The sequence below is a fragment of the Molossus molossus genome, unplaced genomic scaffold, assembly GCF_014108415.1.
Source record: "Molossus molossus isolate mMolMol1 unplaced genomic scaffold, mMolMol1.p scaffold_m16_p_8, whole genome shotgun sequence".
NCBI lineage: Eukaryota > Metazoa > Chordata > Mammalia > Chiroptera > Molossidae > Molossus > Molossus molossus.
Genome location: NW_023425402.1, coordinates 83582611 through 83726789, shown reverse-complemented (window position 1 = coordinate 83726789; position 144179 = coordinate 83582611). Strand labels below are relative to the sequence as shown.

Sequence of the window (144179 nt, the reverse complement as noted above, 5' to 3'; positions counted from 1 at the left end):
AGAACGAAGGTTTGGGTCACCCCACCAGGCAATGAACCATGGCCATCTGAATTGCTTGCTGAGGGCAAAGAAAATTGAAGAGAGAAAGATGATAGTTTTAATCACCCACCATGACCACATGACCAGTTACAGAAACAAAGAATGTAATAGTGTGAGAATTTCTTCCTTATTTTGATGTAGAAGATATGTATTTGTCTTCACCTTGTCCCAATCTTCTACCATCTAACATGTGACAGTAGGAGCTAACTTTATATCTTAGTATTTAGGTCACGGGTTATCAAGGGACAGTGTAGCCGAACTAGAAGAATGAACACCACTTAAAGATGGGTAAAAAAATTGGTATCTTTTGGGGGGGAGAGGTTTACCATGTTTTCAGTTATATGAGGAGATTGTTACATTATGTTAAAGAGAACCACGATCTTGTCTATATTTGTAATTTGATTAAAGAAAATGTAAGTTGACAATGGGTGGAATGTAGAGGATTCATATTGTGCGAATTTAGCTAAGCTGAGACTACATTTCCTAAGATCCCTTTCCTTGCATAGGACCATTCTAGCAAGACACCACACATACACACAATATGTTTACCCTCATATGTAAATAAGTATAAATATGGAACACACATAATTTAAATCACAAGTATCTAGCATAACAAGTAACAATCAAAACACATTTGTGAACTCAGAGAGTAAATTGGTTAGAATTGAAAAGAGTCTGTAGGAACAATCTTAACATTTTTAAAACAATAGAAGTATATTATCTTACTGTTCTGTAGGTTGGAAGTCCCAAGGGCTCGGCTGATTTCTCTGTTCAAGAAGAAGACGGGCCTTCACCGTGAGCCTGATGGTAGACATTAACAAAAGGTTATGCATTCCAGAAGTATCTACAAAGTAAGATTGCTAGGAGTTAGATGCTGAGGACGGAGGAAGGAGAGGGCGTGCTCTCGGGTAATTTCTACGTTTCTGGCTGGAGGAAGGGAACTAAAAGCTTCATGGTACCAAGACATGGAACACAGGGAAGCAAGCAGGTCTTGAAGGGGATAGAAAGGCAATGAGAGCTTCCATTTTGGAAAAAAAGCCTACTGTACTTGAGGTTCATGGGAGAAATAGAAATCAGAGTGGGTGCATGTACCTGCATGTGTGTGTGTGAGTGTGTGTGTGAGTGCGTGTGTGCATGTGTGTGTGTGAGTGTGTGTGTGTGTGGGTGTGGGTGTGGGTGTGGGGTGTACGTGTGTGTGTGTGAGTGCGTGTGTGCATGTGTGTGTGTGGGTGTGTGAGTGTGGGTGTGGGTGTGAGTGTGTGTGGGGTGGGTGTAAGTGTATGTGTGAGTGCGTGTGTGCATGTGTGTGTGTGGGTGTGTGTGAGTGTGTGTGTGTGGGGTGTGTGTGTGTGAGTGTGTATATATGAGTGTGTGTGTGTATGTGTGTATATGAGTGTGTGTGTGTGTGTGTATGTGAAGACCTTTTTTTACATGGCTGTGGGATAGCAGTTTGAAAAGACCAAGGAAACAGATTCATTGTAGCACTTTGCTACTTGGAAATAAACAGAAACAAAAAAATCAACAACCTCTGAAATTAGTGTGTACAAATCTCACACAGGTTATTGACTGACACTTGGTGATTGCTAATGCTCAGTTAGTCACACAGTACATGGACAGTGAATGATTGTGATTTTTATGATCATGATTAGTTCCTTGCGAGTACAACTGACAGGTCCTGGTTGCAGTATTTATAACTCGCCAGGAAACATGTAAGTTAGTGCAGTGTGGGATTCAGAAATTTATAGATACAAGTTTCATCTGACTATAATATCAAACTCTGTTCAGGAGAGTTCAGCTTCCTGATGTTCTTGGAGAACGTTTACCTGCTCATGACTTAACTATGTAGGTAACAAGTTAAAGGGGAGAAAAAGAAGTTGCTCAGTAGATAAAGAAATGGGGCCATTCTTCTCTCTATACACCACCTTCACCTCAGCTTCAGGACCCTCTTTTTTTCTTTTCTGGCATTCAAGGTGTTATATATAAAGAAAAACAGCAACTTGGCAAGGAGATTTAGAGACAACCTAGACAGTATCAACGACCGGTAGGCAAATTAGAAAATTTAAAGGCAGCTATAAAACTCTGCTGCCATCACCCATCAGAGGTTTCCTTTGAAGTAGAAAATTAATGGCAGTGGTCAAATCCAACCTTTTCAAAACCAGAGGCTCACAGCGCCGATAACCGAGTCTATAAAGCATGATGTGTTTAATGCATTTTTAAGAATTAGAATAGAAAGTGAATGTAACTTAATTAAAAACATAATTGCAATATGAACTAATGATGTTGCAGGCGTTGGACTTTCCTGCTGTTATAGGCATGGTCAGGAACTTCAATTTTCTTGCTTTGTGCATTTTGATAATTCAAATCAATTGTGCTATTTCAACAAAAGAACAATCTTATAAGAAATATTGCCTCCGGACAATTTTTCCCCCAGAAGGTTAAATATAGCACAACTCTGTTCTACTTGGCACACACAGTCACACATGTGCACCTGATCAAAGGTGCCCACAGCACCCATTTAACCTTGACTTCACCCAAGACCCATTCTCTGAATCCTCAGGGAAATAAACTGTATTTCTTTTCCAATCTGAATGCTTATTTTTTTATTACTCAGGAAAAATGTCAAGTACTTCTATGAAAAGGAAGTGACAAGAAAGAGTTTTGCCCTGGACCAAAACTGGAAAGTGATCTGCTGAATTGGACATAAAACCATGAGGCGTTTTCACAGCTCTCGAGACCAGTCCAGTCGCTTGCCGGTTCGTTAAAGGGCCGAGGACGTGCGGAGATCGGGCTCTTCAGCCACACGCCCCCCCTCCCCACCCCCCCTTATTTTATTGCCTCTGTAACTGCTGTTTCTTCCACATCAATTGCCCTTCCTTCTTGACATATGACGATTTTTGTTTGTCAAAAAAGTTGCCATCAGCCATACAAAACCTTTCTCCACTGTGACCTCTTTCCTCCCTGGCTCAGGCCCTCGTTAGCTCTCACCTGGACTGTCGTAATAGCTTTCTAACTGGTTTCCTCCAAAACATCCCCTTCTGGACCTGTGCCTTCAAAGTATCCCTGTTAGATATGTTTTCCTTAAGTGCTGTGCTGATCATGTCACATCTGCTCAGAAACTTTAATGCCGCCCCCCCTTCTCAGGTTATCCCGGGCTCCTCAGTCTGCGACCCTAACGCCCGTCCAGCAGTGTCCGGCGCTCCTCTTGCAGCTCCTCTCCCCCTTCTGCTTTACCTCTAGGCATCAACCGGACTCTACCTCCTGCTCATCGCCCCCCCCTCCCCACCCCCCCTTATTTTATTGCCTCTGTAACTGCTGTTTCTTCCACATCAATTGCCCTTCCTTCTTGACATATGACGATTTTTGTTTGTCAAAAAAGTTGCCATCAGCCATACAAAACCTTTCTCCACTGTGACCTCTTTCCCCGAGGTTGTTTTGCTGTCTGTCTCCCTCCCCTCTTGAGCCAGATGAGATCTGCTTATGCCTCTTTTGTGGCATTGATCTGAGTCTGCGTTATCTATGTGTTCCTTCAGAATAATGTCTGCATTTCTTCAATCCATTCTTCCCTTTTAGAAAAAAAGTCCAATAGTCTCATTTTAATGTTTCTGGGATTTCAAAAGAAATAAATGATCACAACTAACAGAAAAAATCAAAGTAACTGTAGTATTGATTGTGCTTTTTAAAACTATAATGGCCCCAACAGAATCTCTCCATCAGCTATTAATAATAACTCAGTGTAGTCCAGCCGGTGTGGCTCAGTGGTTGAGCATTGACCCAGGCACCTAGAGGTTGCTGGTTTGATTCCCAGTCAGGGCACATGCCCAGGCTGTAGGCCCGATCCTCAGTGGGGGGCACGCAGGAGGCGGCCAATCGGTGTTCTCTCTCATTGATGTTTCTATCTCTCCTTCTCACTCTCTCTCTCTAAAAATCAATAAAGAAAAATTTTTTTTTTTTAAATAACTCAGTATAAACACTGGACTATACTAAAAATGTATATAAAAGCTAAGCATCCCAGCCAGTGTGACTCAGTGGATTGAGCGTCATCCCATGGCCTGAGAGGATCCGGTTCAATTCCCGGTCAGGGCACATGCCCGGGTTGTGGGCTCAATCCCCACCCAGTAGGGGGTGTGCAGGAAGCAGCCAATTGATGTTTCTCCCATTGATGTTTCTATCTCTTCCTTCCTCTCTCTCTAAAAAGCGATAAAAACATTTTAAAAAGTTGTCCCATAGGTCAATGATGTTCTTTACAAAAAAAAAAAGAAAGAAAGAAAACTAAATACCTGTCACACAGTACATGGACAGTGAATGTTTGTGATTTTTATGATCATGATTAGTTCCTTGAGAGTACAACTGTCAGGTTCTGGTTGCAATATTTATAACTCGCCAGTCCATTAAGTGATACGATGTTCATTTCCTGGCAAATTGAAGATCATGTCTTCTCCCTAATGATAATCAGTAGTAACAATCCATGCCACATTTTTTTATGGCATGGCTTCCCGACTTGAAGAATAAATGAAACAGTGGTCAAGAGGAAACATGTAAGTTAGTGCAGCGTGGGTAGTCAGGGACTGCCAAGCTGATTCTGGGCATTTCTGGGATCACTGTGGGTCCAGAATTGGATTGTTTTCACACTGAAAGAGATGGATAACATACTCTGATCGACAGTTCAGCCAGTCAGGCAAATAGTCCTTTGAGAACTTTAAGTTGTTCAATCACCAATGTCTTAGCGCTTGGATGGGAAATATGTCATATGACTCAAATAACTTGTTGAACCCACCCAAGAGAAAATATCTCAGTATTTCCAACTCAGTGATCTTAAATGGGGGTTATGTAACAAAAAGGCAAATTAACGATGTCAAACACCTACTTTAACTTAGGGGAAAAAATAATCTATTCTACAGTAAAATATTTATGAGTCCAGTGTTACCCAAAATAGAACTTTTCTGAAGTTTTCAGTTATCATTATTACAAAAGAAGGCTCAGAGATTGAGCCAACATCAAAAGATAAAGTTGGAGACTAGTCTCAACCACCTCTGTTTAAAAACAGCTACGAGCATTTCCTCGTCAGATGGCTCAGTAAAGGACAGTCGCACAAAGTACGTCATTAAACACTGATGGAAATACCATCAGACATTCCAGAAAGCTTCCCATTTGTTCCATAAAATTAATTTTATTCTTTATTATTTAAAAAACCACAACAACAAACCAAATGCCTTCTGCAAGAAACATGCAAACAATTTACGAGTACTCTTTAAATCAGTGTAGATATTAACAGGATTGTGGAGCTAAATAAAGAACTAGGAATTCAAAGCAACACATTAACTGGGTCTTGCATCTTATCAAACAATTGAGTCCTCTACATAATTTCTTTGCTACCTTATCTTTAAATTGCAAAATGGTATAACAGACAATTTCCATTAACTGCATTAAGACAGTTAAGCAAATGCCCAAGCAGACTCCCAGGAATTGTATAATGTGTTGTCTGCATTTATGCTCTGAACACACAGCTCCTAGTGGTGGCTGTTGCCTTTGCGACAACAGGCTGAGCTTGTAGAGTCTTCCTTCTATGCTCTGCTAACAGAGGAGACAGTCATGGTCCCCGGTTACCTTCGCGCAGGAAGAACTGGCCAGGGGTCTGCAGGATCAAGGAAGACTGCCGAGAGGAGACCTGTGAGGGGACATCTCGGTGATGAGCAGGTGCTGGGGGACAGGAGGCAGTGAAGAATGTTCCCTCTGAGGAAGGAGAATGGGGAGCAGGAGGGCCCTCCTGGAGGCTGGTTGGGAGGCTGGGGAGTGACAAAGAATCTCTTCTACCAACTTTAGTCGGGCATCTCTGAGCTCTCTTCTTGACTCGTCCTCGACTCTGCCTTCCTCGCCCTCATCCTGTCTTTGGCCTGCCTGGGCTGTTTGGAGCAAGAATCCTGCTAAGTCCATTGAGAAAGAATCCCGCACCTTTGATATCTGATTACCCTGCCCTGCCTTCAGCAAGAATCCTATTAAGTCAGTTTAGCATGAACCACCCCCTTCCAACTTTGATGCCTCTTCTTAGTAATTTTCCATCACTGACCTCCTCGCTCTGCTCGTTGATGATAAATTCTCACCGCCCTTGTTGTCCTGAGAGTTGAGGTAATCTATCGTGATATTTGTGATAGTCCCCTACTATGATAGTCTTGACACCTAGTAAAGTGAGTAGTATTTTGGGACCCACAAAATGAAGGCTGCCCAGGGCCGGGCCCACATCCTGAAAGTAAACCTAAGTCAGCCCGCACTTACAGGAAACACCTGTTGAGGAAGCCAAACATACACCAATCTCAACCCTCTAACTCCGCTTTACCCAGCTTCCCGAAGAAAATAGGAGTTGGGAGCCTTAAAAGGAAATGCCCCACCTCCCAGCTAATCATGATGCGTTTCCACATTGCCTCTTCTAATAGTCTAGGAAACCTGCTCTTGCCTGGAATCCCTGGGCAGAGTCCCCCTGCTGAGGGTCACTACACCCCAGTGCGTGGACTGCTTTCGCTTGATAGAGCACATCAGACTGTCACCATTGCAGTAGTCCTGACTAAAGTCTTCCTTACCATTGTAACATGTCTCAGATCATATTTGCAGCAGGATTTGGGGACGGGGTGGAGTGAGGACGAAGAAGCAGAGGGAAACGGAGTTGGGGAGGCAGCCAGGGCCCGATCAGACAGGGACTCCTAGGCCAAGTTAAAGAGTTTGGTCTGTGTTGAAAGAGAATGGAAAGGCACTGAAGAGTATTAAGTCACATAGTGGCAAGCTCAGGATTTGCATTTTTGAAAAGCATTTTGGTCTTTAACAAAGAGCAACAATATTAGTTTAAAAATTCTTTACAATACATTCAGGGACATGGAAGAAAAATGAACTCATTTATACACAGGCCAGTCTGCACCACAAGAGGCAGGGATCTGACATCTTTGTCAGACCGCAGCTATCGGTGTTTCTCAAGTTCAGGTGCACCCGCCTCAGTCCACCTGCAGCTAAAAGATGCTACAGAATTTTCCCGCACACTGGGGTATGTGCTGTGGGGTATTCTGCTTACTCCAGCGGCCCCACCTGGGACTGGTGTGGGGGCTCAGAGGGACAGTGAGTGTTCACAGGACAATTTATACCCCCAGGTTCTGCTTTAAGATATGGTGCCATGCCCTGGCCGGTTTGGCTCAGCGGTTAGAGTGTCAACCTGTGGTCCAGAGAGACCCGGGTTCGGTTCCTGCTAAGGGCATGTACCTCGGTTGCAGTTTGTCCCCGGCCCTGGTCGGTTGTGCGGGTGGCGGCCACTCGATGTGTTCCTTTCACATCGATGTTTCTCCCTCTCTCTCTCTGTTCCTCTCTCTCCCTCCCACTCTACCTGAACAAAAAAAAAAATGGAAAAATGTCCTCGGGTGAGGATAAAAAAAAAAATATATATATATATATATATATTATTTTGAGAAAGCACCTTTTAATTGCAAATCAAATGCCTAGTGGTTGAGGCCTGGCCAGTTTGGCTCAGCGGTTAGAGCGTCGGCCTGCAGTCCTGAGAGACCCGGGTTCGGTTCCCGCTAAGGGCACGTACCTCGGTTGCAGTTTGTCCCCGGCCCTGGTTGGTCGTGCGGGTGGCAGCCACTCGATGTGTCCCTTCACGTCGATGTTTCTCTCTCTCTCTCTCTTCCTCTCTCTCCCTCCCACTCTATCTATACAAAAAAATGGAAAAATATCCTCGGGTGAGGAAAAAAAAAAAAATGCCTAGTGGTTGAGGGGTAGGGGAACAGGATGCAATAATAACACAGTCAAATTATTATGGACCATTAACTTTAGGTTCCTTGTGGTTAGCAGAATAAGAACACTTGTTGAGAAAAAAAGAGAAGCATCGAGTCTTGGATGAATAAAAGTAAGTTTTAGGTCTAAAATGTGCCATTTCATGAAACAGGTAAATAGGCAGGAGATGGGGCGAGAGCACGCAGGCATCCGAAGGAAAAGCCTGGCAGTCCTCGCCATGAACCCCACGTGGGAAAGACACCAGAGACCCAAAGACCTGCTGCGAAGTATCACCACCAACTGTCAGCTGCATCCCTGGGATGGCAAACATCCACCGGACTGATTTATGAGTGACTGAGTGTCTTAGAGAAACCTCTGCATTACCTCACTCCATTCTAGGACATTACTTCATCCTTACTCGCAGGGACAAATAAACTCATTTCCATGGCTTCCTTTCTGCTTTTCAAAGAGCACTTTCAAGTAAATTTTCTTCTGATGTTTGGAATGTGTCTCAAAAACAATACCATCTCATTACTAAACTCGGCTCACCGACAACTTTGTTGGCCTTTGATTAAAAAGATTGGTATTCCCATCCTCTGCTGAGTTGCGGGATGTCTCTTTTTCATTCGCGGTCAGCTAATTATCAGAGCAGGTAATAAAATTTCTAGCATAAAAAATAGTTAAGTATCTGGAGGGAAGCATTTTGCTTCATGATTTGGCTGCCAGGTCCGTTGAGGTCTTAGTGTTTTATGATTTGCTTATGGTATAAAATCTTGCTCCTTAAGTGTTTGAAAATAGCATTGAAGTGTGACAGGTGAGAGCATGAATTGCTTCTGACGATGCTTTTGCAGTGAGCAATGGAGGCATTTTAAGAAATTGAGCTAGATGCACTTATGTGCTCTCTGTATGATTAATCCTGATTATGACAACAAACAAAAGGACTTGCTGTCCTGCAGCTACAATCCAATATTATATTATAACAGCTAAAAACGCATATTCACTTCTAATCCATTATAGAAAAATGGGCTGCAATCAAGGCCTCCTGGTGTACTCATCACACAGACACAGGTATTTTAAAAAGCTGGAAAACTAGGCAAGAATACCAAGATCACATGAATTTTTTCCTTCCCACCACTTTTTCTGTGGGTGGCAATCAGCAGTGGCTATTATTGGGCAATTGACCTTTATATAAATGAATGAGTATTAGACTAGAGCATTGATTGGTAAGAATTTTGTTTTTATTAAGCGGTAGGAATTGTGGCTTTTCTATTTGGGTCAGAAAAACTTGATGCAGTTAGAGTTTTAATTAGAAATATGCTGGCCTTAATTACCTGTTTGTCACTCTTGTTTGATGTCAGTGAAAATGGTTCTACTTTTAATTCACAGTTCACAGCTCCACCTCCAACCTACCCGCTATGGCCAGATAAATTGGCTGGACTAAAACCTAGAACATTTAGTTCTGATCAATCATCTTAATGGTGGAAAGAGACAGTCATAGGCTAAGAACACAGGTAATTATACTATGGACTTCAGAAAACCGTTCCTTTTGTGGGAAGTGGCTCCTCAGAAGCAACTCAGGTTCCTTTAGTGGCCTCACAGTAGGTAGGCAACAAAGTTGACTTGCACAAAACAGAACAGTTCCCTTCCTGCCATCTGGTCCCTAAAGGCAGTGGGTTTCTTTCTCACTGCAACCCAAGTTATCCTCCCCCCACACTCCTGCGGGCGCTCGGCCCCAGCCGGTGCAGTAGATGATCCACGGGGGTAGGATGACCCTGGTGGAAGAAGGAGGAAGCTCTGTGGCACAGTGAAGTCCTGCAGGGAAGAAATCCACCTGATTCATCTGGGCCTCCTCCCCGCACACACGTGCCCTGCCCGGGGCCTGCAGCCTCACTGAGCACATTAAAGATGACTAATGTGTAGCTATAGATGGACTAACTATAGGATGGGCCAGGGAGGGTCTTCCTGACCCCCAGTATCACTCAAATTAATCTGTCATATGACAAAACTTCTGTGAAAGAAATTAAATGTTTTACTGTTAAGATAGTATTTTGAAAAAGACCTTTCAAACCCCAAATGACTTAAATGAAATAATACCAAGTCTTCAGCATTCATTATTGATGTTTACTGAGAATTGCTATGTGCCCACACTAAACATTCACAAGTATTTAAATCTCAGCCACATCCTAGAGGGTATTTGCTATTTCATAAATGAGAAAACGTATTACTTTGCCCAGGGGAATGTGTATAAGATCACACGAATAAAAAGTAGCCAAATCTTAGCATCCCAACTCCAAAGCTGACCTCCAAAACCTTACTCTATTCTGATGGGTTCACTTAGGAGCGAGAGTGTACAAGAAGTAGTCCGTGTTCCCAGGGAAAAGGACAGAGAGCACGTGTTAGTGAGGGAGGAAGACGCCTGGGACAGGGAGAGTGAGAGACAAGCAGGGAGGCCTGGGCACTGTGGGAAGAGTTGGGGGCAGCTAAAGGAAGGCCTCTGAAACCTAATTCTTACTTCAAATGGTCTCATTATTCACGGTAGCCGGGAAGTGGAAACACCTAATGTCCATTGATAGATGAATGGATAAAGAAAATGTGTATATAGTTATGTTATATGTCAATAATGTATCAATAAAGGTGGGAAATCTAATTAAACTCCAAAAAAAGTAAAACTGTCTGAGGTTGGCCCTGGCATAGCTTGGTATTGCCAGCTTGGATTGGTCTAGGTAGTTGCTGCTGCGGTGAAAAAGGTCTGTGTATTCGTTTTCTATTGCTTCTATAAGAAATTCCTACATATTTAGTGGCTTAAAACAATATACACTTATCATCTTAGAGTTCTACAGGTCGGAAGCCCCTAAATCAAGATTTTGGCAAGGCTCTGTTTCCCCGGGGGGCTCTGGAACCCATTTGCGAGCCCTTTCCAGCGCCTTGAGGATGCCTGCATTTCCTGGCTCCTGGCCCCTCCTTCATTTTCAGGCCAGCAGCACCGCATCTTCCGATCTCCTTCTCTGCTCTGTTATCCCATGGCCTTCGACTGACTCTGACCGGCTTGTGTCCCTTTTGTAAGGATCCCTGTGATCACAGGGGGTTCATCCAGGTTATCTAGGGAGTAGTCCATCTCGAGATCCTGCAGCCGAGGTCCTTAACTTAATCACACATGCAAAGTTTCAAGGTGACACATGCATAGGTTTTGAGGATGAGGAGGATGTGGACACCTCTGGGGTGCCATTATCTAGTCTACCAAAGTCAGTGAAAAGCTAAAGCGCTATAAATCCAATCTCTTGTCTGATTGGCAAAAATCAGAAAGATTGAAAATCGTCTGTGTTGTTGACAATGTGGAGAAATGAGAATTGTCCCACATAACCAATGAGTAGAGATAGATACAGAGAAATTATTATAATCAAAGTTTTTAAAATGTCTATTTCTTTCCAATGAATAATTTTAAAAGCACACATTAGGCCAACTGTTCTGGTGTTTTAGAGAGAAGGAGGAGGAGGAGCGGAGGGAATTGCTCTCCCACATCTCTCAGGGGGAACCTCATCATTGTCTTCTCCCCACTTCTCCCCACGGCTTTGTGGCTTTGCTCCTGTCCTGTCTACAAAGCAGTGGCGTTCTTTCTGCAGTTCTCTTTGTAACGGTTCTTGCTCTCATGTGTATTTAAAATCTGTGATTTTGAATGATGGCACTGAGGTGCAGTGGCATAAACTTATTTGTCCCCTTTTCCCACTTTAAACCATGTAAGTAAGAGCCCTGTTTGAACTCTGCTCACCGAGTCCGTGTGTGTCCGTCAGACGTTTGGCTCCACGCACTGGGAGACCCAAAGTTGAGACCAATCAGGATTTTGTCTTCCCCAACAAGCAGTCCAGGGCCTGCTAAGCTGAACAACAGCTGAGGCTGCCATGGGGGCCCAGATTCCTACCGGTTCTTCCTCCTTCATGCTCTTCCATGCAGCAAGAGCAGCCTGAGGCCACGTACTGGGGGAAGGCAGGTGAGTCACAGGACAGAAGAGCATGCCCGCGTGCCGTCTCTTCTGGACATGTTCCTAAAGCGATTCTCAGTGACTTCTGCCTGAATTTCACTGGCCAGAGCTGGATCGTATTGTCAGTCCAGATACAAGAGAGCCCGGGGGAGTACGTGTTGCCATTTTCTGATGCCCGTGGCAGGGGACAGGACGGACGGGGGCTGTGAGCGCGGGGCAGCCGAGCCCTCGCATCCGTGGCAGCAGGCTCCCGCCGTGCTGCAGACGCAACTTCGGGGCTCGGGTTGAAAATGCTCTTCAGGGAGATGGAGCTCTCTGACGACGAATTCTGCCTGCATCACAGGTGTCCTGAGAAGTAGAGTATATCTATACCAGTGCAACGTCCCTCATAAAATTCCTTTTACAGCAGTATTGTATATCTTGGAATTACCAAAAAAAAGTGGGCTTTAAAAACAGCTAGATGCATCTAGGGAGTAATCCATCTCGAGATCCTGCAGCCGAGGTCCTTAACTTAATCACACATGCAAGGTTTCAAGGTGACACATGCATAGGTTTTGAGGATGAGGAGGATGTGGACATCTTTGGGGTCCCATTGTCTAGTCTACCAAAGTCAGTGAAAAGCTGGCCCATGTCTGACCCGGGGCCCTGCCAGCAAGCTGCATAGACAGTGGTTTCTTTCATACCTACAGATAATCTCATGCCACTATTGCTGTTCCAATCAACACATGTTTTATTTATATTTTATAAGTGCAAATTTAATTTTAAGGAGGAAAATTTCTAACCTGGAAGTGAGGAAGTTCCAGTGTCTGTCTGTATGTCTGTCTGTCTTAATGACAGCCAAACTATACTCCACAGACCATATAGCTACTTGTTAAAAATATAAATAGGAACATCTTGAGGTGAATATTTATTTTTAAATTAAAAATTGAAGATGCCAATATCTTCAGTGAGTCACAAAATTAATACGGACCATTCTGCTAAGTAATGTTGCCATAGTAACTTTAGATTCGGGTTCTCGTGTGCTCATCATTTTTTCATTCTAATGACCTTTATTGTTGATTTTTTCAAAGAAAGTGAAATTTAGCACCTGCGTGATATGCCATCTCGCTTCCTGTCAGATATTAAACAAATAATCATAACAGTTCTCTAGTTTCTAAAATAATGCTCCAGGCAGTGTTGAAGTACTAATTACTGCGTTGACACATCCCTTCTTTTTTTTTTAAAGCAAACTGATTTGAAAGTCAGTCATTTAAAATACGGCTATAGTCATTGTTTAAAAAAATTGAAACTATACAAGTCTGTAAGATAAGTCCTAGTCCTGTGACCTTGATGTTGATGTGACCTTAATGTCTGGACTTCAGTGTCCTTGTCTGTTAAGGACATCGCTGGACCAGATTACCTCACAGTCACGTGATGCTCACAGTCTGTGCTTCAGGGAGAACATCTGATTTGCATTGTCTTCTGGGCCCTGAATCAATCTAGGAAACCACATCTCTCAGAGTTAATGAGACAACTGATGTATTTAAGAAAGTAGACCTTCCACAATTATGGAGTGGGGGAGGGCACAGGAGAATTGATGGCTCATAGGGTGTTGAAGGATCAGTGGAGTGGCTGACCCCTCCATTTGAGAAGCCAAACCCAGACATATGAGAAGCAAGCAAAGGGGGAGCTGGTGGAGAAGTCTGCAGGAGACTCCTGTGGGTCCAGAGCCAAGTGTCCAGGGTAGACCTAGGGACCCTGTTGGTCAGCAGGCTCTAAAGTCAGGGTAAATGGCTGAAAGAGGAGCAGGGAGAGTAAGTTGAAACTGGAACCTGCTGGCGTCTCTGACCCCAAGGCCTTCAGAGAGAGAGGCTGCTGCTTCATCTTCTTCCCAAATCATGCACCAGTTCTAACCTAGAACCACTCAATGGGGACTGTAGATGCACCTTAATTCAGCTGATAATAGAATAATTTCATGCAAACACAACCCAACAACATGGTGGGATCTTTGCTTTTATTCCCTCTATATTTTGAATCCTTCTATATTCTATGCATCTTTGTAAATACCCTCAAATCCTTGATGCATACTTTCAAACAAGTATGAAAACATCTGAGTATTTAGGACCATGTGGACAATCTTAAAGTGAAGCTTCGGTCTAGAATTAACCTGACTGCCTGCTCACACCAGCCCTCCCTCCTCACAGATCCCCAGGCCGTGGGAGGAAGAGGAGGAGGTTTTGCAGAAATAGGACACAGAGCCAGAAGGGCAGGGGAGGCAGTGAGAGGAAGTGACAGGTGGAGACACAGGATCAAGGGAGACACAGAGAAGGGAGTTGGGAGAAGGACATCAGAGTAACAGAGGAATAGGGGTTTGGAAGCCAGAACTATGAGAGTTGGAGAAACAACTCTAAATGTACATCTGGCTGATCATAAGAATTGCCTTGGGAACTTTTGTTTTTCATCACAATGATATATTTTCTATATCCCAAGGAATATAGGTCACACATATTTAAAGGCTGGTGCATTATAATTATATCAAATATCCCCCGCACTGTTGAAGCTTCCTGATATCAGTCACAGACTGCCTCTCTTGCCCTGAGAAGGTAGCCTCTATCCTGAAATGTGAGGTTCTTTCTAAAAAGAAATGCACAAGCCCTGGCTGGTTTGGCTCAGTGGTTAGAGTCTCAGCCCACTGAGAGTTAGAGTTAAGGGTTCAATTCTAAACAAGGGCACGTACCTCTGTTACAGATTTGATTCCCGGTCCCTTCGGGGTCGTGCGGGAGGCAATCAATCAATCAATCTCTGTCACATGAGGAGTTTGTGTGTACTCTGACCGTAGCCCAGCTTCTCGGTGCATATTGATGAGGTCTGAGTGGGCTGGCAGGGGCTCTTGTTCTTACTTAGACTCCTGTATGTTACACTCCAACGCCCTCTGCATTTTTCCCTGAGGCAAATTCTAGTCCTATGATTATTACACTTAAACTGGAAGACTAACCTTTCCTGCATAGAGGTGCTTTCTACAAATGGGAGGCATTAACTGAGATAGTTCTTGTGTCTAGAAATCCAGTACTTAACAGCCCCACTGAAACTGTTACTTTGTAAATGATAAATTAGCAGAGCCTTCCGATAAAGAGGGATATTATTCTGTTGCCCTTTCTGAGACTTCTAGATTGGTCTCTTTGGGTCCTCTTAGCTTTGTAGGTTCTAAATGGCTGGTAAATAGAAGTGAATTTAAGGAAGGGGTTTTAAAGAAAATGAGAGGAAGTACACAGCAGAGAGGACAGGTGGAGGGAGCTGAGGCTGTGACTCCTCGAGGAAGGAACTGTCTTATCCAACATTGAATCCTTCCCCGTGTCTTACACTTCCTGGCACAGAACCGTTTGTTGAATTGTTGAGTTGAAATGCCACAGTCATAACTGGTCAGCAAAACCTCCACAGCTTTCTAGCTTTTCCATCTTTTCTATCATCCACTTTGATTCCAACTCCACTCTCTCAGAACCGCACATTGAAAGCCACAGAGAAATCTCGCCAGCACCAGTGTGTCTGCCGAGCGCAGTGGGGACTCAGGAGTGGCCACACGGCAGCCAGCCGTCGTCCAGCAAGCCTGTGAGTGTCAGTGCCCCCAAAGAGCCAGGTGAAAGCCAACACTTTCATTCCCACACGGGCTGGGGAAAGTGGTCAGTAGGCACCATGAACAAACAGCCTTGACTCATGGGGAGACCGTAAACTAAAGGCAGATGTTCCGAGTTTTGGACCCAGGTCTGACTGGGTCAGTGTAGCTAGGGCAGGTTTCCTCAACCTTTGCACCATTGTCATTTGAAATCAGATCAGTCCTGTGCGTTGTAGCATGTCTACCTGCATCTCTGACTTCTATCCTCCTGATGCTGGTAACGCTCCCTCCCAAGTTGTGACAGTTAAAAATACCTCCAGACACGGTCAGATGGTCCCTGGAGGCAAATCTATCCCCGTCTGAGAACTGCTGTTATAGAAAATGTGTCTATAGGAGTTTTTCTCGAAACATTACTCTTATATCAGGAACAGCCTGTGTGCTCATAGGAATCAGTCCTGGAGGCCAGTCCAGAATCATGGGGATGGCAGCACGCTAAGGAATCCCAATGTGCATGCAGTTTGCAACCCCTGGCTTTCACCCGGTGCTGTGTGCCTGGACACTTTTGTGAAGGGCTTGTGTTAGCAGAGTCCCGGTGCGTAGTTAGAAGGGATGTAGTACGTGGACATCCCTCTGGGCATCGGAGGGTTGAAGCTGCTCAATAAGGTGCAACGCGGAGGAACCGAAAGCAGAACAAAGACCTTAAAGTTGACAGAAACTGCCTAGAATCTTTCCTTCGGGCTGACTGCCAATAACAACAGGTGGCATTTGTAATGTACTTTCTCTGTTTCTAACGGGCCTTTCCTTGTGTAGTCTTCTCGGCAGTGCTAGGAGGAAGGCGCTCCATTGCAGATGGGAAGACTCAAGTTCAGAGGCAGAACCATGACGTGAATGCAGGTCCCTCGTCTCCAATCCATGCTCTTACCATTGCCGGATGAGCTGCCTAAATTCCAGTTCAACTTGAAAGCACCCTCTAGGGACTAGGGGGACAAAGTTTCCCAGGCCTCTGTAGATCTAGCAATTGGGGCTTCTACTGTATCAGTGTCATATGCTTTCGCCTTCTTTGGTGGGCTGCTGGGTGAAGAAGCAGAACTGTCCTAGGGAACAGCAGGATGGTGGATAGAGTAGCTGGTCAGAGCATCCCCCGGGGCCCAGGAGGAGAACAAGGGCCTAGCACCCCAGGGACTGGGAACCCGAAGTTCTCCCAGCTGGTGCAAATGTTGACCAGAGCCCTTTAAGCAATTCAGTGTCATCCCATTTCTTTTCCTCCACTCTGCTCTTCTGCTGCATACTCCTTTTCACGTTTCTTTTTTTCCCTCTAAGACATTCTCTTTCATCTGAATTCATTCACTTAAAAATAAAAAGGAGGTGAGAAGGATGGGTCATGATTTTTCCAGCTCCACAGCCCTGCAGGGAAGGCCCAGGCTCCAGAGCTTTGCACAGACCCTGGAGGGATCTGCCATTAACATGGGGAACAGGGACGGGCAGGGTTGGAAGGAAGGTGGCTTCAGAGCTGAGTGTCTGAAGGGAAGAGACAGCAAGCTTGCTTTATTGGAACCAAGAGGGAGTGGCATAATATTCTGATGGGATCTACAATCTTAATATCCAGTCAAGTGCATTAACACTGGAGTTGATTTGTGCTATTGGTTTGTGTTGATTGATCAGCTCTGAGCGCCCATGCTTCTGTCATCTTTGACATCGTCCACTTCCTTTTCTCCCCCCTTCCCGCTTGGTCTGGAAAACACAGTGCTTCTGCAGGCAGGGTCAGAGGAAGACGCGACTGTTTACAGTGGCGAGCACATTTCCATGCTTGTGTTCCCCCCAAGTCGTGTTCCCCAAGTCCCAGAGAAAATGCTGATGAAAACATAAAATTGAGCTATAGTCTGTCTTCCAAACATATCGTGCCCCACAGTAGGACATGCCCCGAGAGGGCCAGCTCCTGTCCTGAAGCCTGGCCCCAGGCAGAGCTCCCAGAGAATGCGCCACCCGCTGCTCCTCCTTGTCCTTCTTTCTGCTCAAGGTCACCCTGCAAGCCACCTGCAAGTCTAAACACTGTGACTGAGGGCTTATCTTGGACTTGCTTCAAGTTGGTGCACTTAAATTCATCCTTGGGGGATAACTGGCTGTAAGTGAACCACTTAATACCTGTTTTTTCCTGTGCAGGGGGAAGGCCAGTGGGGAGAGTGAGGCTTTCAACCCCAGGCCATTGTGCCCTGTACTTTGTAAGCACTTCATTCCAGCGACTGTTGTGTCTTTGTGCCCCTATGTTTGGGACAGGAAATACCCATTACTCAAGTAAATAAATGAAATAAAAATGCTCAAAGTTGAAGAAAAATAGAGGAAACAGACTTCCCTTTATTCCCACCCAAAGGGACTTAATTTACCCATGCACACGCACACGCACTCACACACACGTACGCACACACACTCACGTACGCACACACACTCACGTATGCACACACACTCATGTACGCGCACACACAAATTGAATAAGCAATGTCAGGAAACCCAAGTGTCCACTCACCAGCAGGGAGCAGCTACACCAGGAAGCCAGACTCCAGCTTGCTTTCATAAAATCATTTGGTTTTAAAGAATCGCATCAATCATGTCTATTTTAAAGGCTTCCCCAGAGGAGTGTCCACTCTCTGAATAGCCACCTCAAAGATAAAGTACCCTCTTTCAGAGAACCGAGATAATTACGTTCATGTCTAATTCAGGTCATTCCTTCTATCATGGTGACAGTGGACCTTGAGATCAGTCTGAGGGTCTTCGGGGATTTTTTTCAATATGAACCTAAGAACATGACAGAGAAGCAGACCTAATTACTGTGTCCGGATGCTGCTGTGGTTTTTTGTTTTGTTTTTGTCCATATTACTCTCCCCACACCTTTATATTAGAAACAGTAAAAAAAAAAAAAAAAAAAAAAATACATTGAACAGCTTAATTGTTCAAAATTTGGAGAAATTTACAGGGACTCAAATGAAATTCATTCCGTTTGGTCACATTTCCTTCCTTCCTTCCTTCCTTCCTTCCTTCCTTCCTTCCTTCCTTCCTTCCTTCCTTCCTTCCTTCCTTCCTTCCTTCCTTCCTTCCTAAATATGTTTTTATTGATTTCTTAGAGAAAGAGGATGGGAGAGAGAGACGAAACATCGATCAGCCCCTCCTGCACATCCCCTACAGGAAATTGAGCCCGAAACCCAGGCACATCCTTGACCAGGAATCGAACCGGGACTCGCTCAATCCACGAGCCACACCGGCCCGGCTGGTCACATTTTCTTATCTGGAGATAACCATTGTCTCTGAATTTAAGCACTATAGTAAACAAAATTTCAAAAGTTTGGATGTATGCAACCTAAGAGGGAGCTCTTGTTTGAAACTGTGCCCTTCGGCTCGAAATAAGGTTTTTCCTTCCCTGCTCTTGCAGTGCAGCCGGAGCTGGCTCAGCTCCCTACCCGGCTCCTCTGCCATCGCCAAGTGACGGCTACAACCACTGCTGAACTCAGTGCGGCTCTCATTACAGGACTGAGACTCCCCGTCCACACTGTGGGCAGAGCCGCTGACGGGGATGTCGGTCTGTCCTCACACCCCTCCTCTGCCCCAGCACGTCTCTCCCAGGGGGGAGGGGGGCGCTGAGGGCCCTGGGCCGGTCCGCTGTACCATCCCAATCCCTGGCAAGGGGAACAGGCAGGATGGAAGAAGCTCGCTGGCATGATGTTCCAAAAGCCTGTGAGGGTTAACCCTTTAAAATTTATTAGTCTAATGGGTTAATCAGATATTTTGAAAGACATGCGGATGAAAAGAACTTCAAGGAACGTGCCAGGCTTACACATGCTATTCAGTCCAGGCTCCCACGGACCTGTAATTCTGCCGCAGGCCGTCTTGCACGCAGGTTTTCTTCCGCTTTGAATCCGCCGAGCTGTGAGGCAGCCTGCCCCCTTCCACTGCTCTCGGGACTCTTTCTAGGAACAGCTTGATATACGGTACAGTCGTCGTCATTTCTGATGAAGACAGGAAAGACCAGAGACGTCTCCTCATTTACTATTCACTCTAGAATTTTGTTAATTTTCATGAAATTCAGAAACTTGAATTCAATGTCAGTTCAACTTGATTGGTGTCTCTGTTTTGAAGACTGTGTTAGGTTATATTTGATGTTTTTTCCTTTGTCCTTGAGGGAGTTATACCTAGACCTCTTTAGTCTATTTCCAGGTAAATATGATCGCGAGGCATTATGTATGTCGGAAGTTATTATAAATATTTGATGCAACAGGGAGCTAGTTTAGTCGGCAAAATTCCTTTGGATCTTAAAGCCTGGTAACCTGGAACCAAAGGACAGGTTGGCTAAGAACACCTATGTAATTCAGTTGTCGGAATACAGATGAATAGTTGGAGGTGATGAGCTGGTTTTCTAACATCAGCAATGAGAAATTTATGACTGAGACTTAACATTTCATGATTACTCTGCCATCGGAGACCAGCCAGTGCTATAGTGCAAAAATAAATATTACAGTTGCCTCGGAAACCGAGATCACCTTGGAGATGATTGATAGCACGAGGCCTGACAGTGGGGGTTGCAATCACATCATCTGGCCAAATCAATCACGATCAAACAAAGAGCAGCAAACACATTTATAATGACACATGAGCCAAAACCCTTTTTTTTCCAGACCATTTAAGAATTATCATCACGGTTTTTTTCTTGGTAAATAAAATAGTCTCTTAGTAAATAGTTACATTTTCATTTACTAAACAACTTTTTACTAGCTCAGTTGTAGGGGGTGTTGAATGACTCAGGGAGAAGGAAGGAAGGTTTGATGATAAAACACCTCGGAAAGGAAAGCGTAGGAGCCTGTTTTTTAAAGTATTTTTTCCTTTCGCTATGAATCCTTACCCTTTGAGAGTCTGCTAAGTCTATGTTAGCATAATCTCTGGGGTTTTAAGTGTTTCTGGCTTTCACAGAGATGGCCTTGGTTGAGAGAGCTTGCCAAGCCATCAAACACATGATGTTACAGGAAAGACTATAATTGGAAAGGAAGAAATTATTATTGCTTAAAGAAAAGAGTTCTTAATGGGATGTCAAGGCAATAAAAAATCTTCGTTACCTGGCGTGGCTGGTTGGAGATGAGGCTGTCCTGGCTCTAAAAGACAATAAAATCATTATCAACAAGACTGTTCCAGTCCTCCTATTTCTCTCAGAAATTTCTCTCAGAGGAGACATAATAACAGAAATAGTTATGCTTTTCAAGTAAAGAGAATTACATTATGGAAATATTATTAAAATCAATAATATGAAAGATGATTATTCTGATGCCTGTAATTTAATTTATAATACTTCTTCTGGACAAAGTGATGTTACCATAGATGCATTAGTGATGATGAGGAGCATGGCTTCTGTAACAGAAAATCCCAGGTATCTCAGAAGTTTAGTTCTATAAAGATAATTTCTCAGTCCCAATACAACCCGATTCAACGGCCCACAGAACAATCTCAACGTCACAAAAGCAACCACAGATCTCCTGTGCCTCCTGAGACCCAGTGAGCAGTGCACAATACCGTCTACGAAATGCTGTTGCTAAAACACTTCACTGACCAGACAGACCACACGCAGGACACATGAGGCACAGAAACTTGGCTGATAACACCATGGAGATGCAGTCAGCTAAATCAGAATGCGGAAAATGATAAGGACACATGGTCTGGTTTCTTCAACAAAGCAGTTTCAAGAACAAGAACATGGAAGAGGAACCTAAATGTTAAGAGACATAGAAGGCGTGTTAACCATGGGTAACGCGTGGACCTTGTTCATGTTCCAACATGAAGACACCAACAGGAAAAAAATTATGAAACAATTGCGGACATTTTAATACCAAGTATTTAACAGTGTTTAAAAATTTATATTTTTTGGTAGGATAATGATGTTTTGATTAAATTAAAATGAAAAAAGACTCCTTTAGGGATAAATGTTGAGACATTTACAGATGAAATGGTATATCTGGGATCTGCTCCAAAATAATTCAGTGGGTGGTGGTAGTGGGAGTCAGACCATTACCTTTTTGTTTTTTAAATATCTCAGCAACAACAGAGACTTTACTATTTAGTATAATAATATTAGAAATGACTTTACATTGCTAAAAGTTGTGGCTTCCTAAAAGCAAAATGGTGATGAAGGATGGGCTTCCACTGGGGAATCCGTGGAAGTCAAGAAAAGAAGTCTGGCTGAAATGTTTTGGCATTGTCCCTACACTCTCGTGAACAGATTTAAAAGTCCTTGGATACCTTTGATTTCATTCATTATATTTCATGCATAGGGATGGTGCCTAAGGTTTCACTCCAAACTGTCCTACATCCAGATAATGGTTCAGAGGATTCTAGTTGCATCTGCTAATTTCTGAGTAATAATCCTGACTCTAGATCAGTGAATCTGAAAGTGCGTTTCTGGGATATCTGGGGGCTCCCAAAACTTGAAAGAGGTCCGTGAGGTTAAAATTATTTTCCTAATGACAAGGTGATGTTTGCTTTTCTCGCTTGCATTCTCTCAGGAGTGTACAGTGGAGTTGTCCACGGGCCACGTGCTCCGTGAAAAGACTTTTGCTCTGGCAGATAGTGTGTTTAGGGATGTGTGTTTATTTTATACACGTTTATTTTCCAATAAAATAAATACCATAGATATAAACATAACAAAACCTTCTTGGAGTCTTTAATAAAATTTAACAAATTGATTCCTGAGCCCAAAAAGTTGGAGTTACCACTACTTTAGATGGTTCAATCATGTCTACCTTGAACAAAACTGTCGTGCCAGATGTTGATGGGGTTCAGGACATGCTACCCCAAAATATGGCTCCTTGGCATACAGAACATCTTAAGCTGAAAAGTTTTGAGAATACAGCAGAAGCAGGTAGGTCACTTTGATCTCCCCTCACACTTGCCCTTCTCTCTCAAGAGCAGGAGGTAAACTTGCCATGTGAAAGGTACCCTCCCTGTATCAGGAGGAAGGGTGACCCATCCTTATCACCAGAGGGAATTTAGGGCCTTGGTATTGTCAATGTACTACTTCTAGCCCAAACCCCTTTGTCTTATCAATTCTTCACAAATTTCTTGTTTCTTTGTGTAAAAAGTAGGAATCCTTCCTGTTCTGGTCACTTCTTTGGGTCCTTATTCTCTTGTGAAAATTCCCATGTATATATAAAAATTTAATAAAATGTGTATGCTTTTTTTCCTGTTTAATCTGTCTTTGTTCATTTCAGTTTTATACCCAGCCAGGGACTCAAAAGGCTCAAAGAAAACTGTTTCCTCCCCTACAGTGTAATAAAAGCTTATGCATTTGGGGAGAACTATGACTTCATCAAGCTTAGAGAACAAATGTTTTTTCTCCTACTTGCTAATAACTATCTTTATTGTCCCAGAATTTGGTAGGAGCTGCCTTTGTTACCTGCCTGGTAGCAAGGTAAGAGACTAACTTAATAGTCACCAATAATTAAGACACTGATCTGTAATTATTGGTGAGTATTATAATCATTAAAAAAAATAAACAAACAAAACACAAAAACTTGATGGTTATCTGTGCCCACATTGGCTTCCGTCACTTTGAACCTGTAATGAAAACTGTAAAGTATATGTGGTCAGGAGACTTGAAACAGAGGTTTGGGAAGCTGGAACAGCGGTGAGGCTAGGGGATGAGAAGCCAAATTTGGCTAGAACGGAAGCCAAATTCGGGCAAAGAAGAGAGCAGGAGTTGTTGGGGGAAGGGCTGGTATGGAGGGAATATAAAACATCCAGGTGTAGAGGTTCTAGGTCCTAGAAAAAGTAGGAGAGATAGGACTTAGACTCCCCCATCCCCAGCAGTTCCTAAAATAGTTCTCTGGCAACGGAGCCAAACCCGGTTTTCCCGCCGAGAGGGGTTTCAGCAGAGTAGAGGTGCAGGAGCATGACGCCCCCGAGCCGCACCTGTCTGCACGGAGGACAGCCCTCCACTCCAGTTGGAGATGAAAGGCTTAGAATCAAAGTGTAGTCAATTAATCAATTAACAAGCATGAATGATTATTTTGGATCTTTAGCTCAGGGGACGGAGCCATGTGTAGAGATAAGGAAAGTTGAACTATATACAGACATATGTGCACAATTTCCTTAGGGTCGTCTCTGGCTGGATCAATACTCCTCGCTTGGCTGCTTTTGCAAGTGTAGTTAAGAATATGAGCCACTCTGTTTCCCAAGTTTTGGAAGACTTTTTCTTTTTTAAAATAATGATTTTAGTTTTGAGGAGATCTATCACTGAAAAAGCAAGAAACGTGGAATCTACTCAAATCCATTCCATTATAGGTGACATGACAATAATTTTTGAGTTTCTGGATCATCTCAGAAACAGTCTTTTCAGAACTGTACACCTTTGGTCTTCCTGGCGTCATCCAGCCTCTTCATTCTGAATCCATCGTTTCCACCTCCTCGTCCCTCGTGCTGTCAGCAGGGGACTCTGAACAACCATGGAGCTCGAGAGGGCCAGAGAGGCAGGAGGGTGACCAGGCCAGATGAGGTGTGAGATGAAGGTCACAGCACAGCGACTGTGTCCATGCAGGAAAGGGGCTGTTGGTTATTCAAGTTTGGGGAGCTGCTTAAAACACAGGCGATGTTTCATTTGGCTTTGTTTTTGCGGCACCTAACTTAGTGCCTGGTACACAGTGGCTCTCAAGAAGTGTTATAATGGCCGTTGAAAGGTGGGGTGGTGGGGGCATTTTACTTTCTAAGTTATACAGGTCCATTTGGAAGGACACGGCTCTAGTAAGAAGCAGCATCATTGTCCAAACGAGGCAGGACCCACATTCAAGGTTCAAGCTCTGCCCTGGGGAACTGGGTGGGGGTGGGGGCTAGGGGTAGGGAAGAGCATGAGAAAAGAATAAACCAGAAATACGAACTCAGCCTCTGAGACGAAAAGGCATGCCGCTGATCTAGGGCAGGGCAACCATGTGGAGGGATCCTGTTCTAATGTCCCTGTAGAAAGCATTAAGGAAAGAGAAAGTCTGTTTTGCTCGACGAACAGCAAGACATTCGGGTTGCTAGAGCTGAGTGAGGGAAGAGTAATAGATGAGGTTAGGGGGTACATGGGGCAGGCTACAAGGGCTCTTGCTGGGGGAGGGGGTGGGAAGCCATCGCAAGGCTTGAGGAGAAAGTGACATGATTAATCCGGCGGCTGTGTTGAGAAGAGACTGCGTGGAGGCGAGGACAGAAGTAGGAAGGCCAGTGAGTCGGGATTCAGAATTCCAGGTGAGATACGAAGGACTGAATCGGCGGACGTGGTAAGACATGTGAGGCTCATGGACATATTTTGAAGGCAGAGCCAACAGCGTTTGCCGACGGACTGGGTATGGGACGTGAAAAAGAGTCTCGAGTCAGCGGTGACACTAAGGTTCTGGACTGAGCAATCGGAGTGTTGGAATCTATCATCTGAGAAGGGAAGACTACAAATGCATCGGCTGGAGGGGGTTTCAGTTTTTGCTGTTAAATTTCATTTGTCTATTGGATTTCCAAGCGGAAAAGACAAGAGTCTGGAATAAAGGGGAAAGTATAGGGGTCAATGGCTTTAGATAGTTTTAAAAGCCAACCTATGACGGATATAATTCAGCCATAAAAGAGAATGAAATCTTGCCATGTGCGACAACATGAAGGGAACCCGAGGGCATTGTGCTGAGTGAAATACGTCAGACGGAGAAACACACATACTGCATGATACCTCTTGTCATGGAGAAATGCAAAGCTGTTTTCTCTTCCTGCCCCTCTTCTACCTTCTCGTTGCTCTTAGGTCTCATTGACAGTGGACATGTAATAGTTACTGAATATAGATAAATAGATGTTTACATTAGTGTATGAGAGTTTCAATTACTCCACATCCTCAGCAACACTTTTTATTTTCAAAGTCTACCCTAAAATATTTAATTCTGGAGAGGATTATCTTCTTTTTGATGTATTTCTTTAAGGTACAAGGAGTAGTATATGTCTCACAGTTGGTTCCCAATGCCATAAACAGAAGTTGTATGCATGTTTATAAGATACTTAGGAGTCTTTAAAAAAAAAAATCTATTGCTTTACTCATTTAATAAAATTAGTAATGTCAGAATTAATTTTCTTAACTTGGAAGAGTATATATTTGCATTTTAAACATCTATTTTCCTATTCTTGTGGTATCTGCTGTTAGCTCATACATATAAAAGTTCATTAAGAGCAAGTTTCTATTTCAGGTTTACATCTAGGAAATGAAAGTAATTTGCATGCTCAGGTAATACTGGGATTCCAGGGAGACTAGATAATGAGGAAAAGTGCTATCCTAATCACAAGATCTTTGTAAATGGACTATAACCTGAGATTCCCAAAAAGCACTAAGGTAATTACTTTGACTTACGGATCAGTGTATCATTGATGAAATGGAATATCTGCTTCATTTCAAATAGGGCTTGGGTCATTATATTAAAAGGCAAACATATGGGACAAAACGATAATACAAAGTTAATGTTTCCAAAAGGCCACTGGCCACCTGTACAAATACCAAATTCTTTTTTCATTTCAGAAATAGCTTTTCTGTTTTTTACGTTTTTCAAAGATACACATAGCCTTTGAATTTTTTCTTGTTTATTCTAGGATCAAATCCCCAAAAGTACCACTGGATTAATTTCTCCTTTATCTTCCTGCAGCTGGTTTATAAGTCTTATAGTCCAGTAAACTTAAAATTTTATAACCAGCCACATATGTTCTCCTTTTGTTATCATAGAATATTTTGCAAACTGACCCATAAGTGTAGGTCAATAAAATGTAGACTATATTTTTCACCATGAACTAAAAAGTAGATTCATCACATCAATCTGCACTGGGAGCCCAATGTGGACGAGCGCTGCAATACTCTCCAGCATCCTGATGAATAGAAACGTGGAGAAGGACGTCTACAAAGAACATGTTAAAATCAATTCCAGAATTTCCTGATATAAGTAATATATAAGTAATTCCAATATATAAGTAATTCACTGACATACCTGAATTGACAATAATCTTCATTCTGACCAGGAGTCAACTCTTGGTTATCTACAGCAACGAGAATGAGAGAGCAAAGACAGCACATAGAAAGTATGTACTTAGAAATACCCCACATCACACTTTCTCAGATGGTCTCCCTTTCTTCTGCTATGAGCCCGTGGCAGTGTTACCATTATGTTGCAGAATGGCCAATATTGAATGTTACCTCTCCCTTAACCTGTCAACCAGAGAACATAACTATAAAATCTTGTGAACAAATGTTAATAATGAGATATATGAATAAATAAAAGAAGTTGAAAGAGAAGAGCCTGAATGGTCCACAGATTAAATACTAAATATTTAAATATTTGAGAGCAGACTATACTTTTAGGACTAAACTCTTTTGTTGTAATTTTATAAACAGAATAATTTTGTATCAGAATTTCTTAGGGTCTGTCATTGCCAGAAATCTAGAGTAAGAAAAGAGTGGCATAAATTAAATTTACTTTGTAAATTAAACATCTTGCTAGCCAGTATTAAACACAATGTGGTGTTCACATGCCAAAGAGATTATATTTCACTTAGATTATTCATAAGAAAAGATTTTTCCTGTCTGTTAAATGATAATGAGCATGCTACACTGTACGGGATAATTAATTATAGCCCATATTGAATATGATCCAGGTTCTAAATGTTCTTCATATTTTTTGCTCATATATATTTTATTTGATCCTCTTAAAGGCTCTGGAACAGTAATAAAATATAATAACGAACTCATAAAATGCAAGAACCTTTGAAAGATACTTCCTGAACTCTTCAACTAACTGGCTAAAAAGTTAATTTGACTTCTTAGGTTATGAACATTGTAAATGATAATCCAAGGTAACACATTTGCAATTTTGAAATGCTTTAGGGAAAAAATATATATCTAATGAACACAGAAAGTATCTGCATGCAAAAAAGGAGCAACTTCATTTTTTTAAATAATAACCTCTGAACAGCTTTGAGCTACTGATAACTCATTATTTGACAACCTCAAATTAATGATTAATTTACTAACCCTTAGGGTAACTGACTCAAATAATCTGAATAATAAACACTGGTATTGTATTTTAAAATCAACTAAGAATATTTTTTTCACTGCTCCAGGGATTTAAAATCATGAGCTTGGTTTTATTCCAAAATAATGTATACATAGAATGCCTTGGCTATGCATGGTTTTCACTAAGCAGGAAAAACATGTCATTCTCTCCTCTACCCCCCAAACTCACACTTCTTGCTTCTCTCCTCCTCGCTTCCTGCCTTCCTTCTAGTACATGTGGTTTGTTGAATATGGATGTAAATGACTCATTTCAGTTTCATAGATCATGTTCAAAGATAATATAATAGCTCAGAAGGGCACAATGGCATACTTTTCATGGTGGTTACATAGTTAATATTTTAAAACACAGGACACCAATGTATAAAATGAATACTAAAAATTCCTATTTTAAACTTTGTGCCATCTCTAATGTCATTCCTTAGTGTGTCCTCCCTCTCCCAACCACCCACACACACTTTCAAGATGTCATGAGTCCAGCCGGCATAGCTCAGTGGATTGAGCATCATCCCATGCACCAAGAGGTCACTGGTTCAATTCCCAGCCAGGGCACATACCCAGGTTGCGAGCTCAATCCCCACTGGGGGCATATAGGAGGCAGCCAATCAATGATTCTCACTTTAAAATTTCTCTCTCTCTCTCCCTCTCCCTTCCTCTCTAAAAAAAAAAAAAAAAAAAAAAAAATTAATAAAAACATATTTTAAAAAATTTTAGCACTATATTTCCACCTGAAATTTTAGATACTTTTCTCTTTACCAGTCCCAATAAAGTCAAATTTATTCATCTGATTTTGAACATGTTTTTTCAAACCCTTTTTAAAAAAGCCTGGTTTGTTTTTAATTGATGTAGTTACTGAGGATCAATAATCCTGGATTCAGGGGCTGACTCTCCCACTAACTTGTGTATTCCACTGGGTGTCAACCCTAATGTTCTTATTGCTTCTAAATTCCAGATTTTTATGTTTCTATTAGCAAGTATCCAATCTTTTGTACCACAAATACAGTGTGTGGCCTTGTACAGATTATAAACAATTGCACTAAAAACAAAAATCTCTAAATGTAATTTGTAGAGTACACATGTTCCTGGAGACATAATCTCTACTATTTGGTGATAAGAAAGAATTAGAGAATTATTAGAAATTACAGTGTGTTAAATGGTGAATTAATAAGAGAGAAGACAAAAATAAGTCATTTGATCAATCATTTCCATAACAAAACAACTGAACCAACCAGTAGTAAAGAGAAGCAATACAAAGGGAATAATTGGCCTTGGCTGTTTTGCTCAGCAGTTAGAGCATTGGCCCACAGACCAATGAGTTGTGGGTTCAATTCCAGTCAGGAGCACTTACATCGGTTGCAGTTTGTCCCCAGCCTTGGTCAGGTCGTGAGGGAGGCAACCAGTCAGTGTGGTTCTAGCACATCAATGTTTCTCTCTGTCTTTCTCTCTCCCCCTCCTTCCCAGTGTATCTGATAATAAGTAGAAAAATATCCTCAGGTGCGGAATAAAAAAAATGAAAAGGGAATAAGTGAAGTTCAATTTTACACAGTATAGTGACAACTTGATGCTGTGAGAATAACAAAATCCTATGTGTAGAGATTTCCTGTATCCTCTTTATTACTTATTTTCTCTCACATTGTCAGTGAAAGAAGAAATATAAACGTTGTTTACCAAAGATGTGTTTCTGGAACAGGAACTGATCTGCAGAAGAAGTGATTTCATTCACACTTGAATGAGCTCTGCTCTTGGGCAGGCCTGAACTTTAAATTACTACCTCAAGATGGCACCAATGAGCAAAGGGCACCTCAATGAAGTTGGCCTTTTCCCCTTTCTGCTGCCTTGTCCAGAGAAACAGAATGTGGAGAAATCAAAGGAATGACTTCAGTTTGAATTCCAGTCGCAAAGCACTTAAGTCATTGAGTAGGGCTCTGATCCAATATCAAGGTTATAGACCCTATTGTTGACATCGGGTCTGGGATAGGATTTTGTATAGGGTGGGGAAAGGGTAACAGGGCAATTCATTGAAAGCAGGAGTCAGGGTGATCATGTACGTTTACTCTTTTGGATCCTACTTAGAGAACACGTAAGTGATTAAGATCTTGGAACAATTTGAATACCGTAGCAGGTGAAGACTATCACTGGGAAGGCCACAGCGTTACTATTTAGAACACTGTAGTTTAAGTCTTGGTAAACTGACAAATTTTAAAAACTTATATTGCTTCTTTTAGTCATTTATGTTTTCAGGAAGGGTTAAATTTGAACTGCTAGAACAAGTAACCAAATTTTTATCTTTATCAAATTGTTAAATATTAGTGTAATATCCATTTTGATACAAAGTTATTCTAAAAATGTGTTGTTGTTTTTTAAATTATAGTAACACCGGGTCTTCTAAAATTGCATAGACAGAAACATTCATTTGATCCTGAAAGCTTTCATCGCTGATTGCTACTCTTAAACCAACTGTGGGCTTGTATGCTTTTTATCTATCAAAATCGGTATTTGCTGCTTCAAAGTAGCTCTCCCTCTATTGTTTACATTGTTATGCTTGCATTAAGATTATCATCGCTAAAGTTGATATAAAGTGAATCATACATCCTGCTCTGGGCCACCTGCCATCACCTGGTATGGATGCCTTGCACCTTGCTTACAAGTCTGCTGACTACTGGCTCACTGCTCTGAACAAGCTCCTTTGGTTTGGAGGAATGTATTAGTTCCTTATGGCTGCTGTAAAAAATTACACAAATTTAATGGATTAATATAACACATAATTAGCCTGGGCTGGTTTGACTCAGCATTTAGAGCATCAGCTCTCAGACCAAAGAGTCGCAGGTTCGATTCCCGTCAAGGGTATGTACCTTGGTTGCAGTTTAGTCCCTGGCCCCTGGTCGGGGTTCGTGCAGGAGGCAACCAATCTCGCATAGATGTCTCTCTCTCTCTCTCCCCCCCCCCCATTCTGTCTGAAGATAAATGGAAAAAATATCCTTGGGTGAGGATTAAATAATTTTTAAAAATAATAGTAACACATAATTATTCTCTTACAGTTCTGGAAGCCAAAAGTGCAAAATCCGTTTCACTGAGCTAAAGTCAAGGTGTCAGCAGGGCCAGTTCCTGGCAGGGATGGGGAACCTTTCTTCTGCCTGGGGCCATTTGGATATTTATAACATCATTCTCGGGCCATACAAAATTATCAGCTTAAAACTTAGCCTGCTATATTTGGTCAGGCTAATTTGGTGAGGCATGATGTTAGCTGGTATTGATTTCACAGGCTGTATACGGCCCTTGGGCTGGATGTTCCCACCTCTGTAAGAGGCTCTAAGGGCAGAATCCAATCCTTGCAATTAGACCTTTGTTCCTTGCATTTTTTGGCTCATGGCTCCTACCTCCATCTTCAGAGCCAGGATCTCAGCATCATCTATTCTTTCTTTTCTTTGGTCACATCATCTCTGTAGTCAAATCTTCCTCATTTCCTAATAATAGGACCCTTGTGATTTCATTGGACCCACCTGAATAGTCCAGGATAATCTCCCCCATCTCAAGACACTTAACTTAGAGTTGCAAGTCCATTCTGCCATGTAAGTAACATGCACAAGTTCTGAGGATTGTGGATGTGCGCATTTCGGGGACCTTTATTCACTGTACCACAGGGGATACACTTGGGAGTGGGGTGGGGACGAGGTGATGGTTGGAAAGGTCTTAGGTGACCCTTTCAGACAAGGATGGCACATATGTATCTATAGAATGCTTGCTATATGTCAGCCTGGACACCCTCCTGGACCCTAAGAGCATCAACTCATTTCATCTCTGTCAGCTAGGGAGCAGGGCTGGCACTCAGTTGTGACACACCAATGGTCTTGCCTTAGAGGTTCTTAGTATCTCTGATGGGTCAGCGCCCAAGGCCACATGACCAGAAAGTGGAACAGCCCGGTGCAGTCCTGGTCCTCTGGCTCCAACATCCATGCATCCAACCAGTCTGCTCCACTACCGCTCCTGCCCCTCATTTGAGAAGCAAATTGCTGCAGAGACAGTGCCAGGCAAACAGGTCTTCATCCCAGGGAACCGAGGACCCTGGACCTTTAGAGGTAGGACTTTACAGTTTATGTTCTTGCTCATCTCATCTCACAGTTGAGAAATCTAAAGGCACAGAATTAAGACATTATTTGACATGGAATCAATTAAAATTAGAAGATTAAGTGATTTACTCAAGACTACACAGTGGGGGTGGTATTGAGGCCATACTGTGTTCTCACCAGCCATCGGCTCAGACATTCGCTCAGCTCTACCACGTCTCAACGGCACACCTCATGTGTGGGCTGAACTGTATCCCCCCAATGCCTATGTTGAAGTCCTAACACCCTGTCCCTTGGAATGTAACTATATTTGAAGGTAAATGGGGCCTTTAAAAATGGTGATTAAGGTGGAAAGAGGCCTACAGGATGGGGCCCTAATCCAATATGGCTGGTGTCCTTATAAGAAGGAAAGAGACACCAGAGCCACTCATGCACAAAGAGGGGGCCATGTGCGGATGTAGAGACGATGACCATCTGCAAGCCCAGAGAGAGGCCTCAGGAGACACCAAACACCCTGGTCCTGGACTTCGAGCCTCCAGGTCTATGAGAAAATAAATTTCTCTTGTTCAAGCCACCAGTTGTGATATTTTGTTATGGCAGCCCCAGCAAACCAACACACCCGAAGGTAGGCCACAAGCCTTAGAAATCTTTTGGACTGACAGCTAGCCCGTGACCGATCCCTGAGGTTTCAAACCAGAAGAAGTGGAGTTTCTGAATAATTTTCAATATTTATAAAAACCTTAGGGAAATGTACAAAATCTAGTCTAATTGAAATTCCAACACAGTAACATCAATTATCTCATATTCATCTGAAGCTTTAATTACATTGTGTCTTTGATTTTAAAAGAGATAATTATTTATCATGTAATAAAGTTGATTTCTTTGGTAAATAAAAAGTTCATGTTTTCTGATGGAAAGAGGTTGAACAGGAATCACTGCTTTAAGCCCCAATTCTTTTATTTAGACCCTCCATGGCCCATGCTGTTGAATCTTCTTCAAAGTCTTAAAGCTCTTTCGGGGTGAACTGAGCATATTATATAGCTTCAGTCATTTGTCACATCAGGGGTATTGAGAGCCATTGTTTTTAAATCTGCCCTTCCTCTGCCTTTTTGTTTGACTTAGTCCCTCAAGAGATTGTATGATGTTCACACAAATTGGTGAAGACAATCTTTTTTTTTTTTGGTACGTGCCCCTAGCGGGAACCGAACCCAGGACTCTCTGGTCCGCAGGCTGATGCTCCAAACTGGTCAGGGTGACAATCTTCTTTACTTAGTCACTAATTCAAATTCTAATTTCTTCTGGAAATACCCTCAAAGACATACCTAGAAATATGGGCATCCCTTAGCCCAGTCAAAATGACACATAAAATTAACCATCACACCAAGGGACCAACCTAATTAAATAGGTGAATGGTCCTAGCTCTCTAACAGAATCAAAATTTTAAAAGCGACAGCACCCAATTCATGTACTAGAGTATCGACCACCTTCTGTAAAATGTATCTGAAAATTTGAAAAACAATACTTGAAACAGAAATTTACATTTTATTTAAAAATTATAGCAAATGTATGAAGAACACAAATCTCTATTAAGTACAGAAGTTTATTAAATGCTTAATAGTAAAATATTGAGCCCACTCTATTATAATACACAGGCTTGATGTTCTAACAAGTAACACTGTGCCTTAAGTTCATGATACCAACACAAGATGGAATTGTGGGAACCTACGAATAGAAATATATCTTCCTTCTCTTCTTCCACAACAACTGCAATACTGATGTTCAGAAATGTTTAAGCATTGGGAAGAACCTGTAAAGTTTCCTGAGTATTCCATTAAACAATTCTTAAAATGATATGTTACCTTAATGGAAAACATGAAAATTTTCTGATGATAAATATCCATTTTAATATTTATTATCTTCAACAACTGAGAACCACACTCCCCAAAATGTATTATACTATAAGATAGTCTTTGGAGTCAGCATAAGGCTTTCTATAGCACAAGATAAATTTCAAGGCAATTTATCAAGAATTGAATTTTTTAAAACCACCAAGCCAGTGATATGTGAAGATAAAAAGAAATGCCAAGGTTAGCTGATTATTTTCCAAGTAAAAGGATGTAAAAAATATTGGGGGAAAATAAGGATGTGAGAATGAGTGGACACTGGATGACAACAGAGACGACTAGCAAAAGACACTGAGACTAGTTAGCACTAACTAGCATGTAATGCATTTTCATTCATTAGTCAACATTTTCTTCATGTATGTTATTATTTTAAAGTAGTATTTCTACAAATGCAATTGGTCCATTCATTTTCCAAGTCAGTTGCAAAGAAGTTTCAATTCTGGGTATCTAAAGTTACAACTGATAGCATTTTTATTATCTTGCCCCTAAGAATATCTCACATTCTCAGGCATGGCTCTAAAATACATGGTTTATTGATAAAATAGAAGTAAAATACAACTGATGTTGAAAAAAATAATACCTACCTGGCAGCTTAACCAATTCATATCGATTAGCTCACACAGAAATAAACCAGTTCATTTTATTAGCTCACACATAAGCTAGATCTTTTTCCTTTTGAATAATCTAACCAATCCTATATAAAAGCAGTTATTCAGGAAAGCACACCTAAGATTTGTACTCCTACACATTCATACATATATACTGAGGCTTGTGCCTGAATTCGGTACTTCTGGTCCACACTTTGGTTCCCTACCTTTTCCAAACTGGACACTTCATTCTGTGAATATGACCACCAATGAGAGAACATAAAAGTAAAAAAAAAAAAAAAGAGAGAGAGAGAGAGAGCTTTAATTCAGATGGAAGTATTTTGTAGTCATATAAATAAAAGAGATCATGCTTTCAAAGGAATGGAAAAAAATAAAATCATATGTGACAATATAGAGTACTGCAATCTTAGTAACCCAAACATACGACTATTCCCATTACAGAATTAAGCAGCCAGATCTAATACACTACGAACCATTTGATGAAAAATGCTTATAACCAATACTTTGACAAGGAAACACTAGTGAAAATAGGTTTAAAATATATAGCCTTGTAAAATGATATATATTTTCAAACATTAAAACCTTGTTTCAGAAGTTCCCCGCTTCAGGTTGTTACTCAAAAACTCATCATGTTCAAAACTCAAATTATTGTGAGATCTTGAAATCATAAGAAGCTTCTCCTTATTGGTAAAATCTTTTTTGATTGCGGTTTGGGGCACAAGCAACCGCTCCATCGGGTCCTCTTTGTTCTCTAGTTTCATATATCCTTTGCTGTTGCTTCGATCCAGCCGAGGCCAACTCGGATGTTTCCGTTGCTCTGCCTGGACAGTTAGGGTGGAGCGGCCTCGGTCCAAGTCTAAGGATTTCGAATGTGATGAGAGCAAATGCAAGGATGTATTGGACCCAAACTGTCTTCTAGCAGCCCCAGGAGACAAGAGCTGTCCAGCCCCAGGTCCACGGGCCACAGAGGACTTGTACTGACTCGACAATGACTCCCCAATGGAATTATTCCGTGGGATCACCATGCTGACTGGCTGGAAGGACTCACTGGTGTTGGGCAAAGGGACCACAAGGGAATCCATGGACAAATTCCTGGACCGACTTTTGAGGTTCTCCGCATCCTCGGTGATGTTATCTATACTGGGCTCATCAATAACACAGTTATTAAGTTTGATCACAGGCAACGTGAACGCACTGATGGATGACGACACAATGGACTTGGTTTCACATTTCTTAGAGCCGCTGACCTTCTCATCCTCTGTCTTGGAAGGAGGCGGATAGAGGCCAAAGACAGAGACAGAACTGTCAGAGAGCAAAGGCGGCATAAGATGCCCCAGACTCTTATTTTCATTTAGCACAAGCTCATCCTCTTCCACAGAGCTGTCCATCCGAAAACTGCTCCTGAAACCCGAGAGAGAGGAAATGGTATTGGCTGCCAGTCGGGAGGCGCAGGAGCCCCCGTTCTGCTTCACTTCTCCCTCTCCCATCAGACCAGTGTAGATGCCATTCGTATGCTTCTGCTCCTTGACCCTCAGCGTGTGGATGTCGATGACGGTGGAATAGATGTCCCTCATGTGGATGACTTTGGTTTCTCTGTCGCGGTTCTCGTGAAGAATGGCATTAGCACAGATGAAAATGAAAATGCCGATCCCCATTGTGAAAGGGCCGAGCATTTTCATCTTATCAGAATGTAAATGCTGCTCGAAGAAGCGGACCACCACACCGCTTTGGTTCCGAATAACCTGCGTTTCATTCGCTGACAGTGTTGTCTCAGCATCGATCAAATGTTCTTTTTGAGGCCAATATCCAAGGACGGCCATGGCAATTCCTACAATGGAGATCAGCACTCCTAAAATGAGGAAAAAACCAGAGGGGGAATAAAGGCGGATTTTGCCTCGAACAACCACGACATCGGCCCGGGGCCGACGCCTGACGGGTTTCTTCTCTTGGGCGGCAGGCGAGGGGCTGAGGCTGACATGATGCTGGGACCTGGCAGAGTCCTGCCTCTTCAAGGCGGCCAGGCCGGTTATCACTCCGCCAGTCGCTATCATAGCTCAGCCTTTTATTCTGAAAGGAAGGGAAAAAGGTGATAATCCAAATATGCTTGGGGGTATGCTCATCGTTTCAACAATTGTTTATATATTTTTGGTGTTGTTTCATACAATGAAATGGGGCAAAAGAATAGCTTTTTAATGGACATAATGTGGGTAGAAGTTTTATTTAATGACTAATGTAAAATCCTGACGATTTCCTCTTTTGGCTGAATTAATGTTTCTATTATTAGTGAAATGGAAGCTCAAGGTATATTCCACTTAAATAATTTTATTACTTACTATATAAAATAGTCCCCTGGTCATAACCATAAATATCTCTCTCTCTCTCCCTCTCTCTCGTTCTCTCTCTCTCTCTCTCTCTCTCTCTGTCACACACACACACACACACACACACACACACACACTCCTCATTATCTGTAAGGAAATAGAAAAATCCAGAACACTTAATAGGCCCCAAACAAACAAACCCTAGACTTGAAAGAAGAATATGCTCCATTCTTGAGAAAGTCACCAATGAATTCTTAAACTCCCGTATTTAATTTCTCAATATTCATCTTCCATACTTCCCTGTTTCCATGGATTTTACTGACCCTCCTTTCTTGAGACTTTTGTCTAGGCTTTTATGATCCCGAGTCTTCTGGCTCCCCCTTGACCTCATTATTTCAATTTTGGATCCTCTCCCCTCATCTAGAAGTAGGCCACCACCCCGGAGGGTCCTGTCCTTGACCATCTTCTCTTTATACCCTCCCTTGGCATTCATATCCATTCCTCCACCTTCCACCACTTCCTTTGCGCTAACGATTCCCGAGTCTACAGTTCAGATCCTAGCCTGAGTTTCAATTTCACATTTCCAGTTCTCGGTGGGGAACATACATCATTCATGCACCGCGAGCAGAGTGAACGCACCTTCTATCAGCGAAACTCCTCACTGGTGTCAGTGCTCAGGCCTGACTCTTCCGTCATTTTAACTCCTCGCTCTCTTTTCCCTCTCATCTTCCAGTTAGGGTCTAACTCCTGGAGATTTTCACTACATGGCATCTGTCATGTTACCCTCCATTCCAACCTACCTCTCCCAGCCCAGAGCAGCTCTTACTAACTCTCATTAGACCGTTGTAATAACCTGGCCCCTGGTCTTCCAAACTCCGTCTTCTCTTCCTCCACAATCAGGCTGACTCAATGAGGCAGCGGCATTATCCTAAAATACGGCTCTAAAGTTGTTTAAAGAGTAGAATAATGGGTAAATATTCTCCGCCACCCACTAAAGTTTAATCTGGGATTTCAAACCCATGGAATTTAGCTTTATCCCTAACTGCTCCCTTCCATTGACGTAAGACTAAAATCCAGCTATACTCCATATTACACTGTTTCCGAGACTTTGTTAACATGTTTCATCCATCTGGAACCCCTTACCACCCCTCCCCCCTGGTGTCACACAGGCATCTGGCCGGTCATCAAGCTGTCGCTTGCACTCCTCCATCAAGCCTTCCCTGACTCAGCAAATTCACGTGCACGCTCACTCCTCGGAGCATTTCAGCAAGTTTTCCACGGCACTTTCTGCATCATAATGTCTTAGTGCTTTCGTGTCTTGGGGTCAAACATCAAATTTAATTCATATTTTTATCACCAGAAACACTCACTCTAGTGCCTTGCCCGTAGCCAGTGTTCAAGGCAGATGTGCTAAAATGCCCAGCTAGGGAGTAATTCTTCTGAGATTTGCTGAATGATCATCATATCGGTACACTAAATTACCTAGTTAAAAGCATAAACAAACAAAAGAAAAAGCAACGTTTTGTGAGTGGATAAAATATTTGTCACTATTTGTAATGCAGAGTTCTCAAGCTGCCAAGTTTGGCTGGTAGAAAACAGGATATTTTAAGACCCACAAGGTCTCCAATAATTTCTGAGAGGGTTTCCTTGTCTTGCAAAATCAAGCTCTCTTTTGAATCTCTATTTCTGATTCCTGAATTGTGTTTAAGTAACAGACATGCGGATGGCATCTCCAGTTTTAGCTGAGCAAGCTGGTGAGTAAACCCAGGCTTTACTGGAGTCATAACTGGGATTAAAATAGTTCAATGTTCGAAAAACAAACTAAATTGTCACCCATAGCTCTCGTCTATAAAATTGATCAAAGTATGCACATGACAGTGTTAAACTTCTCCCATACCTTGGCTAAAACAAAATTAGTGTGAACTTGTTTTCTTAAATCAAAACAGTTTGAAATGTTTGAATAAAATGCTTAGATGAGAGAGTGGCCACCTAACTCAGTGATTCCCATTTGGCAGGCTCAGGACTGACTCTGAAACCCTCGGAACACAATGAAAACAAGGGCAAGAGGCTTTCATCGGGTTTGAAAACAACCACCGTGAATTCTCCTTCCATACAGACTCTCAGTCCTCCCCCACTTGTGAAACCATTTTCTACAGGCGGTGCCATTTTTTATTCCTGAGGCTGACAGAGGAAATAGGAAGGTAGAAAGAGTGATGGACTGAGCTCCTTTGTGAGCATGCAAAGCAGTTAGACATGAAAAAGGGGCTAGGGCAGTTTAAGAGTATGAACGTTTATTTAAAAATGAAAGGAGAAAAGACACCTGAAGAAACTTCGAAATAAAGGATCAAATTGGGGTAATCAAAGCATCACACAATTTCTGCCGCCAGTCTACCCTGGCCAGGTCTGGACAGGGCCACCCCGACCCCCAGAGTTGGAAAACTCAGGCTGGGAGCCCTGGCCCCCCTTCACTTCCACTGGAAGACATTCAACACCAAGTGAGCCTCTACTGCGACTCGGACCCAGCCCTGAGGGGAAAGCCAAGGTGTGCAAACTCAGTCACTGCTCAAAGAGCTTAGAACCTAACGAAGGAGCCAGTATATCTACCCACAGCGAAATAAGATAACCCTCTAGAAAGAAATGTTCAATTGGGGACCTTTGCAACAGGATTCAGGCAGGTAGCAGCATCCTGACATCTGACTATTAAGCGAACAGCATTTCAGGTAAAGTCAAGAGAAGGAACAGCTGGATAACAGACCTCTGGCCCGCTGAACACACAGCTCACCATGCAGGGAGGAAACCAGGTGAATAGAGAAGGCAGGCCAAGTCTGGGAAAACAGGAAGCATCACACCTCAATGCGTGAATTTGACATTCATTCACAATGGGGTCAGTTGGAGTAAGACGCAAATACGGTTGCCATTCTCTTGGGAAAATTAATCTCAATTTGTAGGTGAAAGCAGTCATGCAGGACTGGTTTTGGGAAATAGCCTGAGAATGCTCAGGGCAGTTCTGCAACAAGAAGCCTCTGGAACGACGCAGTCCAGAGGGAGTAAATGCACAGGCCTCTTCTCCTTCAAACTCATGTCCACCTGGTCCAATCTGTGCAGCATAAGCAAAAGCAGCCAAATCATTTCAGTTTATGCTGCAAAGCCGCATCCTGCACATTTATCACTTTTGGGGTGTGGGGGTGGAAGGACATAGCCCGGTTAACAACAGTCTCCTTATTGTAACAAATCAGCATTCTTCTAAGTTTTGACAATAGTAATAGTAATACTAGCTAACATACAAACACACTGCTTATGGTCAGGCACTGTTCTAAGTGCTTCTTCGGGTATAGGAATGTGTTTATTCTCACAATTCTGAAGGTGGGTATGATCATTATGATCTCTTTTCTGCAGATGAGAAAACTGAAGCTCAGTGAGTTTCGGTAACACCCCCAAGGTCGCACAGCTCAGGGCTGGCTGCAGAGCATGAGCTGTGCGCAGGCTCAGAATGGACACACACACACACACACACACACACACACACACACACGCTTTGCTGTTCTCGGTCCCTGACAGGGCCGGGCTGAAGGGCTGGGCTGAGACTGACTTCCTCTAAGATCCAAACAAAAAAAATCTCACTCCACCTGATTTCATTTTGTTACCACAGACAGAGCTTTTGCTTCTCAGTCTCTGGATTCAAAGCTTCACCCAAACTTCTGCAACTGGATAAAAATCCTGTGGCACTCCACTAGAGACCTCCTCCAAGGTGGACATTGTTAATTTGTGTAGATATCCATTCATGTAATCAGTAAAAATTGCCCGGTAGTGCAATAGATTTAAGACTCAAAGTATGTTTCCTTGCTCAAAGACTATAAGGATCAGCAACTATCTTTCTGAGGAGGTCATTCGATCGTTATAAATAAACCTAACTAGAAGGTCAGCCACACTCAGTTTCCATATTCTCATGGTTTTTATGATTTTATCAAAAGGCAAATGAAAAGACAGATATGCAGATAATATTCTTCTGTCAACAAGCAAAAAAAAAAAATACTTTGGGTTAACTCTTGGCTACATAATCATTCTATTTTCCATTCCCAGTGTTCACAAAACAGCCACAATTTTGCTACCAAGATTGCCAGCTTGCAATTTGCACAACACACCCTCACTGTGCAAACCAGGCTCCCATGAGGCAACCTCCCATGTGGTGCATCTCACCCGTGCACCACAGACCGCAGAACTCCCACGCAGGAATGCCGTCTCCTCTGCTGCCTTCTCAGTGCAGGTGTGGACCCCTGCCCTCACTCAAGCGCTCTGTTACAGTCCACTCACCTGCCCTGGGCTCATCTTCCCTCTGGACCATGTCTGTTGTACCCCTTTCAGCTGAAACTCTCCTCTTGAGTAAGAAGGTTCCTGCCTTGTGCGTCACGTGCTAACACTACACCAACCTGTCCAATCCTCAGGCTTAGTCTCTCCTCTTCTTGCCCTGATAACAGTTTTAAAGCCGTACTGTTGTTGTCCTTTACCCTTTTTACAAGCTTGAGCACATTCTGGAGTTTGCTTTTCATGACTCTAATTCATACCAGTTTTAGCATTCGTACTCAAATTTGCAAATACTCAGTGTGCAAATTTATTCCTGTACACTTAGGTCCTCTCCTGACCACACTGAGCCTACTTGTACATCAGACGTGGTTCCAGATGTGTTTGTACACTTATATCTGAGTTGATGATAAGTAAATAGGCTTCCAGAGTTGAGAGACTTTAGAAGTTTTTGAGTCAAACATTCCTTTTAGCCAACTCAGGACCAGGAATGTTGTCTAAGTTCCAACAATGAACTAGCAAGAAGAACAGGATTGGAATTCCAGTTTTCAGGCCCCCAGTGCCATGATCATTTCTGGAGGAAGTGTCCTCTTTCTAGAGTCTTCAATGCTATCCCAATGCCTTGCCGAGGGCCTGGAATCGATAAACGCTCCGCAAGCTTATCTGTTGACTGTGAACTGGCTTAAATATCATTGAGATGTGCTAGGCATTAGGAACACCCTGATTGGAAGGAGTCTTCAGTCCAGTGGGAAAGCAGGCAAAGTGCACGTTTCACATGAACTGAACTGATTGTTGTGATGGAGGCACGGGAACACTGAAGAACGTTCTCCACAGTCTGGAGGTACCAGGAGAGGCTTCCAAGCCGCGGCAGGAGCTATCTAGCAAAGCGCGGTGCGTCGGCAGGAGTACGCCATGCAGACAGACTAACTCATCCTTGCCCCTAATTCTTCCCCTGGGGTCCCTGCCCTATGGTTTCTCACTATCTTTTGTTTGAAGGGTGCCAGTTATTTTAAATATATTTACATTGTCTTACTTATATGTTTGAATTTTTATTCTTGTCTGAGAGTTTAGAAATTCACCAGAATGTGAGGCTAACTACCAAGTGGAAGTAGAAATTAATCCACGCCTTTGGGACCAAACAAAAACACTATATAAAACCCGCAGGAGGTATTCACAAATGTAACAGATGGAAATATTTTCTGTTCAAGCTAGAACAGTTTTAGCACTTTCTTCCCAATAGAGACATTTTAAACTTAAAAAACAGGATTTCTGGTCTCTATCTTTATCAGAGTTCAAAGAGAAAATGCCTATGGTGACTAATAGTTCAATCATATTGAAGTTCAAAAGATAAGATAGAATAGAAATCATTTTTTAATGTGTAGCATAATGGTTTTGCACATGGACACTGGAATCAGAGAAACAAGGGTTACATCCTTGCTTCCTCATCCGCTAGTCATGTGACCTTGGCCGAGTTGTTTTAAACTCTTTTCTCAGTTCTTCCATCTGTAACAAAACCCTCTTCCATGCACACTATACCCCAACCGCTTGGAGCCTCGGTTTCTTCATCTGTAACATGAAGACAATGATAGTACCTAAAGGGTTGTTGTAAAGCAAAGGGAACAATGAATGCAAATCACAGGTCAGTGTTTGGTCTACATTAGTGACATCAGCTATGACTGATTTTAAGGTCTGCTTAAGGACCAAAATAAGTAATATATATAAAATGTTTACAGTATTGATTATAGTAAGTTCTCATAAATTGGTTAATATTATTAAACTTTTTGTTGCCCAGTATTAACTCATTCATTGCTCAGTAGGCAAACCAAAAATATATTTTATTTTATTTTTTTGGTTTTGTTTTTTTTATTTATTTTTTAATTTTATTTTTGTTACAGATGTTTCTCATTTTTTACCCCATTGGCACCCTCCTCCCCAACCCCCCCCCGCCCCGTCCCCAGCTTTGTTGTCCATGTCCATTGGTTATGCATATATGCATAAAAGTTCTGTGGTTTATCTCTTCCCACCCCCCACTACCCCCTCTTCTGAGGGTTGTCAGTCTGTACCCTATTTCCGTGTTTCTGGGTCTACCCTATTCCTCAGACTGTTATGTTCATTATATTCCATATATAAGTGAGATCGTGTGGTATTTGTCTTTTTCTGCTTGGCTTGTTTCACTTAGGATAATACTTTCCAGGTCCCTCCATGTCGTCTCAAAGGATAAGAGATCTTTCTTTCTTACAGCTGCATAGTACTCCATTGTGTATATGTATCACTGCTTTTTTATCCATTCATCTACTGATGGACACTTGGGCTGTTTCCAGATCTTAGTTATTGTAAATAGTGCTGCTATGAACATGGGGGTACATATATTCTTTCTGATTGGTGTTTCAGGCTTCTTAGGGTATATTACTAGAAGTGGGATCACTGGGTCAAATGGAAGTTCAATTTTTAATTTCTTGAGGTAACACCATAGTGTTTTCCATAGTGGCTGCACCAGTCTGCATTTCCACCAGCAGTGCATTAGAGTCCCCTTTTCTCCACACCCTCGCCAACACTTGTTGTTTGATGATTTGTTGATGGCAGCCATTCTGACAGGTGTGAGTTTTTTGTTTTTGTTTTTTTTAATTTTTTTACCTTTTATTGATTTTAGAGAGAGAGGAAGGGAGACGGAGAGATAGAAACATCAATGAAAGGGAATATCGAGTGGCTGCTTCCTGCATACTCCCCACTGGGGATTTGGCCCAGAACCTGGGCATGTGTCCTGACTGGGAATCGAACCAGTGACCTCTTGGTGCATGAGTTGATGCTCAACCACTGAGCCACACCAGCCGGACTCAGTAGGCAAACCAAAAATATATTTTAATATGTTAAGTTAAATAATTAATGATGGCTCACTTTATATGAAAAGGAAATTATGAATGAAAGTTTGTACTGGGATTTAGAGTCAAAACTGTCTGAGTGGAGGCTGTGTATTTTATTGGCAGAGCATGAATAATTTGGTGGTTGAAAAGAAGACTTGAGTTTATATGAGAGAGACAGGTGGGGAATATATTATAGAAAGAATAAGCATGCCTTTCTTTTAATTCATTCTATTTCTTCAGATTGGAAGACTTATTGTAACAAAAAAATTAACAATAATACACACAGGCAGAAAAACCCAAACCAATTCATCTGATGTCTTACTCATCTTGATGATGCCATTGAATTAAATGCATGAGTAATCCGATCGATCCTGCAAGTACCGTTCTGTTTCCATTGGGACACGGGCATAAAACAGACTGAAAACAAAAAGAAACGTGGGGGTTGGGGATATGAGGACTAGACAAAAAGCCATAAGAGCAAAATAGAGTGAAAATGAGCAAAATGCTAATTTTGTGACAAAGAGATTTCATGTACATTCTGAAGGCCTTTGACAGTCTGTCTCAAAGAGAATGGTTTCTGAATATTCAATATGGTTCTACATTCACATGAATGTTGAAATTAAAAGGAAGTATAGATTTTTTTTTTTTTTTTTATAATTAGCAGAATGACAGTTAAGTCATTAAACGTAAAATATCACTTTGTGGCCAAGTACACCCTAAGCATGAAGCAAATGCTAAGAGTAAAGATTGCACTTGGAAATCTATACTGTACGTGTTCTTCGTTACTGATGCCTTGACGAACTGCCACCCTGACGAACTGCAAAATATGGGCCCAAACCAATTATAAGCTGTGTAACAATGACACGGAACAACTACTCTCCGAGGACTAAAATCCATCAAGTCCGCAGAACACAGAAGTTGTCAGAAGGCCAAATAACGAATCCATAATGAGCTCTTAGAAAAAACCTTGCAGGGACCGAGTGGGAGACATTTTCCACAGGAACATAAGAAATCAGCAATTTCTCCAAAGCAGGAGTATGCTTCCCGCCCTGTGCCCGGTTCTTCCAATCTGGACAGTGACCGTCACACTCCATTTTCACTGCATTTCCCGGCAGAAAGTCACCTTGAAATTGGTGTAAAGAAGCTACCCCTAGAAAAGAAGTCACGTATTTAATAAATGCAGGAAATTAGCTGAGCTATCCCTGGATAAAGAGATGAAGCATCTAAAATCACAAATTGGACTTTTTATACAGATCCCTCCTCTGCAGAACAGATACGGGAACTTCACTTAGAGGTATGATGACCATGTTTGTGGAGACAACATTGGAAAATGAGACTCTAATGGGTATTCATATTCTTTCTGGTGATTTTAAATGCCTGGAAAATCCAAACACACTGTTGACATTCCTACAGAACAAGGGGAAAAGATGGAGAGCAGAGTAAGTTTCAATTCCAGCTGTTCCGCTTTGTATCACACGTCTTGGAGAAGTCGATCAGTTTTGCCTATTACCCAGCTGAGCCAATACTGTTGAGGATGCAAAAGATATTTCTTCTCCACTGCAAATAAGGAATCATCTCTCGCCAGAGCAAAAACACCATTTGATTAGTAATGAGCTGTGTTACCTTTTAATCCACAGTAACATACATCAAATTTATTTTAAGGTTTTCCAAAATGCTAAGGTTTTAGCATTTTTAAAACCCTAGAAAAAACATTAGGAAATAGTTCGAACTACATCATTTCCACTGGACCATTTTACTTTTCTTTCCCCCTATAAGTAAACTCCGAGCAGAACTGCCCTCGAAGCAAGGTAGAAACGTGTCAGGGGAGGCCGCACGAGGAGTGGCAAGACCAAACTCATCACCCATGAAATGAACGAGACTATTTAGCCCGGAAATACAAAAGTCCTTTAGCACGTAAGGGACGTGTTCTACAGGTTCTTTAGAGAAATCTCAATAACAGAGGCTGTGGAATGCATGTAACTGTGTCTACTTTCTTCTCTCTGTTCTCCCACTTGTACATGTTAATGGCAGCAAAGGGAATTAAGGAAAACAAACTTTTTAGACTTCCAATTTTTTTTAAAAAGTATTTCTTGGTCTATCTGTCTGTCTCTCTTTATTTGAAAAGCTACTTGTGCCCATGGTAAAATCCCAGCAGTACAGCACAAGGCGTAAGTCCCTCCAGCCGGGGTTTCTCTTCCCAGAGGCGAGAGCAGTTCAGGATTTCTTGTAGAAGAGCTGTTTCCGGGGAAGGGGGAGATGTTTTCTCATTTGGTTTCTATAAAATTGATTTATAAAAGCACTTCGTATATTGAAGAAATCCATTCTCTAGGAGTAATATGTCTGGCAAATATATTTAATTTATATCTTTAGTTGTTTTGATTGTATCTTTTATCAAACAGAAAAAATTCAATTGTACGTGGTCAACCTTATCAGTATGTTGATTGATGGCTTCATATAACCATTCGAAAGACCTTTCATAATCTAAAATCATATTTTGAAAAATAGCATATGTTCTTCCAATAATTTTATGGTCTCATTCTCTTACATTCTAGTTTTTTATATATATATATATTTGGAATTTCTTTTTGTATAAGAGCTGAAGCCAGAATCTAAATGTTTGTAGGCAATCAATCTCTCATCTTGGTATGGATGCTACTTTCATTACATATGAATTTCATATATTTGTACTGTATATCAAATCTCATATGCATTTGAGTCAATATTAAGACTCACCATTATTTTTTAAATTTTTATTGAATTTATTGGGGTGATGTTGGTTAAAAATAGAAACAGACTGATAGATTCAGAGAAGAGACTGACAGCTGTCAGAGGGGAGGGGGTTGGAGGACTGAGTGAAAAAAGTGAAAAAATTAAGCAAAAAAAACAACAACTCATAGACACAGACAACAGTATGGTGATTAACAGAGGGAAAGGGGGTGGGGAGAGGAAGAAGAGGGTGAAGGGGGACAAATGGTGACAGAAGGAGACTTGATTTTGAGGGGTGAACATGATACAATATACAGATGATATATTACAGACTTACTGTTCTGTTCCATTAATGTCTATTAGTTTGCTAGAACCAAACTGATTTAATTACTATTCATATTGTAATATGGTGCATATTTGATTATCTGATTAGATTACACTACTCTCATTCTCTTTTGTCATAAGTTTCTTGTCTATTCTTGCACATTAGATGTTGCCTATGAATTTCAGAATTTGATTTTTAAAAATGTTGTATTTTTATTGGGAGAATTGATGTTTCTGTACCACTGTGGCATCGTATCTATAGTTTTCCTTTATGTCACCTTTCTAAAACAAGATCTTGCTCATTTCTTGTTACTTTTTGTCTCCTGGGTACTTCCTCTGGATTTCCATTGCATGTCTGTATATTTTCTTTCACTATCATTTCTACCTTCAAGTGGTTGTTGTTTAGATGTAGAAAGGTTACGAATTTTTGTGCAATAATTTTACTAAGCTACTTTATTGAACTTGATCTTTTTTTTTTTTTTTTTAAGTTTTCAGTTCACTGTCTTAGGTGTTCTAGAAATATAATTATATCAGCCAGATATCATAATATTACCTCCCAAAATTTTAAATCTACAATTGCTGTTTTCCAATTGTTAGCACCTGTGACCTGGACAGCAAAGGTGAACAAGAAAACAACAGGAATGATGACATCCTGACCTCTTTCCTAAATATAACGGACACGCCTACTGTTCACCACTGGAGAAGGACCGAACAACGCCGGCTTTATCTAGAGCTTTTACCTAGAATTCCAGGAGACAAATTGATTGATTCAGAGCTGCTCCTGGGAGGGAAGTGAAAGGAAGGAGCAGGAGAAGGGCAAAGGGCAGAAAAGAAGAAAGAGGAAAAGGTGGAGGACAGAGTGGAGGAAGAAAAGGAGGAACGTGCTGGGGGAGAAAAGACGGATTAGTATTGCGAACATTCACTATCCGAAACGATGAACAGCTCCTGTGTATTTTCTATAAGGTCCTTACTTCTCCCTGTCTCTTCTTTTTTTTTTTCTTTATTGATTTTAGAGAGAAAGAAAGGGAGAGGGAGAGAGAGAGAAACATAGATTGGCCACTTCCTACATGCCCCCCAATGGGGATCTGGCCCATAACCTGGGCATGTGTCCTGACCAGGCATTGAACCGGTGACCTTTTGATGCTCAACCACTGAGCAACACCGTCCGGACTTCCCATATCTTCTTTTAAAAAACATTTCTAAGGACAGGAATTGCCTCCTGGGATTGCTGGGACTACTTACTCATCTACTAAGTCCTGACTCTAAATATATTACCTGGAAAGGAAAAATTGAATAGAATGATAAACTGCCTAAGTTATCAGGAAAGAATGCTCAGTGGTAAAAAACAATTTCAAGGAAGGATTGTCCTACCCACAACAGCAGATAACATCATGTCTCCGAAACACCATGTGCAGGTCACCACCTTTCACTAGGGGAGGGTATTTTGGGGTCATGCCCAAGATATTTTTAGCTTGGAATACCTATTATACTTTATAATGGTTAGCTTCACTGGTAATTTCTTGTGAGAGACAGCAATCCAAGAAAAAAATGGACCAAAGACCTTAACAGCCAATGCACAGAAGAAAAAATACAACTGTCCAGTTAACTCAACAGTAAGCAAAGAAATGCAAACTAAAGCAATTTCAAAAGTAAAAATATAAATTCACTAACTGACAAAACTGAAAAGAGAGAGAGAGAGAGAAATTGGCTATGCCCATTAATGGTGATGTAGAAGGAAATCAGCTCTAATAAACTATCAATGAGAGAACACGTTGGCACTTTTTGAAGTCGATTTGAGAATGACTTTTACAAGGTTAAATGCCCATCCACTCCACTTCACTTCTTTCAAAAAACTCATACATGTGCACATAAGAGTCCCATTTCACGCTGCAGTAATGGCAACAACTTGGAAAAAAATTTCACATCATATTTTGTAGATTTGAGAACAGGAAAAAAAAAAAAACCACCTCTGCTTATGTCAAACATACAGGGTATGCGTTTGAATGTGCACTGAAGTGACACGGAAGCGACATCTTTATGAACAGGGCTTGTGCTTGAAGAGGACCCTGTGGGGTTAGTGACACAGCGCGCTTTGTATATAACCACACTGGTCGCCTTTTTGCAAGGAGCGTGCACGGCTTTTATTCCATTTCCACTTTGGAACTCTAAATACAGAGCAGGCAAAAGGATGCTCGTGTTTGGAAAATTAGAGTAAAAGGCAGACCAACCTGATACTCATTTGGGTAATTAGGTGGGTGGGCTCACTTAAAAACATGAGAAAATAGCAGATGGCTAAAATCACTAACTAGACTAAATCAGAAATTCAGGAACGATAGATTTACTTATCATGATCTTAAAGCACAGAACACAATTCTGCCTATCTGGGCAAAAGCTGCATTTATTGGGTGCAAGGTAACATACAGGATGAATTAAGAACTGGTATCTGCCTTTAAGAAATTTATGTCTAGAGTATGCTCAAGGATAAAGTAAACCATGTCGTTTCTCAGGATTGATAAGCTTCACCTGTCGTAGGTCACCCTGACTTATTCAAACCGCTCCTTCTGTCCTTCAGAGGGAGTATGGCTTTCTTTCCTTCCTCAAAGCTCAGTCCTCACTGATGACCTTCAGGTACTCTCACCTTACAACTTTGATTTTTTTGTGAAGATGAGCTTCTTTTTGAGAATATCCTGTAGCTTCAACATTATTATGCTTCTGGAGCGTGCAGCCGCCAGGGCAGGGCAGAGATCCAGCTACACTGGGCTGGGGCTCTGGAGAGAGATGCCCCGCTTAGCCCGATGCACCTTCTCCTCACAAGGACGATGAAGCAAGATGAATTTTATTTGATTTTCATGTTCTGAAATTAAACCTCTGTTCTGCTGCCTCCACCTACCCTGTTTCCTCCTGTGTGTGCAGCACAGCCCTGTGTCGACAGAGACCCAGCCGCCTTGCACGCCCTTTCCCGGCTTGACCTGAACCTTAAGAAAGCATATTCCCATTGAACTCTCCTTCAAGGCGGTAACATCACGGGGGCTTTATTAAAGACGAGTTTATGCCAAGATTGAGCTGTCCTATAAATTCGTGTGACTTCAATTTGAGTTTTGAAAAATGTCTTCAATCTTGATTTTTTTTTCATCAAAATCAAATATTAGTAGACTAGCAATGAGTTTTGATATGTGTATGCTTTATAAACAGCTACTTGGTGTTTGTTTTAACATTTTTGATTCTCAATGATATCAGATCCACAAACAAACATAACTTATTATAATTTTCTAAGCATTTTCTAGATTTACTAGTTATGTGCTAAACTTCAGATTTCATTGGTAGCCTTTTGGAGATTAATCAGATGTTTGTTGGTTTATTCACATATTGGCTCATTAAATCCTCACAACTCTGAGAAGTACTCATCAACATCCCCCAGATACCAATAAGCTAAGAGTCCAAGAAGATGTGCAATCTGTATGTAAGTAACCCAAGTTCTGACTATACAACTTTTTGTAGCCATTACATTACTTCTGAACCAGCTGTATCTTCAAAATAAAAATGATGTAGAGAATTGAAGTAATTGCTCAGCTTGTTCAGGCTTCAATATTCTTTGCTTTAAACCATCTATTTATAGGGTGTCTGGATTATTTCTGTATTACTTTTTGAATGATGATGAGGACTCTTAAATCTGTATAAGATAATGAAATCAAGTAATTAAATAAATCAAATCACATTCCTAATTCTTCCAAAAGAATTTTGATAATTGATTCACATGTCCAGTTCATTTTGAAAAGCAGAGAATTTCTTTCATCTCTATTTAGCTCTGCCTGGACTGTTTTTAATCCAGACCATCACTTACAATCATTTCCAGCTTCTACGCTCCATAAGGAATCCATGCCTGGGATGTTTCACATCTATTTCTGCATTCAACAGATACTTGTTGAGTACCGAATGTGGGCCAGAGATCCAAAATGAATCCAACATCCTCTGTGATCTCATCAGGCAGACGGCCAGAAGCAGGGAGACAAGCCAGTACCAAGAAGCATTCTAGACACAATGATGAAAGTATCCATGGGGTGAGAAGGTCAAAAGGTGACAGTAACCTTAGGGGTCAGGGACACGGATAGGAACAAGCAGAGAGATTTCACGAAGGTGATTCTAGACTTGTCTTCAAAGAAGGGAAGAGGAAGAGCAGAGAGGCGGCAAGGAACTCCCAGCAAACAGAGGGAAGATGGCCTGCTCAGCCCATGATGTCAGACAGCAATTCCTTCTCATAAAATACTTGAGGACGATAGTCTGCTGAAAAGGTCATTTAGGCGGTGGGGTGGGGGGAGAGCGAGGAGGAGGAAGTCAATGGGGAATAAAAGCAGGGACATCAATAATAAAGATATTTACTCTCAACATTAAAATAAATTAAAAATTTTTTAAAGGTCATTTTAGGATTTGTTCAGAGTTCATTGAAATAAAGTTGACTGAATTCAAGTCTACAGCCGTACTGAGATCAAAGTAAATATTATTAGTTAAATGGTGTCTTTTTAATAATGACGAATTCCAGAAAGAAAGAAAAAGTTTAATCTTGAATCTTTTCCCAGAGAACTGCCAAGAGGTTTATATGATTTATCTGGAGACTTTGAGGGAAAGTATAAAAACTGAGAAAAATGAAAAATCAGAAATGAGAAAGGAACTAGTGTTTATTGAGTTCTGATATCTTTAAGGAACTTAATATATATCATCATGTGTAATCTTCAGTGAAATTCTGTAAAGGAGAACACACTGTACGTTTCTGAGGGTAAGTAACCTGCTCAATGCCACCCAGCCAGGGAGAAGAACAATGTTTCAAATTCAAGAACGAGATTTCTCCTTCAGTCAACACGTTAACAGAAACAGGATTAGGGCAGGAGGTATAATTGTAAATGCTGAGAGAAAACAGCAGATGAAGGTGAGAGAAAAGAGTTTGTAATTATGAATTTAGAATTCAGTGAGAAAAAAAGATGTTATTTAAATAAGAACAAAGTATGTCATTTAAAGAAAGAAAGAAAATGCATCTCTGAACGGCATAGCATAGTGCCATGCCCTCAATAACTTGTAATTGTTGGTTAGCACAAAAGGAATTCAACTTCCAACCTTTATAAGAACCCACTTCTGTAAAAATTATCAAGTCTGTATGTGAGAGATAAACAAGCAAAAAAAAAAAGATCACTCAATGCATAGATAAAATAAAGATCGAATACTCCCCAAAGCAGGTAACAGTGGCAACACTTTAAATCTAGTTTCCTACATATCTTATTACTTTGGGGCATAATTCTTGGTATTTTATCTCTTTATTGCTACAGATTTGACCATCTGTCTCCAAAACCAAGAGAAAGATATTAAAAAATTACTCCCATCACTCTAAACTGATTGGTAATATTTGGAAACTCAATCAGTGTAAAGATTTCATTTTTTCCCTGTAAAGTATCACAAGTATAAGGTGAGAAAATATCAGCAAAAGCTTTTTTATTTGTAAGCAATGTTTATATAAAAGTTTTCTCTATCTGCCTGGCCAGTGTGGCTCAGTGGTTGAGTGTCGACCCATGTACCAAGAGGTTGCCCGTTCAATTCCCGGTCAGGGCACATGCCCAGGTTGTGGGCCTGATCCCCAGTGGGAAGCATGTGGGAGGTGGTCAATTGATGTTTTCTCACATTGATGTTTCTCTCTCTTTCCCTCTCTCTTCCTCTCTCTCTAGAACCAATAAAGAAAAAAAAATTTTTTTTAAGTTTTTTGTCTTTCCAAAGGGTGATTTGACCAACTAATTATGGTACATTCAAATAAAGGAATACTATGTAGTTATTTTAAAATATAGAAAGGCATTTACTAATGGGAAGAAATGTTCAATAAGTAAGTTAATTAAATATAGAAAAGCAATTTCATTTGAAAACTATTTTTACACACACAAACACAGAGCTGGAGAACAAATACCAAAATGTACACAGCTGTCCACAGTCTACTATTGACTGAGTTACACAAATAACCCTGTTGTAACTAAAGACACTGAGAAAAAATATCCATGAAGAACAATTCCTGATAAGCCTTTTGGAAAAGAGCTCACTCTGTGGTCCATCTAAATATAATTTTTCTTTGCTCATCTATTAATAAACATCTCAAATAGAAGATCACTGAAAATCTGAAATTTCATTTCTTTAGGCTGCCACGTGCCTCTGTTTTCAAAGTCGAATTACTTTGTTGCTACATCCAGAGCAATTTAAGAGCTACAACTATGATTGTATAGCTCGCATAAGTCAACATGATAAAATTCCTTGGGAAAAACTGCAGACACACTAATTTTATCTTGCACCAATATAGTTGAAATAACTTTTTAAATGATTTCAAAAAGGCCAACGGGCTAACTAGATAGATACAAGGAGTATAATAAAAACACTCATAAATTTCTTAAATAGTTGGTTATAAGGTCCACATGTCTCTGCTACAAGGAAACCATCCCTCTACCCTTGTAAGGTACCCGGCCTTATCTTTAGTGTCTGACATTCACTAAGACCAAATACAGCCTGTGGAAGTGCGGGCAGCAGGCTCCCTCCGCTTTCTCTCTATAAGGTCTTCTGGGGCGAGACAGCTCCAATGCGTAGGAATTCATAATCCGCAACAATCAAAACATTTTGGCACATGCCTAAAAGGGAACACTGGTATGGCAATATCATAGAGAGGAACAGGATCACTCCAACAGTTCAACAGCAACATGAGAAACTAAGCAAAAGCAGTGCCTGAAAAGAAATCGCCCCGGAAGTTTTGGGGGAAGGGGAGGAAGGGACACTAGAAGCCGGTCAGATAGAGTGGTGCCGCTTGTAATGGGGCAACACTACTGCTTGTTAGAAATGCGAATGTGTGTGCCCATTGCCACCTCCTGAATCAGAAATGGGGGGGATGGGCCCACCCTTCTGTTTCAACAAGCCCTTCAGGTAATTCTGAGGTCCGCTTAAGTTTGAGGGCCACTGAGATGGAGGAATTTCCTCAACAGACCCCGCCTCTACTCAGATGAAATTGGGAGGGGGGTAGGGAACTGCTGACTGCCCTTCTGAGACAGCACTCTTTCTCAGGGGTGGAAGGAGGTGGGGGAGGAAACTATAATACGGCTGGAGACCACAGAGTCCAGCCAGGTCGGTAGAATTGGGGAGACTCCCCCTTGCTTCCCCAGGGGTCACCAGCTAGAGGACTCTGAACACCTACTTGTGTCTAAATCGCTTTGACTGCAGTCTGACCTGGTTCCTCTCAACCTGGAAGAGACTGAACTGTGAGCAGGGCGGTGTGTTTGCAGCTTCAATGACGCAAAGGAATGTGCAGAGACAGGCTGGACGCTCAGAAATAATGAGCGCGGCTCCAGAAAATGAAATGTAGGATCCCAGTCCTTTTTGTTCTTCAGCAGCAAATAAATCACAAATTTCCCCTCTGGAGAGGAAAGCGTAACTGACCACTGTTACACACAAGTCATCTGAGTCATTATGTGTCTGTGCAATACAGTGAGACGTTTCCGCCACACAAGGTTATGCAGTGATGCAGCCCCGCTTCTTTCTGGACAGACTTTATTCCAGATGTTTCATCTTCTTCAGGGACACTGCATGCAACAAGCTGAAATAAGCTTCGAGTCATCATTACCGATAAAGTCGGTAACCAATGTAAGTCACAACTTTCCCGAATGTTTACCCAGTTCTTGCAAGGTGCCGGGCATTGTGCTTAGTGTTTTAATTTACTAACTTAATGCTCCTGGCGACCCTAACAGCACCAGGTGGTGTATCATTAGGGCTATTTACCAACATTCCAGGTCTCCTGCCAGGCCAGGGGCCTGTTGTTGGGTTGCATTTTCCTGATCCTGAAGTAAGGCAAGAAAGGTGGGTTGCTCTGGTCAGAAAATGTCAGTAAAGAGATGTGAGACCCTTCTTCGCAAAAATCTTTAAGAGGCAGTTTGCAATTTGCTATGATCCCTTCCCCTGGCCATGATGGCCAACAGCCTTCCAGACAGTAAAGAGTCAATCATCCAGGCTTCTCATATAAGGATGAAGTGTTAGAGTTACTAGTCAACCCACAATGGATATGAGTGAATGAGATATATATTTTATTTTAGATCATTGAAATTTGGGGCTTGTTTGTTACGGCACATAACCTATTCTGACTGATATGGGTAGATGCTATTATTCCAATGTTATATTTAAAGAAACTGAGAGTTGGAGAGGCTAAAAAATAACTTAGTGAAACAGAGGGGTAGTGTCACCAGGTAAATGTATTTTTGTTCAACGCCTGATCCTTTGGCTTCAGGAGCCAAAGGACATTCATTAGCTGATTCCTCAAAGACCCTCTCGTGACTCCAGTTCCCACTTTGCCAAACTGGTACGTGATAATATCACATGACCAAGCATTTCTCAGAGGCGACCTTCAGCTAGAGGTCAAGCCTGTTGCCCACTGTGACTCAGCTGATACGTGACCAAAGCAAGGACCCAAACCTAGATCTTTCTGACACCAAAGCTTGTGATTTTATCTCAAACTACATTACTCTTACTGCTAAATATATCCCAGAAGACTAAACGTTCTGGTCCTTAATAGCTGTCATCTTGAGCTCGCAATTTAAGTATGGCTTCAGGTTTTTATTTATAAAGTGAGAAAACGTCTCCTCCTTTCCGCATAGATTGCTATGAACTCGGTTCAGTTTGAAGGGTTTGCAAACTACACATCAGTAGAATTAGCACTAGCGAACAGCAAAAGTCCAGCTCAGGGGCGCTCCCTGGTTTATAAGTGACTCTAATAAAATGGAAGCAATACTTTGTATTCACTTCTTTTAGAAGACAAGCTTTTGCCTTTCTTGATTAGGGATCAAAATATTTCTAAAATGTAATACTTCACTGCAGGCTCACCACACAATATTAAACAGAATTCAATTCTGTCTTAATGACTCAGAGTTGTTTCACTGTGTTTTGTTTTGAATACCAACTAAGACATGGTCTTCTGCGATACTCTGAACATCTTGTGAAAAACTGAGGTCTTTTCTTAAGAAGCTGAAGATCAAGAATGAGAAATGACTTTTTAAAAGCATAATCATGCCACTAGGCAAACGTGGTTAATGCTGTCTCACAAGTAAAGGTCCACAAAAGTCTGGGGGAGGGCAAGAGGCGTCTGCTGACAACCAACGCTGCCATTGGGAGCAGCAGGTTACTGCACCAACTCTGCCCGTCCAGCTCCTGTCCGGGGCTTTGGCCTTAGAAATGAGAGAGCCGAGTGAATCGGTTTATTGATACTATGTGCATATTAAAGAGCAAGCAAAGCTAGAATGAAGACTTGGGTATATACAGTCTTTGGGCTTTATGTCATCTATTTAGTGAGCTTTTTTTAACTTTTTTTAATGTGTGTCTACTTCCTGCTTTTGCTGAATTCTTAATAGGTTTTCACATTTCCAGTGAGTGTAAAATTATACGTTGGATCAGCCTTTGTGTTAGAGAGCTGTTTAGATATATTGTAGCATAATTATAAGAAAAAAATAATCTCTTCTAAATTTTACACTCCATGTACATTCTCATAAATAATCCGCTATTTCAGGGCTTTCCAATATGTTTAAATGTCTCCTGAAAGACTCTTTCCGTCTGCACCCACGCATTGCCACGTCCACTGAACCCGAGTGGAGAATACTGCTGGTGATACTTTCAAACAAATTTAAAAAGTACCACCCATCTGTGCTCCAGTTTTTCTTATTTGGTTTCTTTGAACTCCGGCTGTCATAATAACTCGACACCAAAAGTATTTGTGTGATACTCATATCAATCTTTTATTCAATCATTCACTCACGGAATTCATTTATCCATTTTTATCCATCCAACAAATATTTGCTGAGCATTTGCTATACCTAAAGCATCTAGCTGGGGCCAGGGATAAAACGATGAACAATTCAGACTTGATCTTCATGTCCCTGAATCTTTACACATCAGATGGCAGGTTATTTATTTTTTTTTACATAATGGCACAACTTCAGACATTCTCCAAAAATTGTTTTGTGGGGGGGCCGGGAAGGAGGCGTCTAACAATACTTAAGTATAGAAAAGGAGATCTCATAAACAGGGGAAGGGTGGGCAGATTTATCATAATTCAGTAAACTATGTATGTCTCAAAATTTAAGGGATCTATGGTGTTATGAAGACTTCGAGTCTCTTTTTTCGAACTGCTGACGTGTCATTCTCTTTACAGTGTAAAGAGTTGGTTTCTTCACCAGAGAAGGATACGCTTCATTAATAATGAAGCTTGCTGTTGGCAAGTCCAGGCCACAGCACCGAGGAGAACACATGGAACAATTCATCTTTTCAGGTTCCAATTTTCTCTTTTAGTGTCTACAGGGTGCATGGGGAGTTGTGGGTGGGAGAGGTTCCCTTTCTCTCTGTTCACCCTCCCACCTTGCATCTTATCATGCACGTCATAGAAGAAGAAACAAACCTTCTCCTTTGGGCCAAACCTGTTCTTTCCATCCAGTGGAGTCCCTAACTCCTGGCTCTCATCCCCCCTTCCTCCTGTTTCCTTGCTAAATTTCTAAGTCCTTCCACCCTAATGAATTTTCTCTGGATGGGGTGATAGTGGACAGATGATCTACAAAACAATAAAATCTTTTATACAACCTCAAATAACTGACCTATGAATTAATATGCCAAGAGTCTCTGACTCTCCCTTTTCTTTGTATTTCACTTCCAAAGGTTGGTCTGGAAGTTCAGTATGTTTCTGGCTCCAGAAAAATAATATATATGAGCAACAAAAAATACCCCTCCAATCCATATTTGTATTTGCTGGCTTACTCTTTTGCTATGTGTCTCCTCCATTAGATCATGAGCTCTAAGAGAACATTTTTGTTCATAAATTCCTAGCATGGTGCTTGATGCATAGTCTATTCTCAAACAATATTTACTGAATGAAGGTGGAGTCTTGGCCAAGAGACGCTACACAAATCACTTCTCTGTGCTCATGCGTTTAGAAATTCCAGACAGACAATGCATGCACACATGCTTATACACTGAATTGTCATGTGCATACAAGGAATTACAGTATTTACAAACACCATTAGTAAATATTTATCATCTTTACTAAAACGAGTTGTATGAAAATTAAACTAGTCATAAATTGATAGCAATACTACTTTAAATTCCATTTTCTTTGAGGTTTCAAGTTGTTGCATATACTGAATATTTTATAAACACTGTAGCTTTTTTTTCCTTTTTATGTTTTAAATGCTATAATTACATCAATTTTTATTAAGACGTTTATTTTGGAAACAGTCAGAAGCAGACTCTTCTGGTTGTTTTCTTAATAGTAAATTAAGTTGAACAATTATTGCATACTAATTGCCACTGAAATTCTCCTTTACATACTAAATAAATAATATTATAAAAGAACAAAAATTAGTCCCCAAATCACACTCATCAGTAAGCATTAGGCTCTCGTGTGACGATTAAAGGTTCTACTTGGAATAGGAAAGTTTATGATATTCTAGGCAGATGAGGTTCAAAAGCTCTAAGGGAGCAAAACAGTGATATGTTCCAGGAACATGGAGAAGGTCAAGTGCTCGGGACAGACTAAGGGGCGAACAGCACAGAGACTGGAGGGCTGGACGGGGGCTGCTCATGCAGCGGTGGGACTGGCAAAATGCATCCAAGCAGCTTAGTGACAGGATCCACTATGCAGACATCACTTTGGAGTGGTCAGGATAATGAGTCACAAGATAAGAGGAATGGAGTGAGAAGGAGACCAGATGAGAGATGTCGCTGGGTTTGATCAGAACAGAACAGACCACAGAACACCCTGATCTACATAAGGGATCGAGGAGAAGAACCAATGACATTTCAAGATCTCTGGCTAAGAAAATGGTTGTGTCATTCACGGGGATAGGGAAGACAATTTGTGTTGGGAAGGTGGTGTTGGAAATCCAGAGTTCAGGTGTGGGCTGCTCAGTTTGAGAAGCCCGTGAGACATCAAAATGAAGACATTGCAGAGGCACTGGCTATAGAAACATGAAGCCCAAGGGATGCTTACTTGATGTGTCCATTCTGATATTTCACAAGCATCTCCACCACAAGGTTGTGGCACAATTGAGACAAAAGAGCAGTCCAAAGCAGAAGACTTTGAAGGCAATTTCAGGGCCAAGATAAGGGCTGAAAATATAAATATGGGGTCATCAGTAAATATCCTCATGTGTGGTTGGGAAGGGCCTTTGACCCTTTGTTTAACTTAGAAGACCACAGATCTGATAGAATGTAAATGAAGATCTGCTGGTACTTGATTCCAAAGTTTTCATCATGGATTTCTGTTTTTTGTTAATCCTCACACAAAGTTATTTTCCCACTGATGTTTAGATATAGAAGGAAGAGAGAGAAACATCAATGTGAGAAAGATACTTCAATTGGTTGTCTACCAAATGACCAGGACCAAGGCCAGGGATCAAACCTGCAACAAAGGTACGTGCCCTTGACTGAGAATCACACCCATGACCCTTTGGTCCATGGGCCAACACTCTAACCACAGAGCCAAACTGGCCAGGCCCATTATGAATTTCTTTAGACTCAAAATCCTATGCAGACAACTTACTTCTAAGTAATTAGAGCACATGTCTATTTTGAAGACATTATAAATATGTTTGTTTCTCATCGAATGCAGAATCAATTAAACATCAAACATTTAAAATATGTATTTTCATATTTTAAAAAAACTTAAAAAATAAATTGGCATGAGGAGACTCAAGGAATCATTTTTCCTCAATTATATGTTCTGGAATCTTGGTGGAGAAATATGACCACAGACCTTTCAAGTTTAGAAAATGATTAGGTAACTTCTAAATCAACATTTTATTTTATTTTATTTATTTTTTTATCCTCACCTGAGGACATTTTTTCATTTTTTTTTTTTGTTCAGGTAGAGTGGGAGGGAGAGAGAGGAACAGAGAGAGAGAGAAACATCGACGCGAAAGGGACACATCGAGTGGCTGCCACCCGCACGACCAACCGGGGCTGGAGACAAACTGCAACCGAGGTATGCGCCCTTAGCGGGAACCGAACCCGGGTCTCTCGGGACCACAGGCCGATGCTCTAACCGCTGAACCAAACTGGCCAGGGCTAAATCAACATTTTAAAATAGCATAGAGCCCCACTCCCCCTCATGAATAATTCATTCCTAAAGCCATTTGGTGGGACTGAGCAAGGTAAAAATCCACGCCGGAGCAGGGGAGCCATAGTGATGGATAATGAGATGTCAGACCTGGTTAGCATGAGGAAGATGTTCACTCAGAAGGGTGGGAGAGCCAACCGGGGCATCAAAATCTGAGCAGAGCAAAGAAGGCATCCCCACAGGGAGGCAGCGGGTATGCCCAGGCAGCGTCTCAGAGCCCAAGCAGAGCAAGAGATATGCCATGCGGGGTTGTGATCCGGCCTAGGGGTCAGAGCCTGAGCCAGGCGAGTTAGGACTCCCGTGGGCAAGGAGGCCTGACCTGGGTGTTGACACCTCATCAGCACGAGGAATGCTATTGCACAGTGGCCCAGCATGGGGAATCACAGCACTAGCGCTGAGGAGGGAATCTCCAAGTGGTGGGATTGTGGGGGAGCAATGATAAGAGACTGTTTATCTACTGAGAAGGTCTCTGAGCAGCAGCAACACCCTGGTAGTAATGAGCACATCTATCTTCCAGATCTTGGTTTCTAAATACCATTCTGCACTAAAAGGAATCAGGAAATCTGAGAGAAATAACTAATTTCAGAGCTAGGGCAGGGAAAGTATAAGATGATCTCAGAACAACGCATGCCTCCCTTGCCCTCCCCCCACCAAAAGCAAGGAAATGCTCAAAGAATAATGGGAGTTATCAAAAGGAAATAGAAGACAGCTTGAATTATCTGCCAGTGGACAAATATGAAAAAACTGAGCATCAAAATAAATGATAGTAGCAGTTTATGATCCATTAAACCATGCGACCACATTAATATAAATTAACAAATGAAAAAATTGAAAGTTTAAGAAGAAAAAGATACTTGCATAAATTCAAAGTACCCTCTCACTTAACACTTATTAATAAAAATGGAAAGCAATCTGAAACTTGACAGTGGCAGACACCCCTGATCAAGTGATCATCATTATAATGAGATGAGATGACATCAAGCACTAACTAAACCAATGAGAATATAGCACCATGAAGGGATCCAGAATAAGCTACTGTGACATAAAAACTGTTTTAAACCAAAGGCACTTGAGTTTCTGAAATCCCTGATTTGCCTAGAAGCAGAACCTCCAAAAATAACTTTTAAAAAAATTCAGTTGTCATAAATCCCCATCCCTGGGAACAACTCCAATTTTCTCGTTCAGAGAGAGAAGTTGGTACCACATCCAAATAAATACTGTCACAAAACGATCATATCTCCCATCTATTCTCCCAAGAGCCCATTCATCTTTCCAAAATATCATTTGTTTTTCCACAAGTGCCCTTCCCCACAACCTTCACTTCTAAGTCATTTGTTCTCCCTCTGGCTGGCCCTCCCCATTCCCTATTAAGATGGTATATAAATCCCAAATCCTAGCTGCCTCTTTGAATCACATTTCTTTATGGACTTCTGTGCATACATAATTAAATGTTTTTCTTTCCTCTTGCTAATCTGTCTTTTGTCAGTTTAATTTTCAGGCCTCCAAACACTAAACCAAAGAAGGTAGAGGAAAAATTATTTTCCTTCCCAGCAACTACTTCTGTAAAACTTCTGCCAAACCTGAATCCAACAACAAGAGGGCATCAGACAAAGCCACTTTGAGAGACTTCCTACAGTAACTGGCCTTTCAAGACCATGAGAGTCTAGGAAAGATTGAAGAAACATTCTAGACTGTAGGAGACAGAAGAGACATGACCACTGAATCCAACATATGATTCTGAACCAGATCCTTTTTTTAATAGAAGACATGATGGGGACAACTGGAAAAACATGAGTAGGATCTGAGGATTAGAGGGTAGTAATGTACCAGTATTAATGTTTTGAACTTGATGTGTATATTGTAGTTATGTAATATGAGAATGTCTTTGTAAGAAGCACACACTAGAGTACTTGAAGGTGAGGGTATCATGCCAACACGCTATTTTCAAATGGTTTAGGAAAAAATAATTTTTGCAATATACTTGCAAAATTACTGTAAACATGAGTTTTAAAAAATAAACACTTGAGCCCTGGCCGGTTTGGCTCAGTGGTTGGAGCGTTGGCCTGTGGTCTGGAGGGACCCGGGTTCGGTTCCCACTAAGGGCAAGTACCTCGGTTGCAGTTTGGCCCCGGCCCTGTTTGGGTCGTGTGGGTGGCGGCCGCTCGATGTGTCCCTTTCACATCGATGTTTCTCTCTCTCCCTCCCATTCTATCTGAGCAAAATATCAAAAAATGTCCTCAGGTGAGGATAAAAAAAATAAAATAAAATAAATTAAAAAAAATAAACACTTGAGCCCTGGCTGGTTTTGCTCAGCAGTTAGAGCATCGGCATGTGGTCCAGAGAGACCCGGGTTCAGTTCTCGCTAAGGGCATGTACCTAGGTTGCAATTTGGCCCTGGCCCTGTTTGGGTTGTGTGGGTGGCGGCCGCTCGATGTGTTCCTTTCACGTCGATGTTTCTCTCTCTCTCTCTCTCTCCCATTCTATCTGAGCAAAATATCAAAAAATGTCCTCAGGTGAGGATAAAAAAAATAAAATAAAAAAATTAAAAAAAATAAACACTTGAGCCCTGGCTGGTTGTGCTCAGCAGTTAGAGCATCGGCATGTGGTCCAGAGAGACCCGGGTTCAGTTCCCGCTAAGGGCATGTACCTCGGTTGCAGTTTGTCCCTGGCCCTGGTTGGGTTGTGTGGGTGGCAGCCACTCGATGTGTCCCTTTCACGTTGATGTTTCTCTCTCTCTCTCCCTCCAACTCTATCTGAACAAAAAAAATGGAAAAACAAAAAATGGAAAAATGTCCTCGGGTGAGGATAAAAAAAAACCCACGAGAAAACGGCATAGATTTGCCTTGGTGCCCCATCCAGTCACCTGGCATAGTCAATTACTGGTTTTAAACAAATCTCCAGTGTCAACTGAGACGCCATATTGATTTTCCAAAACTTCCACTTGACACAGGCAGCTTCCCACTGTAGCCAATTGGTACGACAACACTAATAAACTTACTCTTAATTAAATAAGAGGTCATGCCCCCCAAATTCAATCTTATCAGAATTAAGCCATAAGTCCTTTAACATTTCTCTTGGGCTTTTGAAGTAATCATTTTGACATGTTCATTGATTATCATTTAGCTTTGTTTGAACAAAGGACATACCACACTGAAAAAGACCAACACCTCATTTGTACATGGGTTCTAAATACTGAAATCTTTCACCAAACAGACTTCCTAGCACTATTAGGCAACTCCACAGAAATAAGAAATTTTTCTTTACATGGTTCTTTTCACATTTAAGCAACTACTGAAAACTTACTAGAAAACGCCCACAATCACAAGTATGTCATTAGGATTTAAAAGATTTTTTTTTTAAAGAAAAAGTTGATGTTCAAGGCATCTAACATTTTATCACTCCACAGATTTCGAATCCATTTGAATTTTGTCATCCTTTTAGTCGTCTCTTACTGAACAGATTCTCACGTGTAAGATGAAAGCAAAGCAGTACAGCCCAAACCATGAGGTTGGACCCCGTCTCCTTACATCTTGGACCACACAGGGAACCCCCACTCACAGAGAACTCACGAAGGGGCTCTGAACATGGGGATGCCCGGAAGTCTGCCCCAGAGATTAGATGAAGCTCAATTCCACGATTTAACTCAAAACACATTCACCTTAGTTTCAAAAAACATAATACTCAACCTAGGATTGTATTTTAAATAAATGCATAAATCAATACAATTCTCCATTGTGTTTTAAATAAATGCAGTGTACAATTCTGCTATTAGCCAGATTATATAAATTGCAATAAATATGACAGACCTTCTAAAAACTAAAAATTAACTTCCATACTCGTCTGATGTTTGAAGATTACAACCTATCTCAGGAACGTGATTCACTATTTTTACTTAAACAGCAACATTTTATTAAAAGGAGAGAGGGGAGGTGCCTCTCATATGGAAGGCACAATACTCCACAGAGAAAAACTGCCTTAAAAATCACACCGTGGTTGGCTATAATTAATCCTGTCCCCTCACATGCTAAGCCACAGGCTTTTAAGACTCAAATTATCTTCCTTTTTTATCTAACCACCTGCTAGTCATGAGATATCAAAATACTTTATAAGAATGACAGGGGGAAAATCCTCTCTGTCTGAAGCATTTCCTGTGCATCGAGTCTTTGAACCAGAGCCAATCCCGCCACAGTGGGACGTGGGGAATACGCTCCCCCAGTCGAACCAGGCAAGGTTGGCAGTGCCCTCGTCCTCCGGAAACCGTCGGATCCCAGCCAGTGGTCACGATAAACTCATGTGAAGAAGCTCGGTGTGCCCAGAGGTCCAACCTGTCCTGAGTTAATTTATTTAAGATTACCACTGACTTCATAAAACAGTTTATTTCATATAAAGGAAACTGTGTCAGTTCACAGAATAAGACAGAAATAACCACTTACAAATATATACTCAAATTCAAAAATAGACTTTAAGGCACCGTGTGTCAGTTCATGTCCTATGGAAAGCAGATGTCAACACAGAATTAGAAACATAAGAGATTATGGGGGGAAATGCCTGTGATGGAGAAAGGGGGTAGGGTGCAGAAATAGGCAGAGAAAGCCTCAGACCACCGTAAACTCTTGGCATCCGTGAAAGGAAAGGGAAAGAGAAGAACCGAGTAGGAGGCTCAAGATGCGAGAGGCTCAGGCGAAGCCTCTGCCCGCCCAAACTCAGGCGGAGACTGCCCACTAGACTTCTGCACTGGGCAGACTGGCCCTTCGATGGTGCCTCACCACGCTCAGCCGCGGCCTGGGGTGGGGCCTGGAGGGGGCGTGGCCCCGTGGGAATGCTGTGACAGATCAGAAGACGTGGTACCTACAGGCTGCTGGCTAGCTGCTGCAATCACTGGGTTCCCCCACGAAGAGAGATGGGAGTGGCACACCTCGTCAGTGGCTTTAATGCACAAACAGTAAAACTATATGCATAATACGTATTTACAACACGAGTCTTCTCATGTCACTCTGCTATCTGAAAGCCTTTCGAGATGTCCCACACAGTAACATCGCAACTCCTCAGCAAAGCGCATGCCTGGATCGTGTTCCCCTGGTCAACCCTATTTCCTACCTCTTTTCCATAAGCACCCTACCTGTGCTCAAGCCACACACTTTACTCCTGCTGCCATGCGCCTCACGCCTGGTTTGCCTCCCTGACTTTCACATGCTCCTTCTGCACCTGTGTCTGGTTCCCCTGCTCAGTCTCAGCCACAACGCCTGCCAAATCCATCCTGGGATCAGGGTCCACGCGAAGCCTAGAGACAGAGATCATGAACAGGAGAGTAAAAGCAGAAGGTGACAGAAGGAACTCCAGAACTCATCACAGGGTCTGGGAAGGTTCATCACAGACTTTCTCCGGCCCCAGGTGCAACGGGAGAACAATCCTCAAAAGGGGCCACCTGTGCAGAAAAGCTGGCTACTCTCTCCTTCTGTGTCCCCCTGGTAAACCTGTATTCCTTCTTCAAGAGTGCCCTGGGTCCTGACGCCCGTGTGGTCTGCTCTACCTGATCAGAGCCCGCGCCTCCCTCCTTGGGCCATGGCAGTGTGTGCACAATGGGGCACTTGTCGCACGTACCGGGAACCCAGCTTCCACATTGGCCTCCTTGCTCGCTGAACCTCTCAACGGCATCGCACCGCCAGGTATGCCCACACTGTACAGCGAGACACAGTCAGTACTCAACACAGGGCTGATGAATGAACTGCATGGATCCCAAATGTCAGGATACCCATGGTATAGAAATAACATCAATGCAGTTACTATATAAAGATGAAAAAGAAAGAACATAAAAAATTCAGATATGAGGTCTGAGATGTAGTCTCTTAAACCTGCTTCAAAAGAGAAAAATTTCAAAGTCTGTGAGAGTCGAGCTCCCTTTGCACAGGCACCTCTCTACACCCTTTCTGTCTCTTAAGTGGTATTTACAGTCTGATTTGCAATATGAATTGTCTGTCTACTTTGTTTTTCTCTCTTCTAGATTGGGAACATAGTCGGTAAGCATTTATGAAATTGACCAGATCAAGCACCTTCATATGCATGGGTGTAAAGCAACGTGGGTAATCAATGCTAGATTATTTAAATAATCATTTGAATAGAGATAATTGAAGCAACAGAGATTTTGGCTTTGAATTACTAAAATCAGTTTTTCAATCCTCTTTGCTAAACTTTGCAAGTACAGACAAAAGATATCTGTGGAGCATCACCAATCCCGCTCTAGTAAAAGCCTTGTCCAAATGAGAAGCTACGGATCCCGCTGCCAAGCCAGTGTGATATTTCACAAACTTTATGCCTGAACCACACCCAAAGCAAACGGAATCCCTGAATAAAAGGAAGCATATTAAAATTTTTTTCCAATTAATTTTGCTTCTAACACTGTTATTCAGAAGGTACTTAAAACACATTTAAGCATTTTCAGATGCAAGACCGAGTTTCTCCACTTCCCCCACTCCCTGGCTTGATATGCATCACGAGACCCTCAGAGCACGATTATAATCCCAGGAGCCTTTGACGTGGTGTAGGGAAACCTCCGCTCCACCCATATGAACGTAAAAGGAATGTCACAGTAAAACCGGGTACAGTGTTCTCAAAGCCAACAGGACCAGATCATAAACCTTCTTGCTGAGGCTTACGTTTAACACCGAGGAAAAAAAAGAGCCTGTCGGACGCTTTGTCATGAAAACCAAAGGAGAAAGTTTTTAAAAAACACGTAGAAATCCAGCATTAAGAGGGCAGATTAGGGGGACGGAAGGCTGAGACGTACAGGGCTAGTTGAACGACTCTTCAAGGTGCTCGTCTTGAACGAAAGCAGAAAGAGCATTAGTTAGAGGTGGGGCCTCGTTTTCTGATTAAGACTGAAGACATTTGTTTCCGGCAGCAAGGCTGACAAAGTGAAACAAAATAAGCTCTTTTCAGGGCATGGAAATTGAGAAGTTATTTTGTTTGGAATTTGGACCTTATGCATCAGGTCAGGGACAGAGTCTACAACAGCGCACCTGGAAAATGGGAATCGGGTAAGAGGAAACTAGAACAAGTTAAGAGAGATTAATCTGACAAATGAGAGTGAAAAAGCTGGTTTCGGAAGACAATTTATATTATGATGTGACAATAAAGAAAACATTTTAAGGGACACAAGCACATGTGATTAAACTAAAAGAGCAAGGACAAAAATAATAGAATATGTGGGGGATGGGAGAGAGAGGTCAGAACGCATGAGACCTTCAGATATACTGTAAAGGGTCTAGTTTTGAGCAAGGTAGTGTTTGTGATACTATTATTCTTTAAACTGCACAAATAATTTATATTTCTCTTTTCTTCATGTGGTATGTTGTAGGTAGTTTTCAAAATGAAACATGAAAACAGAAATCGCCTGGTTCTATGTGAATGAAAAGGAGTCAAGGCAAAGTGTTAGAAACAGAGGGTATAAAATGACACGGACAACTGAGGGAGCCTGATCCTAGAAGAGAAAGGATGTCGCTCCTGAGGGGGAAGAATGAACCGTGGAGAAGAGGGTCATCTTTTCCAGAAGTCGGAATGATAGAAGGACGGAGATAAGCATGCATTCTCTTGAAGTAGATGCAGTCGCTGATTTTGTGAGTTGGAAGCGGAGAGGCGACAGTGCAGGAAGGTGCTCACGGACGCGGGTCTGTCATTGGGTTAGGAGGCAGTGGCAAGGAGACCTGGGAGGGGCGTGAGCAGCACGGGGAGGGGCCCGCTGAGGGCACACTGTGCTGAAGGCACACAGGCTGGGAGCCACACTGTGTGACGGCACCAGTCTGCAGGGTTGTGCCTTTCTCTCCAGCAGCACGGAGCACATAATTTCTCTTTCTCAGTTACAGTGACTCCTACCTTGACACAAAGTAACGGATGGAGAGTGAACCGTAGAAGCAATCAAAACCAGCTTTGCAGTCGTGGATTTATGTGGCAAGAGTAATTCTTTTTTTTTTTTTCCACATCTTTATTGTTGGATGTAAAATGCATTACAGATGTTCCACATTTTTCCCCCATTGACCCCCTCCTCCCCACTCCCGCCCCCCTCCCACCTTTTCCCACACTATTGTCCGTGTCCATTGGTTATGCATATAAATTCTTTGGTTTATTTCTTCCCACCCCCCCAACCCCTTTCCCTTTGAGGTTTGTCAGTCTAGCAATGAATTTGTGCTTCTTAATCCCTTCACCTTTTTCATCCATTCCCCCAACCCCTTTCCCAACTGGCAACCAACAAAATGTTCTCTGTATCTATGAGAATGTTTCTGTTCTTCCTGTTCATTTTGTTTGTAGATTCCATTGTTGATAGATATGTATTCATTGCCATTTTGTTTGTTCATACATTTTATCTTTTTCTTTAAAAAGACCCTTCATCATTTCATATAATAACGGTTTGGTAGTGATGAACTCCTTTAACTTTTTCTTGTCTGGGAAAGTTTTTATATGTCCATCGATTCTAAATGACAGCTTTGCAGGATAGAGTAATTTTGGTTGTAGGTTCTTGGTTTTCATCACTCTGAATATTTCTTGCCACTCCCTTCTGGCCTGCAAAGTTTCTTTTGAGAAATCAGCTGACAGCCTAATGGGAACTCCCTTGTAGGTAACTAGCTGCCTTTCTCTTGCTGCTTTTAGGATTCTCTCTTTGTCTTGAACCTTTTGCATTTTGATGATGATGTGTCTTGGTGTGTGCCTCTTGGAGTTCATCTTGTTTGGGACTCTCTGTGCTTCCTGGACTTGTATGTCTGTTTCCTTCACCAAGTTAGGAAAGTTTTCTGCCATTATTGTTTCAAACAGGTTTTCGATTTCTTGTTCTCTCTCTTCTCCTTCCGGCACCCCCAAGATGCGAATGTTGGCACGCTTGAAGTTGTCCCAGAGGCTCCTTACACTATCCTCATTTTTTTGGATTCTTTTTTCTTTTTGCTGTTCTGGTTGGGCGTTTTTTGCTTCCTTATATTCCAAATCGATGGTTTGCTCCTTGGATTTACATACTCTATTATTGAAGCTATGTAAATTATTCTTTATTTCAGTTAAAGCCTCCTTCGTTTCTAACTGTGCAGCGATCGTTTCTGACTGGTACTTTTTTATGCTCTTGAGGCCCTCACTGAGTTCATTGAGCATCCTTATAAGCAGTATTTTGAACTCAGCATCTGTTAGGTTGCTTATCTCCATTTCGCTTAGTTCTTTTCTTGGGGTTTTGTTCTGTTCTTTCATTTGGGACCTGTTTCTTTGTATCCTCATTTTGGCTTCCTCTCTGTGTTTGTTTCTGTGTATTACTTAATGAGAGGTATGGGGCTCGCTGAGACCCGATGCTGCTTGTTTGAAAGAATTTAGGAAAAACCTGAAGCAGGATCCAAGACAGGCCAATCCTATGGTTAAGCAAGTAGCAACAGCTTGGGTGGGCTTGAAAGTTGTGTGGGGGGGGGGGGGGGGCCTCAGGGAGTCAGCAGGGCGGGGCTACCAGTGTGAGCCAGGTTGCTGGAGTCCCAGATATGGCTTCTGTCTGCCGCTCCAGGGAAGGGCTCACCAAAGGAACAAAGGCCTCTGACAGCACGTTTGTCCTGGAGAAAGCCCCCTCTCCAGCCCTCGCTCCAGTGCCAAACAGCTCAGTTCTTTTCTGTATGTCTCTGGTGCCCCTCGAGCTGCCTCCCCTCCGAGCTTAGAGGGAGAGAGTCCGATAAGTCCGTGCGCGGGCCCTTTAGGGAGCTGCCTGGGGCTCCAGCCGCCTCAGCCTCCCTGAGCCTCCGTTTCTGCTGGTTTTCCAGCCAGAAGTTATGGGGACTTCTCTTCCTGGCACTGGAAACCTGAGCGGGGCACCTGGTGTGGGACGGGGACCCCTCGGTCCTCAGGAAGGACCTTCCCAGCCACGGGAGCCTCCTGATTTTTATCCGCCACACTTGGGTGTGGGACCAGCCTGTCGCGCCGCCGCGCCGCTGCCGCTGCCGCCACCCCTCGCGCCGCCGCCCCTCCTACCGGTCTGGATGTAGCTGCTTTTTTTTTTTTAATTACGTAGTTTGTAGGACTTCCATTCAGCTTGATTTCAGGCGGTTTTGGATGATGGTTGTTCTGTAGTTTTGTTGTAACTTGGATGTGGTTGTGGCAGAACGCGATACTGCATTTCCCTACGCCGCCATCTTGACCGGAAGTCAAGAGTAATTCTTAAATGTTTCTCATACAAGGATTCACTCAAACGACTGAATTATCCATGCCTTTTCACTTAAAAATACAAGTTTTAAGGATTATACATTTCTCATTCAAAATTCTGTCATTTTAAACACTGCATTTGCTTCTTCCAATAGTGCTCTGACTATAAATGATCACCTGTGTACAGGAGCAGAAAAATATTTCCTTGAAGTTAAAGAAAAAGAGAAAGAACTATTTCTTGAGACCATTTACCATAATACTAATAACACAGAAGCATTCAGACTGAAGTATCTAGAATTTACTTGGTATGACAGTGGGCTCTTCTTTGGTCAGACATTCTGTCTGAACAACTAGAAAGGAAATCTGTGATCTGTTGTCACAAAAAATGAATTGTTACATTTGTCAATAGAGTTTAGATTAGTAATCAGTGATCACTAATGTAGTCACATGTCAGACACCTCTCAAAACGGAGGGAACCATTAGTGGGAGGGATCCAAGACAGAGCTTCCCATCCAGGCGCTTTGCCAACTGTTTTTACTAGGTGAGGCTGAACCTAGAGACAGAAGGAGAGAAACCTATGTATGAAACAGCCACTGCAGATTCAGAAGACGAAGGGTGGTCAACAGGACCAAGATGCAAAAATTATAGTAAAGTGACATGGGAGGAGAGAGAAGAGATGAAGAAAGCCTCATGTATACAAGTAGGCAATTGAAATAGGCAATATTTTTACAGGAACCTAAAGAGATACTATGTAAATAACATTTCTGATAGGTAGGGTATATAACTTCATCTAACATATGTACTTTCAATAAACTTTGTATCAGTTTTCTGTAAAACAAAATAAACTGTAAACCTAGGATTTATAGAAATCCCTTGAGTTCATTATGAGTTGTTTAAACTGCACACACGTATGTTTCTCTGTTGCTTCTGCAGTATATTTCACAAGAAATTGTAAACATTGTGAAAAATCTTGGCTATGTTGTATATGCTGAAGGACAGGAGCCAAAGGAAGCAGGGAAATATCAAAGATGCAGAAAGACAGAGATAATTGGTGGAGTCAAATTCTGGAAGAGAAAGGAAATCACTGAATACTGCGGTAGGTACATGAACCTTGCAAACCTCCTCCCTTCTAGCATCTGGGGTGGAGGAGAAAGGAAGCAAGAGGACAGAAGGATGAAGCTCAAGTGGTATTAGGTTGAACCAGATGAAACTGCTGATTTTGTAGAAAAAAGAAAAAAAAAAGGTCAAACATCAGCAATTTCATGTAGATCAATCTAATAAGCCAAAATATCACCCACAAATTATTTTCTGAAACATAGCAGGTAAGCAGGTAATTAATACAGGTTTACTGAATAATAAACAAAAAATAAAGTTTCTTTAAAATTGAATAGATGCCCAAATAAATCTCATAAGTATAATTAAAAGTTTCACTGTAGATCTTATCCAGTTAATAAATGTCTAATAATACATAAATAGAAAAGTTGATTGAGGGTTTTATACTTCTTTTGTTTAGATCTCTGAATTTCTTAATCTTTTTACCATTTTTTAATCAGCTTATTCCCATTTTCCATGAAGAGTGTTGTAGTAAACAGTGTCTTAATTTTCATTCCTTGAAAACTGTTTGTTGTATTTCACTGTAAAGTTTCATTATTTTGAGTGTATAAATATAACTTTGTTTCCTATTTATTTTGGGAAACATTATTTTTACGTAATGCTTCATTTGCTTATTATATGAATTACTCTGATGGCAAGTGTAATTTTCAGCATAAATTTTCTTCTGATAAAAACACTTCATCAACTCCTTCTTTTGAGTATTTTATTAACAAAGCCAAAAGCCATGAAGCAAAGAAGAAGAAGAAGAAGAAGAAGAAGAAGAAGAAGAAGAAGAAGAAGAAGAAGCAGCTTTTAATAGTATACAAAATTTAAACTCTTATAAGGCAAAGCCACTGTTAAATTTAGAAGAGGAACTAAAAACAAAGAAAATTTGCAATATATATGACAGGCAAAGGAATACTGTCTCTAATACAAAAAGGGCTCTTAGAAAATGAACAACATCCCAGTGGAAGAATAGGACAAAAAGAGGCAATTTACAAAAAATTGAAAGAATATGAACACAAAAAGGTGCTCAATCTTTTTAATAGAGGCATGCCAAGTAAAGCAATGACATATTTTACCTATCAAATTTACACAATTAAAATAATTGAAAAGACCTAAGTGATGACAAAGTGTGAAGTAAACATGAGCTGGGAGTATAAGTGGTACAACCTTCCAGGATAACAATCTCGCAGCACCTACCCAACATTTTAAAGTGTGTGTGCCCTTAGACCGAATGAGTCCCTTTGCAGGTGTTTATCCTAAAGTCGAGTATGTGGGCTAGAAAAACATTTATGTAAATTTTAAAATACAGAAGACAATGCTCTCAATAATCGTAGATGCAAACATATATAGCAAAAGTATAAAAGCAGAGAGTTTTTTATACTTTTGCATAAAAGTAGGAGGTATTAGTTACCTCTGAGGAGGGAGGGTAGAACATGCAATGCATGGGTGAGGGGTTTCCAACAGTTCCTGAAGTATTTTACTTCTTAAAAAGTATTTTTAAATGGCAAAATGTTCAAATAAATTTTGTCTTGGTGATGGGTACATACATGCCTCATATTTTTGAATATTTTTGTATATTTGAACTATGTCATTATTAAACAAAATGTTAGCACATTAAAAATAGGCATACGATGATTCTATTTTTGTTAAATACATTAAGTATATAAATGTGTATATCAAATATGTATACATTTTTATATGTTTTGTTTTTTTTCATCAGGAAGGCTATGCACAAAATATGGATAGTCAATTTCTCTGGAGTGAAAATTTACTGCTGACTTCTATTTACCTTTTTATCTTTTGATAAATTATGTGACTTGTTTTTTCAAAGAAAAGTAAATATTATTTTATAAAACCACCACCACGAACAACCACAAAAACCAGCTCCCGTTTCCTTTTCAGAAATCGAATTCTTTACAACTTGTACCTCGCCAATTTACACAAATAAAAAACGATGTCAAAGATTTTTTTAAGTGCTTCAATCTCCCATAGCATCACCTGCTGATACCTGCAGAGCACCCGCCGCGCACAGAACACTGCTGGCCCTGTGTGCTAAACGGCAGACGCCAACTCATTAATAAAAAGTCTGAGAGGAGGAGTTTTACAAACTTCAGAAGATATTTTTAAGCCAAAAAATTAAACTATATTGGTTTTGCACACAAGCTCATAACTAAAGTATATCTGATAAGGGTACCAGCAGGAGCTTGATATCCCTGACTGTTTTAGACTTCTTGTCAAAAACTATGATTATCTCATATGCCTGAACTTACAGTCTCCATATTCTAACTGCTATTGTGTGTAGCATTTGCTATCAATTCAATCAGACTTGGATCCAGCCTGAGTTAACTTCTCGGATACAGAACACAATCCAGTCAAGAAAGTGTGTGGTGAGCCTGCTCTGTCGTCATTACCAACAAAACCTCCACCTGACCAGTGAGTTTAAAAGCAACTGTCATGACAAAACAGAAACAAACTCATAGATTCAGAGACCGAACTGATGGTTGCCAGATGTGGTGGTGGGGGGGGGGGGGGCGGGGTGAAGGGATTAAGAAGTACAAATTGGCAGTTACAAAATAGACACGGGATGTGAAGTACAGCATAGAGAATGTAGTCAATAATATTGTACAGTGTCTGCTGGGTACTAGACTTATCGGGAAGATCACTTCGTAAGTTATAGAAATGTCAAACCACTATGCTGTACACCTGAAAACTAATATAATATTGAATGTCAACTGTAATTGGAAAATTGAAAAATCAAAACAACTGTTAGGCACAGAAACTCAAATCATTAACCTTTTATTTTTAAAAAATCACTTCCTAATATCAGATTTAATAAGAGCTTTGAAAAATTAATTGAGCACTTATGATTCTCAACCAGAGCCTGAGAAATTTTCTGAGCTACTGTACTTTCACTCAAATTGGTTATTTATATAATCATCCCCTCCGAAGAAGTAATTAGCGAGCTCTGTTCTTCCTGAACATGCCTTCTCAAAGCTGCTATAAATGTTTCAGGCTGTGTAACAGAACAGACCGTCCAGGGCAGGGATGGGAACTGCTTTACCACAGCCTAAAAAATTACAGATTGATTTTGACATCTTTCAGCTGGCTGGCATTGCAACTAAGGGTTCCAACCACTTGAGAGAGGGAAAACTACCGAGTGACCCTTTTCCAGGAAATTCAATCTAGCTGCAAGAGTTAGGGCCAATCCATCCAGTATGGCTTGTAGCTATCAGACTTTTTTTTTTTTTTTTTTTTTTTAAGGGGAGAGGTTCTTTTTTTCCCATCCTATGTGCAGAAAAACTATACAGATAGATATTTGCCATCCCTAATAGAATTTACTGAATGCCTACTACTTTCAAAGCATTGTGATCTAGTGAGAATAATACAGGACAAAGAGACACCAGAGGCTCCAGCACTGGCCACCTGAGTGGCCTCTGACAAGTCACTTAAGTGTTCCCAGCCTCAATTTCCTCAGCTGGGAAATGAAGGCAATAGATCACACGAACTTTCAGATCCCTACCCGCTTACAAGTTTGAGATTCTGCAATTCACTGTTCACTAAAGGGTCTTGAGACTTGCACGAAGGCAAGTAAATCACTATCCTCTATTTACCCAGCGCAGTGACCTCCATGGCCAAGAGAGAGCCTCTAATGCCTCAGACCTCCTAGAAGCTCCAGAATGTAAATTCAACCTTTCCGCCAACGCTTTGTGCAGAGGCTGACACCTTAACAAACGCGCAGAGGATGCCAAAAAGTAAACTAGCAAGGGCGCTGTCAGCCAGACATGAAGAGAAGAGGATAAACTTGCCAAAAAATGTCCTCCCACCTGGAAGGAAACTAGTAATTAGAAGTCGGAGGAACACCCCACCTCCCAGAGCAGACTGTGCAGAGGTGGGGCACCCCTGCCGATCCCCAAACCTTTGCCAGGAGCAGGAGCAGCCCGGGGAGAGAAGAGACTTCTTCCACCCCTGCGACTCAGCGTATTTACAGGGATCCATTCCAGTTTCTGGCAGAAACCTGCTGGCAAACGTTAGTATTCCCTTCCGTGGGAACGAAGGGAACTTCAGCGTGACAGGTGTCAGAAGCAGAAGCGTACCAAACCTTGACGACAATTCTTTCTTGTGTATCGGGTCTGCATCTTCCTTGAAGCAGTCCCGGGCTTCCAGACTCGGGCCTGGGTTTGGAGGGAGGGTGGTGGCTCCTTGGCCACAGAGCGGTCACAGACCCAACCTTCTGGGCTGGTAGAAGGTCTCAGAGAACTGGACTGATCCTGATTTCAAACCCTAACCACCGACTCACCGAACAGTTTGTGGAGTCACTGGCTACAGCCAGGGAGGCGGTTCGCTGCTGTCTCGCCTCAACAACAGAGCAGGTACCAACAATGGGAGTGCAGACTCACTGGTGATGCTAGTGGAAAAGCAATGTGTGCTACTCAATTTTTAAGATCAGGAAAGGCAGTCCTTTCTCGGTAGAAGAGATGTGACTCCCCAAGGCCAAACACAGTTAGAGATTTTGAAATGGAATCCATAAAAGGACGTATTGAGGAGATGCAGAAACATGTTCCCTGGACCAAGGAGACCAATATGGTTCCTTAAAAAAATAATAATAATAATCACAGCCCTGGCCAGTTTGCTCAGTGGTTAGAGCATCAGCCTGAGGACCAATGAGTCGCTGGTTTGATTCTGGTCAAGGGCACGTACCTTGGTTGCGGTTCGTCTCTGGCCCTAGTTGGGTCATGCAGGAGGCAACCAATCGATGTGTCTCTCTCATCAATGTTTCTCTCTCTCCCTGTCTCTTCTCCCTGTCTCTCTCTCATGATAAATGGAAAAATATCCTTGGGTGAGGATTAAACAAAAAATCCGCAGGTTAAAATGGTTAGTGATGTTACTAAATACTGTTTCAGTCACTGCCTTAGTGCTGAGAAAGGGGACACCGTGTTTCCCTGCTTTGCATGAAACGCCTGACAATAACCTTCCTGAAAAAAGGACTCTTGACACTATCGCTGTTAGCAGCAAACTATTCTAAAAACGTTGAAGTAGAAAATGGCAAAACATTGGCACCTTCTGTGGTTGAGGCCATGTGATCCCAGACAGTCGGTGTGTCGTACAGGATCTCTGACCAAGCCCTTCCGTGAAGCTGCCAAGACTCGGGAGGGTTGACCCCGATGTAAACCATGCGGCCACTGCACATCTGCCTCTGACGTCTGAGCTGATTATTGCTGGCCCCCAGGTAACGACATGACTCCACTTGTTGAACAATTTCTTCATGTCCAATGCCATGGCACTAGGTACATCCCTTCTAAAATAGCCCTCTCTTGTAAAATCGACTTATTTTTCCTCCGGGGTTTCTCCCTTGTGATGTCAGGCTCCTGGAAGTCAGGGACAATAAAACGAGGCAGCATGTCTTAACACCCAAACCCCTTGGTATTCTGTCAACTTATTCCAATTCCATTTTGTTCCTACAAATTTGTCAGTCTATGCTGCCTAACTCAATCTTATGAAATCCTAGCCTTTTTCAACAATGAATAGTTACTAAACATCTACTGTGTGCTAAGAAATGAGCTATTCACTATAGAAACCAAAATGAATGAGAAACCAAAAATAATTCAATATATATAGTGAATATATATATATATGTATAGCATATATTCACTATATATATATATAATCACCCTTTAGTGGGGGACACAATCCAGAAACAAAAGTTACGTAGGAAGTGCTAGGAGCTACCTATCCACGCGTGTTAGCGAGGTTAGACAAGCACACAGGGGGCGTGACCTCAGGGGAGGGTGGCCAAGCCCTGCTTCTCAGATGGGAAGGCAATGGAGCTTTGTCTTAAAGATGAAGAGATGTTCACCCAGCAAAGAAAAGAGGAGAACATCAAGGACGAGAGAGCAAAGGTACAAAGGCATGGGAGCATGGGGTGTAACCGCTGAAGCTTGTCGGGAAACATCGAGGGCGAGTCTGAGAGGTAAGCAGGGGGCAGGTCACGAAGGGCCATCTACGCCGTGCTTCAAAGGACATCACTATAAAGGCGAAGGGAGACACGAGGAAATATCCCGCCCAGGCAGCAAGACAGGGCCAGGTGGCTGGAGGTGAAACTGGAAGCCAGAAAGGCTGGTGACAGGCTACTGTGCTGATGGGCGGGGCCTCACTGAAGCCTTGCACTTGAAATGGAGAAAGACGGGCCACGTGGCACTGAAATGGGAGGTGCGGTTAACAAAACGTAGGCTTCTGTTTAGTAGGACAGAGGATGGGGTGAGAGATAGCTCTCAGGCATCTGGCTACAGCAAGTTTTAGGCAAAAACAACATCTTTTATTAAGCAGGCCAGGCTATGTTCTCTAAGTGATTTACATGCATCATTTAAGTAATTTACATACCTTAGCTAATTTAATCCTCACGACCCTGGGAGACCAGTATCCATGTGAAAGACTGGGAAAATGAGGCAATGGGAGCAAATAATCTGCACGAGATCAGACTTATCAAGTGGCAAAAGAAAGCGGATTCCAGCGCCCCGCACATTCCCAGGAGAAAGAGCCCCGAAGGGACTCCCAAAGGAGCAGAGGGGGAAGAGGATGAGTTCGGTTTTATACACATCACATATTTAGGGATCTTCAGGGCACAGGTGGTAGTTGGAGCCTGGGTGCTGAAGGTGCTATGGAGTGTGAGAGAGGAAGGGAGAGAGGCGTCTTTAATGTCTGCCTGGACCCTGAAGCCTGGTCTCAGGAATACAATGTCAGATTATCCCCCACTCAGAGCGAACACATTGCATGTTCCGTCAACGATCAGGGCACAGGGGAGAGAAAAGTCTGAGAATGCGGTGACATTAATGGTCTCAGAAAAGAGACTTGAAGTTACGACAAATGCTTGCCCTTTCAGTCCAGAAGAAAAAAATCCCCTACCTATAATGGACCAACACAATTACTGTGACTGATTAGTTCAGTATCTTTTCCGTTTCCTCTTTCCCTCGTCATTGCACTGCTACCACGTGTGGCAGCTCTGGACCAAAGAAAGGCAGCACTACCCTCCAGGGGCTGGCTGGCCGGGCAGGGAAAGGGGCACAAGCAAACTGATGATTACATCAAAAAGTGGGAATGCTGGAAGGTGCTGTGAACAGTGGTTCACAACCGACGGCAACTTTGCTCCTAGGAGACAAGAGGTTACGTCCGTTGACATTTTTTATGGTTACAACTCGAGTCGGGGTGATACTGCCGTGTACTAAGGAGAGGCTACCCAGGTAGCTACACATCCTACAATGCACATGGCGATCTCCCACAGCAAAGAATTGCACGGACGGATGGTAAACAGTGAGAGGCTGGAGAGCTCCTGCTGTCGCGAAGGCGAACCCACAGAGACCAGGGCAGAGGAGTCAAACGCTCACGGCTGCCTAGGAAGGTCAGAGCTCACAGACATTGACACTGACTCCAGAAGGAATCTGCCAGGCACCGAGCCGACGTCTGTTCTTAGTGGACATCTGCTCCTTTCTGGGCAGCAATTTTTTTTTCACAGCTCCAATCAATTATCGGCGTTTATTAAGCACCTACTATATGCAATGCACCCTGCCCGCCCCCCTGCTATGGGGGAGCAGTATTCATGAAAAGAACAGGGTTCTCACCATTCAGTGTATAAAGAACATCAACTCTTGTCAAGCTTATTCACATCAGCATGTCAAACTCAGAACAATCCTATGGAGTAAGTAGTAGGAGCCTCACTTTGTAAATTCGGAATCGCGGCCGGAGATGAAAGGCGGACCACAGAGAAGGCAGCAGAGGCCCTCCACGCTGCACCCCCACCCCCTGCAAAACAGCACCCTGCACGGCGGGGTCACAGTCACGGGGTGAGGTAAAAACTGCTGGTCATTTCATTCAAATTTTCTCCAAACTTCGAAACGTTTCCTGGTTAAAACTAGAGGACGGACCCGTGGAAACAGATCCTGTTTCTCCAGCATCCACGCAACTGAAATAAAGTAAACAAAATGGTATGATTTATACCCACGTCTATCAGGCCGTGAGATTTTGTAATCAAAGAAAGATTGAATTATGGTTGAAAATAGTTCGGAGGCCGGTGCACACTTCATTTTTCATACTTTTTTGAAAATCGGTAAAGCATTTACAGTCATTCTTCATGGACCAGGACACCCAGGTAACCGAAACATTTATTTCTGGCCATTCCTCGCAAGTGCTTAACGCACCTAGAAGCAGAATAACTTTTCATAGTAACTCTTAAGCGTCCATGTGAGCAATTTTCACGTGGCTGCACCTTCTGCCATAAAGCATGTTCACAGAAGTGGGTGGAGGCCCCCACAGCTGTATTATAACAATGCGAGCCCCCGTAACGAAATGAGACCATGGATCCTTGAATGTATGTCCCTTTCTTAGCACAAATGACCTGGACATTTTACTGAGAAATTTTGAAATTTCTCAGAAAATCTGAAATTCAGTGACTCATCAGAATCAACTGATTGGTGTTAAACATCTGGCTTGTAGTCTGTGTTACCTAAAATGGATGGTTTTCAAAATTCCTAAAAGTTGTATCATTGCTTGCCTCCAATCGTATGAAATTATATTTATGGTGGAGGGCCCTGGGAGCCATATAACTTCCAAATGTATAACATCCATTTTCTCTCAAATTTTTTTTCTTATATGATGATAGAGCTGTGCATTGAGGGCGGCAACATAGTGTCGAAAGAGCAAGTGCTCTGGTGTCAAACCCCATACTTGGTATGGGGATACGGTCCATGGATACATTCCCTCACTTTTACAGAACATTCTCAGATGGGGGATGGCTACCTCACAGTGCAGTGAGGACCAGCTGAGACGACATGATCCAAGTACCAAGCAGGGCACACGGGGGTCACACTAACAAATGTGAGGCATTTTCCTTCAAAGAAAGATGAAATTCAAGTTCCCAGGTAGTCTTGATTCACACCGCCTGCCCTCTGTGAGTGAGAAGGCACCTCCCAGTGGTCGCACAGGGACAGGAGTCACACGTGTTCGGTGGTCAGTGTTCACAGGTGGCTTGGTGAGCGGCAGGTCCCGGGCCTGTTTCCTCGTATGTAAAATCAGGGGGAGGTAATATACATCAGAGGTGATGTATATTACATCTCCGACAGTCTACCTAAACTCAGCCATCGCTTCTTCTCGCTGCACTCTGTGAGGGAACCATTCCCCACCTAAGCATAGTCTAAGGTTCTCATTTGTTGAGAGGGAATGAAAATATCATTGACATGTCTAATTATTACACGATAATGGAGCTAGAATATAGCAGTACTTTTATATGTAATTATTTTATGTTTTACATAATATATTTTATATTTACATTCAATAAATCTTTATCAGATGAATGATGAAGCATTGCTTTTTTTAAAAAGTAAACTTGCTTGCCTTCCCCTTAAAATTAATAATTAGTGTTAAAATTATTGCCACTTAGTGCTTAATGCCATGAGTTAAATGGTCCTCTAAGCACCCATACCTGCAGTAGTTGATGAAATTAATGTAAACTGCAATAATTATGCTTTAAGGAAAGATATTCAATTGCTTTCTTTTCTCAGCCTTGGTAATTTTAGTGTTTATAATTGAGTGATACATGTAATTTTTAATACCACAATTATTTTAAAAATCAAATATATACTTACAAATATAAAAATTAATAGTCATCATTTCTGAAATCAAGATTGAGAAAGAATGATTACCTAATATGTCACTCAGTAAAAGACTCAATTACCTTGTCAGAAATTGAAAAAAAATAGGGATATGTACATTTGGATTATGAAATGCCATACATGTGTGAAAACATACATAAGCAAGAACGTACATATAACATCAACAGAACTTACCTAACCAGCGAAATGTCACACCAAGGAAACAGGCCCTATTTTCTCTAAGGAAAGATATAATACCTCTCTTGAGAATTCATTCTGGGAGTTATCAACTTAGCTAAGAAGCCTCTATAAATAACCAATTCCCTAATGTTGTAGTTTAAACTTGCATTTTCCTAAAGGAGATAGGATTCTTATATTTGAAAACCGTTCATACAAGCCTTCTGGTTTCCAGAAAAATACCAGCTCTTTTCACATCTTCCAACTTCTTCATCAGGCCCTATTGTTCCCCTAAAATGTCAGCTCCTTCACTTCCCTCTTGATATGCAGATTACCAGAGTGGACGGGATAATCTCCACTAGTGCAGAGTACGATGAAGTTAATGAATTTTAAATTTCTGCTCTTCTTTCCTGAGTGGTACTTGGCATTCTCCCTTCTACTCTCATACTACTCATTATGAAAACTTCCATCTGTGAAAACTATTTTGAGAAGCAGAAACTCACTGTAAATGTTCAATGCTCCAAAACATTGGATTATCTACCCTCACATTTTTATGTTCTTTCCTCCCTTCACAAAAAGCAAACAGCACTTTAAAAGCTTCCAAAGAGAACTCCCTCCCTCCTCAGAAACTGGACAGGGCTCTAAACCATTTTAGACAATAAGTCTGAACCTAGCTATTCCCAAATCCAGTTGCCGAAAAGCCTATGTATGATGACTATTCCAGGGAAGCATATTATGGGTAAGGACACTGTCAGAGTCTGGTCTAGACTCCTCTGCAGAGTTGAGTCCCCTTGGCTCCAACAACTGCACCAAACTTGAGCAGTGAGGTGGGCAGGCCCACGGGATCCAGGGTGGCCCGCCCTTGGAAAACCCTGCCCAGACAGAAACATGTGTCTGCTACAAGGGAATTATGGGAGTTTTGACAAAGGTCTCTAATGTGGCCAGTGTTGTTTCTGTTATCAACAGAAGCGGGCTGGGGGACAGCTACGACAGGTGACCCCTCGCTCTTCCTTTCCAAGCATTTCGGCGCCTTGCACTACCACCTTCGCGTAAGACGTACAGTCACAAAATAAGAGCTAGAAAGTCTTCAAGGGCAATTCCTCTCAGAACTGATAATTAAAGAAAGGACCCTCTTCTACACACTCTCTTTAATAGCATTAAAGGATGATCGATGAATGAAGTATGTGAACGGATTAGAAACAGGTGCTCTGTTAGGGACTGCCTGAGATCCTGCAGGGTCATGTATAACAGGACCTGGCTTTCAAATGCTGCTGCCAAAGACAAAGGAATACTGCCTTTTAAGACAGTTTTAAAATAACAGGATTGCAATGCAAAGCAAATGTGTCATAGTAACAAATGTTCCAAGGTGGTCTCTGTTGAGATTATATTTTTGCTAATTTCTTTTTCCCCCCTCTGTGTGTGTGTGTGTGTGTGTGTGTGTGTGTGAAAATGTTATTCAGTCTTGATCACCTTAGAGTAGCTTTTAAACACTGATGGTTCCCTTAATGTTTGCGAGGGACAGACACTGGGCAGGGGTGCAGCCGTTGGGGGAGGGGCGCTGAAATGGTATCTGACAGGAAGAACTTGAAGCCTTCTCTGAACTTCCTAGAGTCTCTATTCTGGTGGGAAAAGATCACGGATTCCCAGGTGCCCGCCTGTGTAGCTGACAGTAACGGCCACGTTATAGTAACTCTGCAAGCGGACAGTGAGCGAGACAGTCGGGCAGCCCCCCTGGCCCGACAGGCAGCCACCAGCTCGGCCTGGAGCAAAGGCAGCCACCAGCCTCTGCAGTTTCCAAACACTGGGTCGCATACCCTGGCTCTGAGTTCAGAGAAAAGACTGGTCCCTGCCTGAGTCCTCTGTCACTTCGTTAGCGGTCATTTACCTTTCAGGGACGGGGCTGGGATTACCTCAGAGAATGGAAACCAAAAAGCTCTTTTAATACTTTAAATATTTTGCCCTGGCTGGTTTGGCTCAGCGGTTGGAGCGTCAGCCTGTGGTCCGGAGAGACCCGGGTTCGGTTCCTGCTAAGGGCACGTACCTCGGTTGCAGTTTGTCCCCGGCCCTGGTTGGTCATGCGGGTGGCAGCCACTCGATGTTTTCCTTTCACATCGATGTTTCCCTCTCTCTCTTTCCCTCTCTCTCCCTCCCACTCTATCTGTACAAAAAATGGAAAAATGTCCTCGGGTGAGGATTTAAAAAAAAAAAAAAATACTTTAGATATTTTTAGCCAAGACTGTAGTCAGTTGTATAAACCCAGATACATATACACAAGTGAAATAAAGACTATAGAAAGAGTCTAGATAATTCAAATTTAAGAGCCCCCCCTCTTACAAATATATAAACAATTTTCCCCAGAATATTGATTTCAGAAAACGAGGTGCTCGTCAGTCCAAGCATAATTGCTCATTTGCATTTCAAAGTATGGCCAAAAGGTCACCCCTAAAAACTCATCTGAAAATTCTTCCTGTGGTTTATTTATAATAATGTGAGGTTACACAGCATTATGACTTGGTTGACGCTCAGACTCTTAGAAAAAGTTTTCAAAATGAAAAATGGTCTGAAAGATGGCTGGTTACCAGGTTATAAACCTCCTTTGATTCCAAGCAGAACATGATGTAATTATAAAATTACAGAACTGCAAAGGAATTAATTTTTTCTTTCGACAATGGCTTCTCAATAAGGGCATTTTCTTTGGGGTAGTTGGGTGGAGATGAAAAACCGAAGGAATGAGGAATGATCTTGTTAAATATCCTCCTCTGGAAAATAACTGATAAACTTACTTTTACAGTGAGTGTTTTAGCAGGGTAGTGACTTATCTTTTTGCGTATTAGAAGTGTTTATTGGAGGAACATTGATTTGGCAAAATAGACAAGTGCCTTACGTAATAACATTAACACACACACACACAAAAAAAATGACCTGACAACAGAAAATAAACTCTTCGGAATTTAAAGGAACTCAGTCAGATCACTGGAAGAACAAACAGATTATAAAAATGATGATAAAAAGCCAGGTTCCAGGTGACAATCAGTCCTCCAGGGCTTTGCTGTCCTCCTTGTCACTCTCTCATCTCCAGGCACAGGGTCCCAGTCTTAAGCTTTGGCTCCTCAATCCTTGCAATGGCTCCATGCCATAAAAAATTTTAAGTTTTATTATGTATTATGTAATCTCCATAATTAGTAATGCCCCCAAAGTGCATGCTTGAAGCATGATGTTAGCCAAGAGAATCCCCTTTCGTGATACTCTTTTTTTCCGACTACTTCCTTCCATATCAATATATAAAAGATTGTATTAAAAATGACTGAACGGTCTTCTTGTGTTTCTCTCCACCACTGTGCTAGAATAAATCCTTTTGCAAAGAGATAATAAATAAATGTATAAATGTACTCCAAATGCAGCCCTTTCTAATATCCAAAGAAAAAGAAAAATAACCCCAAACTGTCTGACACTGTGAAGCTTCTAAAAAGAAGGGGCAAGTATCTGTCAGAAAACTTTACAGGAGGGTTATCTGCTCATTGACAACTTGACTTCAGCATGATCTGTTAACTGCTTCAACTTGATAGAAAATGCCGAAAGAGCCAACGATACATTTGGGAAATAAGCTTTTCCTTCCTGAATCAAGGAAATTGCAAAGGAAAGTTATAAATGTCACAAGAATTAATATTTCCTTTTTTAGTAATTAAAAGCTGTAATTTAAAAACATAGGTAACAGCCCAGACAGTGTGGCTCAGTTGAGTGTCGGCCCATGCACCAAGAGGTTGCTCGTTCTATTCCTGGTCAGGGCATATGCCCAGGTTGTGGGTCCAATCCCCAGTGGGAGGCAGCCAATCAATGTTCTCTTGCATTGATGTTTCTATCTCTCTCTCCCTCTCTCTCTAAAATAAAAAATTTAAAAATTGAAAAAAAAGATTCAAAAGCAAATAAAAACATAGGTAACAGGATATAATGCATCCTTTAGAAAGGTATGCATACGAAAACTTCAGTAACTTGACTAATGTTTATAATAAACTAAAAACTAATTCATAAAGGGGAAATTTATTTTATATAACATACTGATAAAAACAACTTATAACATCAAGAAAGTACTTAAGAAGTGATTTCTTTTCTTTTTTTTTTTTCCATATTATTTAAGTAAATTAATCCTACAGAGTTCTTTGGGTTCACTGGCCTTCAAAGTTTTAATGATTGTCAGAATTAATCAGAAAAAATTTAAAAGGGAAAAATTATCCTTCATATTCATTCCTAAGACAATATTCACCATTTTTTTATATTTGTTTTTATCTCTATACCAACCAAATATGATTCCATAAAACACCACGAATTTAAAGAAAACCGAAGACGCTTGCTGAGTTTGAGCGTGGCAGCCCATAATTTATTGATCAGTACTTTCAGCGAGACCTGGAGAGCAATACCCAGAGACACGGCTGAGATATGAGTTATGGGAACCAGAGTATTTGCCACCGCCAGGCGTTCAAGTGCTCAACTTCACATTTTATTAGAATGGCTTCGTGGATGTTTCAAAGCATCAGAATGAATAAGGCCGAGGAAAGAACTGGACTGTCTATTGTCATGTAATGCTCCCCATCTGGCTCCGTGCTGGGGCGCCAGCGTGCCCCGACTTGGCTGCCCTGTTCTGCTCAGGACAGCTCTTCCTCTGAACCAGTTAATATCCTTCCTTGAAGACCAGCACCTCAATCAAGGTGACACTGTCGTACCCAATGTTACAGGCACCTAATAAACCTGTCGGAGCTGCTGTCCTAATTCAATTTAATTCAACAATTCAATAACCCCTGAGAGGAGTCACGAGCACAACAGAACACCACAGCTAACCGTAAGGAGCTCGCACAATTCATCAGGTGAGAGGGTTCGCTTCTGGTCTGGAGTCCCCAGGAGGCCAGAGCAGGTGCCCTGAGGAGCCTGGCCACAGAAGAATGACTCAGCGGAAGAAACTAATAAACCCTGGCGACGTATTAGCAGAAAGGCTCCTGCCCAGTGCGGCTGCCCTGCCCCTTCCCCTGAAGATGGAGAGAACATTCTCCTCCAGGTGCAGAGGGGTCACTTCTTGGAGGGCTTCAGCCTTTCCTCAGAACCCGTCCTCTGGTCTCCAAAAAGCAACTGCCCCAGTCTGTACCCCCAGAACAGAAGCGGGCTCTATTTCTGCAACACTGCTAGTGATAACACCACCAAGAGAAGACAACAGCGAAGCCCTCCTTCCGATCTCCATTCCACTCTTTTTATTGTTCTGAGGGAGGCGTTAGGTCCATTTTTACTACCTATGTCCCTGGGTACCAGATGGAGACAGAAGCCGGACAGGTCACTCTTAGCGCATCGGGCTTAACCGCGGCGGGAGCAAAGCACCTCAAAGTGCGGGAAGGTGCAGCCAACTCTCCCAGGAGAGGCGGGGAAGGCTGGACGGAAGAGGTGCAATCAAGGTGGATCTAGAAAAATGAAAAGTGCTTCCCCTGGCAAGGATTTCAGCTTCGATGACGGGCAGAGACCATGGCTGTTTCACACAGAGCATCCTGGTGAGAGTGAAGGAGAGGGGGTGGGAGAGAAGGGAGGGCACTGGGCAGTGTCCCCCATGGGCCCCACACTGGGCCAGCTCCTTCACCCACATGGCCCTTCATAGTCCTCAACAGCCCTTCTAGGGAGTCACGCTGTCCCATGCTGAGGATGAGAGACGTAGGGCTCAGCCAAGTTAAACAATGTGACAAGGTGACGTAGTCTTAGGTGATAAAGCTCAAATTCCCCAGTGAGTTTCGAATTCTCCCTGGTCTTGGGACTCTCTGTCAAGCAAAATCTCGCTTAAATCATAAATGTCCCAGAGAATCAAAAGTTGACTTTATATTTTCTAAAATATCTTTGAAGGAGAGACACTTCAGCTAGACAGCCAGATGGCAGTGGACTCTGGTGAGCACGGTGCTACCTCCCAGAGGGCTCAAAGTCCAGGCCAGTTTTTATTTATGCTTTTCAATCCGATCTTAAGAAAGTGCTATGGACATAATAAGCCTTATTCAGTGCTCTGATAACTTCATTTGATGAATGAAGTTATTTCATCTTTATGTTTTAATGTAATGAAACTATAAAATAAGCTAAAAGAAAACGTGAAGTCCATGTAGTGAATCACCTCTAATTTGACAATGCTTCATGCAAGGACGACTGTCGATTTTTGCACATTACTTTCATGTACTACCGGCAATTCTCCAGGGAGTCTTCCTCTGTGGGAAAATAAGAACAAGGATGTGATTCTTCCCCAGGTCCGCCATCACACGCAACCTTCAATAACAGGTGTTTTTTTCTCTTTGGTTTAATGAGCTAAAATGCGTTTATAATAAGAGCCAGGGTAATCCTCCAAGTGTCCTGATAGCTGTTCAAGCACTTTCCATTTAAATGGTATACTTTCCTTGTAGTGTCCTGGGAAAGAAAATAGCTTAAACTCTATTTGTGGTTTTAAAAGCATTTGTTACAAAGGTGACATATGACCTAGTAATGCTTTAAAATAAATTTATAAGGCAAATAAATCCTGGGAATGTAATGTAGAGCATGGCAACTAGAATTAACAATACTATATAGCATATTGAAAGCGGATAAGAGAGATCTTAAGAGTTTTCATTACAAAAACATTTTTTTCTACTATGTGTGGTGATGGACGTTAATTAGACTTAATGTGGTGATCATTTTGCAATATATACAGAGTATTTCAAATCATTATGTTGTGCACCTGAAAATAATATGTTATGTCAGTTATGTTTCAATTTTTTAAAAAGGATATTCAAATGATTCAAAATATATTGAAACCTACTAAATTGGAAGGCAACAATGGAGTTGATGGTAAGAACACATTAGTAATCAGCATGATGAAATTGACCTTCAAATGTGCTATTCTATCATTATTTTATTGTGAAGTTATGACTCATGTATCTATTCTGTTCTTATACAGTATCATCTACGACATAAAATTCAAAAAAATATTTTCAGTAGTTTCTAATCTCATCTCACCCAAAAGTTTGAAGGCTATAGTGCATCAGAGTTTCACTGGTCGATTAGATTGGAGAAAGAAATTGAACCCACATCTTCAGAAAGGGCTCATGAAAGAGCATGTGCAAAGCCTTACTGCTAATGCCAGGTACACCTTCCATGATGACATCACACCCCTGGCTCTTCTCCCACCTCCAGGACTACTCCATCTCCAGGTGCTTCTCCAACCACCCATTAATGTGGAAATCTTCAAAGCATGCTCCTAAGTCACCCTCTTTGCTCAGTCTCTATCCTCTCCCCAGCTCTATTACCAACTACATGCTAATGACTCTCAAATTTATGTCTCCACTCCAAATTTCTCATTTGAGTTCCAGACCCATCTGTCCAAATCTCTACTTGCTCTTTCCCCCGGATGTCTACAGGCATCTCAAATGAAACATGGCCAAAAATGAATTCATGAACCAAACTTAGGTAAAGTCTTCCCCATATATGCAAATGCTACTACCATCCATCCATGTTCTCATGCTAAAATTTTGGCATGTCCTGGACCACAGTTTCCTACGTGCTATCAGTCACCAATGTCTGCTGATGCTGCCTTAGAAACCTCTTTACTCTGTCCCTTCTCTCCATCGTCACTGTGGCCACCCAAGCTAAAGCCCTGTCTTCTCTTTCTTCATGCTGTCTGGCCTCCTCCAACCCCTTCACCACGAACCTGCCAGAGGAGTGTGTAAACACAGACCAGCTCATGTCATTCCTGTTTGTGTCAAAGCCTGCTCTTTGGATCAAGTCTCAAACCCTTACCATTTACCTCACGGCACTCCGCGGTGGGCCCCTGCCCAGCTGGTAACCTTTCCTCTCCCCTCTCCCCTGCTCCCTATGGTCCAACGACACAGCTTTCTTCCTGTTCCTCACAAAAACCGAGCTCCTTCCTTCCTGAACTGTCCTGCATGGATTTTTCTCTCTGACATGCTTCTTCTCCAGACAAGCTCCTCTGGTTTCTGTGCTCACCTTACAAGGCATTTCCTGGGGAAGCATTCACTCACCCTGACTCACAACCCTCTCTCTTAGCAACCTACGTGTCTTCGTAGCGCTAATTATACTTATTACTTATGATGTCGTTGTTTTTGTCCCCACTGACAGAGCATAAGCTCCCTCCCCACCCCATTCACAGGCTTTTCCCCAACATCACACACAGTCAGTACCTACATCACGGTACGTGCTCCACGAGTACCTGTTGACCAAAAGAATGCTGATATTGACAGAGGTTTTCTGGAAATGCTCCAAGTCGTTGATCCTGGCAGCCCTGGTTCTTATTAGGTGACTACTTTCAGTCTAAAATTCACAGCTTTTCTTTTCATTCACAGATGTGTGTTACCTCCAGTAGTCAAGGGCCAACACCAGGAGGTGAAAAGCCTGATTTACTGCATCTGCACCTCGTATTCAGCAAATGGACTTGGAAAAAGTGAGCTGCATCTCCAGATCTCACTGTTGTAGGAAAAAAGTCTCCTTTGGTTCTCCTACTCTGTGGATGCACACTGTTCTCAAAATCACAACGGAATTTTGCTCCCACCCCAAGTAAAACATCTCCCTTTGGCTCTGGAAGTCTCTGGGCTGCGCTTGCTTCAAGGTCTTTACCAATGTCACTTCTATTTGATCGCAGGTCTTCCGAGAGCCTTGAATTCGAGTTCAGGCCCCTCGCAGGACCTACAGGTGATAAATGCAGACACGGGCCTCCAATCGCTGCACATTTCCTTCTGAGGCTCGTAATGACCTCGAGGATGGGGCCCAGCAAAGCTCACTGTAGGTTAGGATCCCAGCTGATGCTTCTCAGGTTGTTCAGAACAGAGTCCAAAGTTCCCTGTGGCCTGAGGCTCTCTACGAGCCCAGCTTTGTTTTAATCACACTGGCCCTTTGCTATTCAAACATTCCAAACCAACTGGTACCTCACCTGCTGCCTCCTGTGGGCCTTTGCACTTTCTGTTCTTACTGCTTGGTCCCTATCCCCCACCCCCATTCTAATGATGTCTTCCCTCCCTTTATTCAGGTCTCTGCTGGATGTCAGACCTTGTGCCCCATAGTCCCCATCCCAGCTGCTCTCTGTCCCTGAGCCCTGCTTCATTTTCCTCATTATTATTTGTCACAGCAAATTACACGTATGCTGTCTGTCTCCTCCAACTGGAATGGAGATCATAAGAGGAGGAACTTTGTTTTGTTTGCAGTTATATATCCAGTGACTAAAAAAGTACATAGTAGGTACTCAGAAAGTATGTATTTAATAAATACATAAAGAAATGAATGAGAGATGCTCTGCAAGAAGTCAAAAAGGAAGCAGAATCGATAATCTTCTCATCGAAAGCTGCAGGCGTAGTGAGGACCGGGGAGTGGTGCTGTTGAAGGCTGTGCTGAGACACTTAGGGCCCTGGATCACAAGGCAGGAGTCAAGAGGCAGGCCCCGCCCCCTGTCCCACCCCTTCCAGGAGCCTGGAGACTGGAGGGCTGGGTTTATGGGTGGCAGGTAGGGCTGGTCCCCCAGGGCCTGCCAGTCAGTGGGTCTCCTGACAAATGAGCAATGAGCCTCTAGCAGTAGGAGCAGGAGAACAGGGAACCCCCAGGGTAACATCCGCAGAAATGAGAATAAGGATGAAGGTGGCCTTGTTACCTGGAGACGGGTGGTCTGTGCTGCTTTTCCGTCTTTGTCTTCTTTTTGTAATGCCCCTTAAAAATCGCTGAACCACGCCCTGGCTGGTTTGGCTCAACGGTTAGAGCTTAGAGCGTCGGCCTGCGGTCCAGAGAAAAATCACTGAACCAAATTCCGAATGTAAGACTCCTGTGAACTAATCCACTATGTCACTCACTCCATTCCCTTTCCCCAACTTACTTCAAAATTCTCAGCCTCGCTCCAACCGTGCAGGTGTTAGCAGAAAAGTTCTGAATGGAGGTTAGTTCAGGGATTGGGAGACTCACAAAATGAGTAAGGAATGTCCACATGTGTCAAGTAAGGTGCGATAAGACTGACGGATCGTGATGAAACCTTTATCTGACATGTGGATTTCCCAGAGTCCTACCTATACTGTATTGAGGGGGTTGAGGATGGGGAATATGTAAAGGTAATTATAGGTGTATATTTTAATTTTCAATATTTCAATTTTAACACTTTGGATATAATTTTCAAATATTATTAATATTTAGAGTATAGTCGACATTTTTATCTAAATTTTTTCAAAGAAATTAATTGGTCTTTTCATAAAAGCACTATGTCTTAAATGTAATTTTGTATGCTAGAGTGATTTTTTTCCTGACAGTATAGAAGATTCAATATTATGAATCTGGCAAACACTGAATGTATACAATACACAAGTGAGAAAATATAAGCTTCACATAACAAAAATCTTTGCAGTGGAATGCTAAGCTTTTTACATTCTGAGAGGACAATGTTTACAGTAAAATTTAATATTTTTATTTATAGTAAAACCTTTGAAGGTGGATATGCTGTGTATGGAATGTCTCCACCCACATAAGCAAGTCTGACACCGTGAGCAAAACCACACAGGACTGTGCAACGCGGATACTGTTTGCTCCCAGCCCCAAACCATCATCACAGTGAAGAGGGCACTACTTTGCATCCTTAACCTTTGTTTAATAAATTTCCTCAACCATTATGCTCCGAAACCAAAACCTTCTAAAGGCTTTCCACTTTACTGAGGATAACGCCTACCCCCCTCTCCCACCCAAATATGCAAGCTAGCTCCTCATTATTTTAAAGATCTCAGCTCAGATGCCTCAGACACAGAGAACCTTCCCCGACCATCTGACTACAGAAGCCCAGGCACTCGATTACATCAGATCCCCTCATTTCCTCGTTGTCCTTTCCACCATCTGAAACTGACTTGCTCATTTATTGTTCGTCTTCCCCAACTAGAATATACACTCCCCCAAAATGTGTTTCATTCCCTACTTTATTTCCAGCTTTAATAAATAGTATTTATTAAATCAATTATTAATTAGTGAACTTCCTACAGAGTTTGAGTTTTCTATTTTAGGCCTGTTATGACAACTTTAACATGTCTCATCAGAAAGCAAGTAATAGATGTATAGGTCTTGCTTTTCTACACGGTTTTCTATTATCAATGTGTAAGATGTGCATCACAATTGATAAAACAGCTAATTAGTATAATTTAATAGCAACTATTGACTCTCACTAAATAATGATTTGGTGAACAAATGAATGAAAACAATTTTGTTCGAAATTACTCACTGAGATCCATAAAAGAAAATGGAGTATAACACTATAATATTCTCCTTCAACTTTTAAAAGGAAACCAAAATTATTTTTATTTTAGTTGTGAATTATTTTTGTAATAGCAGTTGCAGAAAAATTGAAATTGGCACCCAAAATCCACCTCAAATTGACTGCCACAATAAGTTTAATAGTTCCCCTATAGTCTCAAGCAATGTTTTTAGACAACAAATAAACCTTTCCAAGGTTTAAATGAGATCCAAGTTCCTGCTTCCTGTGGAATGAGTCTAAGTTCATCACTATGGAAACCAGATACTATGACGTGGTAGCTTCTCTTTGGGAAAGGGAATATAATCAGAAGGTTCAAAGTTCAAGATCGATGGCACGTTTTGAGGGAACCAGTGACTAACAGAAGAGAGGTCCTCCGGGGCTCAAGGTTTTTAGATGCTACATTAGTGCATATCCTGCTTCACTTTCTACCTACCAGCACAGCCGGTCCTGGGTGATCTGCTGGGAACAGACACAGGCCTGCCTTGACTCAGGTCACTGTCCCTCAGGTAGCGTGGGACCATGAGCACAGGTTACAACCTTCCACGACTGCAAGGCCTTGACCATCAGGCTGCAGAGGTGAGGATGGCAGAACGTTCGCTCCACGAAGTGGGGCTCTTGTTCTGCATCATTGTTTCTGTGTCTAATAATATTCCATTCCGGTGGGAGCGTCCCGTGCAAGCCTCTCGCGGCACTGGGGCCTGCAGAGCGCCCTCCCAGGCCGAGCCCGTCCTGGGCTCTAACGCTCATTCTGATGTCTCTGTCACCGGCCCCGATCTGCACATTCAGGAACCTTTGTAAGTAAAATTTTAAAAATTGAGGGGTTCATCACAATATTTAACCAGTCTACATTCTAAAAACGAGTTTTTGGTAACAGAAGGACAAAATCAGTGAGCATAAACTGTTTTTTGTTTTGAAATGGTAACTTTTTGTATTTAAAAAATAAATAAGCCCCTAGTGCAAGCAGAGTGAGGGGTATTTCCGTGCACTGTCAATCACAAGTTCGCCTATTCAGAAAACCAGTTTTGCATTAAGCATCAAGTATCTTAAGATGTTCGTTACCTTTGACCTGGGAATTACCCTTGCATGGATCTTGCTTAAAGAAGTAATCTGAAATTTGAACCAAGAGTTCATCAAAATGCCATTTTTAATACCAGATATTTGGAAACAGCCTAAAGGTCCAATTTTAAAGGACTGGCTAATAAATTATGGTGTATCCATACAGTCAAATATTATACAGACATTACTTAACCTTACCAGGAAGTTGGAAATATTTAGGACATAAGGTTAAGTAAACAGAGCAGATTGTAATATGTCACTGACTACGGAAAAATTCATTAAAAATAAGGGGGAAGAAAATGTCAAAATGTTATGGTGCCTTTGGGTCATGGGATTATAGGCTAATATTCTTCCTGAATTTTTTATACTGAATATATTTTCCAAAGTTTTTATTGGAAACATGTATTTCATGATTAGAAATAACAACATCTCTTCAAAAATGCTAACTCTACTGTATTACAAATACTTGCACATGTATGTTCACGAAGCTGATCTGACATGTGGTTCACCCAAGAGAGTGAAAAATCTGTGCCTCTTCTATGCCAAAATCAGTACTGAGATTCTTTGAGTTTGCCCTGCATTTCAGCCCAAAGATGCTGATTCTCAAAAAGGAAAATATTCCTTAGCAGCTGCAACCTATCAGCACCTCTGTGATTAACTCACTATTTGCAAAAGAGCCTGCTCCTGCTCAGCAGTACTTTCATCCCAAGAGACTCTAACTCTTCATCTATTCTAATATCTCTACCAGCTTTACTTCAGTGTATGGTGATCATTGGTTTATATCTGGCTCTTCCATTAGATGATGAGATTCTTGAGATTCTTGTCATTCTGACATCCTCAGAATCTAACACAGTACCTGATAAACAGTGGCCATTTAATAAATGTTGAATAAATTACTGAGTGGAAAAAAAAATCACCTCACTAACCCACAAGAGAAACATACACTAACAGGATCCTATTGTCATGAAATCTCGGTTGGTGCATGGAATAAGACATACTCTGGAGTGTCACTTCCAGTTGATGAAAAAGCGGGGCAGCCCCTGTCACGGGGAGCTGGCCTGGCGCTCACAGCTATGTCCTGGTGTTCTTCTGTGACGGAATCACCACCACAGAACATCAACACCAGACAAGGACACCTCGTGACCATGATGGATCAGGACAGAAACAAGACCACTATGTACTCATGTCTGAACACACAAAACAACACACAAACACCTCCCAACCTCAAAATGACCAATACCCCTTAATCTGGCTAAAGAGAGTCTGCTGTTTCTTTGCCAATTATAGTGTTAGCTTCTCTAGTCCCGCCTCCTTCTAGGAAAGATTTAAGACACAAAATGATAGGGTTATCCCTGCTCTAACCTGGAGCAAGACCCTACTTCTTTAAACTCTCTTCCAAAGCATTTAACACAAGCCCAAACCCCATAATAACTGTTTCCTAACACCCTCTTACTGAGGCACCCCCTTTCCCCATGGTGTACTCATTCATTTCAATGAGGAGCAAACCCCGTTTGACTCCATGTCATTTCCTGGTGGTCTGCAGCTGGAGGGTGTTGCTAAGTCCTTAGTCCTCGCTGGAATGCCCTCCTCTCATCTCTCTTCCCAAACATATTCAACAGAGCTCACCTCCTCCTGGACTCCACTGCGGGCCTTCCAGGCTTCAGGTGGCTCCATTTCTTTTAGTCTCCATAACACTTATATTCAGTTGCTACTATTAACACATTGCGTACCGCATAGAAATCTCTCAGACATACGCCAGGGACCACACATTTTTGGGCAAACTGCACGCTAGGTTCTGAGCTGCACTCATTTGAACCAGCAGATACCCATCCCGTAGCTACTTCAAGAATACAGAACGGTGTGCTGTTTTTCAGACTTCGACCCGCTGGGCAGAGTCACAAATACTATAATCCTATATTACCCTGAGTTTCAAAAACTGAAATAGTTAATGCAAGTACAAACACGAGTTAATTCGTGCACGGTCTGCAACGTTTGGGCAGGAAAACATGAGTTAACTCGTGTGTGGTCAAAAATGTGTTCAGTTTGTATTTCACAACACCAGATAGCACTGTAATCTTGACTGCTCTCCAAAAGACCCTTCCAACTCTAAAAATCTTATTATTCCCATTGTGTTGTTCTAAAAGTTTTATGCATGGTTATTTACGTCCCCAAATAGGCTATGAGTTCTCACAGACATGTCTCAAATATGGTCGTTTTTCCCAGATATGTTCTCATTCCTCTTCCTCTTACCACATATAAACACAGTCCACTGCACACAGTGAAGAACTACAGCCAGTCATACTCAAGCGGATACAAATCTGACCTTGTACTTGTTGGGGAATGATAGGCTGTTCCATTAGGAAATAGGTAGATTTAGAGCAGCTTCAAGTACAGATCCTTATAGACGGAGTGTGTTCCACGTCCCCACACATTCATTCTCTTAGTGCTTTTGCGCTCGTTCACTCTCTCTTTCTCTTCCTCTTTCTCTCTCTTCCTCTCTCTCTGTATATATCTATTTCTTATTTATCATATTTAGGGCAATGTACCTGTACATATAAAGGTTAATCCAGGCCACGGTAGCTGGCAGAGGTCCCTGCTGTTCAACTGAAATCGGTGACTAAAATTAAGCCTTCGAAACATCTGACTTGCTGATGTATGTATCCTGCATAATGACAGAGATCCTGTATTGAGGGGAAAAAACCCTCTAGATTATTGGGTTTTCTGCCAAAGCCGGATAGAATCCTGCGGACAACTGTCTTCAGATGACCTGCTCTCATCACACACTCAGATGTCTCACCGTCGACTCCCGGCATCCCTCACACACGGCCCTGCTGACTCCCCCATTTCTGTGGCCCAGATCTGAAAATGACCTTGCCCTGCCAGGACTGGGATGACTCCCTGAAGACCAGGATGAGGTCTGGACTCAGCAGGATCTGGGTTTCTACGACTCCTTCACCTCCGGTCTAGCTCCGGGAGCTCAGGCACCTAACTGAACCTCTCTAAGCCTCCATGCCCTGGCTTAAAGCAAAGCCCTAGGGTTTGCCCTCCCAGGACTCTGATGAAGACTCAGTGAGATTATGTATCTAAGGCACATGGCAGACACTCTACAAATGTTAGCTATTCTTTCCTTAACAGTGCCTGACAACTAACAGAACCCAGTCTCCCCATGAAGGGTCGGTCGCCCATTCCGTACTCTTGGTGACTTACGCCAGGAAGAATATTTGAAGCCAGAGTAGATGTTCGAGTTTCTGTTCTCAGATCAACAACCCAGCCCTAGCTGTTCCACGGAACATCCCCCCCATTCCTGATACCGCTCGCATCTGACTTTCCTTGCTGCATCCCAAACCCCAAACCAAGAACCTGTTCTTACCTGGCATGCCTGTCCAGTTCGCCTCCGAGCATGCTCTGCACCTTCACCCTGATAACCTCCGTTCCGTCCTCTCAGCCTGACCTGAACTTCTGGCACTCTGGTTGCCTATCAGAAGACACAACACTGCATCTGTCCCTCCATTTGACCCTGGGCTTCAGAGGTCTTAAAACACGGGCTTTTATTTCAGGCTGCCGGGGTTTGAATCCTAGCTTTACAATTTAAGGACCACATAATGTTGTGCAAGTGATTTACCTCCCTAACTTTCAGTTTCTCACCTTAGAGGACGATTATGAGATTTAATAAAATGAACTTGAACATGGAACATGGAACCTGGCTACACATACAAAGGTTTTATCCCTAGGACCTCTGGTGGCCACAGGCTTGCTTTCCACTTGCTTTGACGCTACCCACACACAGCCTCTTCACCTCCTGGCTCAGCCTATCGAGTTGGTCTAGTCCCTCCTGATCTGCTTCATCACACACGTGCTTGGTCAACACAGATGCTCCTTCATCCTGACATTCGACCTCACCAGACTTTCATAATATTGCCCACATATGCCAATATTCTAATTACGGACCTATCACCTTATGCCTCCTAACAGACGACCCTAATCGGAGCCTGCTGCCTCCCCTCTGCCCATCTCCCACAAACCTGGTGAATTTGTATCAACAATAGTTCTGTGTTCATCACTTCACTTCCCTGTTCAAACTTTCGCTGACCTATCATGCCAAAGCAGGGGTCTCCAGTCTCATGATCTCTAGATGACCAGGGCCTCTATAAATAAAATCCTTAGGCTGGAAATAAGGCACAGGGGTATTTGCTAAAAGTACGCAGATATAGATAAATGGTCGGGCTCTTCATACAATAATATTCTGTGAACCACAGTCCTCAGCAAAGTCTAGACATGAGGGGCATTATTTCATCACTGAGCTTTGCCTTGGCTAGGAGGAGGGTCCCACTTCTGGAATTTGCATGGCATCTGAGTTGTCCACTATGCAAACTTGATATCTTAGTGCAAGGGACGGTCTCCAAAACAGAGGGGGCAATTCTCCTTAACAGTAGTTGTTTGTGATCGTCAGCATTGTTAGCTTGGGAGAACCACACCTCTATGTGACTAGACAGAACTGTCCATCATGTTGCCCCCACCCCACCACCAGTATCCCGCACAGTGTTGGGCACACGATCCAGTCTGACTATAATGATACTTCCTCCTCTCTGCTGGGCATAGAGACTAATGCAATGACCACTGAAGGAGAGCCCATCTGAGCCCTTCCAGGAGATTTCCAGAAATGGGATCTGGAAGAGACAAGACCTCTATTTCTTATGGATCGAAAGCCCAGACACGCAGGCTTGGAACTATGGATAATTACCTTTCCGCGCATGTGGAAAAGGGTCTTGGAGTGAAGCTCAGAGAGAAGAGGAGCCGAGAAGCGGGGAGACGAAGAACCCTGACAAAGATGTGTGTCTCTGGCCTCCAGTTAGGACGGAAGCAAAGTCCACCTTTGGATTTTCCAGTCACGTGAGCCAATAAATCATCCCCTTTGCTTAACCTGAGTAAATGTCGGTTCTACGTGTGTATAACCAGAGGAATTCTGACCACCTCCATTCCACAGGAACACAGGGTGGGGTGGTGGGAGAGGGAACTTGTTCCCCTTGGTACACGTAAGGCATTGAGCAGATGACAAGGACACTACAGGAAGGAATGCAGAGATCCCCATCTTCTCACCTTGTTTGCAATTCCTGTGACTTGTGTAATTTCATGTCTGGCGACAAAGTTTCCAAAGCGTAACCTGCTACTGAAACACACCCTGTTACTTCACAGCACAATGGCCAAGAATCCACACCTTCATACGAGAACTCCCTTCCACCAGTCGCACTGAAAGCTCTTGGAAGAGTCTCATCAGTGACTCTAGTCACCAAACCCCCAGAATTACTGCTGGAGGAGAGGGAGGTGAGGTGAGAGGAAGCACAGATGGAAGTCATCAGACCAAACATCAGCGATCAGAACTCAAGACATTTCAGGAGGTCTCTATCTCATAACTGGAGACCCTTATCTTCCAGAATGTAACCTACATTTTTACTCTGAAGTGTGAACCCCCACTAAAATCTGACACCAAACCTTATCTCTCTTTCCTGTTTCCACAAGGCTTCCAACGCGTGTCCTATTTAGCGTCTCTTATCTCTACAAACCCTGCAGAAGGGCAGTACAGCTTACTGGTGCAGCAAGCGTACTCTGCAGTATTAGTCCTGGTTTCATCACTTTTCCGCTCTAATTACTTCTTGGGTTGTTATGCACCGAAAACCATCAAGAACTAAGTGAAACCGGTACTTCTTTTATTATGTATTATGAACACAGACTGTCAGTGATGGGCCAGATGCCCAGGTCAGATCTCCTTACCTGCTATTATCATCGTGTTACCCTTGCCCTATGTCATCCCCCAACCAAACTCTCCTAATGGCACCAACACCACCCCCACTACATTCTGATATCTGCCTCTCCTAATTCCTCTAGGACTCATCATGCAGTATTTTAAAAAGATGGAAAGAACACAGTCCAAGGCTTTGATCTGTCTATGAGGGCAGAGAGGCCCGGAGAGGCAAAGGAATATATTCAGGGCCACATAATCAGGGTCTTGGTTAGGATGACAACTTGGTTTTTCCAATTCCCCATCCAATGCCTTTGGCAACCTAATGCTCAAGCACCAACCAGGTCCTCAGTGATTCGTGGCGCATTTTCCAGGCCCCTCTCCACCAGCCTGTAAGCTCCATAGGAGAAGCCACCTTGCCCCCAGCAGCTAGCATGACACCACAAGTGTTCTGTGCTTTCCGCGTGCTTGGGAACATATCACACCTTAGCAGACAAAACTGATCTGAAGTCCTGAAATGGATACACTTGATAAACCTGCAATTCATATATTCCTTAATAAAATAAAGAATCCAGCCCTGGCCGGTTTGGCTCAGCGGTTAGAACGTCAGCCTGCGGTCCAGAGAGACCCGTGTTTGGTTCCGGCTAAGGGCATGTACCTAGGTTGCAGTTTGTCCCCGGCCCTGGTTGGTCGTGTGGGTGGCAGCCACTCGATGTGTCCCTTTCACGTCGATGTTTCTTTCTCTCTCTCTTCCTCTCTCTCCCTCCCACTCTATCTGAACAAAAAATGAAAAAATGTCCTCGAGTGAGGATGGAAAAAAATAAATAAGTAAAATAAAAGGTCCATCTCACTGCAGACTTGTTTGTTCTGTCTCGACACAAGTTCTTATTCCAAATGTTTTGCTTGATGTAGACTCTCCATGCCATCGCCTATTTAGGGAGAGTAACATTAATGAAATGTATATTTAAACTGCCTCCTCACCCGGCCAATGTAGCTCAGTAGGTTGGGAATTGTCCCATGCAGCAGAAGGTTACCGATTCGATTCTCAGCCAGGGCACATGTCTGGGTTGTAGGCTTGATCCCCAGTCAGGGGCGTGCAGGAGGCAGCTGACTGATGTTTCTCTCTCATCAATGTTTCTCTCTCTCCCTCTCCCTTCCTCTCTCTGAAATATAGATATACATATACATATATATATGCACAAACACATATATATATTAAAAACTGTCTCTTTTAAACTCTATATTCTATTTGATAAAGTAATACACATTGTCATGAAGACTTATTATTTTATCTTCTACTCATTCTGCTTAAGAAATATAAGAAGTGACACCTGCTTTCATCTTAGTTTTTATCTATTTTCTTAAGCCAAAGATGAATGTATTTCCCTTTCAAAAGTCATCGTGAGAAAGAGAGAATTTAAACAAACCATTCACATTCATTCCCCCTGGAAATCAGTGGTTGCCCTTCTCTGCCCAATGAGGTACCGTCAAAATTCTGAAACTATACAAGTCCAACTAGCACAATGTCACTCCTGGAGCATGCAAAAGCTTCACTAAAAATTCCCCAGAATTAAAACAACAAGTACAGCCTTTTTTAAGTGATCCTTCCTGCAGAACCCTTCTGATTGCAGGTGACTTCAGCATGCTACCTGCATATTCCTGGACCTGACACAGAAGCAACAGGTAAAACTTTCCTGTGCCAACTGCCTGGAAATCGCACACAGAGACTTTTCACGCGACAACTCTCCTTCACTGAAGGCTTCCCCAGCCTAGGATACAAAGCTCTACATAACCAGGGTTGCAAATTATAGCTAAATCATCTCACAGTTATGGCTCTCTGTTACAGAATTATTTTCCTTAGAGAAAATCATTCCTAACAGCTCAGAATGTATTTTAATGAGGAAAAAAAATTCATGAAATTAAATTGTCAAAGCATTTAACTATAGTTTCTACTTAATGGAAATAATTTGCTTACAAGGACACTTACTCTTTACTTAAGCTGTTTGAAAAGCACAAAACTACAAGCAGATGCTTCAGTATGGGTAAACAGTAGCAGAAAAACAAAGTAAGGTTTAAGAAGTTTCAGAATTTAGCCTACTTTTCACAAAATGGCAATATATTCTAGTATCAGTAGCCAGATAACAAACTAAAGGTCATTTTATATAATAATTATTACTATAATGACAAAGCACCAAAGTAAACAACTCTTACAAGAGCTGGTAATGTTTATGCATAAATCACTACAGGAAGTGTACCTAGAACTTGATTTGACTGCAACACCAAAAGCATTTATATTCTTACTGACAAATAAGAACAGTTGTTGACTCGTGAAATGTTTTCAGTATATACAATTGTCCACAACTACTTCTGAAGGTCTTCAGAAGAAAAAACAGGTAAGAGACACTAGTGCAACATACTTTAGTTCTTAAATTCACCAGAATAAAGTGTACCAGGGATGACTACAATTAGTAAATTACACTGATGTGAAGTATATGACTTTCTGGCATTACCAATGCCTGGTATGGAACAATGAATTGTTTTTATTACAAATCTCTCTCTCTCTCTCTCTCTCTCTCTCTCTCTCTCTCTCTCTCTCTCTCTGTCACACACACACACACACACACACACACTTCTTAAACTAAATCTAAGGGCAGAAAATACACACAGAAAGCTCACAACCATACAATATGAAATGCTGGCTTGGACAATTAATTATAGCAAAAGAATGATTAATGAATGAAGCAAATCTTGCAAACCCTCAGCCCTTTCTCTTAAGGACAGACTACAGAGGAAGAAGAGTAGTGCTGAATTTGGCAATAATCGCTTGGCCTCTCCATTTTGCCTATGTAGACACTACCACATACAGATGTTGCCTTAGGAAGCCCCGAGCACACGCAGCTCCTGCCCAGGACTACTACAAATGAACGCGGTGAACGTCGTCACAGAGAACGCTGACTCTCTGGAACGGAAACAAAGGAGGGTGTAGCTCGGAGAAACCCAGCCAGGCGCGCCACGGCCCCGGCATCCCGGAGGCTGCTCCGCAAGGCTCGTCTTGCGCTCCAGGGACTGGGGAGTCCGGAACTGACGGCGGACTTGGTTTATTTCCCAAACTTCAGAGCACAGTGTTTACCCTAACTCTGGAGGGGAAGGGGGGCGGTGAAGAAGGGCCCCGTTTTGGCCGCAGCGGTTGCCCACCCACCTCCCCACGCCGATGCCACCCTCTCCTTCCCCCTCACCTGTCCTGCGCGCGCGGACTCGGAGGTCCAGCCGCCTCTCCGGGCTCGCACTCTCGGAGCTGCTGGGACGTCTGGCGCCTCTGGAGAGGAGCGCAGGCGGCGGCGGCGGGGTCGGGGTCGTCAGCGGGAATCTCGGCAGCCGCTCGCAGCCGCTGTCTCCCTCCCCATCCCGGTGGGGCTCGGGCAGCGGACGCCGCACGGCCACCGCGGGCGGATGAGTCAGGCGAGGGGGCGGGCGGCGAGGGGTGCGGGACCGTGGAGGGGGGCGGGGACGTCCCTACTCCCGCACTGGCGGGGCGGCGGCGGCCTCTGGGGGGAGGGCGGGCAGTTGCCTGTGTCCCCCAAGAGTCGCGGGGCCGCTGGACGCCGCCATAGGGCACACAGATCCCAGCGCTCCTGCCCTCGGCGGTCCCCAGGCACGGCGCGGTGGGCCAGGGACAGGGACTGCGAGCTCAGGCGTCGCCACCGCTAATAAAGACAAAAGGGACCCGGGTATTGGGAAAGGAAAAGTTTTCTGCTCGGATCCATATGGACACCAGCGAAACCTTACACCCTAAACACCTAAGAGGCGGGTGGGGGGCACGGTCCGGTGCCCGCGGGCTTCCAGGAGCGTCGCCGCGCTACCGCCGCCGGAGTGTGAGCCAATCTCGCCACCGCCCACGACCCGTGGGAACTCTCGGAGCCCTGCCGCCTCGGCTCTCGCGGCCCGCCTCCTCCTGGAGGACGCAGACTAGTCCTGCTCTTCCCCTCCAGTACCCCCGCGCCCCAGCCCCGCGCCCCAGCCGCAAAGTTGCACTTCTGGAGCCGGGATCACAGACCAAAATTTATCTTTGGGAACAAAATACCCGCTTGCAGGAGCTCTTCTCCGGGCTGGAAGGCCAGAGGGTGGAAACGGACACACCTACCGCAGGGCGCGCCCTTTCTGCGGTGGAACCTGGACCCCAGAGAGCCGGGGATCCGGGCCCCGCCAGTCCCCCGGAGCAGCAGCGGAGCCCCGGCCAATTCCGGTTTTCCTGGAGCAGGCGCCTTGGCTCCACGCCCCTCGGAGTCTTGATCAGACGCCGCCTGGGCGGGTCGGGGTCCCCCTGGCGGGCTGCGCGGGCGCTGCGCAAAGCCGCCCGGAGCGACGCTGCGAAGCCCGCCCTGTGTGCGCCGCTCTGGAGAGCCCCAGGGACAGACGGAGGTTTGGCCCAGAGCGGCAGGGACCCAGAGGATGGACTGGATCTTTGAGGGCTTCGGTGAACAGAGCTGAGGTTGCACTCCAGACATCAAAGCCAACGAGGGATACAGGTTATTCTGTGCCCCCAGACATCCACTGAGTGGAGACTGTGCCCTGTTCGCAGAGTAAACCAAAAGAATGGTTAACCTCCAACTGGACAGAGGCAGAAGTGATGGTTACATATATGCAGGTCAACTCGGCAAATAAAGTTCTACGTAAAACTGGAATACCGGTTACTCCAATCACGGCGCAGAGCATGTCAGAGCACACGAGCTCCCAGCCCCCAGCGCCTGGGAGAGGAGTGTGCCCCTGGGTGCCTCCTGAATGTATTTTAGGTGATGGACCAGAAGGCAAGCGTAGCATTCTGGTACAGTGTATTTCTGTATTTCAGTATGTGATCTGCTGAACTTATTTTTTATGTACAGTTATTTTATTATTAGAAATTAACATTTAAACAATAGAAATAAATCTAGAAATGTGAAAAATACTTTTAAGAGGACTTTGTTTCTAGAGATGAAAAATGTATGAGAGAGGGAGGAAGGGAGGGTGGGAGAGACTGAGAGAGAGAAATTTCATGAAAAACTTTCCACATTAAAATAAAATCTTGAAAATCAGATAAAAGACTGTAGAAACGGATTGCTTGTGGTGCAATCTTTCTATCTTGACTAGGGAAAAAAAAGGAAATCTGGCAGTTTTAGTAAAAATTTCACAATCAAAATGTAAAACAAACAAACAAACAAAAAAACTAAAGGGGTTGTGAGGGAAGTGGAGAAATGAGTCACTGCTGTAAACCATCTGTAGTTTTATTTCTACTCCACCTGCATCTAGGACTTTTTAGCCCACAGCCACCTGCTCAACTCTCTTAGATTTTCTTACACATTTGTCCAGGCACCCATCAAAGGAGTGTGATTCACCGGTCCTTGCTTCAAGTTGTAGCCCCTACATTTTATAAAGAAATACCCTGAAGCCACCTTTCCCTATAAAGCTCCTGAGAATGGACACCTCCCAGTTATGATTAGCAGCTTTGCAAAATGAGGAACAGGCTCATAGTGTCCTTAGAGATCATTAAACAAGATATCATATCTAAGACAAGCAGTGAAATATTTAAAATGGTCATCTAACCATTTTAGACATTGAATGACTGAGCCTGAAAGGCAGACTTAGCACATTCTTATGGCCACAGCTACTGACAATTCTTCATTTTCTAAACTTAGATTTCAGTGATTCAGCCATAAAAGAAGCAGCAGAAAGATGAACTGCATAAGACCACCAAAAGGGAATTATTTCCATTTAAAAAAAATAATAATTACTATTAGTCTCAGAAAAGACTAGGGTAACATGTTCTCTAAATAGAGGAATGTCTACAATTCAGTAGACCAAGCAACTCTTGAGGTATTAGTTATAATTCTTTCCCTGGCATTGAGTGCTCAAGGTAAGCGCAGGCAAATTATTTACAATCTGCTAATGGCCAGTATTCCTCCATCTTTAAAAAAAATCCCAGTGAATACACCGTGCCTAATAGATTTTGAATTTAGCTCCATATTCGCTTTTAAAGTAATGGATTGGACCTCTCACCATCAAGCTGCACTACGCTTCACACATAATATTTTATGCTGGATCCTTCTGAGATGTGTAAATTTCCACTAGAACAAGCCCATCTTGTAAGAGTGTGCAGTGCAGAGAGCACCCCTGCCTGTGATTCCGGCCCAACTACCTGCTCACAGACAGACTTCGAGCTTTATTCCTCCCATCCCTTAGGCTGAAACAAAGTACTCATTTGAAAGGGTTTTTGTGAAAATTGAATGAAATAATACATATAAGGCTCTTTACCTGTGAAATAGATCCTCAACACATAGATACACACACAAAACTTCTTTTATTCTTATTAACATAGTAAAAAAGGAGCCTCATCCTCTGGAATCAAGAATTAGTTTGAGAAAAATATTGAAATATGAAGATCAACGTTTTTACTCTGGGTACTTTTTAAATGTAGCAAATTTTTAATGAATTAATTTTGAGAACATGCATTGGAATGAAAAACAGTATTCTTAAGTAGATCATGTAAGGGGTCTAAGGGAAGGCCTATTAGAAAATTTACATGGGATTATACCCATTTTCTTTTGCCATAGGCGTAGCTCATAGCTTCTCCAGACTTGAAAAGAGGGTTCTCAACCAGAAAATAAAAGTATCTTCAAAGAAAACAAGTTGAAATGTTTGCCAGATTCTTATCTGAATTACTTTGCTCCAGCTGTGAAACAGATTCATAGTCTTAAAGCCCCAGAGGTATCTCTGCTGGCAGCCATAGTTGGCTGTTTCAAAGTGGAAGTAAATAAAAACAATACCACTCAAAGGAAATGATCTGTCTGATTTTATTTGTAAAATATAGAATTTGGAATAAGTCTTATAAGTTTTGTTTCATGTTATGGTTGAGGACCTACACTCTTATTGTAGCAGTCACTTAACATTCTCCAACAAGACGGATGGGTTCACTAGGATTTAGTGCCTGGTCTTTTCTGTTGGGCAAAGGTGGGAATGAATGTATTGGGGATGGGAGGGAAGCAGGAGAAAAAATGGAGGTGTGAGTGAGTGTGCATGTCTCTGAAATTCACCATTACCCCCACCTGTGTCTAGCAAGAAACATTGTGCATGGTGTTTTCCCCTTCTATGTTCTCTAAACTTATACTAAGAACAGTCATTAAATCATCTTATTCAGATGACTCAAGATTGCATTTCTTTGGCTTACCCTGTGCCCTTGGGTTCTATAGTATTTTTATAATTATGTAACAAGAATAGTGTTGCACTGTAACCTATTATATAGAGCTACACGTATGGAAAATTTTTTATCAGTTTTTTAAGCAATGTATCCTGTTTGCAAAGGCAGTAAAGTTGTGTATTATAGACTATATATATATATATATATATATATATATATATATATATAAAATTTGGTGGAAAGAACACAGGAGAAAGGAAAAGGTAGCAGAAACACATTTTTAAATACATTTTTAAGGGCATTTTTATTTCACTCTGATTTTGACTAACACTTTGACATGTTTTTAATTTTTTTCTTTTTCATTGTGTACAATTGACTAGTAGTTTAGATTTAGCAGCAGAAAGATGTTGCTAATTTCTGTTCATCAAATGTGCAAGTTGGACTGCTATTCCTTTCAAGTAGATATTTTATAGTATTGAGGCTGATAATATTACTTGAATATTTTATGAATTCTGTATTAACTTCCTTATTTGATAATAAACTTGATTAAATTCTTTTTACCCGAGGAGCACTGGCAGCATACCTTTTAAAAATGCAAAAGGGGCAACCTCTGCCCTCTCTAAAGCTCCAGTTCTCTTTTCTGGCCAGATTTGTGCCCATATAAAGGGGAGGATCACCACATAGCTGATAGAAATCCAAAAAGTAATTAAAAAAAAAAAAAACTCCATGTGGCCCTGGCTGGTTTGACTCAGCGGTTAGAGCGTTGGCCCGCAACCAGTGAGTCGCGGGTTCGATTCCGGTCAAGGGCATGTACCTCAGCAGGAGGCAACCCGTCCATGTGTCCCTCTTATGTCGATGTTTTTTTCTCTCTCTTTCCCTCTCTCTCCCTCCCTTCCACTCTATCTGAAGATAAATAGAACAGTGTCCTCTGGTGAGGATTGAAAAAAAAAAAAGTAAAAACCTCTGTGTGTTTTGTTACCGTAATCCAACTACAGAGGATATTAAGAGATTGCAATGAAATGGCTGAGAAGGTGATGGTGGTAGCGCACCTGTTCCACTGACCATGGTGCTGAATCGGTCATTGGTCATTAGCTCTTGACTACTAGAAGTGTGGTCTCAGGATCTGCAACATTGTCATTACTGGGGAGTCGTTAGAACAGCAGGATCCCAGGCCCCAGCCCAAACCTATTGTATCACATTCTGCAATTAACAACATTCTCATATGATTCATCTGCTTGTTGAAATTTGAGAAGTGTCAATAGTATTATATATCCTTATAATACTGTTTTAAGGATTCAATAATAATAAAATAGTATTTGTAAAGCACTTAACCTGACACATAGCAGATGTTCAATAAATCTTTCAACCACTGTGTGAGTGTAGTATCCTCTCCCAAGGAGGGTGCCTTGTCAACATAACTCTCTCTGCCAGGCATGGTAAAAGAATTCAGTCTCTAATTTCTGTTCAATCTAGTCAACAGTGCATTTACATTAAATTAGTTTATACAAAAAAAAAAAAAAAAACAACAACAACAACATAAAGATCATCAAATCTTCTTCCAGTTTGTTGCTTCTCCACTCTCATAATTATAACCCTGGAGAACAGAAAGATAAGGTCTTTCTTGATTATTATATTAGATCTATTTTTATTAAATTAGAACAAAATGACTTAGTATTTTGAATTGTAAAATGTTCATAAATACCTGGATGCCTTAATTCTACTACAGACAGAAATTTGTACACATGTACAGCTGACTTTGAAAACAATAATTTAACTACACTTATGTGTAGATCCCAATTAAGCCATAATGTTGGTGAAATATAATGCTGTTTAAATCATGCTATTTAGGAGCCCTGGGAATACAATTTTACACATTTATTTTAGAACATGAGGAAATATTGACAGTCATTTTTCAAAAGAAACATCAAATTCAATCATCTGTTCTGTTACAACTGTCACGTAATGAGTTTTGACACTAGGACCAGCATGCATTGCACCTGTTTCTGTAAGGGAATGAGCTATAATGAACTGGAGAGGGTCAACTTTTCTTTTAAGTACTACGTTCCATTTTAAAAGTTTCTGAAAAATAATCTTTAAAATATCTTAGATATCATTTTTTTCAGCTCCTTCATTTTTTTTAAATCCTCACCCAAGAATATTTTCCCATTTATCTTCAAAGAGAGTGGAAGGGGGAGAGAGAGAGAGACATCAATGTGAGAGAGACACATCGATTGGCTGCCTCTCACACGACCCCAACCGGATCCAGGAACTGAACTGCAACCGAGGCACATGCTCTTGAGCAGAATCAAACCCTCAACTTGTTGGTCCATGGGCCGATACTCTAACCGCTGAGCCAAACCTGCCAGGGCTAACTTCCTCATTTTTTAATTTATGAACATAGGTTAAGTGCATGTCTCAGGATCATATAACCAGAGAGAAGTAAGGCCACGAGTAGAACCCAGGTTTCCTATTCCTAGTTCTGTGCTCATTCAACACTCATAAAACATGACTCATGTTAGACTGATTTAAAGTCCCCAGTTGATTGTTTGAGATGTTTTTACATATCCCTGGAAGTATTTGTATTTTCCCATCCTTACCCTACCTTCACACTTAAGGAAACAGCCTTATTGTAAAAATAAGAGCAGAACTTCAGTTTTAAAATGTTCATTCATTAATTCAGAAAACATTCACATAAAGTATGGGATATTATATTCAGTTAGGGCCACATAAAAATGAGAGAGTCAGAGCCCTTTTCCTCATATGTATTGTGGTCTCATGTGTTTGGTACTTTTATAAGCAGATAATTAGAGTGTGAAAGGTGCCCTAACAGGGGAACAAAATGGTGATATTAAGTAAGCATCATCAGCCCTGGCCGGTTTGGCTCAGCGGTTAGAGAGTTGGCCTGCGGACCAGAGAGTCCTGGGTTCGGTTCCCGCTAAGGGCAGTTACCTCGGTTGCAGTTTGTCCCCAGCCCCTGTAGGGGTCATGTGGGTGGCACCCAGTCGATGTGTCTCTCTCACATTGATGTTTCTCTCTCTCCCTTCCTCCCTCTCTCCTTCCTGCTCTATCTTAAGATAAATGCAAAGAATGTCCTCCGGTGAGGATAAAAAAAAGAACAGTGAGCATCATCAGACATTCTTTAGGAATCTATAGTTCAAAGGAGATTTCAAAAACATGCAGATACAAGATGTTAGCCTTAGAAAACAAGGAGGCTTCAAAGAGAAAGAAATCTGTGCCATTTTCAGAGGAAAGAATAGTGGTACATTCAGAGTAGTTTGGGTCAAGTCAGTATGATAAGAATGTGCAGGTAAGACAGTAGCTTTAAAAAGGAGATTAGATCCCTGGCTGGTTTGGTTCAGCGGTTAGAGCGTCGGCCTGCTGACCAGAGAGACCCGGGTTCAGTTCCCGCTAAGGGCATGTACCTCAGTTGCAGTTTTTCCCCGGACCTGGTTGGGTAGTGCAGGTGGCAACCACTTCTCTCTCTCTCTCTCTCTCTCCCCCTCCCACTCTATCTGAACAAAATATTGAAAAATGTCCTCGGGTGAGGATAAAAAAAAAAAAAAAAGGAGATTAGAGAGAGAGAGAGGCCGGGACAAGTTCACATGAGGCCTTATATTCCAGATGAAGAGTTTAGGTTTTCTCCTGGCTATATTAGGCAACTATTGAAATGTCCTTTTGGCAAGTGGAATAGAGGTTGTATGGAAGGGGAAGGGGACTCAGAAGCAGGCAGGCAAAGGCATTAGATTTTGGTAATAGCCCTGGTAAGGGAAGATGACAGACTGAACTAGGACATTGGGGAGAAGGATGAATGGAAGAGACACATTTGAGAAACAGCATTTGCTGATTGGGAAGAGTGTTTGATGATGCACAAGTTTCTGGCTTGGATACTTGGTTTTTGTTTTTTTTTTTCTTCTCATGGCACCAACCAAAACCAGTAATTCTACAAAACAATAAAATAAAATAAGTAAAATCAAATCATAATACTTCTTATATAGTAGCTGAATTCACAGTGCATTACAGTGATCATTTTTATGTTTAATCACAAAATAAAACATATAATGATAGTTTAAAACTTCTAGTAAATTGGAGACTCCCTAGGTTGACTCCATTTCACTCATTCCAATTTCAGCACTGGCCAACTTTCATATCTGCCATCATTGTCCCTGAAACATTGTATACATTTCAGTCATTTATTCCCACAGTGTATATGTTGCCGTCGTGTGCAATTGTGATGTTTGTTTCCTCCATTATAATCCATTGGAAGCAAGCCTTGTACCTTCTACTTCCAACACAGCTAAAAATATCACTTGGGATCTAACTGATGTCTGTAGGTATGGCCTCCCTCTGTGTGAGTTCTCTTGGGGGGCAGAGTAATGGATGTGACTACCTGGGAGTTTGTGTACATGTAGTATAGTGAACATAGGACCGTGGACGCTTCTCTGGGCTGGAACCACTTTCTACAAGAGACTGAGCCAGGCCAGCCAATCAACTTCTACATCACTAAAGGCTGAGACTAGTAATCACTCATTCCAACAAATTTGTTCTGTCTTTTGCTTCTTGAGCTTCTTGTGTTCATGACAGCTGACACATTCTCACTACCTGCTGTGAGGAGGGACTTAGACGTTTCTGTGTTTGCTCATTCAGTTAACACGCGCCAAGGGCCTGCCAGGTGCGGACTGGGAAGCACTCCGAATGGCGCTGTCTCTGAGGGGCTTCGGAGAGTGGTGCCCGCCCTGTCCTCACCTCCTCCGCACCAGTCTCATTCATAACTTTGCGAAGGCTCGTCTCAGCCCAGGGAGTTCTCATTCAGCAGCACCGTCTGTCTGGACTACACAGGCCCTCGTGTCTGGGCCACAGGACTCATTCGGGATGAGGAACAGCCTCCCAGGCAGGACAGGCCGGGAGTGGTTCACACATTTTTGACAGGAAAGGCATCTGTTCATTTCTGCTTGACTGAGGGAAAGAAATTGAGGGGTTTTGAATTTTGTCTTTTTATTCCCTAGACTCCTTTTGGTAATACCTCTCTCGCTTGAGGCAATACCCCTGCCCCTCCCACCCCCCACCCCCACCCCGGGCCTCCTCTTTCCACCTCCATGCAGATACCTAGTGCCTTCTTGATGTCCTCAGGCTTCTTCCCCCACGCTCATCCCACCCCTCCCTCCCTCGCTACCTCCCTCCCTCCCTTCCTTCTTCCCTTCCTTTCCTTCCTTCCTTCCTTTCCTTCCTCCCTCCCTCCCTCCCTCCCTCCCTTCCTTTCCTTCCTTTCCTTCCTTCCTTCTTCCCTCCCTCCCTCCCTCCCTCCTTCCTTCTTCCCTTCCTTTCCTTCCTTCCTTCTTCCCTCCCTCCCTCCCTTCCTTTCCTTCCCTTCCTTCCTTCCTTCCTCCCTCCCTTCCTCCCTCCCTCCCTCCTTTATAATATGTACATTTTTGGGGGGGTCAGGAAGTTGATAGCAATAGGGAGGGGATGCCCATCAGGGTCATGGAAAGTCAGAAGTAAGCATCTCTGGGGAGTGTGCAAGCATAAGATGTTAAGAGAATAAAGCTGGATTACCAGTTGGATTCCAGGATTTCATCAGGGTGCAAGCAGAGAGATAAACATGTAAGAAAAACGCTGGGAGGAAAAATAACAGAATCAGTCATTGTTCTTACTGTGTGTTGGTGAAGCGTAAGTTTCCTTTCCTATATTACCAAATTTTCCACAATAAACATTGGTTACTCTATAATAAGGAAAATAAATGCTTAAGAAGACAAGAAAAAAAAAAACGAGAGGTATTTTCTTCCCGAGCATTGCTCGTTGCTTTGAGGGCCCCGCAGCCTTCTCAGGGAGAAGAGGTGCCCATGTCTCTGTCGGTGACCTTCTTCTGACCTGCACCTTCTCTCCTGCCATTTCTCTCTGTGCCACTGCTGCGCCAGGGCTCTCGCTGTGCCCAGGGCTCTCGCTGCGCCCCTTGCCCTTCGCGCTGGGGACCTAGCCTCCGAGCCGGCAGCCCTCATCCACTGACCCTGACACACGTGGACAGTGTCGAAGTCAGAGCAGCACCAGTGAACCGGGGCTAGAGAATACATTTAGTTTCGCTACCATACTACAGAGACATGCCTTTAGTTACTACGTTTTTTATTTATTTATGTAAAGGTTTTATTGAATTTGTTGGTTAATACAATCTCGCAGGTTTCAGCTGCTCAGTTCTGTAATACGTCATCTGCATATGGCACAGTGTGTCCGCCACCCCAGGTCGGGTTTCCGTCCCTCAGCATTTACCCCCCTTTACCTTCCTCGGCCTCCCCCTCCCCTTTCCCTCTGGTGAGCGCACGCTGTTGTCTGTCTATGAGGGTTTTCTGTTCGTTTTCTGGTTTGTTTGTTGAATCCCCTCATCATATTTCACCCAGCCCCCCAAGCCCCTCCCCTCTGACATGTCTTTTGTTAATTAGTCATTTCTTCACCTAGACATCAGTATGTCCTGTGTGTGCTGGCCAGAAGTTTCCAACAAAGTCTCTTTGGTTAGAAAGCACCTTTGTTCATTCTCTGGTCATGACACACAAAACGAGCTTTTCACTGAAGACTCCCCGGCATGGAGATTTGGGCTGACCGGAGGGATGGCAGGGAGAACGTCTGAGCTTTCGGTGACATAAAATCTTTTCTAAGTTAAAATTTTATTTTAAAAAATTCTGAGCGCATCCCTGAAATTGCCTTTCATACCAGATTCAGCCAGCAATAGTACATAAAAATCAATAAAAATAATCAAAAAAAAAAAATTCTTCTTCCAGAGGTTTTCTGAAATCATTGACTTGACTCCATCCTAGAAAAGTCGTTTTATTTCTAGTAAAGTAGTTTTGAATCAAGGTCCCCGATATGATCTGAATTTTTTAGTTTTACCAGCTGTGCTGCTTATCAAAGCACCTTTTCTTTTCTTTCTTTTTTTTTTCCCCCTAATCCTCACCTGAGGATATTTTTCCATTTATCTTCAGATAGAGCAGAAGGGAGGGAGGGAGGAAGAGAGAAACATCGATGTGAGTGAGACATATCGACTGGTTACCACCCACACACAAACTTGACCAGGGCCAGAGATGAACCGCAACTGAGGTACATGCCCTTGACCGGAATCAAACCCGGGACTCATTGGTCCGAGGGCCGACTCTCTACTGCTGAGCCAAACCAGCCATGGTCAGAGCACCTTTTCTTTATAGGTAGAGCCTTTGATAATATTATGACATTTTGATAATATCCGTTACTGCTACCTTTCAAGAAAGCGTCTTAGTGTAGATGAAGAACAGTTAAAATCAATTAAAATACTGAATTACATATAAAATTTACTATATCATTAAGTATTGGGTTAAATAATTAACTGGGTTACATCTTTTTTAACAACAGAGTTTCACATTTTTAAGCTACCATTAAAGAGAAAGATGTGTGCATTTTCTATATTATGGAATTCTGTCAAGATGAGATGGTGTTTCATATTTTTAAAAAGAGAGAAATCTTTGAAAAAACAAGAACACTATTTAGAGCCCCTAAAGTGAATTTTAAAGCAATTAACTTTAATGTTTGTAAGATATTAAAATAACAGCTTATTTCTTAGCTAAAATTAATTGAAAACGATGTCTAGCGCACAGGGTGCTCAGCAATTATATTCATGTTTTCATATTAATTTTCCAAAGCTGCTTCTTCGTTTACAAATGATAGCCAGAAACAGTTCATTATGATTCCAAATTATTTTTTTTCTTAGGTTTATAAGCAGTATTTTGTTTTTAAAAATTCTTAGTTTCTGTCCGGTCTTTATTACAATTTGTTACAGTGTTTGAGAAACTGGTGAAAGCTATAGTTCCTCTTTGCAGAAAAACATGCTTGCAAACATAGGCCCAATTTTTCCTATGCTTACAGAGAATTTACTGCTGGCCCGATAACCTTTTGGACCCATTTACCCATAAACCTGAGGTTAAGAACCCCATTTAAAAGTCAAGTCAAGCCTTGGCTGGTTTGGCCCAGCAGTTAGAGCTTCAGGGTGCTCAGCAATTACATTCATGTGTTTTCATATTAATTTTCCAAAGCTGCTTCTTAGTTTATAAATGATAGCCAGAAACAGTTCATTTTGATTCCAAAATTTTTTTTTCTTAGGTTTATAAGCAGTATTTTATTTAAAACAATTCTTAGTTTTTGTCCTTAACCATTTTCTTTGTTACAATTTGTTACAGTGTTTGAGAACCTGGTGAAAACTATAGTTCCTCTTTGCAGGAAAAGATACTTGCAAACAGGCACAATTTTTCCTGTGCTTATAGAGAACTGCTTGCCTGATATTCATTTTTTTTTCCGTGACTATTTGTTACAATGTTTGAGAACCTGGTGAAAGCTATAGCTCCTCTTTGCAGAAAAAGATACTTGCAAACATGGGCACAGTTTTTCCTGTGCTTGTAGAGAATTTACTGCTGGCCTGATATCCTTTTGGACCCATTTACCCATTAACCAGAGGTTAAGAACCCCTATTTAAAGGTCAAATCAAGCCTTGGCTGGTTTGGCCCAGCAGTTAGAGCTTCAGCCTGCAGACCAAAGGGTCATGGGTTCCCCACCTAAAAAGGAGGATCCCAGGGTAAAATGCAAGGACTGCGGAGCCTTTGGGCACAAGGCAAGCAGCCTCAGGTGTCCCATGAAGCGTTGGGATGGGGCCCAACACCCCCAGGCCCTGGGCTCCAAGAAGATGAAGGAAAACCGGATACCAAGGGCCCCTAAGGACCTTCAAAAGCCAGGGACCATTAACATAGCTGCCAGAGAGGAGGAGCAGAGAGCAAGGTGTGAAGAACAGAGACAGGCTCTACTCCAGAGATTTCCCCAGAGACCCCCAGGGAGACCCCAGCAAACCTGGAAGGGACAGATGAAATCCTGTGACTATGTGAGGCATCCAAAGAGACCGATACCCATCCACATGGCCCAGAGGATATGTGTCCCAGACACAGCTCTCACCAGAAACTCACCTACCAGGAAAGCTGGCATGACATGCACAGCTTCTCTCATCAAAGGCGATGAGCGGAACACCTGCTCCCTTCCTGGACTAAACGGTGGACGGGGCGTGCCCGTCACTGGCACCCCTCACGCAACGTGCACACGCTTTGTCCAGGATCCTACCCACACTGTCCAGCAGAGGGACAACAGGCCTCGCTCTGTCGCCCTTGAAGATCCCCCGGCTTCCTCCAAGACACATGGCCTGGGCCATGCCCTCCTCCCTCAGGCACAAGCCAAGTACCCTGACCTGGACTCACAGCCTCTGACATCCTGCGGCCCAGAGTTCGGGCCAGGACCCAAAATCAGCCTCCAGGCACCTGGCAAGAGAGCTGATCGGACCTCCACCCAGACCTGCCAGAACCCCCAAAAGAAACCCAGACTCAGCCCCAGTCTTCCACCTGGACTGAGACCTGCAGTGGAAATGCAGGCTCCCACCATGACAACTGCCCAGGGACAGAGCATCGACCCCCAGCCTCCACACAAGGGAACTCTCCGCATGACCCTCCATGTTTACCAAGCACCCCCACACCCGGCGGTCCTCGGGTTCCCCACCCACCCCTCCGAATTGTTTTCACTCGAATAGAAGGCACTGGCCAGTGGAGCTCCAGGTTCATAACACCTCCCTCGCTCCCTCCTGCTGAGAAGCCGACTCCTGCTGGTCCAAGCCCTTTCACCTCCCAGAAGGCAGAGGGGCCCTGTGCCCCGGTCCTGGTGAGTGTCCTCCACGAGGACCTTCAGCTCTCCTCCTCCTCTGCAGAGAGTGACAGCCAGCCAGAAGCTGTGTCAGCGAAGACGTGTTCTCCAGCCCCGGGCTCTGGAGGGGGCTGCTGAACTCGAGAGGGGGTCACAGGACGGCTGTGTCGGGGGGACCGCACCTCCCCTGCTGTGCTGTGTGAGCAAATGGTGGGGACTCAGGTCATGCTTGCGGACACACATGCTATTATGGCACTTTTGATCAATGTAGGTGAAGTGATGTTTCAAATGACACTTTTCTATCAATTGAAATTTGTACTTACAGAACGTCTATGTGAAGCAGTTTTTAAAAGTTTAAATCCAGCCCTGGCCAGTGTTCTCAGTGGTTAGAGCCCGGGCCCATGCCTTGAAGGGATGTGGACACCATTCTCCATAAGGGCACATGCCTGAGCTGCAGGTTCGATCCCCACATCGGTGAGGTCTCGTGCAGGAGGGAACCAATTGGGGTCCTACTCATACTGATGTTCCTTTCTCTCTCTCTCTCTCTCTCTCTCTCTCTCTCTCTCTCTCTCTCTCTCTCTCCCGCTTCCTCCCTCCCTTCCACACTTTCTAAACATCAGGAAAAATTATCCTCGGATGAGGATTAACAAAACAATAAAATAAAAATCACATCCATGGTATAGGAAAATACAAAGTAGCAGCCTTTGTAAAGAGTAGCTAATGTAAATAGGCAGCCATGGAATGAATCCGTCAGCTGTGCTCCTGTGTGCTTTGGGGAACCTGGGGAAGGGCCCCCCGTGTGACCTGCAGATATTGAGCATTGTGGTCCTGAGGTGGGATTTCAGTGGAAACCAGGACAGAGAGGATTACCACGACTTTTACCTTCTGTTATGAAGTGTTATATTAAAGTTCTGTTTTACCATTTTTGTTGGCTATTAATAAAATTCTGAAAAATAAAAAAATATAGAGGGTCATGGGTTTGATTCCTGATCAAGGTCACATGCCTGGGCTGCAGGTTTGATCCTTCACCCTGGTGGGGGGGGGGGGGGGGGAGGCAACCAATCAATGTGTCTTTCTCACATCAATGTTTCTCTCTTTCTCTCTCTCTCTAAAAAAGATTAATAAAAAAAGATTGTTTTAAGCCAAGTCAATGGTTTATGTTATGCTTAAGAGACATGTCTATGTTTTAGCTTTGTAGTAACTCTTTATTCCCTTGCTGAGTTTAATTCATTGATAGAATAACAAACACGAATAGCTTAGGAATGCTTGAAATTGCTGAGCTGAATTTACAAAGGTGTTTGGGTGTGGAAAGCACGTGATTACACATTTTAATCTACTAGCCAGTCAGCAGGGTTAGAGAAAGTAAAGAAGTTGGTGAAAGTAGTGAATTGCCATCTTTTCATCGCTCATCTCCGGAAAGGCTCCTGCCGCACACATTTCAATGTGTTTAACGACTCACTGCGGTGAGAACCAGCTCCCGTTCAGAGGTGCTGCATCCGCTCCACTCCCGGGGCGCCGCCCAGACGTTGTCCAGGACTTCACTTCCTGGCCGATGAAGGTCACTCCTCACCAGCACAAAGTGCTCACTGCACATACCCCCTCTCGCACGGGCCATGGAATCGACTGCCCCAGAATACCTGTCTATGATTTAAACATTAGTAGAATTTTTATTTTTTATTTTTTGCAGTTATCTTCAGATAGAGTGGGGGGGGGGATAGAGAAAGGGAGAAACATTGATGTGAGACAGACACATCAACTGGTTGCCACCCACACAACCCCATCTGGGGCCAGGGACAAACTGCAACTGAGGTACGTGCCCTTAGCAGGAACTGAACCCAGGACTCTCTGGTCCACAGGCCGACACTCTAACTGCTGAGCCAAACTGGCCAGGGCTATTGTTGGAATTTTAAAGCCAGAGTGGACTTTAACTACTAGAGTGGCCTCTTTAGTTTTGAACAAGTAAAGCCTGATTTTATTTTATTTCTCATTCAACAAATATTAGTAGGTTCTTACGTGAGAGAAAACACAAACAAAACTAAAATCTGAATTTAAAATGAAAAATAAGAACAAGCATTCCTATTGCATCTTCATTAAAAGTCATTAATGTTTGACCATTTTGTATTGTTCACAGAATAGTCTAGGTTGTAAATTAGCTGAAGAATTCTGATGTCATATGTTGTGTTAAAGCAAGGTACAGAGAGAGACCATGTTAGTTATTATCACTTAGCTTTCTCTCATTCTCTTTCTTTCTTTCTTTCTTTCTTTCTTTCTTTCTTTCTTTCTTTCTTTCTTTCTTTCTTTCTTTCTTTCCTTCTTTCTCTCTCCCTCCCTCCCTCCCTCTCTTCCTCCTTCCTTCCTTCCTTCCTTCCTTCCTTCCTTCCTTCCTCCTTCCTTCCTCCTTCCTTCCTTTCCTTCTTTCCTTCTTTCTTTCTTTCTCTCCTCTTTTCCAGCAAACTATCAAACAATACACAAACATACATTAACACTGAGAGTTTGTGAAATTTAACGGTAATAAGACTCAATTATTAAAAACACCTAAAACTTTATGTGGTCCAAATGTATTAAAAATTTTAATGCCTCTGGCATCATTTTTTTGCTTCTAGGCAGATTTCACTCAGGATGACACACCTTGCCTGGAGGCCTGACTGCATCAGAGAAGTTAAACATCATGGGGGGGGGGGGCTCAGAAAGAGACTGAAATGCAATTTGAAGCAACATAACCTTGAACTTTATCATCAAGTACTCCAGATGGCTGGCTGCAACAGCAGGAAACCTCATACTCAAGTGTTTATGAGAAAAGTCTCAAAATGATGTAAGTAAAAATAAATCAGATTCAGTGTCTTCTTCCTTTTGGACTTTCCAAGGAATTTTTGCAAAATTAAAATTTTTGCAAAGCCATGGTAATTTTACCTTAACTCTCTTTATTTTTACTTAATTAGGATTTGTGATAGGCACAGTAATGGTTTCCCAAAGATGCCCACACCCCATTCCCCAGAAATTGTGAATATGTTATGTCACATGGCAGTGAGGAATCCAGGTTGTAGAAGAAGTTAAGGGGGTTAACCAGCTGGTCTTGAGATGGAGAGATTATTTAGGTGGGCCGAATGTAACCACCAGCGTTCTTATAAGTGAGCCAGGAAGGTAGGGAGGTCAGAGTCAGAGAGAAGATTGAAGAAGCCTCGCTGCCAACTCTGAAGATGGAGGAGGGGCCACAAGCCAAGGAATGCTGGGAAAGGCTAGGACCCTGAAGGAACCAGCCCCGGTGACATCTTGATTTCAGCCCAGTGAGACTCCTTTTGAACTCCTGACTCCCAGAGTTGTTGTGTTGTTTAAACCAAGTGTTGGGTAATTTGTTATAACAGGAATAGAAAACTAGTACATATTATTGAACACATATTGTGTGACCATCTCTGCATGATGGAGTGGGTACATACTGAGGTACAAGTTACAGTCCTTACCCTCAATAAGTTTAGTGAAGGATGAACTTGCGTTTATAAGATATCCCCTCTGCGTATCGTGTAGTGAGTCCTTTGGGGGAACTTCTATGATATTAAGAGTCCCTGACTTTTTTATGTTTTGCAGTCACAGTTTATAGTCAATACTATTTTGTATGAGCCCCCTGACTTTTGAGGGGCTACCTTAGGATGCTAAACTTACCAATATAAACTGAGAGACACAGACTTAGAAATGTATGTAGAATGTTTGAGTTGGAACGGCCAACGTCTCCCATCATCTCAGGACTAGGGACCTGCTGTGCAGATTACTGATGTTCTTTCTTCTACACCCAACTGCTAACTGAAGAAGGTAACAGTGGGAATGAATTCTTAAAAGTCCTATTTTCTGGAAGAAGGGTTTGTGAAGGAGAAAGTATAATTGTGGACTTAGGTGCCCCAGCACAGTCGGCGTTGGTGACAGGCGGTGGGTGTCATGGCACTGGCTCAGCACCCTGCCGGCGTCGGCTTCAGGCTCTCCTGCCATCTTCGCCGTGCGCTCAGCCTCTGGTGGTCTAGCGAAGGTCTGATGACGCCTTGCACTCAGGACTTTATAGCTGAGGCATAGCACATTCTATAAACCCTCCATGGGTATACACATTTTCTCACGTGGGGTGGCTAGAAACCAATCCCGAGCAAAGTCCATCACAGGATGGTCCGGCAAGGCGCACATCCACATCGTGCCCGAGGGGCTGAGATTGGAAGAGGAGCGCATTGCACATCCAGATCCTGACACAAGTGCAAGGGAGCACTGCCTTCCCCTCAGAGGGCCGCAATTCTCAGCAAGTATCTTTCCCTCTGGCACAGAGACCCAAGAATCATCCAAAAGCTTTCTGTCAGGTATTTGGGCACAGTATACAGATACGAGGAACCGTGGTGGCAGGTATTCCCCCATTATTAATGGGAACAGCTGGATTTTTAGGTGCTACTCTAACTTGACAATGACCAACATTTTAGACAGTGAGTTTTCCAGTTTAAGAGGGAATACACTTGCATTTTTGAGCACTTATAGAATACTACCTACGGTAGCAAGATTAATTACTCCAGCTTGAGATAGAAAATGACTATATTATAATGTGTGCTCCTATAAGACTACTACTTGGCAGCATGTAGGAAAATATGACATTTTCCTCTGAATAGAAATTACTATGAGATGACCATTTTACTTATGGGAAATGTACAAATACAAAATCAGTTATCAAAAGCGTTACTTTCACTCACTCAGTATATCTGTACAGTGGTAATTAGTATACCTCCTTTCTGTTTTAGAATGTAAATTTCCTATAGATAGTACCATGCAGTAGGTTGGAGTCCTTGAAGGTAGCATTATACAGTAATGAAACACAGAGAAATCAAGATTTAAATCTCTAACACTGTGTGCCCTTGGCAATCTGAACCTCATTTTCCTCATCTGTAAAGCAGGAATAATAAAGATATCTCATAGGTGTTTTTTGATAATTAAAGAGATAATTTATGTAAAGTGCTTAATACATTGTATTAACATTAGCTTTCATTTTAATAGCTGAAGCTCAAAAATAGACTAACACAGGGTATGTGTTTAATAATACTGGTTTACAAAACCCCAAGTTTGATCATGTTGGTTAGTGAATAAATGAATGAATGAATGCGTATCTGCTTTGCTGAAGTCTATATCATGTGGTAAGAATGAGTACACTGTTCTTCACTTGTAGAATGTGGGTGGTCTCCACCAGGAAAATTCACTGATGGAATTGTCTCCTTGGTAGTGATAGTTTGGGGCTGAGCTGACATCCTTGACATGTCTGTCCCGGTGACAGGTCATACACACTGGGGAGTTTCTTGGTCAGGATCAGGGCCAGACTCATCAGTGTTGGCACACTGTTTTCCCTTTAAGATATGCCCTTCTCATAAGAGGAGAGAACTCACAGCCTTGGCCTCATTTCCATTCATCTGGAGCATGACAAACGCTGCTAAGCAACTGCCTGCTGACCATTTGGCTTGTCTTGGGACTCGAGAAAAATGGCAGCTGGAAGCCGGATTCTCTGCTACTGTCTGGCCTTGGCCCATCCCTGCAGCTCAGAGACAAAGGCTATTGAAATTACTGAGTGTTTATGCAAATATTAGAAATGCTTTAAATAAAAAGGGTTCTTGATAAATGATACGTTGCCCTTTTCACACTGAGCATGCAGACCGCCTCTCTGCTGGTAACAGATTTGCCTACTGTTAATATGTTCTGATTGTCCATATTTCACTGCCTTTGCAGATGACCACACTGACGGTGCCCAATGAGAAGAACAGCAACACGAGTTAGGGAGCCTGGGCGTCCATTCTGGACTCGCCACACCTGGCTTTACAGCTTTGAGCAAGGGGAAGAAACTAGCACGGTTGGACGTCTTCTGTGCCCGTCTGGGTGAGATACCATGCATGCCTGTGCGTTCTTTAAATCTTCCAACGACCCTGTAAGGTAAATAGAATGATCCCCATTTCATAGACGAAGAAGATATGTAACTTGCCCAAGCTCACTGAACTAAAAAGTAACTGAAAGCTCACCTGGCTAGGTGGCTCAGTTGGTTTGAGCATCATCCCAAACACCAAAAGTTTGCAGGTTCAATTCTGGGTGAGGGTACATACCTAGGCTGTGGGTTGGATTCCCAGGCGGGGCTGGCACAAAGTCAACTGATCGATATTTCTCTTTCACATCAGTGCTTCTCTCTCTCTCTCTCTCTCTCTCTCTCTCTCTCTCCCCCTTCCACTCTCTCTAGAATCAATAAAAAACATATCAAGTGAAGATTTTTTAAAAAGCAACAGAATTGGCAAGTTAACCTCCTTCTTTTTCATGTTTTTAATCCTCATCCAAGGATATTTTTCTCATTTGTCTTCCGATGGAGGGAGAAAGAGCAAGAGAGAGAGAAACATCGATGTGAAAGAGACACATCAACTGGTTGCCTCCTGCACAACCCCAACAAGGGCCAGGACCAAACCACAACAGAGGTACATGCCCTTGACCAGAATCAAGTCCACGACTCTGATCCACAGGCTGAGGCTCTAACCGCTGAGCAAAACTGTCCAGGGCAACTTAATTTTTTTTTTATTAAGTTGAAATATATTTAACGTTATAGTATTGTGCAAATTTAAAGTGTACAATATGTTGACTTGATACATTTATATATAAAACATGATTGCCACTGTAGTGATAGTTAGCACCTCTAGCATGTCACATGTTGCCATTTTCAAGTCTCTTGGCAAGTTTGATGATTATAACACAATACTGTCTGTATTCACTATACTGTGCATTAGATCTCTAGGACTTGTCTAGTTGCAACTTTATACCCTTAAACAACATCTCTCCTATTCCCAACCTCCCAGCCCCAAGTAACCACTATTTTACTCTGTTTTTATGAGTTTGGCTTTTTTAGATTTCACATATAAGTGACATCACATAGTATTTGTCTTTCTCTGTCTGACTTATCTCATTTAGCTTAATGTCCTCAAGTGTAATGCATGTTGTTCCCAAAGGGGGATTTCCTTTGTTCTCATGGCTGAATAAGGTTCTTTTTATGTGTATCTATGTATATATAGCACATCTTTATCTATTGATAGGTGCACAGGTTGTCCATGTATTAGCTATTGTGAATAATGTTCAACTTAGTTCTGCTAATTGCAAAGCCCTGCAGGTTGCTACACCATGCCGTCTCTGGAACTCAGTCCTCTCCCTCATACAAGGAAGGAGGTGAGCCAGGTGGGGCTCCCACATTTTCCCAGCACACAACCGCACAAGATCCAAATCCAATGCCGCGGAGGCCACAGTCTTTTTTCTTTTCTATTTCTTTTCTTATCAAAACATTTTTTAAATAACATGCCCATGCATCATGTAGACATGTCCCAGGATTATTCACAGAGACAGTAATTTGTCTAAACGTGTTTCCCTCCTCCCACCGCTGATTCCTAGCAGTAGGCAGGGCTGTGCTCCTTCGACTCAAGAACATGTGTGGCCGGATGGAAAACAGAAGCCACTTGAAATCAGAGAATTTTCTTAGTTTTTATGAAAGCCTAAACTCCTTGACATTATGATAAGTGCTCCAGAGGGAGAGGGGAGAAAAAAGAGTATCTTTGAAGTCAACAGAGGGATGTGGAAAGATTTCAATAGAGAAGGAAAAGAAAGTTCTGTGTGCGGGAACTGAAGCAGAGTCCCAGAGACGTGGCAGCTCGGGGGAGGGTGCAAGCGGTCCTCTGGGTGTATCCAGGCTGGGTCTTCAGCAGAAGATTGGAAGGCGACACAGAGCCACAGGATTAAAAGCATGAGAATACATGACTGTGATGAACGGGAGATGAAATAATCTTCCTTCGGTCGGTCCCACGTACGCTTCTTTGATTCTCATGCAGCCTCGGTGACTAATACTGAATCTCTCACCTGCCTGGCGGTCTAGGAGCTTACAGCAGATTTTATGTAAATTTAAAATAATAAATAAATGTGATATTTCCTGCCACCAGAGTTTATAGACTGAATCACACCTGCTCTGCAATATTGGTTGTGACTCAGACATGAGCAAAGTGCATTGGAAGTTTTATTCAAACCCATCTTCTTTTTGTTTATAATGTCTCATAGGACATCCTTTCCATGGTTTAATTTTAAAGGAATTAAGTATGAGCTACTCACAATTCTAAATTAAATGTTACTCATCTTCCATTTGAATTGCTAACCTATCCAAGTTAATTTAACTTTACATTGCTAGTAGTCAGTCATGCAGGAAGGGATTAAGATCGCTGGACCACTAGTTCACATTTAGGTTACAACACCCATTAGAAGCTCGGTCCCTTCAGGCAGAGGGATGGGATCTGGGAGGGGCGCCCAGGGTCGTGAGTGATCATGGTCTAGTTCTAAAGTCTAGATCTGAGGCAAGTGGTCGGAGCATAAGGCTTTCCTGTATTATGTACACTTCATAATTTACATGTGCATAACAAATACTCTTTAGAATGTACCAAATACTCTTTCGAATGTATCAAATGCACATTAAAGTATTTCGAATATTAAAAACCTCTAACAAGGCCCAGGTCATAATCCCAATTCATATCTCCAGCAGGTATGTTTTTCTACTCTAGCAGAAGTCTGTTTCACCCTTTCATATCTCTCCTCAAACCTGCCACACCCTTAACACGTGCACACACACACACACACACACACACACACACACACAACTTCCTTGGACTTCATTGAAGAAATAAGCACAATGATCATGTTCTAATCACTAAATCTCCTAAACTGATTGTATCCGACCTTTATTTCTTCCCCCTCTTCTGCTACAGTGAAAACATTGTTTGAATCTTGTCTCTTCAATCATACCAAATGTTTCCCCCATATCGGCTTCCAAGAACACTCTGGTACTGAACCCTAATAAGCAACCACCAACAGCCTCCCAGGAGCTCAGATCCCCCTAAGCTAAATCTGTTTCCTTCTCAGCAAAACATCTTTCTAAAAACCTGTCTATCCTCGCAGCCTACATTTAACCTCCTAGTTTCTCCATGACCCATGGGGCTCCGTACCTCCCCTGAAGCCACTCATGTCGCCCCTTTTCCGACCACCTCAGCTGGCGTCTTCTTTACTCCCCTTTCCTGGCTGTTTCTCTAGCTAACCCTAAATGTTGGATTGTATTTCTTCCATCATATTATTTTTATATATGCACTGTAATTATTTTTATCTTATAAATTCCTTTGAGAATTAAAATGACAAAATGTTAAAAGTACTTAACAGTATAGTACCTGATACATCATAACCCTCAATATGTGGTTATTATAAATATAAATATCAATATCCATTTCATACAGATTATAAATACCACCTGTCAACTTAATGAGTCTGCACTAGACCTTATGCCAACTTGACTATTTACTCAGTTTTTATTTGATGCCTTTTTTATGCACAAATCCAACGGCTATATTTATTAGGTTTGTTGTTGGAGTTTTTTTGGACAGCATTGTCTATTTTATTGTCCATTAACTTATAATTTACTCTAGATGTGTGAGAAACATCTCTAATTTGTGGCAATTTTAAATTCCTGTTTGTTCAGTCAACAGCAAGAAAAATAAAAGTATCCACATTTCAAATTAATAAATATTTATGGACTGCCTTTTGTGTACCATTGAAGTTATTACAATGCCTAAGAAAGAATTTCTACCCAAAAGGAGCACAGAAGGAAAGCCAGACTGATAAACCGCAAAATAAAATATGATGCATGTATTCAGTTAGGAATATGCACAAGGTACAATGGGACCAAAGAAAAGGGGCATTTAATACAATCTGGAGCTGCAGAAGAGAGTTACTGGAAAATGTATCACATGGACTGAACAATGAGAATGAGCAGGAGTTTGCAAATAGAGAAACATGGCCAGGCATTTCTAGAGAGAGAAGCATCATGGCTAAAATCATAAAGGCAAGAAATCAAAGTATATATGCTGGGAGATATAACCAGATCAATATTATTTAAGCATAAAATATAAGGTCGGGGTAAAGAATAATGAGGTTAGATTTATTTTTTTAATCCTCACCCAAGGATGTGTGTGTGTGTGTGTGTGTGTGTGTGTGTGTGTTCAATTGATTTTAGAGAGAGAAGAAGGGTGAGAGAGACACACAGAGAGAGAAACATCAATGTGAGAGAGAAACATTGATCAGTTGCCTCCCTAACTCACCCTGATTAGGAATCAAACCTGTAACCTAGGGATGTGCTCTGACCAGGAATCAAACCAGCAGCCTTTTTGGTGTATGGGATGATGCTCCAACCAACTGAACCACTGGCCAGGGCACAGTGAGGCTAGATTTCAAGGCAGCTGCCACTGAAATGAACTAGAAGGGATTCCAATAGCCAGGTAAGACTAAAGACTATGGTGAATGCCGAAACTAGGGTCGAGATAGCAGAAGTGGAGAGAAGGTATAGATTAGATAAATATTCGACATTCATTTCTTCCTCAAAGATTTTTTTTGAGCATCAGGGACTGGGCTAACTTCTGAATTTATAGACCAAGTACCTGCCCCAATTTGCGTCTGCCCAAGTCCATAATTAGGTGTCTGATAAATGTAAGTGAGCAAGAGAAAGCAGTGCAGGCTGACTTCGGGGGTTCTGGTTGGGCAACTGGATAGACGTGGTCCATTCCCTGAGATCAGGAATACTGGAAAAGCAGAGGCATGATAATGAGTTCAGTAATGAACACATCGAGATGGAGGCTCTTAAATCATGACATTTAAAAAATAATCTCAGTACTGAACTGTGCCAAAAGTACAAAGAAACACATAAATCCTAAATGAATAGCAATGAGGTTTCTGCTAAACTAAAATGTGCTAGGTACAGCTCTTGTTTGTGAATAGATATAACTCTCCAGGGCTGACATGCACTCACAGTATTTCATTTGAGGTTACATAGATATTGATGTCAATAAAAATATACTTTACATAAACATGGAAAGATTATCATTTAAACCAATAAAAACAAGACCCCCTGACTCCTTGGCAAGCTTGCCGGGCAGCAAGCCAGGGTGACCAGAGGAAGGGCTCGTTCTTGTGTGTAGGCTGCACCCAAGTGATTTCGTTTGGACAACTTTGTGAATTAATTAACATTTTTCTGTTCCAAGAAGTCTTCTCCAAAATATGATTTTCTGTTATTTTAGTCCTTGCTATTTTGAAGGATGTTGTTTAGATCTTTTGAGTTCAGAAATTTACTTGTTATATTTAAAAGATCACTTGTCGCCCTGGCCGGTTGCTTAGCGGTTAGAGCATCGGCCTGCTGTCCAGAGAGACCCAGGTTCAGTTCCCGCTAAGGGCACGTACCTCGGTTGCAGTTTGTCCCCAGCCCTGGTTGGACCATTCGGATGACAGCCACTCGATGTGTCTCTTTCATGTCGATGTTTCTCTCTCTCTCTCTCTCTCTCTCTGTTGCTCTCTCCCCCTCCCACTTTATCTGAACAAAAAATGGGAAAATGTCCTCAGGTGAGGATAAAAAAAGATCACTTGTCTTCCTCCGAGCCTAGTTTTCCTAATAAGCAGAGTTTTAACCTAGTTTCTTCAAGGAAAGAGAAATAGTTTCAAAGGGGGAAGAAAACACAAGTAAATTGGTATAAATTGTTCAGAAAGTGCTTCATAATGTAAAAAGGAGTAAGTACAGTTCTAAGAATACAATTTTATATTTTGATGGTAAAGAAGCCAGCTGCAAAAATAATTATATAAAGTGATACTGCAAAAATAATTATATAAATTGATACAACCATACAAAAATATAGACTATCAAGAGTATTCCTCACATAATTTTTAACAGCCAAATCAACCATGCTTAACATACTTACCACACTAATTACTTTTACCAAATTGTGGCAGCAATAAGTTTAAAAAGGAAAAAAATAACCCCTGCACGTTAAGGACTGGTGTCTTGTGTAAAAGTAGGAGCGTTCGTGATGTCCAGGGTGACTTCTGACTGAGAAGGGCTACTCTTCTAAATCAGTATTTTGGGATTTAAGTAATCTTTCTTAATGCTTACCTTAACGTTTAAGAACATTTGATCAATCTAAAATGTAGATCAATGTTTTTAAGGCTGATTTATACTTAAAATATTCTATTGTTTTAATCATGCAAATAATATGTTCATAAACATTTCAAATGTTTAATGCCAGGTTGTATTTAAGTCATCCTTTGCACATCTCGTGGGCACTGTCCATGTATTCATTCACCGATTTAAATATTTGCTGAGCACATGCTGCATATCCAGCTCTAAAGGACACTGATAAAAGGGAACCAGAACGCAGTTTCTTACCTTTTCCTTTACGTTCTGGGTGGGGAGCAAACGATGCCTGGTGTTCACTGTGTGCCCTGCCAGGTCAAGCCCTCTTCTTGTATTAACCCTTGGAAGCCCTGCAGTGGCCCTAAGAGGTGCGTACCATTGTCATCCCCTTTTACAGGTGAAGAAGATGAAACACAGAGGGGTTGAGTAACTTATCTAAGATCACACAGCTAGTAAGTAGTGTTTTCAGAAATAAGAAGGAAAAGGGACATTTCATAATGTGGAATGTTAGTGTGTTTTTGTACCTAATTTCAAAGACATACAAATGAAGAGAGTGAAGTAAGATAGTTTGATGAGGTGATTTATCAGGGGTTTCCCTCCAAGAACAGCTCAAAGGAAAAAGAGAATGTGGGTCAGATGGTAAGAAGGAAAGGGGACCTGGGAATTGAGAGTCTGCTATGTGGAGCTGGGGACCCGGCCCTGTAAAGGCTGGGACGGAGGCATCCACCGTCCTGTCTCCCCGTCTGCACGGCAGATATGTCTGCCACTCATCTGCCACTCAGGGATACAGCAGACACTTTTGCTGCTTTGACTTTTATAAAATGCTTCCTTAACTACTTGTAAAGCAGTTTTATTTCCTATGCCAATGATTTTTTTATGTGATAGGCACTGTTTGACTTTCCAGTTATAATTCCATGAATATTTTCTATTGTAAACTTCTAACTGTCAGAATAAAAAACCAAAACTGTTAACTTGAGATTCAATCCTAGTTATTCCCTTTGCTGTTTACCAGGAAATCACAACCACACTGCCACCCAGTGGATCTTAGCAGCGGCCTCCGTGATTGACAGAAACTGCAGTTCAAGTATCTCCAGCTCACAGTCCTTCACAATTTCTGTTTTTACAGAAATCTGTTTCTACGTTGGTTGCTTGGAATATACAACTCATTTGAACACAGAAACAATATTATCAGTGGTTGTTAGGTTTCTAACTTGTTCAAAAGTCATTTATCTCCTAATGTGTTTCGAATGAATACTTTGCAGTTACGTTGACCCATCTGTAGCCAGTTTCATGGAGTCTTGCATTGTATCCGCTGGTCCTTCTGCCTTTACTGTTTTGATAGTTCATGAGAAGGTGCTCGACATCCAGCCTTCCACTCCAGCCACGCTGTCTCCACCTGCACTCTGTCCTTGGGGAGAAAAGGAATATCATGGGAGTCAATCTTTCTCTGAGCCTATCTCTGGTTCCACCAGGCGGGCTCAGCCTCCCAGTTCAGCCCAGGGTCAGCCTGCTGTGACTCTCCTCTTCTGCTCTGGCCTGGGCCCCCCCGCTCCCTGCAACTTTCCTCTCCAGCCTTGCTGATGGCCTATCAGAACCCTTGCTGATGGTTTCCTATCAGTGATTCTTACCCTGCCTTTGTGGCTCCTCTTGGTAGGAGAGAGTTCTGCCAAGATTCCTCCTTTCCAATTACTTTGAGTGCGTGATGAAATAATACCTTGGTTGCCTCATGATAGGGGAAAAGCACAGTAGCTCAAGGAATTTCTCATTCTTCACAGTTCCCTGTGAAAGCCTTCTCCCCTTGAGTTGAGACCTATACATATCTGTGAGACTACTAGCTAAGGAGAACCTGCCTTACATTCTGGACTTTTGTTCAAATTCTATGTAAACATGTCAAACATGTTATTAAAGTGTATTCTAATTATTTGGTTACTTGTATTATTACTACAGTAAAGACTTTCATAAACAACATTGCATTGTCAGTGCCTAGAATAGTACCTATACATAGTAGGTCTTCAAAATACACTTTCATGAATGTTTAATGAGGGCTTCCTGATCTTCTTGGAAACACATTCGTGGACTGGCTACCAATTCATCCAAATCTGGACATCCAGCCTTCCCATCAACATTTCAAGATTCTGAGAAGGGATTGGACTCGGCCACTGTCTTCCTTTTTCCCACTCCCTTGTCACTTAGTTGCTAAGGAAAATGACAATCCACAGACACAGTGAGAACAGTGAGGCAGGTAGCTGGTGGCAGCCGTGAAGTGAAACCGAGTCGTTCTCCTTAGTCCGTCTCGTTGAATTCTTAGCGTTTGCAGACCGGGAGTCAGAGCCTTGGGTGTGCAATCCGCTCCGTCACCTCCTGGCTGTGCCCACCAGGGCGATGAGCTCACTTCCTCACCCCGTTTTCTCATTTATTAAATGGGGATGACAATAAATAATCCAGATCTACAATCCCTTATCTACAATTCCCAAATCCTGAGCCCTGTGAAAAACAAATGCTTTGTCGTGATTCGCTTGCTATAAAGCTCTGGCCTGTGTGGAATGGACTCCTGTGAGGCTCTTTAAAACGGGCACTTACCCCGTCAGGACTAAGAGGTGCTCTCTCAGGCATCTTGGGTGTTTTGTTTAATGTATGGTAAAGGCGTACGCTTATCTTCCTAAAAACTTAAAAACTCAGAATTCCAAAATCTGGTTTCAATACACACCCTTTAATATAGCATGCACTTGGGACCAAACATTTCCTAAAAGGGACTTTGAATCTTTTCAGATCTGGTGGGGTTGTTGTGAGGTATATTAATATCATGAATGAAAGCTCACAGAGACTGGATATATTAAGCTCTCAGTGAATATGTTATTATTATTTTTAAATTTTAATTTCTTTCCACCCCTATATACAAGACATCTTCTCAGACCTTCGCGAGAGGCACAAGCAACCAATACCACACTCTTCTCAGCAAGGTGTTCAAGTGTTTATTCCCTTTTTCCTGTCCTGATTTTATTCTGACATTTTTTTCTCTTTCTTTCCTTGTCTCTAATATTCCATTCTTTTTTTTTTCTTTTTTTTCTTTTTTTATTGATTTTAGAGAGAGAGGAAGGAGAGGTAGAGAGAGATAGAAACATTGATGATAGAGAACATTGATTGGCCACCTCCTGCACGCCCCTCAATGGGGATTGGGCCCACAACCTGGGCATGTGTCCTGACCGGGAATCGAACCGGTGACCTCTTGGTGCACGGGTCGATGCTCAACCACTGGCCACACCAGCTGGTCTCTAATACCCCATTCTTCTCATCTCTGCGGATGTGATGAAAGCTTCGCCTCTTCCCAGGAAATACTCCTGAGCACATGCACATACACTTTCACGCATACTTTTGGGGGAGTCCATCAAGGGATCCTCCTTTGAGGAGCTCATCTTTATGAAATTAAATCATATTGTATGCGTAAGAAAAATCCCATTCACATAGTCAATTACTATTTTAAAATAATCTAAAATTATTTTCAAAACTATTTCATACTAAAACTTACCATGCCCAGTTTTGTTTTGTTTTTCTTTTATCCTCACCCGAGGACATTCTTTTTCCATTTTTTGTTCAGATAGAGTGGGAGGGAGAGAGAGGAAGAGAGAGAGAGAGAAAAAAAACCATCAACGTGAAAGGGACACATCAAGTGGCCGCCACCCGCACGACCAACCAGGGCCGGGGACAAACTGCAACTGAGGTACATGCCCTTAGTGGGAACCAAACCTGGGTCTCTCTGGACCACGGGCCAACGTTCTAACCGCTGAGCCAAACTGGCCAGGGCCCATGCCCAGTTTTAATAGATACAATGTTTAAATGCTTGGAGAAAATTAAAATACAATCAAAATAAGTGAAAGGAATAGAGATCAGTTACTTTCCTGAATGGCAGGTCTTTATGAACAGTATCAGTTCTGTTTTTCTACCAATCTGTTCTTGTCAACAACTTACATCCATCTAAGGCAGAGCCAGCTTATGAAGTGATTTAACATATATTATCTCAACAATTTTCACAAACCTCTTGAGAGTTAGGAAAGGCAGATATTGTCTTCATTTTACAGTTAAAAAAAAAAAAAAATGTATTTTCAGAGAAGCCAGATGACTTTTGTCTGAGGTTACATAATTGGATCTCCAAAGGTGTAATCCAGTGATTATACTACCATTTACCATTTTTTACTGTTTCTGATGACAGTTGTTCCTACGCATACCTGCTCCTTTGCAGCTGTTCACTGACACTCTATACCACATCTGCACTGGACTTCTTTTCATATACAGGGGTGAGCAAAAGTAGGTTTACAGTTGTTCCTATGGAAAAATATAAAGTACAAGAAGAAATAATAATACAAGGATAAACTGTATTTTATGTACTCACTTTTTCAGAAAGGCTCTGAATTCTGCTCTGTGGCACGTAGTACCACAAGAATGGCTGGAGCAATGTCCAGGTCAGGACAGTGGGCTGGACGACAGGCCCCTGCCTCAGCCTTGGCAGGATACATGGCTTCTCCAGGTCCCAGTCCCCTCACTTTGCATAAAATGCACTCTTAATAAAATGTAAATGATTTCTGCCCTGGCCAGTTTGGCCTGCGGTCCAGAGAAACCCGGGTTCGGTTCCCGCTGAGGGCACGTATCTCGGTTGCAGTTTGTCCCCGGCCCTGGTTGGGTTGTGCGGGTGGCAGCCACTCGATGTGTCCCTTTTACGTCGATGTTTCTCTCTCTCTCTCTCCCTCCCACTCTACCTGTACAAAAAATGGAAAAATGTCTTCGTGTGAGGATTAAACAAAAAAAAAAGTAAATGATTTCTAAATAACCTTCTAGCCCTGATACTTTGCAATTCTGGCCATGTAAATAAAACACTACTGTGGTAGCTGGATGAATAAAATGAATGTTCACAATAGAAGAGGTTCAATTACAATGAAAAATTCAATTCAAATCATAAAATAACAATTTAAATTTGAAATTGATTCCGATTCCATTAAAGAGAATTTAATTCTAACATCACTTTTGAAAGTAGCTAAAGTGCAAAAGTGGGGAGGACGTTGATTCTGTTTGCATACTTTGTCAGTTTTCCTTTCCAAAGAGAACTTCTCCCTGTAGCTACGCGGTGTGGTGAGGCGGGAGATGATGCACGCGTGGTCGGGCTCCCTGGCTCATCGGCCTCTTCATTCACTCCTCCCAGCAGCTTTGGCCTGGGGTCATCGACTTAAGGTACAACTCAAACTAGTACCTAGCACTGGGTTCGCCACTGACAGGTTCTCCCTTCTCAATCCCAGGCAAAGAATATTAGCTATGTTTTAGTTTATTTTTTAAATATCCGAACTTGTTAAATACAACATATTATTGTGGTAATTAAATGCCTCGCACTTAGATGTATATATACAATGCACTAGAAAAATTAGTGGCTATGTTAATACATTTGCATTTGCAATCAGTCTTCAGCTCATTACTTTTGCAATATAAATCAGATCCATAAGCCTCTGAAATATGCAATCTATAATTGTAGGGCTTGGGAATTTACAGGTGTTAAATTATCTGCGCAGAGCACATTTACTGTAATTTTGAATTCAGTAAAAGTAGAATATTTATTGCCAGGAAAAAATTTAGCACTAAAATGGGAGAGAAAAACTAATGTTCAAGGAATTGCGTTCCTTAGCTCATAACTGGAACTATATATGTGCACAATGTATTAAAATTTGTTATAATATGTTATTGTGTGCCTTGCTTTTTAAACAAAAAGAATTTAAATATTCTTATTAGCCAACAAGTATATTTAGAAGACAGAGATAATTAACCTTGGAGAGCAGTTATTCCTTTGGTCAATGATGATATAAAATATATAAAGTATTTCTATTAATACAAATTCTACCCATGAAATGTTCTCAGATGACAATACAGTTTTTATTAAGGTTACATTCCCATTACAGATATTGCAATATTTATAAAGATATGGAGACAATTATGGTGATGATGCTTTATATTCTTTGAAACAACCTAAATACATCGAAACTGATTCTGTGGCTGAAATGAATAGGCATGCCAGAAAATTCTGGGAGAATATTATTTCTAATATAAGAGTAGAGAAATGGATACACCATTGCTCTCTAATTTCACTATGTGTCTGCAGCCCATTTAAGGTCTCAATTTAAGACTGGAGGTTATGCTCATAAAAAAGTATTATCTTAATTGAATAACAGAATTACCTGCAATTTTGTAAATGGGAGTAAGGCTTTTGCCTTCATATGATATTATTAGGTGACTGCTTTCTGAGCTGGAAGGAGAAAACGGGGAAGCCTGAGGTATGCAATTCAGAAGGAGTTAAGCATGGAGCTTTGACTCCCCATGGCACAAGGTTTAGAGGAAGACAGTCACGGACATCCATTAATAAATGCAACTGCAGTGAAAATGGTCTGGACTCTGACTCCCCTCTCAGCACACGACTCGATGCCCCAAATCCCACGAGTCTCCTCTCTTCCTCTGGCAAAGGGCAGGAAGCTCATACTTCTTGGTGACCTGTAGGATTCTTGCAGCTCTTTCAAATCCTCTGCTTGGTGGCCGTGTGGGCTATGGCTTAGCTACTTCAGAGAATTGCACCTGTGCCTCTTGATCTGATATGTTCAGTCTATAGTTTCAGATGTCAGTGATTTTTATAGAACTAACATTGACTCTGTGGCTCCAATATTAAAAGCAACAACAACAGGAATAAATTCAACAACAATAGCCACTATTTCTGAGCATCTTTTTGTATGCCAGGCATAGTGTTAACACTAGCATCATCTTAACATATTACCACAACAGTTGTACAAAGTGGGGAATAGTATTATCTCCACCTTACAGGGAGGGAAAGAAACTTTCTGAAAGTTATACAACAAGCTAGAGCTGAGTTACAAATGTATAGTTTAGAACCTAACACCTAAAGGTAATCAGAAGCACAGAAAATACAGAGGGAAATGGGTTAAAATAATTCAAAAAAGTTAGGAGACAGAAAGAGTGAGATAGGAAATAAGTCAGAAAAATAGCTAGATCATCCAAATCCTTTATCACATTATAAAAGTAGAACCTCATACCTAAAACTTCAATAATAATTTAAATTTTTTACAAAAAGAAAACACTAGGCCCAGATGGTTCAGCAGCTGGTTCTACCCAATACTCAATGAACAAATAGTTCCGTGTCCATGACCTCTTCCAGAAAATAGAAAAAGAAAGAACATTTCCTGGCTCATTTTATGAGGGTGGTATAAGTCTTTATACCTACAGTGGATAATGATCTCCTTCTACTGTGCATTTCCCCTCTATACTTTTTTCTATACCTCTGGGGCTGGAAGCCTGCAGACTATATTCCATAGTCTCCATGTCTTCTGGCTCCCCATTAGTGTCTGCTGATGTGAGGCACTGACAAGATCTTGAAAAATGAAAAGAATGGAAAAGTGATTTGTTTTTCATTTCTAGCAGCTCAGCCAGTAGTGACTGCTTCAGGTGGGCAGTGGTAGCCACCTACAAAGTGGGTTAACAGCTTAGTCAACTCCCTTGAAACTACAACAGCCTCAGAATCATTGCAATCACAGCTACTGCGTAACACCACTTTTGTGTTTGCTTCTTTAGCCTTCTTCTACCTTCACTGGGTAATTTTTCCTTTTGTGCTTCTCCAATTCTTCCAATAAGTTTGTAGCAAAATTAATCCTCTAAATTAAATTTCTTCTTCTAGCAAAATCTAGAATGGTCCTATATTTTTGTGCTTGGATAGTGACTTATTCAGTTCTTAAATCATCCAAATATTGTTTGTGGGAGAATTAAATAGTTTTGCATTAGTGCTAAAGTTCTAAACAAAATACTAGCTAACCAATCTAGCAATGTATTAGAAAACATAATGCGATTGCCAAGTTGTGTTTATTATAAAATTTTAGAGTTGTTTGAATATTGGTAAATCAATCAACATATTATACACTAATATTTGAAAGAAGAAAACCATATGATCTTCTTTATAAATCCGGGAAAACATTTAACAGAATTTACTAATCATTCATGATTAAATATCTTATTTAAGTAGGAAGTGAAGGCAATATCCATAACCTGATAAAGACACTCTACAAAGGCCTTATAACTTTAATTTTTTTTTAAAGTTGAGATGTTATAAATATTCTCTTTAAAATTACACACACATGCCCGGATGGTGTGGCTCAGTGGTTGAGCATCGACCCATGCACCAAGAGGTCGCTTGTTCGATTCCCCGTCAGGGTACATGCCCAGGTTGTGGGCCAAATTCCCAGTGGGGGTCTTGCAGGAGGCGGCCAATCAATGTTCTCTCTCATTGATATTTCTATCTCTCTCTCCCTCTCCCTTCCTCCCTCTAAAAATCAATAAAGAAAAATAAAATAAAATAAAAAATAAATAAGTAAAAAATAAAATAAAATCACACATACACACACACAAGAAAACTACAGTGATTCCCACTATCCCAATTTTTATTCAGCATTTTTCTAAAGATCATAGCCAGGGAAATAGGCAAGAGAAATAAAGGTTAAAAGAATACAGTGCTGAAAATTAAGAATAAGTACTGTAATTATTTAGATGACATAGATAATATAGTTGGTCTATAGAAAAAATTATTAAGATTAAATAAAAGTTTAGTAGAACTGCTCAGAAAAAAATTGATGTAAATAAATCAATTTTATTTCTTTAAACTAATAACACATAAATAATGCAACTTTAGTATTTATATAATAGCAACCAAAACAAAAAAACTCATAAAGATGTATAATCACTTTGTAGAAAAATCATAAAATATTATGGAAAGATATGTTTAAATACCTAAATTAATAGAGCAATATACCACATTCTTAGAAAGAAAGATTCAATATAATTATAAAAATATATCAGCTTTAATAGAATTAATTTAAAGTTGGATAGAATTCTAATTAAAGTCTCAGCATGATTGTTTTTGTGTGTGGAGCTTGGCGAGGTGACTCTACACTGAAGACCAGAGTCCTGAGGAGAGCCACGGCTCTTCAAAAGCAAAAGAATAAATCGGGGAGTTCTGCTTTAATTGCAGTAAAAACTTAGAGAGCTCTATAATTAAAATATAATTATGATACTCTCATAGAGATAGGGAATTTGGCCAAGGAACTAAAGATAGAGCCCACAGCCCTGGCCTGTTTGGCTCAGCGGTTAGAGCATCGCCCATGGACCAGAGAGGCCCGGGGTTCGGTTCCCTCTAAGGGCATGTACCTCAGTTGCAGTTTGTCCCCAGTCCCAGTTGGGGTCCTGTGGGTGGCAACCACTTGATGTGTCTCTGTCACGTCTATGTTTCTTTCCCTCTCTTCCCCTCTCTCTCACTCCTGCTCTATCTGAAGGTAAATGCAAAAATGTCTTCTGGGGGAGGATTAAAAAAAAAAAAGATAGAGCCCACAAATGAATCCACACATTATGGAAACTTGAGTATGAACAAATTCAGCAGTGAAGGAATGAGAGAATACTCACCAATGTTAACAGAACAATTGTTTGGCCACATGGAAAAAAAAGAAAGAAAGAAAATTGATAGGTACCTCACATGATATATACAAGTTAATCCCAGGAGCTTTGAAATCTTAGCTTTGAAAGGGAAAACATTAAAACAGTCAGGAGAAAATAAGGAGAAATATGCTTAGACACTCAAGTTTGAATTTATTAAAGAAGAACAGAGATCACAAACATTAAAGAAAATATTGCTAATATTCCACTACTTTAAAATTAAAGCCTTTTGTTAATCAAACATTTTAAAAGATGAAAAACCAGACAGAAACTGGGAGTATGTACTTGCAACATATATAAATAATAAGAATCAAAATCTGGGATATATTCAGAAAGGTGACATGATTTTGTATATAGTTTTGAAAGATCAGCAGGCCATTGTTTGTCCAATAGGTGTAAAAGTGAAAATTGGAGAGACGTGAAGAGGCAAGTTATGTGAACAGTGATGGGATTGGAGGCTGATGTAGTAGCAGTTGAGAAAAGAGAAGTAGACAAATTCAAGATGCATTTTTGCATGTGTGGCCAACAGAACTTGCTGACATATTGTATGTGTGTTTTGAAGAAATAGAAAAAAATTTTTATTTGATTCCAAAGTTTATGGATTGATAAACTGAATAAATGGAGTTTTATAAATAAATACATTGTTTCTATTTATGGAGATGACTTGAAGAAGGAAAAGTTTAGAGTTGAGGAGTAATGAAGAATTTCCTTACAGCCCTGTTAAGTTTATCTATTAGATAATTAAATAAAGATTTGGGGTCCATTAGAATATACATTGGCTGCTTTAGCTCAGAACTCAACAGAGAGATCAAACTAGAAATATTAATTTGGAGGTCACTGGCTGTATATGGTGTGAAGGTACCTATTTTCACCCTGAAGTGACCTGAAAGAGAGAAGGTTGTGACCTTTGACTTTGGGCAAGAAATACAAAATGAAGAAGACCCATACTTGGAGGAGACGGGCTGCCCTGGATGATGGAGGCAGGAAAGGTTACTAAGACAGCATGTCCAGTAGTGTCTCCCAGGGAAGATATTCATTGATCACCCCCGGGAACAGTAATATGTGATAGTCAGTATTAAGTTTTATTACTTAAGCTGTAGCTGCCTAATGTCTTCATTGACATGTCTGTATAAGGGATAATTAAGCCTGCTGTTATGTCCATGGCTAGGGCCAAGCAGGGAAGAGTAACTTAACCCTGGGCAAGTAGGTATAATGCAATAAGGGGCAACCAGTAGAAAAGCCCAGAGCATCAGGCAAAGTAGCATGCTATGAAATGATTGGCTGCCCAATATCCATTTTCTACACCCTATCTAAGGCAGGGGCTTGGGAGAGGAGAGGAGAATCACTAATTAATGGGCCAGTTACAATAATTTCATCTCCCTTGCAGGAAGGTGTGGTGGAAAGGACTAAGCTAGTTGGCACAAATGAGGAGAAAGAGGAATTTTGCTAGAGTTTTCTGGGAAAGAAGAGTCTTATTCTTAAGAGAAGGCTATGAAAAATCAACCTCCTTCTCCCTAGACTTGAAAATAGCTCTCTGTTGTTCCATTGCTACCATCAATCATTCTATGAAATTTGGGGTGAAAGTAATCTGGGGGAAGTAGTGGGGAAAGAAAGAACTCAGTCCTTCTCACCAAACAACCAACTCTGAAGCTTGCCTTACCCCTAGAGTTCCTCTGATGTGAGTCAATACTTTCCTTACTTCTTTAGGTCCAGTTTGGGTCTGATTTCATGCTAGTTGAAGCTGAAAATATTGTAACTGATACAAACGTGGTACACAATAAGAAGAAGAATTTATGAAACAGTTAAGCATTCCTGGCATTCCAAAACATTAAAGGAAGGATATCCAATAACAAAAGATGAACTACCTGCAGAAATTCTAGATGAATGATTGGACTATGGTTGTTGGATATTGAAGAGAAAATTTGCCATAAAGGTGTAAGACTTGGGGACATTTGGGATAGTCAAGATACTCAATAGCGTGTAAATTTTTTCAGAAACAAAAATCAATGAGTTATATAATTTTGAGAGTATTCTAACTGGCATATTGAAAAATAACAAAATCATTGGAAAAACAAAAATCAATCTTTGGAATTAGAAACATCAATAAACATCTAATAATAATGATTAATATGTTGTTAAGTTGGATGTAATGCAAAAATAAAACATGAATAATAACATTGTACCTTGATACTTAATCATGAATCCTTCTTTCTGAAGAGTCTAAAGAACCTCATGTTATTAAGATAAACACTAATATCTAGATACTGAGCAGAATTCTTTCTAAAAAAAAATACACACGAAGTGACTTTGGGGTAAACATTGTCTTACATAGATCAGTCTGAAATACCCTGAAGAGGAGCTTATTTAAAACTCTGTGAAGTAATTTTTAGAGCTCGGTTGAATGCTTACGGCCTTTTGAAGTCTAATATATATAATACATGACATCCCTAGGCTGATCCCAATTGAAATACAAGAAAAGAAAAAAATATTCTCTTAAGTAAGCAGTTTTTTTAAACAAATATGAAACTATGATTTAAAAATCAATAGTTATGGGGGAGAGAGAAACCACAGAACTTATATGCATGTATGCATGAACAATGGACATGGACAACAAAGCTGGGGACAGGGCGGGGAGGGCGGGTATCAGTGTGGGAAAAAGGAGAAACATCTGTAACAAAAATAAATAAATAAATAATTTTAAAAAATAAAATAAAATAATAAAAGTAAATATCAATAGTTACTTGCTTACCAGCTCTTAAAATCCATGTCCCTCAACCCCCACTGCTGCTACCAATGACATGTCTTAACAGTGAAAATTTGTGTTCTTTACAGAATATGAACAATCCCTTAAATTAAGGAACACAAGAAGTTGTCTGCCCTCCTCTGACTGTTCTTGAGGGCAAACCAGACTCAGCTTCCACTGCTGTAACCTTGTATGCACGAAGCCTGAACTACGGCTTTCTCTCCTAGCCCACCTAATGTAAGAATTATGGAAAACAAATCCTATCTTTATCTAGAGAAATCTGGAAACGTAAGAGACAGACTATGATGTCTTTTGTAGTATGAAGCACTAAAATCAAGTGTCCAGCATCAAGTAGCAGGAAATGCTTCTAAACTTGTAGTTACAGTCAAGTCACTTTCAGACAATGAAAATAACATCAATCCTCATTAAAGGAATAACATGTCAATATCATATATTAATCCTCTATCTTTAGGGAATGTTTTTCTTTTTTAATATTATTTATGGAGTACATGGTAACACCATATCTGGGGTTATTCTTAGGACTATAACATAAGTAAGGAAAACGATAACCTACTTAAGGATAATGTCACCCGCCAGAAAATGGCTGTTCTATGGTTATCTGTGAAAGAGCAATTAGTTAAATAATAAATCTCTTTTCAATCTTTGTCTATGGGAAACAAGCAATGTATCTGGAGACATCTATATTTTAACGACTAGAGTGGTGCAATATAGTTGGGATAAAAAACACTTTTGAGGTTTTTTTTCAATAGCCTAGATCAAAGATGGCAGACATCTGCCATAACAGTTTCTTTAGCTGGCTTGAAACGTCGTCTCAAAATAGTTTTCAACCCAACACTCCAAGAAATAGAGTTGGCCCATAATATAAAATTTTTTTAATGAATCAATTTATTTTTGTTACAGATGTTTCTCCTTTTTCCCCCACTGATTCCCCCATCCCCCTCCATCCCTCCCTGTCCCCAGCTTTGTTGTCCATGTCCATTGTTCATGCATACATGCATATAAGTTCTGTGGTTTATCTCTCCCCCACCACCCCCTCTTCTGGGGATTGTCAGTCTGTACCCCACTTCCACGTCTCTGGGACTACCCCATTCCTCAGACTGTTATGTTCATTATGTTCCACAAATAAGTGAGATCATATGATACTTGTCTTTCTCTGTTTGGCTTGTTTCGCTTAGGATAACAACCTATAATATAAAATTAAATTGCTTTTCTAGCATAGATTAGACTATCCAGTTTCCCTTACCCTAATTATGCACTCTAAACATAATTTTAAATATTAATTAAGGTTTTTATGGACTTTGATACCAGGGGAAGTCAGTACCCTAAATTAATTTTTAGACGTAAACAACCTCCACTATAAAAGAATATACCAACATACAAAATTACAGAGCAATCCTTTGAGTTTGATTCTTAAGAGTTGTTCCTGAGCACCAACTCAACAAAGAACCTGATGAAATTAAGGTTCTCAATGTACAAAACCAGGATCCAGCCCCAGGTCAGAGTGGCCCTCTGCCTTGGTAGCCAGTTCTTCGTCTTGTCTCTGTGAGTGCAACAAAAATTTAGTTCTTACTGATTTATAATTTAGTATGCCCATGTTAAAGTTTTGACTCAAAAATAGGTAAGTATTAGATCTGTTCTAATACTAAAGTTTACCTAATTGACTTTTTAAGATTTCAAGTTCCTTTTAAACTTCTATTGTCTTTTTCTAGACTAAATTATTTTTCAGTTAAACAGATCTGAGGTAGAGACATATTAAGAACCCACACATCTGCCGGCATACAGTTACTCTGATGGAACTGGAACTTATTAAATATACACTTATGTGACTGAAGAAAAGCCCACAGTTAATTAAGTAATTCTGAAAAACCAATAAGAGTTGAAAATGGTAAAACACATGAGTATTATCAATAAAACCACGTATCAACAAACTGTTTTTAAATGATGTTGGTATGTTCAGATGCAGAGAAGTAAATAAATATAACCCTTTGAGATTATGGCAAAAAAATAATGAATAATTTTGCATGATATTAAGAATCCATCACCAAGATACTGCCTACAGAACAGTGAAGCTTTTTAGCTGACAGATGGCTAACTAATTTGCTGGTTCTCTATTAAACTACAGAATAAACCATGAACCCAAGTAGTGAGGCTTTTAACTACGATCTTTAAAAGGTCAATCCTCTTCCTTTTTATGCATGAATATTTTGTAAACCAAGTATCAGAATTAAGGTCTGGTGATATTGGGGCACAATATTGAATTTGTGTCATCCAGAATGATTGGTTACTATATTTATACCTATAACCAAAGGGGAAGCAAAACAGCAAGACTAATAGACATAAACATTTATTTTCCATTTAAAAATTATATATTGTATTTTAATACTTTAAAACAGTGATAATAATTATGTATATTTAAGAATAAAAGACTTGCCTGGCCAATGTGGCTCAGTAATTGAGAGTCAACCCATGCACCAAAAGGTCGCTGGTTCGATTCCTGGTTAGGCACATGCCCAGTTTGTGGGCCAAACCTCAGTGGGGGGCATGCAGGAGGAGGTCAGTCAATGTTCTCTCTCATCAATGTTTCCATCTCTCTCTCTCTCCCTCCCTCTCTCTCTAAAATCAATAAATAAAAAATATTTTTAAAAATAATAATCTATATATTTAAAAAAATAATAATAATAAAAGCCATAATTTTCTTCACATTTACTCTGTGTTATCCTATTATGAACATATTACATGTGTCATCTAATCTCATAACAACTCTGGCAGGTGCTTTAACAGACAGGAATACTGAACCCCAGAAAGGCCATAATATTTGCTAAGGGAACTCAGCTCCCAAAAGGCAAAGTGAGAATTAAATCTAGGAGGCCTCACTCAAGAGCCAAGAATTAATCATAATGTTGTAGTGTGGTGGTTAATTTTATATGTCAACTGGCTAGGCCATTTATATATATACATAAATTATTTTTCAGTTAAACAGATCTGATGTAGAGACATATTAAGAACTCACACATCTGCTGGCATACAGTTACTCTGATGGAACTGGAACTTATTGAATATACACTTATGTGACTGAAGGAAAACCCATAGTTAAGTAATTCTGAAAAACCAATAAGAGTTGGAAATGGTAAAACACATGAGTATTATCAATAAAACCACCTATCAACAAACTGTTGATATCCAGTTGCTCGGTCAAGCATCAGTCTTCATGTTGCTGTGAAGGTACTTTTTAGGTGTGGGTAACACTTAAATTGGTAGACTGTGAGTAAAGCAGATTACTCTCCCATAATGTGGCTGGGCGTCATTCAATCTGTTGAAGTCAAAGACCTAGATTTCCCAAGGAAAAAGCAACACAGAAACCCTGCCTGAGTCACCAACCTACAGATACGGGACTCGAGACTGCAACACCAACTCTTTCTTGAATTTCCAGGCTGCTGGCCTGCTCTACGGAGTTCAGACTTGCCAGATTTCATAGCTGCGTGAGCCAATTCCTTAAAATAAATCTCTCTCATAGGATTGCATATAGGCTATATGTATCCTATTTGTTCTGTTTCTATGGAGAACCTTGACTAATTATTTATATTGGTATGACCTGTTCTGTTATATAACGTATTTAATGTAATCCCCATCATAATCTTATGCTCCAGATAATGAAAGTATTATTAACATGTTAGAGATAAAGAAAATGAAGCCAAAAGAGATTGTATTATTTATCTAAATCATAACACTAGTAAGTAATAAAGTCTGAACTGATGTAAGTCAAGGATTACAAGACCTGCCAGCAGATGTTATGCTTGGCTACAGCAGATGTATTATATTTCTGTAGGGATTTGAGTTTGCCACCATCTAACTAGGTCTTCTGACTCCACAGTTTTAAAATATTTCCTCTGCCTCACACTTGCTCTCAAATAAACAAGTGCATTTATCAGATAAGTCAAAGAAACACAGCAAGAGAAGAGCACTGAACCCAAAGCTGTAGGTAATGTCTGCCTCTTTCTGAGGCATGATATGCAAAGAGGCAAAGACGTAGAAATAGAATCAAGAAAACCAACATCTTCCTTTGTTTATTCAAATACAGATGGAGGGCCTATTTCACAGTGTGTAACTTTGTCTCGTGAAAGATGGCAAAAGGGGTGTGTTAATATCGGGTCCCAGAGCAACGGGTGGTGCTAGAAGCTTGTAACGTGTGTCTAGCATTAAATTAGTCCCAATAGTCATATTTTTCTCCTTAA

General features: G+C 41.8%; 2 protein-coding genes across 2 annotated transcripts; one reads left to right on the top strand and one right to left on the bottom strand.

The window, feature by feature from the left end:
• Window positions 1-33146: 33146 nt before the first annotated feature.
• Window positions 33147-102248, bottom strand: TMEM200A (transmembrane protein 200A). Its single transcript, XM_036248681.1, has 2 exons — window positions 102042-102248; window positions 33147-36081 (listed from the first exon to the last, which is right to left on the bottom strand). Exon 2 carries the CDS (start codon window positions 36063-36065, stop codon window positions 34590-34592), a length of 1476 nt encoding a protein of 491 aa, XP_036104574.1. The 5' UTR covers window positions 36066-36081; window positions 102042-102248; the 3' UTR covers window positions 33147-34589.
• Window positions 102249-114521: 12273 nt separating this feature from the next.
• Window positions 114522-115547, top strand: LOC118620758 (putative protein FAM90A13P). Its single transcript, XM_036247764.1, has one exon. It carries the CDS (start codon window positions 114522-114524, stop codon window positions 115545-115547), a length of 1026 nt encoding a protein of 341 aa, XP_036103657.1.
• Window positions 115548-144179: the final 28632 nt, after the last annotated feature.

What these genes read in the sequence shown, in the direction of transcription:
- TMEM200A (XM_036248681.1), bottom strand. Translation starts at nt 36,065, where the DNA reads ATGATAGCGACTGGCGGAGTGATAACCGGCCTGGCCGCCTTGAAGAGG.
- LOC118620758 (XM_036247764.1), top strand. Translation starts at nt 114,522, where the DNA reads ATGGGTTCCCCACCTAAAAAGGAGGATCCCAGGGTAAAATGCAAGGAC.